Raw genomic sequence first — 144,179 nt, forward strand, 5'->3', positions numbered from 1 at the left:
ACGGAGAGGAAGCGGCTAGCTGGGGTGCAGGTAAGTGCTGTTTTTTTTTCATTTACCCCCACCAAATCTCCTCCACCCGCCACACCTGTTAAGTAGTGGCCGCCACTGGACAAAGCAGGAATATGGTACGTGCTGCCAGATAAGTATCTCTACCCAATGACTATAACAATGCACAGCCCTGTACACATTGGTAGTCTGTATGTCCACGTTCTGGGCTAATAAGATCATTAGAAAATATGCCACAGAAGTCTGCCAGAGGTGTATAGTGTGTGCTCAGCATAATGTGGGAAAAACAGTTACAGTGCCCAAGGGTCACTTGATACAGCTGACGGTGTCCTTTGAAGCTCTACAGCTAGACTATATTGAGATGCCCACAACAAACAAATACAGGTACATTCTTGTGATGGTGTGTATGTTTTCAAAATGGATAGAAGCCTATCCAGTAAAGCTGATTGATGCAATGGCAACAGCAAAGTGCTTAATGAAAGACTTAATACCTAGATTTGGTACACCAATAGTGGTTTGGATGGACAATGGGTCACTTTTTTCTAACAATGTCATGAAACTGGAGTGTAAAGCTCTAGGGGTGAGCCAAAAGTTCCACTGCGCCCATTGCCCAGAAGCAGTGGGTGCGGTGGAAAGAAAAAATGGCATGCTCAAGAATAAGATTTAAAACAATATATGCAGGAACAAAATTAACATGAATGAATGCTTTGTCAATTCCACTTATGAGCATGAGAAACACCCCTGATGTAAGAACAAAATTGAGCCCCCATGAAACAGTAACTGGTCGACCAATTATAGCCTAGGGTGTTCCAGAAAGAGAAATGACAGCTACTATGTCCAGCTAACTAATGAGAGACTATTGTTTTGCCTTGACTAAACATTTTGCTTTTATTAACCAGAAGGTGAAGGTGGCCTTTCCAGAGCCTTTGCAAGGTAGTGGGCATAGCTTTCAGCCAGGTGACTGGGTGCCGATATGCAGTTTCCAAAGGTTCAACTCTCTTAAGCCCCGGTGGAAAGGTCCAGAACAAGTCCTGCTGGCCACACAGACTGCTGTTAAATGCACTAACAATAAGAACTGGATTCACGTGTAACACCTGAAGAGGGCGCCACCACAAGCAGTGCGGTCACCCTCTTCCACGACAGCAACGGAAGGAATTTAGCAACACCCACAACCCCTCAGCAACACAACAGCACCATAAACACTGAGGTCGCTGAAGCGAAACTAAAGGACTTGGAAAAAAGTTTTGGACTGACACCAAGAGAAGAAAAAGTCGCTGGAGAGAGTGCAGCCCCGAACCAGCAAATACCAAAATTAGCCATCTATTATTATAATTGGCAGATACGTGCCTGTTTTACAATTACTGGCGCCGGAACAAAGACAGTAAATATTGAGGAAAACTACGAAAGGACACTGAGCTAGATATTGGACGCTTTAGAGGTAAACACAGACCATGGTACAGGCCTAAATGTTAAATTTAGGGACATTTACAAAATAGCAGACAGAGAGAAAAAACTGCTTAAAGCCCAATTTGGTGGTCCAACCAATGGTGAGGTATCTGTAATCAGTACCCCTTGACCATTAGCTGTCATGTGCTAGTAACCTCTGCCAACTGTTGTGATGGTGAAGAAAATGTATTCCCTTGTCAACCCCTCCAATCCAGTTATTGAAAGGCCAGGAACAGCAGCTGTGCTGGCCGCCAAGAGACATTAGCAGAGGTGGCTCCCGAACTGGACCTCGAGGGCTTGTGCCATAACGGCTGCCAGAGCCCGCAGGGAATGGATCCAGTTAGCGCAGGTTTTCGCCGCCGGGAAAGGCCGCATGGGGAAAAGCACCCGAGGACCTCTCCTCCCCCTTCCCAAGAACAAAGGGAGGAGAGAAAGGGGGAGGAGGATATAAGGCGACGCCCCCCCCCTGGGCAGCTCACATAATAGTAAAGAGGAGCAGAGCACACCATGGTATTGTGGGAAGATTGCTGTCAGAGCTTACCAGACGTCAGCCTCCCAGAGGTATGGCTAGAGGTGGGCATCCAAGCGCTCGAGGGGAGCGATGGCATGGTCAGGTCCACAGAAAGAGCAGCAGAAGGTGCAAAGGGACAACGCAGGGCAGGGGGAGCCGCAGGAAGACGGGAGCCTCCCTGGCGGCGTGGGGGAAACAAAAGGTGTATTGGTTTGGTTACGGAAACACACCGAGAGGGTGGTGTGTAGAAGGAGGGCCACTCACTCTGGGATGCTTCACGGCTGGGTGAGTGCGCCTGACAAAAAATCAGGGTAGCAAACAGAGACGGCACTCACAGCCCAGCCCCCCCCAGACGGCAGGGAGCAGGAGAGACTAGCAAGGTAGCGAGGTGGGACCTGGCTCCGGGGAAAGGCTACCCCCCACACGCAAAGGGGCGTGGAAAACAACAAAGAACATCTATGAGCTGTCAGGGTGATTTAGGACCCTAGGATATGCAAAGGAGCAAAAGACTAACAAGTGATTTACGACCAGCCGATGATTTATGGCAGATGATTTATGATGCTCATGCAGAATGATTTATGACACCGAAATGATGACAGATTTGTGACAGAATTATTTATGATACCCGATGATTTATGACCCCTGATTTATGATGTCCAAATGACACTGAGTGATACCCAATTGTGATAATGTATGATCATAATTTATGACCCCAGCTCCAAGAAGGTGTCCAGGGGAGTTGTACAAATATGATGTATGTAACGAGTAATAAAACTGTGGCCAACAAATACCACAGAAACAATGACTATTGGCTGTGTGTAGTAATACAGATACATAAGTATGGTACGGTTCCTGAAATGGGCGCAGTGCGGCCATTATAGCAGAGGCCACCCCCGAAGGGGGCCTCGAGGGCCGGTGCCATATCGGCCACCAGAGCCCAAAGGGAACAGATGCAGTTAGTGCAGGTTTTCGCTGCCGGTAAAGGCCACGTGGGGAAAAGTGTCCGAGGACCTCTCCTCCACCTTCCCAAGAACAAAGGGAGGAGAGAAAGGGGGAGGAGGATATAAGGCAACACTCCCCCTGGGCAGCTCACCTTTACATCAGGGAGCTGGGGGAGTGGCGGCAGCGGATTTCAAGTCCCACCCCCCCACACCTACAACAGCCGCGTCGCAGTGCTGACAGAGACGAAATGAAATAATGGTGCAATGATTGGCGATGGAGACACACTGGGCGATGTGTGGAAGTAAGGCCACTCACTTTGGGATACTTCACGGCTAAGTGAAGTGGTGCCACTCACTTTGGGATGCCTCATGGCTAAGTGAAGAGGTATAACAAAGGCGGTAGCATACGGAGACGGCACTCGAAGCCCTGCCCCTGCAGGACAGCAGGGCACAACAGAGTCCAACAAGGTAGCGAGCTGGGGCCTAACTCCGGGAAGAAGCTACGCTCATGCGATGAGAGTGCAAAGAGAGCAGAACAAACGGTGTATTGTTTTGGTTACGGAAACACATCGACTTGGCGGTGTGTAGAAGGAGGGCCACTCACTCTGTGATGCCTCACAGCTGGGTGAGTGCGCCTGACACAAAATCGGGGTAGGAAACAGAGACGGCACTCGCAGCCCAGCCCCCGCCAGACGGCAGGGAGCAGGAGAGGCTAGCAAGGTAGTGAGTTGTGGCCTGGCTCCGGGGTAAGGCTACCCCGACACGCAAAGGGGCGTGGAAAACAACAAAGAACAAAGAACAGATGAGCTGTCAAGGTGATTTACGACCCTTGGATATGAAAAAGAGCAAAAGACTAACCAGTCATTTATGGCCAGCCGATGATTTATGGCTGATGATTTATGAGGCCCATGCAGAATGATTTATGCCAACAAAATGATGACAGATTTCTGACAGAATGATTTATGACATCCCGATGATTTATGACCATGATTTATGGCTGCTGATTTATTGTGATCAGGCAGAGTGTTTTATGACAACAAATAATAGCCGATTGGAGGATGATTTATGATGCTCATGCAGAATGATTCATGACAACAAAATGATGACAGATTTGTGACAGAATGATTTATGATACCCGATCATTTATGACCCCCTGATTTATGATGTCCAAATGACACTGAGTGATACCCAATTGTGATAATGTATGATCATGATTTATGACCCCGGCTCCAAGAAGGTGTCCAGGGGAGTTGTACAAATATGACGTATGTAATGAGTAATAAAACTGCGGCCAACAACCACCACAAAAACAATGACTGTTGGCTGTGTGTAGTAATACAGATACATAAGTATGGTACGGTTCCTGGAATGGGCGCAGTGCGGCAGTTATTGTCGAGGACGAAATGTGGTAAATGCTACTGCCTTCATATTCCTGATTTGTTTGTCAGCAATTTGTGCATTACACATAGCAGAGAGAGCACTTGAGAAAGAGAGACTAGTAAATAGTACTGAACTAGAGGCAAAATGTAGTAACGACACAAGTGTTACAACAAGAGATGATCATGCCCAGTCCTTTGAGCATAATGATTTTGTTGAAATAGAGCATGAAACACACAAGGTTTTCAATGTGACAGATTGCTAGATTTGAGAAAGGCTCTCATCAGAAACTAAGCACAAACAAGCTTTCCTTAATGTACCATTACCGTCAAAGGACTCTTCGTACCAGAGTGCCAGCGAGTGCCTTCTACATAGGGAATTTCCATAAATAATTACAATGTCTCCTCCGCTGCCCTGTTCAAAACGTACTACACTTCATCATACAACTCACATTCACTATGCCCACCATACATAACTTATGAAGATATGTTGTTGTTTCATAAGGAGTACATTAGATTTAGATAAATAAGGAAAAACAGGACTACTACAGGTGATCTTCCGAGACCAATATATATACATCCCAGGGAAGGGTCAACATGCCTGATCCGGAATGGTACCTATGACATAGGCCATAGTAAATGTCAGGATTATCATGTGCCGGCAGAGATGTTGTGTATGTATGTGGTGGATCGAACTCCGCCCAGGCCTACCTATTACTGGCTTCCACCTAATTGGGCTGGGACTTGCTATTTAGGCTATTTGGTGCCACAGGTCTCCTTGGGAATACGAAATACATCCAAGACTAGCACAAGAGGTGCCTATACCATGTAAAAGAGAGGTATAAAAGGTTGAACTATCACAAGACACAGCTGAGTAAGTGGCAGGAGATGTAGCAAAGGGCATGATACCATTTTGGAGCCTTATAGTAAACTCAGAGGAACTAGGGAAGCTGGGTAGAATTATTGAAGGTATGGTTAATGACACCACTGCTGTGGCAGCAAGTATATGTCTGTGGAAATGCAGCCTTTAAGACTGGTATCCATCCATAATGGCATGGTTTTAGACACATTACTGGTTGAAAGGGATAGTGTATGCAAGATTGTGGGGTCAGAATACTGCATTTACATACCAGACACCCATCCTACTGTGATGAAGGAATTACAGCACCTATACTCGCTGGGAGGTCTAGCACATTATGATTAAGGTTCCGTTACAGACTGGTCTTTTGGCATAATGGGATGGTTCAAGTTATGGGGTTGAACCATTATTAAATGTAAATTAATAATTGTAGCAGGACTGTTACTGATGTGCTGTTGCAAGCAGTGCTTGCCTACTCAGATGGGATCATGCTGTTCCTCTATCTCCGCCATCTTTCAGCAGAAACCAATTAAATTGGCTGTGACTAATGATATGATAATGCAGAATACTGTGATAGAAGAACTGTGTAAAATAGAAGTTGACTGAGGAATAGTCGAAGGATGTTTGAACGAAGGTTCAAAGGGCGGTTTGTCGATGCATAAAATATGAGTGCACCATCGTTCAACCATTTTGAGGTGACCCTCCATTGTGTATTTGCCTGGTGATTGTTTCTGTAATATGTTCGCCTTGGCAGAAATGTGTACGTTTTCACCCTTTGATCACAGAATGTGAGAATGCAGTGCAGGCAGGGAAACGCAGCCTTATCTCAGAAATTATGTTTTTATCTTAACTGGGGCCTTGGAAACTAAGAAAGTTAATTAACCATAGATTTCCAGCAAAGACACTCAACTGTCGAAACCGGTGCTTTCCATCTTTTCATAAGAGACCCTGCAGCTGCATGCACTATATGCTCAGCCCTCGAAATGTATTCCAATGTATGGTCTCACGTATAAATGGCACAACGCAACCTAAGCCTGTGAGAGTCCTGATAAATTCTCCCAAACCCTATGTAACGACATTTCTCTTTTCTTTGAAAATAAAATAGACGCTATGTATGACAAAATTACTATGGCCAATAACTCTAGGGACAGTGCTGAATGCATCTTGACACCCTCCAGCAATAGTCAAGTTAAGCTGACCGCCTTTCCTGAAGCCAGTCATACGGAAATCCTGTCATTGATAAGTAACATCAAAACAGGCTCTCCGTCAGATCTCATCCCGGCCAAAATAATGACTTCACTTAGCAGTTTACTTTGCCCGATGATACAAACAATTATTAATCTCTCCTTTAAAGAAGGACAAATACCACAAGACTGGTAAAAAGCAATAGTTAACCCTATCCGTAAAAACACGGCCTTGCCATAGTCAGACCTTTCCAATCTTCGCCCCATTTCCCTTTTACCGCTCTTAAGCAAACTGACCGAGAAGCATGTGAACACACATGTGTCAAAATTCATCGAGGCCACAGGGGGTCTGGACCATTCTCAATCAGGGTTCAGACCCAACTACAGCACCGAATCTGCGCTCCTCTCCGTGGCAGATAACATCCAGATGACACTGGATAGAGGAGGCTCCATGATTCTGGTGCTGTTAGACCTGTCTGCAGCCTTCGACACTGTGTCACATGAGATCCTTCTTGGCTGTTTGCAGAGAGCTGGAATTGCAGGCGTAGCTCTGTCCTGGCTGGAGAGTTTTCTCACTGGCCGCTCTCAAAGCGTCAGCCTGGGCTCCTACTGTTCCACCTTTAGGGAGCTCACCAAGGGGGTTCCACAGGGCTCATGTCTAAGCCCCACATTATTTAATGTGTACGTGGCCCCCCTTGCTGACATTGTGAGAGCATACGGGTTCACTCCTGTGTCGTATGCTGACGACACCCAGCTCTTGTTTCCCTTCCAGACTCTCACCCCGGAAATTAAGAACTCCTTTGCCGAGGGCATGAGAGCGGTATCCACCTGGATGGCTTCCAACTGCCTCCAGTGTAATGTCGGCAAGACAGAAGTCATGCTCTTCAGGAAAGCCAATCTCCTATGGTCACCGGATTGGTGGCTCTTAGAGCTAGGACCCGTTCCCTGCCCAAAGCAATCAGTGAAAAATCTGGGAGTAAGACTGGATCAAGACCTGGTTCTAAAAGAACACGTGAACCTAGTGATAAGATCCTGTTTACGGACAATCGGTCTCCTAAGAAGGGTTTTTCCCTTCTTATCAGACGCCTACAGAAAGACCCTTGTCCAGCCCTTGTAATAAGTCGATTGGACTATTGCAATGGTCTTTTCATCTCAGCAAATGAATACGTGCTCAACCGTCTTCAAGTGGCCCAAAACACTGCGGCCAGGCTGGTCCTCAATGTTCCCTCAAGAACACCATCTAGGCCCCTACTGGAACAGCTCCATTGGTTGCCCATACGTCAGCGAATCAACTTTAAGATTTGCTGCATCATACATAAGAGTCTCCACGGATCAGGCCCCCAATACCTGACTCAGAAATTCCAAATCCATAAACCCGAACGTCTCTTGCGATCAAGCAACCAATCCTTACTAAAAATTCCCCCCATTAAGAAGGCCAGGCAGGGCGGCTGAGCACTCTCATACATAGGACCCTCCATCTGGAATAAACTTCCTATTGGTATGAGACAAAATGCCAATCTTCTATCATTCCGGAAAGCACTCAAGACATATCTCTTCTGTGAGACATAGCTCTCCATTTACACCTTCTAAAGACACTAAATATGGCCCCATCAGCGACTCTGGCAACATCAGCGAATCAAGCGCGGAGATACCCCTTCGGGGGTCGAGTCCAGCGCTATATAAGCAAATAAATAAAGGAGGCAGAACACTCTGGCAATTTGGTAGACTGTGTTCTCATTTGAGCTTGGGCAAATAAACGTTGCTCTATATCTCATACCACATCTATGTGTTGACTCTTACTTTCCTTTTAGAAATTGTGCTTTCACAATTGTCCCCCCAACACCTAATACAGATACATGTAATGCTTATGCTGTTCAACATATAGGTGGCATGGTTGTATCACTGCACAAAAAACTGTGCTGTGCCGAAAATCTCAAAAGAAATGCAAATCAAATCAGTTCATCCAAGGAAAGAAGACAGCCACCATTTCCTCCTAATCAGGAAACAAATTCCCTATAAATATATATACAATTGCCTGAGCACCTATACGTCAATAAAAGTTAAATCAAATAGAAAGTACACAGTATCAAGTTTTTTTCCCCTTATACTTCACAATATTAAATCTTGATTTATGAAAATTTCATAGTAGTAGCCAATAGCCAAGCTCTTTTTCTTTTTTTATTCATGCCAATTTTCAATCTTGCCAGATGCAAATTTCATTGAGGCTGCCAGTAGCCAACACATGTTTCGTCGTGGTAAGGATTTCACCATTGACTTTCTCATGGCTACAAAGAACACATATGAAATATCTCAATATTCTACTCATTAACCTAATGACCCCACTTGATAATACCCATGTGATAAGTCTACTTAGCGCCACTACAACGAGTGCAAAACCATAATTCCAGAATCAGATATACAGCCCAAGTTTATAAAAATATGCAAAGACACCATGTAAGCCACTGTGTATAAACATCTTCAAGAGAGATAAGTGTCTCTATAAAAACACTCAGATGGTTATCAGATAGTTATGAAATACACCTGCATCTGTAGTAGGAGAGCTATAATTAGCTCAATAATAAAATATGTCTCATGAGTATTCGCATCAAACCTCCGTATTCTCTGTTCAAGAGGTTAAAAATACTGTCACCAAGTCAACCACAGCAGTAAAATTACTTACTCCAATCCTTATCCTCAATCCAATGAATTAATTTCATCCATGAAGAGAGCTCCACAAGTCATTGAAATCTAAAAATAAAACTCAAATTATATCTCTGAAGCTTCTATATATTCCTAACAATTGTTTTCATAAGCGATAAGTATTTAGTCTTACCCTGGCGTCATATGTCAATCAATCACATCCAAAGTTATGTCGAAATAAAACAAGTACCTATAGAAAATCAAATCAACCGTACGTCAGTACTATCAGCACTATACTATGTGCACCCCACTCCTCAGTCCAGTAACCAACAAGCATTTGCAATGCAATAGGGCTCGCATTTACACACGTTTCACCTATTGACATTGCAAATAACAATGCCTTTTATTTTAGTTTTCGTTTTTAAAACATAAATAAAAGGCATGTCATTTACAATGCTAATAGCTTAAACTCGCGTAAATGTGACACCTATTGCATTGCATTGCAAATGCTTGTACTAGAATAGGACCAAGTTAGACCTGTGCATGGCCAACCTCTGTGTGGAGCAGTAGAGGGTAAAACATGATACATTAGAAATGGTAATTACCAGTGGCTAATTTTCATTCAAGTGTACCAGCAACCGTTTTTTTGTTTTTCTTTGGCATGTTAGCTCATCTTCAGTGATTACCTTTCTTGGAGCTAGCACATTCTGTTTATTTTATTCCGCGCTATATCCCAAAACTGAAAAGCCACTACCCCAAGATCCAGCCGACCAATTTGCACCATGCAAGAGTTTTACTCCAGGAAATATTATCCTCTTATCCGATAAAGACGAACGCAACCCACATCACCAACAATCACACACCTCGGATGCCAGACAGGCGCTAAGTATGTAACAACTTTTTATGAGAAGTGCTGGATGGAGGTTTGGGTTTACTCTCAACACTGGAACCAATAAGGCACCTACACCTCGAATAAACTCACCGGAGGAATCCCACCTCACAGGGCAGCCCTTAGAGAGTAGGGATCTCGGACAATTAATTTGCTCTAACCCATTCGGGGAATACGACTGCCCTGGATTAGAGGGGCTCCCACCAGAGATGCACTGCCACATGTCCACTAGCATAGAACACCAACCAGTCACTGAGGGTGCGACATGGAGCTAAAATCTCGCAGGATCCATCTTGCATCCTACAAGGCGAGGCAGGGTTGGCTTTCCTTTCATGGAACCTCGCTGGAATTGGCAATAAGATAACATCCCCAGAATGGTGTAGTTTTGTTGACCAGTATGACATCATCCTTTTTCAGGAATCCTGGTCGATGGTTCCAGTTTATCGCTTGGGGTTCCCTAATTTTCAGGCTCCTACTATCAAGATATCTAAAGGTCGTCCAGCAGGAGGTTTGATAATTTGGGTTCGCCAATCCTTATGCTGTAAGGTGCAACAAATTAGCTCCCCATCGAATGACATTCTGTCAGTCAAATTTACATGGGCAAATGGTCAAGGGTTGGCTATTTACAACATTTATGCAAGGGGGACGGCAGGGGGACAAACATCTGAGGTAATTTCTGCTCTTGACCACCAGCTTGAGGCCCTCCCAACACAATTGTCTATTATAGTAGGTGGAGATTTCAACACTACTTTTGAACCTCTTAGACAAGAGGATCAATTTCTTGCTGCTGAGGAGGACTGTAAATGGGGTGTCCCTCAGCTTGAATTACCTGCCGTAAGAAGATGGTCAGCTGTAGCCATACAGCTCAAGGCCTTATGTTTAGTGAGAGAGCTTAGACCAGCAAATGGGCGTACCCTGTCTGATCGCCTGGGAGAAAAAACATTTGATAATGGCAGGTATTCCAGTCGCATAGATTACTTTCTGGTGGATATAAGAGGATGGAACTGTCTGATAGATATGACTGTTAAAAATAGGATGGAAAGTGACCACAATCCACTTTGTATGGAATTTCAAGCACAAAAGGGGACTAGAGAACCGAAACCGGGGCGTGGGAAAGTGACCCTAGATATCGTTGCCTCTAATAACATGCGTCACATTAAGTGGGGTAGATTCATTGAGAACCCAGAGAAGTTGGAGATTCTTAAAAACATGGTTGTTGAAGAAGTGGCTAATTTAAACACACACATTAGTAAGCAAGACTTTCCCCAAATAATGCTTGAGGTACATAACCAATTTTTCACAAAACTCCAATTGATCTTCAGGAAGATTATAAAACCAGATAAGGGAAACAAAAAACAACCCAAGTTGGGGTGGTATAACAATGCCTGTAAATTAGCCCGTCAAAACCTGAGCACAGAAATAAGATGTAGGAATCCCCTAGGTGTGAGAAAGGCAAAGGAGACATATAGGCAAGCTCAGAAAGTAGCAAAAAAACAGTGAGATGAGGATCAGTGGTGCGACCTGAAATCAGCCTGCGAAGCAAAGGACCCAAAACAATTTTGGGCCATTGTTAAGTGGGATAGAGGAGGTGTATTTGAACCCCCCCCCCAAAACAATGTTGCCAAACAACAATGGGTAGATTTCTTCAGACTGCAATACGCTCGTAACCCAGCTGAAGAAGAGTGTCCACTACCCTCAACTATTTTTTATCAAAGTCAGCTTTTCACAACTAAAGATGTCAGTTTAGCGTTAGACTGTGTGACTGGGGGAAGAGCTCCAGGCATGGATGGCATCCCAGCTGACGTGTTTTTAAGTGATAGATCGTCTTGGTGCCAGTACTTTGAGTGTTTAGCTAACTCTGTGGCTAGGGGTGCGCCAATCCCATCTTCATGGAAAGGCGCTGAAATAATTCAGTTTTTTAAAAAGGGTGACAAATCTCTACCCAGTAATTATACACCTATCAGTCTTATTGACTCAGCCCAAAAACTTATAGGTCGTTTAGTGCAAAATAAACTGCAAGTATGGATAGAAGAACACAACATTTTGTCCCCATATCAAGCTGGCTTTCGACCATGTACTAGTTCAATTGACCAGGTCTTTTACTTTATAGCACTTTACTGGAGGAATGTGGCCTTAACCAATGGGACACTTTACGCAGTCTTTGTAGACCTGAAATCGGTTTTCGATTTAGTCCCACGTTCCAAACTTTGGAGGGTTCTCGCTGAAGCAGGGATGTCCCAGGAACTATTGACTCTTCTCGTCCGCCTGCATGAGAACAACTACGCCAGAATCAGATGGGGGGCACAGGGTGAGGTAACCGACTCATTCCCTGTCGAGCGTGGTGTTCGGCAGGGGTGTGTTCTGGCGCCCACGCTGTTTTCTCTATACACCTGGATCACCTTAGCCATTCCCCCACTGATGCTCCCGTTTTAGCTGGGGCCCGCGTACCTATTCTCATGTTCGCGGACGATACATTGATTGTTTCCCGGACCCCGAGTGGGCTTCAGAAGGCCGTGAATGCATTTGGAGAATTTTGTCAACTGCGTGGACTTGAGATAAACACCTCAAAAACCAATTTCATGTCCCTGAATCAGCGGAAAACATTCAAAGGTACAATTAATTTTAATGGAACTCCACTAGAGCAGGTAGAGGCATTTACATATTTAGGAATATCTCTCCAGAGTAACATGAGCTGGAAAAGCCACATCGACATGGCTGTTCTAAAATTCCACCAGCTTGCGGGTGCCTTAGCAACCAAGCATAAAGCTTCTTTTACCAAGCTAATTACACCTGCCTTAGATATTTACAGTATGAAGGTTATAAGTGCTTCTTTGTATGGTTCAGAACTATGGGGATTTAACTATTTAAACCAACTAACAAAGGCGGAGAATAAATTTCTACGCTGTTTAGTCGGGGTCCCCCAAAGTACTCCCACCGTTCCGCTTTTATATGATCTTGGCAGGAAAACAATTGAAGATATAGCACGGTTACGGCCTCTATTATATTGGAGACGTATCTGGACAACCCCAGAACTAGCTCACTATGCCCTTGCATTAAAGGATACTATTAGGGCAGATCGTTTTCATTCTATCCCATGGCTTAAAGAGATAAGGGGCTTACTATTAAAGCTAGAACTTGACCACCTATGGGAAGTTTCAGACGTCTCAAGGTTCCCAGCAAAAATAAATCTGAAAAAAAAGTATTGGGAAATGATTTGGATGTCCGCCCATAGTACCTGTGTAAATACTAATTTAACTGGACGTTTCCTTGAATTTAAACCTCGCCCACTCTGTGAGGCTTATTGGGATATTATAGAGGGTCCGTTTGACCGAAAACTGTATTTCCAGTTTAGAACTGGGACCCTTCCTGTAAAAGCTTTTAGCTATAAATGGTCAGCAACCCGGGATGATAAATGTCACAACTGTAAAGATCTGACTGAGAACATACCCCATATGTTGTTTGTATGTCCCCTTTACACAAGCCCTCGTCGCAAGTGGCTAAAACCAACGCGTATCAACTTGGGCACCCGGAGGTATATTGAGGCTCTAAGGATACTAGAGTCAGATTGTTCACCCTGTATAGCGATTGGTGTTGCAAAATTTTTGAGGTGGGCTTGGATTATATGCACTCGCACTTTACAGTCCTTAGAAGCTAGCTAATGATCTCTAAGATATCTAACAATGTAAGAACGATCTTCATTTTATGTACAATTTTAGTTGTTTTGAAATACTCTTTTAAAAAATGTTAATTCTGTAAATGACAGCAACTACGATTTAATAAGCTTTTTAACATTGTATTTTGCTATGTAATATTTATAGTGTTTGTGATGGGATGTATATTCTGCTTTTATGACATGCTGTTGAATAAAGCTTTGAAATTGAATTGAAAATCAAATCAACCGTACGTCAGTACTATCAGCACTATACTATGTGCACCCCACTCCTCAGTCCAGTAACCAACAAGCATTTGCAATGCAATAGGTCTCGCATTTACACAAGTTTCACCCATTGACATTGCAAATAACAATGCCTTTTATTTTAGTTTTCGTTTTTAAAACAGAAATAAAAGGCATGTCATTTACAATGCTAATAGCTTAAACTTGCGTAAATGTGACACCTATTGCATTGCATTGCAAATGCTTGTACTAGAATAGGACCAAGTTAGACCTGTGCATGGCCAACCTCTTTGTGGAGCAGTAGAGGGTAAAACACGATACATTAGAAATGGTAATTAAAAGTGGCAAATTTTCATTCAAGTGTACCAGCAACCGTTTTTTTTGTTTTTCTTTGGCATGTTAGCTCATCTTCAGTGATTACCTTTCTTGGAGCTAGCACATTCTGTTTATTTTATTCCGCGCTATATCCCAAAACTGAAAAGCCACTACCCCAAGATCCAGCCGACCAATTTGCACCATGCAAGAGTTTTACTCCAGGAAATATTATCCTCTTATCCGATAAAGACGAACGCAACCCACATCACCAACAATCACACACCTCGGATGCCAGACAGGCACTAAGTATGTAACAACTTTTTATGAGAAGTGCTGGATGGAGGTTTGGGTTTACTCTCAACACTGGATCCTGGGGGGTTTCAACAGCTCTTTGTTTTAAACACTTTGGAATTAACAGTCATGGATAAGCCACCAGCCAGCCGCTGGAGAAATAAAAAAAGTTCTAGGCGCCACGTGTTACAAAAAATCGAAAAAACATTCATGAAAAAATATAAAATGATAGGTGCATGTAAAAATCCGGGGTACGCATGCTGCTGAACCAACCTGGAAAGTAAACACAGCAACTCCCCGCTGTGAAGTATTGCAGCCAGTGCCCACACATTTGAGTAAGGAGATCAGGCTGCTCACCCCTGAGGTCACCACCGCAGCCTGCTCCCCTGTGCGCTGGGAGAAAGGGGGCCTGGAATCAGTCAGGGAGTCTGGGGGCAGTGCCACTAGCTCTGAATATCTGGCATTCCTCAGACCCTTTCAGGTGCCAGGGTGTGAGAAGAGGCGGCTCATGCGTCCTGGAGGGGTATTCACATACAATCCACTGCATGCCCGGCGGGAGAAGGACATGAAAGTGATTGGGGGAAATCAGATAAGAGGGGAGGGAGAGGTACACAGAGCACTTAAATAACATGGTTGATCAAGCGATGATGGAGGGTCATAGTGCAATGTGGTTGGATGGAACGGGGAGCGATCAACAGGAAGCGGGCAATCCACCCGTGACTAACAAATAAAAACAAATGGATCCAACCTTGTGCGTAACGTAACTGGTGCGAATTTGATGTGCAATGTAGTTTGTGCTCACGTAAAGCGCTCCAAAACCTTCGGGTCCAGTTCACGCTATAGAAAGCTGCAAAGGCAGTCCCGGAAGTGAAAGAGGACAGTGTTGCAAATAACAAAAAAAGAGTGCTCACCAACTTATGGAGACCGTGGGTGTAACGCCGCAAGCAAACGATCCAGTGCGGGTGGGCAGGGCCAAAAGGAGACAGGGAGGTAACAAGGAGGGACTAAGAAGCCTCATTTACAATGGAAAGACAGAGTTTAGCATGAACGATGACGCAAGCCAATGGAAAGAAGGGGCGGGCTTACACTCCACTTCTGAAATCTCCTCGATTACAAGAAGCCTAGCAGAGCGAGCAGCGCATGTGCGTTGTAACGCAGGTCTGCTAGACCTAAACATCACCAGACAACCTATGTATGCCCATATCTAAAACAAGCATTCCAATTCATATAGCGTTATGTTATACTAATTAGTCTATACCGCGTGTCCAATACAACCAACATGAAAATCGTTTACCAGAGATATTTAAATTGCGCGAAACAGTATAAACCAACTCACATAATGCCGCGCTATATTAATGCTACACACAACGTGTCCAGTACATCCCTAACAGACAATCATTCAAACAACATGTCTTGCAAAAACATGCACCATGTTACCTCTTGTCATGCAACTCAGGTAGCAAGAGAGTAGACCGCCGCATCTCTTCGTGGCAACGTTTTTGTGCAGTGCCATCTTAGTTTCTGCCATATTTAGTTGTTAACTACCGGTCATGTGCACACAGTGTTACATGCCCCGCCCCTTACTATAACATTGGCGAGCATCTTTAAGCTTGTCGATATTCATGTCTCTCTTATGTGTGTTGATACTATCTCTCAAAACCAACACCTATATGGGCCCTTCTGTTATCTAGCCCATAGGCCACTACACAAACACAAAACACCCAACTTGTGAATTTGAAATCCTTACATATATTATCAATTAAATTACTCCAAGTTCTAATCATTTAAGCTGGTACCATTGATCCTCAGTAAATATTGCAGCCATCTTAGCATATGCATACAAATTCTCACACTCTCCAGTACACCATGCTCCATATAAATCTGTACAGACACGCTGTCCATATGAATAGGTAATGTTAATTCCATATTATCCAGACAATATATAGCAGTTTATCATATTAGTCCACATATCAATTGTTGTCATGTAAGGTTTTACTAGGTCCACTATCATTGAAATGGAATTTCCTAACACAATCAGTAGCGCACACAGCATAGTTATCTGTATTCCAAACGTATTTATCTGAAAACCAGCGAAAGGGCTTATCCCCATCAAAAACCACACCATTCACTTGCTTCCATGTTGCGTCATGTAGTTCATTGACATCCTGAAACCATGATAAAGGAGTGTAGTGAAAGAGGCACTCTTCTGGTTTGTCACCCTATGATGACCTTCGACTACCATCATTTTAATTGCCTTTAGTGTGTTATTTTACCCTAGCCTGGATAAATGAGACGGTCCTGTATATGCCTGTTTCTCTTCTTTCTTGTAATCTTGCTGTCTTTCAGTGGAAGCTGTCACGGAGTAGAACAGTCTTGCCAAGAATAGAAGGTGTGGGTTTGAAGGCGTGAGAGGTAGAGAGAGGTGTGGAATGTGCTTTTTGGTTTCAAAGTGCAGTGTTGTGAGCGGTGATGCACACATGTGCTCAGTGTTGTACATTGAGAGATAAAGTATGTGATGCTATAGGACTTTGAGAGATAAAGTATGTGATGCTATAAGCAGTTGTGCAGAAATGTGTATTGTGTTGTACAGTTATGAGAATTATGAGTTCTTACTATTGGCTTTGAGATGGCCTCATGTCATCTTGTTTTCTGACTTTGCCTTGCTGCAGTTTTTTTGCGTGTAGAACAGTGTTTGCAAGTTGTTTGGGTTATAAGAATCATGCTTACTATTGGCTTTGACATGGCCTCATGTCAACCTTTTTACTGACTCCATTTTCTGAACTGACGCCATTTTCTGTGCTCGCACGTAGCTGCAAAGTGGGAAGGGCATGTTTCTGCTCCTCACTTTTTTTTCTCTCTTCACTGACCAGAGTGAACTGGATATTATCTGTAGAATGTACAACTCTGCCTCAGAGTCAAAATACGGGAACTTGGCCAGCCTCCGTCTTGGCCTTGACGCAGACTGGTACAGCCAGCTCTGTCTTTTCTAATGAGAAGGGGGCAAGGTTTTCTAGAAGCTTCACCTCACGTTTAGTAATGGTATTTAAGCTGGGTACCTTCGAGGGCCAGATGGAAGTTCACCACAGAATAGACGTATTGCTGTGGAGGTGACGGAACTTGAGTCCTGATTGAACTCCTTCCTGGGCTGTTGACGGGCTTCCCCAGCTTGAGTTGGCAAGGATGATGCAAATTTAATCGGTGAGGTGTTCCTAACCATTTTATATATATATTTTCTACTCTTTGCTACTGGTATATACTGCATTCTATTTCAATTGTTCATTTATTTGCTCACTTGATATTTGGGGGTCTGCAATTACTGATATATTCGGCCTGCCTTTCTAAAATATTGCATTAATAAACTTGTGTGTTATTTTACATGCACAAGGATTTGTTTTCTTACCTCGCCTTAAGGGAGTGCTGGGGCTTTGCCTCGTCTTTTGGGAGTGTAGCTTAAAGTATATCATTTAAAGGTGCAGTGGTACATTTGCCTCCAAAGTGGGAGTGCAGGGTTTGGGTGTGGCTTATTGGTGAGAAGTCACATTCATTGCAAGGAGAGAAAATAGTGTGCCCATTTCCAAATGTGAAAAAAATACCTCATGACACCCAGGTATCGTTGTAAACCAACCTATGTATGAAGTCAATGGCTGTCTTATGTGATCTCTTCATATCTGAATGTAGGGTAGAATTCCAAAAGGAAAAGAGGTAAAGGTCCACAACACCATAGGTTCTAGAGTTCACTGATTAACCAGATAGCTCCAAAGAGGAGACATAACTAACCACACATATTCATAAGCATATTTTACTTATGCCATTCAGACCTAGTTACATAGAAATTCCCCTAAGTGATCAACCCTACACAGTACAGCAAGCAATAGTAACCAGACATTTCCACATATTTTAGCCTGTTCCTAAGAGTAGGGCATCTCATGATCAATAATGAGCCCCTTATTTACTGAGTGTAATCTTATGATCCACCTGGCTTCACAATGACTCAGTCTAAGTTCACATATACCGCCTCTCACATTATTGCTGACCATATCTATGCCATGAAATTTGAAGCTCAAGTGGGTATCCTGGGCCTCACAGTCTTTTTCATACATAGCTAAGGGGTATCTTACATCCTATGTTTTCAAGGCCCCAAAATGCTCGCTGATCCTTTCAGGTAGAAGTCTAATGGTACTTCCCACATAAATTTTCATGCATTTGCAAATGAGCATATACACCACAAATTGTGTGCTACATTCAATATGCGTAAATGCGTACGTATGGCTGTGGTGTCCGAGTTACTGTAGCTAAAAAGGGTCACCCCATCCAGCGCCAACCTGCACATACCGCAGTGGCCCCTCAACGAAGTGGGTAGGATTACCCCTTGTGCACATTATAACAACCTATCCAACCGAGAAAGGGAAACCATATGAGAAATCACAGAGGATCTTTCTATTGTCATAAAACCGGCTGAGAACAGAGGAACGATTGTACTACAGGACCTCACAGTCTATGACAAAGAATGCCTACAGCAGCTAAACAACAACCGATACCACTGCCCAATAGACACCAATCCTACTCCAAAGCTCACTACAAAGATCCTATTGTTAGTAACTACTTCCAAGTCACAGGGGAGTGGCCTGGCAAGATGGCCGAGTAGACGTTTTTCTTGGCTCTACTGTCGGCCCAAACTAATCTGTTAAAATCCTGACTGTCCTGGATATTAATTTCCGTCCTTACCCTAAGGAAACGTCCAACTATGTCCCCAGCACTCACCTGCTGGCAGGATCTGCGACCAGTTACAGTGCTAGAAAAGAGATGGGTGTGTGTCGGCCACCATCTTCCCTGCTGGGCCCCGGATACAGGCTGTGAAGCTGGACTGGGCGAACAGTAGCTTGCACTGGCTGCCACCCCGGGAGATATCGTGAATGATTGCCCGCCAGCTGGGAGGCAAGAACCCCCTGCAAGTAACTGGAACTTAGGAAAAATCACGGGACGAACCCTGGAGACCGAGGGCGATACTGCAAGCCACGGAGTGAGCGGGTGGAGTGGCCCTGGCAATTCAGAAGAAAGGCGTCTGGCACCCAGACACTGCAACAACCAACCTGGGAGCCTGAGTGTCGGCCCAGATTACAGAGTGGTCCGCATGATCCTGGGTGCGACCGTGGGCCGCCTGAGCCTTCATGCTGCCTTCAGGAGACACAGGTCTCGGCCCCGAATACAGGATCGCCCCTAGGGCGAGCACCAACTGTAGGAAAGTAGGATCTGCTTCTTATGGTTACCCCCACTTTTTCCTTAATGTCTCACTGTTTTTGATTAGTCTGGCTGGGATCCTGCTAATCAGGACCCCAGCCTATCTTCTTTCTGCCTTAAATTGCCATATATGTACTTTGGTACACTCCAGATTGGATACTGGGGTGCCCTTATCAGTCCCTAGTATATGGTACACATGTACCCAGGGTGGGGCTCGTTGATGCATACTGGGGCACCCCGAGACATAGTGGGGTGTGGGTTTATAGGGGAATAGGGTGGGAAGTTATTTAATTGCCTCAAATTGTAAAGCGCTCTGATATCCTTCGGGATCAGGTTCGCGCTATATAAAACTTTATAAATAAATAGGTACCCCAGAGGCCTCCCATGGGCTGAATCATGTATTATGCCACCCATGAGAGGCCATACACAATGAAACTCTAGGTCTGCAACTGCAGCCTGTGTAGGTTGGTGCTTGCACCACTTACTTTAGCTATAGGATCACTGTATTTAATGGTCACTACACTTAAAACCTATAAGTGACCCTTATAGCAGGTCTTATCAATCCTGAAGCCACAGTGCTGAGTTTTATGTGAAAGGGTGCCCCTGCATGAGCAAAGCCCCTCTGCAGCCTTTAGAGACCATTCTCCCGGGTTGTCTGTGACTCAGCCGGACATATAGGTAGAGGTGCATTATAACCTCGCTGTAAATGCTATCTCGAAAACGGCTGCATGAATGATTATGAATGATTACAAACTTGGTATAGCGCATTGCTACCCGGAGGCATCCCAGCGCTTTAGACCCAGCGCAGGACATCACAACTCAGCGAAACAGGAGAGTCTTCAATTGTTTCCTAAAAATGAGATGGTTGGGTTCAAGCCGAATGTTCTCGGGAAGTAGGTTCCAGCATTTGGCTGCGTGAAGAGAGAACAGACGACCACCCATTTGTGACCTCTTAACTCTCGGGACGGTCAGAAGATTGAGATGGCTAGACCTAAGGACTCTGGAAGATTGATATTGGCGAAACAGAGGGTGCAGGATAGCCGGGCCATTGTTAGTTGTTGACTTGTGGGCCATACACATAGCCTTGAATCGGATCCTCTCCTGCACCGGCAGCCAATGTAGAGAGCGCACAGCAGCCTTCGCAGAGCAGTGTCTCGGTACCTCGAGTGGCATACGAGCTGCGCAGTTCTGAACCGACTGAAGCATTTTAATAGTGCCCACGGGAGCTCCGAGACAGACCGCATTAGCGTAGTCCAGTCGGGAAAGAATAAGGGACTTGACCAGGAGCCGTCTGGCCTCAAATGGAAGAAGGGTCAGAACCTTCCTTAGCACCCTGAGCAGGCCATAACAAGTCGAGGCAACCTTTTGGGCCTACACTTGAAAGCCCAGAGTGGGATCGAGCCAGAGCCCCAGACTCTTGATTTAGTCCTTGGGAACGGGGGGAGGACCCCGACACCTCAGCCACCAAGGATCAAGATTGATGGGGACCTTGTATCCCAAGAGCATAATCTCGGTTTTTGAACCATTAAGTTTTAAAAAGGAGGAGTCCATCCAATCCAGGACCCTGGTAAGACAGGGGGACAGATTGGTTGTCCCGGAGACCACACCTTCCAACCTAGCAAGGGAGACAACCAACTGCGTGTCATCGGCGTAGGTGACCAACTTGATTCCCCAGGGAAGAACCACATCAGCCAGAGGCCTCATGTAGATGTTGAACATGGTTGGGCTCAGTGATGATCCCTGGGGAACGCCGTAATGCAGTGGGAGTTGTTTAGATGCTGATTCCTCTTCAAAAACTGAAAGGGTTCTTTCTGAAAGAAAGGATTGGAGCCATTTTAGGGCCACCCCTGAGATACCAGCCTCCTGCAAGCGTGGATCAGCAGTGTGTGATTTACCGTATCGAAGGCTGCGCTGAGGTCCAACAGGACCACAGCAGCGCAGCCTCCTGCATCCACAATTTTCCTTGTTTTCTCCACCACCACAACCAAAGCGGTCTCTGTGCCCTGCTTGGTTCTAAACCCCTTTTGGGTGGGGTGAAGGGCTCCCTCGTTCTCAATGAAGGCAGATAGAGCCAGGTTGACATGCTTCTCTGCAATTTTGCTAAGCCCCGGCAGCAAGGAAATGGGGCGATAATTGGACCAGTCTTCTGGGTCAAGGCTGTTTTTTTTTAAAAGGGCCTTAACTCTGGCCTGCTTCCATAAAGGTGGAACCACACCTGCAGCCAGAGAGGAGTTGATAACGTCCCTAATGACTGGGCCAACGATCGCCGAAACCTGTTTGAGTACAGATGGAGGAGCGGTATCTGCAGGGGAACCAGATTTAGGTTTGCTGAGGCATCTTTCTACCGTGGGAAGATCAATCAGTGGGAGAGCTTCAAGAGTTGTGGGCGGTACAGGCACGATAAGAGGGGGGGGCGGTGTCAGTGTTGTAATTAGTACAGAAGGCAGAGTAAATATTGGCCACCTTTGAGGCAAAGAAATTGGCTAGCTCCTCGCAGCGTTTCTGGGGGTCCGAAGCTTCATTCGGGGGACAAGGGGGAGTGACCAAGGATTTAAAATTTTTATAAATTTCCCTAGGGAAATTAGCAGCCTCAGAAATCTTCACTTGGTAGTAGGATGATTGTGCAGATTTTAATTGGTTCTTGTATGCCCTAAGAGCCGATCTGTATTCGTTTTTGTACTCAGGGGAGAAATTCTTTCTCCATTTTCTTTCAGCCCTCTCACAGCTACGCTTAATATTTTTCAATTCGGAGGAGTACCAGGGCGTTTTATTAGGACCGACGGGATGAAGTACTTCTGTTTTAGGGAGGGTAAGGTCTAAGGATGTCTCTAGCCAATTATTAAAGGCCGCATTAGCTCTAACCGGGTTATCACTGGGTGGGGGGGGGAACTTATTTAGTGAAGCTGCCAAATCTTCCACGGGGAGTTTTGACCATGCACGGCCCATTTTCTCAGAGATGTTGACCGGAAGGGTGGGGTCAGCCGGTGAATGCGAGCAAAGCATGATGTGACCATGGAACGAAAAGTGACTCAACCCAGCACATGTCATCGAGATTGGTGAAAAAGTGGTCAATCAAGTGACCCGCTGAATGAGTGAGTCCATCTACAATTTGTTTAAGTTTTAGTATCCCGAATCCTTCCAGAAGGTCTTGTGACGCAGGAGCCTCTGGCTCATCGAGATGTATATTAAAATCACCTAAGATGGAGAAATTAGAGGTACTACTTATGATGTGGGTGATCTTGTCGAGGAGACCACTACAGAAACTGTTGTGTTCTCCCGGTGGTCTATACAGCAAAATCCCTGATAGGATACATGTAGGGGAGAAAGAAATAGCAGTACTCCAGACTCTCACACTCAGAGAGCGGGTTGTCCGTAGTTCGGCACTTGAAAGAATTTCTGTGAATAATTGCAATCCCTCCTCCCTGACCGGTTTGACGGTCATGCCTGCTTATCACATAGCAGGGTGGGCAGGGCGCAGACTATATCAGGGCCCGAGGCCTCTGATAGCCAAGTTTCCGTGAGGAAAAGGACATCCGGGTCACGTTTCTCCAGCAGCAAGCGAATTTCATGAGCATGTTTTAGCAGAGAGCGACAGATCAGAAGCAATAAGGAGAAGGTTTTCGTTTTTTCAGTAATTAGCGAACCTGGTTCCTAGGAAACCAACTTAGGTTTACAGTGAGAACAGGGAGTCATTACCATCCCAGGTGATATAAGGCGTGGCTGCATAGAAACATATTGTGTTTGATATCAAACACCTTGGAATCATACCTCCACACCAGTAACTGGTGTAGGAGTTATGATTCCACCCTTCAGAAGCAAGCTTCGTGGGGTCACCGGTCTACCCGGTGCCAGCCTTCTCGACCCGGACAGCACAAAATGGATGCTGCCAGCCAGAGACACATTTCTGCCATCTTGCTGCTGAGCCAAGCTCGAGCAGAGGAAGGCAGCCCAATAGGCATCCTGTCACGGGGAGGTGTGACCCCCTCCAAGACAGAGTTTAGTGTATTAGGGCTGGGTAGGTGCACTCTGAGAGTGCCTGAAAGTCTATACTGGGGGCACATTTGGTGTCCCTGTGCACAGTCCAGCTCAAACCAGTTCTGGGAACCATTGGCTCCTGCTCTGGTGCAAAACTGGACAAAGGGCATGGGTGTAGCCACCCCTCTTGTCCTGCCCCTCCCCTAGGAGGGTCCCCTGAATCTGTCCAACGCTCTCCCGTGGGTATAAAATGGGTTACCTGGATACAGGACATTAGATTTTACTTGGACAAGATTCTACAAGAAGAAACCACTGATCTTCAACCGTCTGGACACCTTGGACTTCGCTAGACCTCGACTGGGCTTGACTTTGTCCCCCTTTCAGTCCGAAGCTTAGTTTGTGCCATGACTCCATACAGGCTCCATGCAGTATCTGTGGGGCACTTAAGACAACAGAAGAATGTCCCTTGGGGGGGGAAGAAGTCACTCCGCTGCTTCGCAGGCACCTAAAGAGCAACTGACTGGTAGCTGCTCCTGGGCTCCTGCGGACTCCGAGTATTTCAGCAACACTGGAGGTGAGTTCCTGAAGGTCCCCGAGGTCGATCTGCCCTATCACAGAGTTTGAGGCCAGTATCTCTTATGGGGGCTGTGTAACTCGAATCCCTGTGCACAGAGTCTATTTGCAAGTGCATATGCTTGTTGGCCATTCCTGAGCTTGTGCATTGGACTACGTGTAGTCCTGACCCTCAGCAGTATTTGCACTAAAGAACTCTGGATTCCTCGTACCAAGTGCTCCGTGGGCTTGTCCTTTGCAATCTTGTTAGAGGTCCCCTCGTGACTCCTGGTCCTTCGGCCTGTTGGTCCCCCTGAGGGTCATCTTGATCGTTCTTGGGCTTTCCTGGTTGCTCCAGACATGCCCTGACTCCCCATTGCTTGGTGAGTCCCCTGGACCTTACTGGTCCACACCATAACCTGTGTGTCCTTCCTGCATGGGTTGCTTTTGACAAGGCTTGTTGGTGCTCCCGCCGGACACCGACCCCTCAGCACTCGATATTCTTCGTGGGACAGCTCACCTCTGTCTCTTGGTCATCCTCGACGCCTCCAGGACCTCGTAGCTGCAGAGTCAAGCATCCTTTCTTCGCACCTGAAATCAGTGGGCTTTCGTCTACCGACCCCCTGGTCACTCTGAAGTGGCCCAGACTCTGTCCCCTCTGCTTTCAGGTTTCTTCCATCCAGAATTCAGGCTTGAATTCCAACTGACCCTTTTAACCTTTACAGCAGCAGTACTTCTTCACCAGCTTCCCTAGAGAACGACGGAGGTTTACGACACCACTTCAGACCTATGCACCCGGCTTTCCTGGGAAAGGTAACTCTGATACTACGGTATCCACGGGTGGGGTGGTTCTCCAACCTCTTAAGTGCCAAAGGGTTTGCTCAAAGTCCTCCTAGAAGGGTCCTTAAACTTTATCTTTGCAACTGCGACTTTCCCATAGAGTTGTACGGAGCACGTTGTCGTGTTTCCTCACTACACCCGTACTACGTGGGTCTCCTGTGTCATCACCTTGGGTGGTTCCTTGGGGTCCCAGCGATTCTACGTGCACTAGGCACTGTGTCTAGTCAAGTTGTGATTGATATACCACTATTTTAGTATATGGATCGGTCTCCCCCTGGAGCCCGCTGTGTACTGTGCTACTTACAACTGTTCTATTGAGCCAGTATTGTGTGCTTTGTGTTCTATCCTTGTATAGAGGATAGTAGAGAGTGGTATATTAATAAATACATATTTTTATATACCTACGTTGTGGTTCTCCTTCATTTAGTCATTAAGAAGGTGATATTCTGGTAAAACAAGCTGCTTTACATTCCTTCAAGATTAACCCTGATGGCTGCTCTCCATAGCTACCACTAGGATAGCTTTCAATAAGGGTATCTTTCACCTCATACATCAAAAGGGTCATTTGAATTGGTACTGGGTGCCCACTTTAATTAGTGGACAGCATATACCAAGCCACCTTCTCACACCGACCCGAGTACAATGAGAGCCCGCATGCGACGACCTTGGGTGCGGGTACTTTAAGCAATTAAATTACACTGGGTGCGCCCCTGACTTACAGCGGGAAATGGTAGAGTCCATGGAAGGCATACAATGCAATGCGCCAATAGGACCAAATAGAGCTAATGATGTCACGCAGCTGTCTATGGACACTGTACACTGCAATGAATGGGAGTTATGGGACCCAACTCCCAGATTGATTAAGTCTTCATAGTGCTGCCTCAAATACAGGAAGACGCGTACAGGACACCACCGGGGAATAGTAGAAGAGGACCTGAGACACCTGGGGCAGACAGTGCATTCACTATATGGTCTAATAACCACACACAACTAGGGTGATCTGGAGACCTGACATTACTGACAGAATAGACCTGAGTTTGGCATTGACGATCCTGTGTCCATCTCCTGTTGGGGTAGTGGATCATATACTCATTGTAAAGGGAATCTGAAAGGGACGCTGAACTACAAGATATCTCCTAACGGGGAGTATTGTGGAGTGAGTTTGGAATTCCAGTGTACACCTCTGACTACGTTAAAACAGTGCACGCTGGGAAGGGCAGAGACTAGAACACGATTCCCTAGCATCATAAACTAATACGAACCTCGATGTCATTGTCAAATACAAAGGAAACCGTGCACCTCAAACCAACAAAATTTCAAAGTACACACACCCTCTCCCCCTGGACCATGAGCGGAGGCAGCACCCCTAACAGAACAACCAGGAAACATGCAAACTCTGGTGAACCCGGGCCATTCTATTGTGGATGTACTATATATACTACCCGTGACAAAATGGTACATAAAATAGACATGATCGCTATTGAGGTCAACCTGCTCCGTTGTGACTACCGCAAAGTCACAGACAGAGTAACCACTACTGAACAAATGGTGCACACCTTGCAGAAGGAAGTTCACACCTTGGGGAACACTGTTAACTACCTTCAAAAAAGGTGATCCATCTGGATGAATGAGCAGAGGACTCAGAAGGGAGGTCACGTAGAAATCATTTTCGCTCTATAGGATTTCCTGAAAAAGCAGAGGGACTATACGCTAAACTCCACCATAGCTCCAAAAACGCTGTCTTAGTACTTCACTGTCGAGAAGGCACACAGGGCACTCGTACCCTCGCCCAGGCCGGGCGCACCTTACGAGAATCTAACTTCCGGGACAATGATGCTTCCCTGCAAAGGACACATATTCGCGGCCCGCTGCTGTCTGAAGGGCACCAGATCTCAATCTACTCAGACTACACACAGCGAGTCCAGGATCAAAGGAAATCCTTTTTGATGGTAAAAAGATGCCTCAGAGATTTGAATCTCAAATACAGCCGCTTCATTCCAAGTAAGCAGAGGGTAGAAAGCAATGGGAAAGCTTTGTTCTTCCTCTCGGCGGCAGAGGCTAGTGACTGGTTGGACTCCTGGGGACACCCAGAGGTGGGTGTAGTCCCGAGTTCATCAATGTGAGGGAAGAGGAATAGCTGTCCTATCTGTTCCCCAGAACTAGGTAGAGTTAATCAGAAGTGGATAGGACACTTGTAACCACTTACACCAAGAGAAGTATTGGAAAACCCTCATAAACGTTGTGTATAACGAGAAGCAGTATATCTTATTGTCCGCCCCACACAGACGTTATGGCAACAATCATTGGGTTTAACAATTTGTGTCTTGCCAGCCTCACCCGAGGCGATCTCTGGTTTTTTCGTGGCAGTCTCCAGAGAATTTTGAGTCACCGCACTGAAAGTGCACAAAGAATGTAAAATAGTTTCCAGACGACTTAGATGCTCTTTATTAGTATCGCTGGACTACTAAGTTAAAAAGGTCGGTGTGCTCACAGGAAATTTAGGAATCCATAGCATATATTAATGGGACTTAAAAAACGTCGACATGTTTCTGCTCTATTGGCCCGTGGGTCTAAGAGCATTCGTCAGGACAAATACAACACTTAACACAAACTACATATCACTATTTGTGATGTAGACGGGTAGATTTCTAAACTTAATAGTCTTACCCTTTGAGGTTCTATGGAGTCACCTAAAAATTATTAAAGAAAAGGTGGGGTCACTGGTGGCATTTAACCAATATTCAGGAAATGGTTAACAAAGAAAACATTGTGCTGTTATCATAAAAGCTCAATTTGAGAACATATTTATCAATTTAGGAAAACAAAAACAATGGTGACATTAAAGGCGAGTAATTGGTGGCGACATATGACAGACTAGCGTTTGTATAGCAAGTATGCAACTGTGAATTACCCAAAATGAAGTTTAACATACCTCTAAATTGGGTGAACTTTGAGTGAACCTGATAGAGGAAAAGGGGATAGTGAATATTTAACCATGTTAGTGGCGAAGAGATGTCCAATTACCTCAAGTGAGGTCTTACTTTAAGGGTGATTATATAAGGTTCCCTCAGGAGGTAAGGACAATTGTCCCAGGCTATAACGACATCAAGCGAAAGTTAGTAACAATGATGCCGCGTCGTGGCGATTAAACGCGGGCAAAGAGTGGAGAACTTACCCGCAACGGAAGCGTGTTCCGCGTCTTGTGCTGACTCTGCCTCCTGGACGCCAGGAGCACGCTTCCAATGGCGTTTTAACAGCGCTTGTCAAAGAGATAGAAATAGGACGTTTTGCACAAAAAACAAAGACCAAGTTGGGCTGGTTAAATAGCAAATTCAGAATCATTTTGTACGCTTAAATGTAATTATATGTTATCTACGATGTCATTTTATAATTATCATGGCGCTACCGAAAAAAAAAAAAAAAAATTGAAATTATAATTTTTCTGAACTTGAAATGTGAAACATTCACATATTAAAACCTAATCATGGAAAATTTCATACTGCAAAAAATTGAGGTTCTCTAAATTGTCTTTAGCGTGCAAAGTGGTGCCAGCAGATGTCATCATTTAGACCGCACTTATTGGTCTTAAGGCGGTCCACCCAACGTTGTTCTTTTTCGTATAGTACTTTGTCAACATTGGGTATTGTGTCTGATACTCTTTCTATAACTGTCCACATTAGGTCCTCAATGCTGTGTTTTTGTTCAATAAAATGTGCACAGAGCTTGGTTGTGTTCTTTTGTAGGCGAATATTACTTTTATGTTCCCCTATGCGCAATTTCACCTTTCTGCAGGTCATACCGATGTATTTCTTATCACATGGGCATGTGATCATATAGATCACATGGGAAGTGTTACAATTGCTGTGTTGCCGTTGGGTCCATGTGAATGTTGTAGACAGTTGTAAGGTCTTGGAAATAGACGTGGATTTACAGGCCGTGCAGGAGCCACATGGGTAGTGGCCTGTCACTGGTATCATATTGATGTTTCTAGTAGGGTTTGTTGGGTTTATTTGTTTTGGACGAGTATGTACCAGCATATCACGTAAATTTTTTGTTCGTCTGTTCGCAAAGCGAGGTTTTGGCCAGTTGAATTTTCCTTGTATTTATAATGTGCCAATTCTTACTGATTAGTTTGTTAACCTGATATGATGCAGGCCCAAATGTGGTTACACAGGTCATGAGGTCCTTATTTTCAACTTTTTCAAAAGTTGTTAGGAGGTTTTCCCTAGGTTGGTTTGAGGCTCTTTTTTGGCATTTCGATATTGTGGTTTTTTTGTAATGTCTTTGTTGAAGTCTGATGCTGAGAGCTTTCGATTGTATCTGGTAATCCTTTTTCTGACTACAGTTCCTTTTAAGACGCAAAAACTGACTGTAAGGTAAGTTGTCTCTTAACGGTTGTGGGTGATAGCTCTTATAAGACAACAAACTGTTTTTGGCAGTGTGTTTTCTGAATGTTTTTGTCTCAATTCGGTTTTCCTCTGAGAAGATCGTCAGGTCTAAAAAATCAATGCTTTCCTTGTCTGCTGTGTACGTGAATCTGAGCCATGGATCACGTGTATTCAGCCAATCAACAAAAGTTTTAAGGTCTTGGTTGTTGAGCCAAATCAAGAGGACGTCATCAATATAACGTTTCCAGTAGAGGATACTGGAAACGTAAGGATTGGCAGTTGTTAGTACATGTTGGGTTTCAAAGTTGCTTACGTAGAGGCCGGCCACCGATGGGGCAAATGCACTGCCCATAGAGGTCCCATGGCTCTGTAGAAACAGTTGGTTTTCAAATTCAAAATAATTCTCGGTAAGTGCCATCCGGCAACATTCCAGGACAAAGTGTCTCGGTGTTCTGAAATCCCAATTTTCTGTAAAGAGGACATCTTCCAACATTTCTAGTGTCTCTTTTTGTGGCAGACTAGTATATAGGGATTCCACGTCTAGTCCCACTAAGAGCATACTAGTGGGGTCAAAGGGTTGATCTTTAAGTTGGTTCAACAGGTCTCGGGTGTCTTGTAAATAGGCAGGTGTTTTTTTAACAAGTGGTTGAAGGAATTGATCCGCAAATTTTGAGAGAGGTTCCAACACTGATCCTATACCCGAAACAATTGGGCGGCCTGGTGGAGGTATTCTGTTTTTGTGTGTTTTGGGTAAGGAGTAGAAATACGGGGTCTTTGGGTATTCAGTCGTTAGGAAATCTGCTTCTTTTTTGCTTACCCAGCCATTTGTTTCAGCTTCATGGACCATAATTGCAATGGTTGTTTTTAATCTTGATGTTGGGTCCACGGTGATTTTGGTATAGAATTTTTCGTCCGCCAGTAGTTCTAGACATTGGTTTCTATAACCTTCTTTTTCCAGGATAACTATTCCACCACCCTTATCCGCGGGTTTTATGACAATATTTTCATTTGTCTGTAGTTCTTCCAAGGCAATTCTTTCTGATCTGGTTAGATTTTGGAAGGGTCTTTTGACATTGGTTGCCATGTTGTCAATTCCAGTTAGGATGGCTTGTTCGAAGGTTAGTATTTCTACTGGTACCATATTTGTTGGTGGGGTACAGTTAGATTTTTTACGAAGATTGGTGTCTCCGTGATCAGTGGTTGGTGTGGACTCCCAAAAATGTGCTTTTAACTTGAGAGAGCGACAGAATTCCGATAATTCACATTTGGGTGTAGTCCCCTCAACAAAATCGTCCCAGGCTGCAAATTTGGGACGTCCACCACAGCACATGAGAACACAGAACACGCAACAGAACAGTGCCAGAATGAGTAGCCCAGGAAGAATCCAGGTGTGCCAGAATGGCACCTTGCAGATATCGGACACCGTTCCTGACTCGGGGGATTCCTCCCAAGCACAGCTGCTGAATAATGATCTGCATGAAGAGGAAGATAACTAGGGAAGGATCTCCTGTCAAAAAAACAAAGTACATTGGTTGGACGTTTAGACTAGATAAGTATATGGCTGTTTACCAATAAGAATAACTGAGACTCTATCTTCCCACATTCAGGAGGTTAACTGTAATTGCGATTTTAATGGTATATGAAGTTGGGCAATCTTAGACCCAGGATACAGGCAACCGACAGAGGTGGACAACTAGGTGTGGGGCTGGAGGCGTTTCCTCCCACTCGATTAGCGAGTATACCACTATCATGGCAAAAGATTGTTGGAAAGTTTTCTTTGTTCAACAACAGAAAGCATAGGTACCTGGAAATTTAAGATGCAGATTGCATATTACTGCTGCGTTGTTTTTACATGTTTTATGTTTTGTGGGGAGATGGGGGGGCAAAAGCACATCTTTACCTTGCCTCTTTTACGACTGGGAAGGGGGGGGGGGGAGTGCAACACTGCCTAAGGGGAGGGGGTGCTTATTGTTGTTGGGGTATGTTTTTTTTTTAAACAAACATTATTGACATTTATGAATAATAATCTGTAGACATTCATATGAGTATAGATATGAGTGTTCTCAGGATAAACGTTCTTCTGAATTTTTCCATCACTTGGACTACAATATAATAACCCATGTAGTATCTCCTTCTTTTACCCACCCTATGCCAAGTAGCAACTCCTTCCCTCCCCCTCCTGCCAGGCGTGTCTTAAATTAATTGCAGGAATGACCCTCTCAGGTCTGCTCTCTTGAGGCCTCTGCCCAATGGTCTTATTCTCTAATCTCCCTTCAGACTCCCATTATCTGGACAGCACCTCCATATCTCCCCACCCCATTTTGCCCTTTCAATGCATTTATATGAGATTGCTTCATGGTTCAACCTCCTGTAGGGCCCATTGGCACTCTTCTTCGGAGGTATTCTCTAGCAGCTTAAGGTGTGTTCCCAAAGCTTCCTATGCCCTGGCTGCCTCAAAAGCATTCTCACTTCCATTTCACCTGGCTTATCTTAGCCGTACAGTCCCCTCGTAGCCCTCTCCTCCACCTACCTATGCGGTGTTCTCCCCTTGCCTTCCAGTGACTGGTGATGTCTCGTTTTGCTAGTATTAAACCCAGGTCTTGGAATTTACTTGTGATCTTATTCCTAGAGGTATGTGGGAATCTATGTAACAGGCAGTATCCCGGAGTTGTGCTCACCTCCTTTTCCGCTTTCCGTAAGCATTTCCGTCATCTCCCTCCAGAAATTCACTATCTCCTGGCAGCTCCAAAACAAATGAAGAAACGTCGCTCCCTCTTCCCCGCAGCGAGGATAAGCAGTCGTTGATGTGTTAAAGTACTTATTGATATGCCCTGGGGTAAGATACGCCCTGTTAAATACATAGAAATTCACTAATTGGAATCTAGTGTTTCTAGTGTTCTTACTGACACGCTCCATCAATTCTCCCCATATTTTCTTCCCATTTCTGTTGTAATTCTTTAAGGGCAGGGAGTGTCGCCGGCTAAGTCTCCTGTACAAGCAAGTGACCGCCTTAAATGTCCCCGCTGCTAATACCACGTATTGCCAGCCCTCAGCCAGAGGGGGCCCAGATAGTCCACTCCCCCAATGTTTAGGTATTGCTACTGTTAAGGCTGCATATAATAGGAAGTCTCCCTCCAGTATCTCGTACCTCTCAATTAATGTGTCAAAGAGCAGTAGAGTGCCCTCCTCATATAACATCCCCACTGTGGTCACCCTCGCTGTCACCCATATCTCCAGTCTCCCCTAGTCAGCTCTGTGCGGTAATCCCATGCAGAACATTAATGGAATCTCCGGAGCATACAGGAGTCTGTCTTTGTATGGGCAGTCTTAATACTACTCTTTAGAGGAGGTCTGGGTTTGGGCACCCGTCCCCCTGCAACTGACTCGCAACCCATTTCATGAGCCATTGCATCTGAGCTGCTATATAATAGTACTCAAAGTACGATGCTGCCAGGCCCCCCTCCATTTTTGGCCTCATTAAGGTCTTCAGGGCTACTCTGCGGATCCCAGCTCCCCATAGGAATTTTGTCACCATAGTCTGGTGCTGTCTAAACCTCTCAGCGGGATCCACACTGGCAGTGCCCCGAACACTTACAAGAGTCTCTGGAGAGTCACCATTCTTAAGAGCGATATCCTGCCAGTTAGCAACAAGTGGAGGGTCCCCCAAACATCAAAATTGGCCTTCGTCCCTCTAATAACGTTTCCAACGTTGCCCGCCAGGAGATCCACTCGTTCATGGTATATTTGAACCCCCAAGAATGGAATACATCTATCTTCCCACTCTATCTCATCTACCTCCTTCGGTTTATCTCGCCCCGCCTGATGGGGAACAGACGTTGTTAGGGAATGGTTGGGGTTGTTTTTCCCGCCTTCCTATGAAGTCACTGAATATGATATCTTACCACGGCATCAAAGGCAACGAGTGGAGTATGGTAATGCATGGTTGCAAAACAGGGGTGGAAAAGGAACGCAGGCATTATGGCAGCCCTTTGAAAAAACTGAATACATGGAATGTTCATGGGATAGCTGCATTTGAAAAAACACAGACGGTTATTTGAATATTTGAAGCACCATAAAGTAGCCATAGCATGCATGCAGGAGACACTTGTCTGGGGGGACTCCCTACCCTGTCTGAAGAAGCGCTGGAGGGGGCAATTGTATGCTACCTGGTATACTGGGTTTGCCAGGGGGTCCTCGTCTCGGTGGCTCCTTGGGTCCCATTTGAACATCTGCATCACTCTGTGGGCCCAGAGGGGAGGTATGTCATCCTGCATGGCACATTAGATGGCAAAGAAGTATGCATTATTGTGTATGCCCCCAATTGTGACCATCCATCTTTCTTTCCCAACCTGATGAGGATGGCTGCCCCATCTGTGCTGCTGGCGGGAGATGTTAACTGTGTCCTGGAAGGTACCATGGATCGTGAGCCCCCAGGGTCCCGCACTAAGCCCCGGCTGACAGACACCCTCCGGGATGTTATAGAAGGCATGCAGCTGATTGATGTATCGCGCAGGCAGCACCAGATGACCTGACAGTTTTCCTGTTATTTTCCCGCATCTGGAACTTTTAGTTGGTTAGTCTATTGGCTCCTCTTTCCTGAATAAGGACCTGAAGTGAGAGGAATAACTTAATTACCTAAATATCTTTCCGACCACTGCCATACCCCTTTGGAGACTTAGGACTGAAGCCATGTCAGACTCTCATTTGCGGCCACGCTCTTAGAAGCCCTAGAACGATACTTCGAGGTAAACTGGGGTCCGCCACAACACGAGCTCTTGAATGAGAAGTCATGAAGGTGGTTATTAGAGGGGAAAGCATTAAAACATCATATGCCAACAGCTGGAAAAAGACATAGCCCAACAGGAGGCAGTACTGAGTGGACTAGAAAAGGCCCTTCTGGGGGCTCCCAAAGGATGGAGGAATGACAGGTGGCATGTGAGACCCTTCTGGCAGATCTACATAGATTAGAAAAGCATGCACTCTACAAATAGACAAAGATTCAACATGGAGGGAGATAGTGATGGGGCTCTACTGGCTCGTTTGGTTAAACAAGAACCCATTGTACAGCTTAAGGATAGGGGCGGCAACATGGTTTGCTCACAGAATGCAATTGCGGCGGTCCTGGCTGAACACCTTGAAAAAGTAAATGCACAGCAACCCTCCGCACCACAAGAGAGGATCCTAGCTTTCCTGGACTCGGTTGAGCTCCCCCAACTAGATGCGGAGGCAGAGGAGGCCCTAAATGCCACAATACACAAAGAGGAGGTTTTGCTGGCTGTCCAGCGGCTAAAAACCACTAAGAGTACCGGGGCAGATGGGTTGCCTACAGAGTTCTATCAAATGCTCCCCCCTCCTGCTGGCTAACCACTTAGTAGAGGTCTACAATGAGGTGCTCGGGCAGGGTTCACTTCTGCCCTCCATGAGGGAGGCCCTGGTGGCCATGATACCAAAACCGGATAGGGACCCCTTTTAGCCAATTCCTACAGACCGATATTCTTACTAAATATAGATGTAAAAATACTTAGTGGGGCCATGACTGCGCGCCTTCTCCCTAAGGTCCCCCATATTGTTCACTCGGACCATGCAGGATGTATACCTAAGTGCAGTACCACCCATAACCTGATGAGATTAGCACATGTCTGGAACGCCCTTTGCTTAATTGAAGATGATTATGCCTTAGCACTGTTAGATATAGAACAAGCCGTTGACTCGTGGAGTGGCCTTATTTGTGGCAGGTCCTCCGAAGGGTTTGGGCTAGCGGGGAGTTCCTTAAATGGATTAAACTTCTTTACACATCTCCCGTGGTAAGAGTTAGAATAGGGAACTTAGTGTCCAGACAGTTTGAGTTGTGTAGAGGCACTCGCCAGGGGTGCCCATTCTCTCAGTTGCTGTTCGCAATGGCCATAGAGCCGCTAGCAGCGGCCCTTGGGTGCAGACTAGGAGAGTGGGGAGTTAGGCTAGGTATCCTTATATGCTGATGATAACACTAGTCTATCTACGCCGACCAACCAACTCGGTACTACTTTTGTTGACAGTGTTTTTTTTTAACAATTCTTTTTATTGAAACGAAGCATCAGTAAAAATAACACAGTACAGAAGATTAATGTCACATTCAATACATCACCCACGGGGGCAGAGGAAACTAGAGTACATACACCTCAGGAACCTTACGGGGATGGGGGTACATCAAAAACGGCATTCCTAGGTGACACACAGATCTCTCCTCTATATTTATTCCAGGGTCCTCATATTGAAACCCATTTTCGAGGGCAGCCCCTTGCCATAAAAACTGTTTTTTCCCAGAACATGCTCCAATCTAAGTTACTCTTCCAGGTCTCAAGGGTGGGTGGCTGCTCTGATCCCCACAGCTGGGCAATATTCCTTTTCGCTATCATGAAACTCAATGCGACCCACTGTGTCTGTGCCGAGTTAAGGTCGGTAGGTTCCCATATGTTAAGGAGGCATCTCCTCGCCTCTGGTAGCAAGGAGACCCCCAAAACCTCATGAATAGTGTTGTGAATCTTACGCCAGTACTCAGCTATATTTTTTTTAAGGCTTCCCAGAGAGATATGGAAGAGGATACCGACCCTTCATTGTGAGCAAAATATTAATCTAAAGCTTTAATGAGGTCTCTGCGAAGCTTGGGGTTACGAAGATACCAGGGGTTAATGGGGGCTACCCTACCTGCCATTCCCGAAGCGATACGAAGCCGGAACCAAAGCGGGGAATGATCAGAAATACCCCTGGCGAGATTAACAACTTCAATGAGGTAAGATGCCTGAGCCGCCGGAACCAAACAGTAGTCCAGGCGGGAGAAGCTGTCATGGGCACCAGAGTGAAATGTGTATTGCTTCTGACCAGGATGAAGCAATCTCCACCCGTCCTCTAAACCCATTGCATCAATAAAGTTGGGTAGCCATCACATGGCGCGTCCCATAACACGTGGGGGATGTCTATCCATAGCTCCCGACATCACTGCGTTGAAGTGACTCCCTAAGAACAACAGCCCAACCGGCAGTTCAAGCAGAAGCCTCCCCAAATCAGCAAATGAAGTGGACTGCATACACGGGGGGATATAGACAGACAGGAGAGTAAGAACCTGCCCTTCCCATCGACCTGTAATGCCAACATATCTGCCCCTATCATCTTCTCACGTGGAATCTATCACCAACGGGAGCGCCTTCTGCTTCAGGATACCCACCCCCCTGGAACCAGAAGTGAATCCCGCATGGGCCACCAACTTGTACCCCATTCTGAATCTGTGCATAGCCTTACATGAATTACCAACTAAATGTATTTCTTGAAGTAAAACCACATCCAGTGCCTGGCATTTAAGATACTGAAGAACCACACTACGTTTCATTTTGTCCCCCAACCCATTCACATTCCAACTCAAAACCTTCAGTTCCCTACCCCCATCGTCATGAATGAAAAAAGGAAGCGACAATCCTCTGCCTGCTGCATGCTACTCAAGTACAATATGCTGATGCCAACAACGATCCACCCAACTGGTGAAACAAACTTCCCTCTCTAACTCCCCCCCACCCCGCTGCCCTGCCCACTAGGCTTAGAGCTGTCCATTGAAAAACACAGAGTGCCTGTCGCCCATAACATTCAAAAGAAAGAACAGAAAAATAGTTAGGGGGATAAGTCATAAGAGCTGCGGTCAGCAAACATAAAGACATATTGAAAGATCCGTAGGAGTACAGTTATGCAAAACGTTTCACCTCTCAGCCCCCCCACTGAATCAAAAGGGTACAGTACGTCCCATCCCTCCCCACGCCCACACCCCAACACAACCAAGCCACACGGCTGGATGTCCACTTAGGAAGGCTGAGCCCCCAAGTCAGCACCTCCTCCCTGGTCCGCACGATTTGGAGGGCCACGACACTCAAGCCACTCCGAAACTGTCTCCGGCTGATTAAAAAACATGCCCTGCCATCCGCTTCCACTTTAAGTCGGGCACAACATAGAGTATTTCATGCCTCTCTCCTGCAGATCATGCTTCACTGACAAGAAGGATTTACGTTGCTTCTGCACTCTTTGTGTGAAGTCAGGAAAGAAGGCAATAGTAGCATTTTCAAATTTAAGAAGAGCACTGGCTCGTGAGCACTGAAGAATAGCATCTCTGTCTCGGTAGTTCAGGACTCGAGCCAACACGGGCCGCGGGGGAGCGCCCGGTCTGGGACCCTGTGCGCCCGCTTAACCACAAAAAAGCTTGCTGAGGCCCTTCAGCTGCAGGTGCTTGAGTATAAGATCCTCAACAAACAGGTCTGGGGCCTGCCCCTCTAACTTTTCAGGTACACCCAGGATGCGAAGATTGTTACGACTAAGGCGGCCTTCATAGTCATCCAACTTGAGGTCAAAAGTAACACGCGAATCCCGCAGCTCTCCGACTTCCTTTTGCAACTGGGAGACGTCGTCCACCAGACTGGAAGTATTAAGTTCAACCTGCTTTACCTTTTCGTTTAGCTTCCCCATATCCGCACGAATTAGGTTAATATCTATGGCCATTGAATCCATCTACTGTTCCAGTGAGGTTTTTACCCCCGATATAGCGTCCATTATGTCCTTAAGGGAGAGCTCAGATTCTTCTCCAGCCAGCGCACCCTTCGCCGAGTCCTCCGATAGCCGCCCTTTTGACATGTCTTTTGTGACTGTGTACCTATCAAGCTTATTGGATTGAAATGGTTTCGACCCCCTGGTGCCAGTGCCCTTCACCCGCTCCATGCCCAGATAAGTAGAAAGCTATCAGGGGTAATTGCAATTCCAAACAAGGGCCCATCAATGACCACAGAAGCACGGACAAACAGCACAGTCCAATAACAATATGAGTTCCAAGATGCACCTCCAGGTTTCGTAATGCCGCGGCCCCAGCATCCGGCCGAACCGTAAGTCACCATCCGCCGGGTCGGATCCACAACTCCAGGTCCCGGCCTGCGGGCCCACACCAGGAGGAGCGAAGTCAGCCGCCACAACGCCGCTGCAGGGGCCGCTGACCGCTCCGAAATGGCGGCTGAGATCTCGCCACACCTCCGGTCCCGGGGGCAACACTCCGGATCACAGGATGGAGGGACAGGATTAATTAAGGGCTCGCCGAACTCGGAGCTCCGAGACTAAGCGGCCATCTCAGATCCCACTTGGCCACGCCCCCCTTTGTTGGCAGTGTTGAGGAGATTTGGAGAAGTATCCGGACTTCGGATCAACCCAGGAAAATTTCAACTAATTCCCATTGAAAGATTGGTGGGAGTACTGCAGTCTGAGCTCAGAAAAGCAGAGCTACAATGGTTGGGTGAGAGGACGAGATACCTGGGAATAAGGTTGGCAAACACAGCCTCAGCATACTTTGAACTCAACATAAAGCAGAGTGATAGAGGTGTTACATGGCTCCATACAGTTCTGGTAGGACTTGCCATTGTCCCTTATGGGTCGAATTGCAATAATAAAAATTATTATTCTACCCAGATGTTATACATTGCAACACTCACTTTACATCATCCCTCGGTGCTACTTCCGAACACTTGACCAACTTCTGAAAGACCTGTTATGGGGCAATAAACATAAATTGGTATGTTTAACAACGTTGCAGGGGACATGGGGCCGGGAGGGACTGCAAGTCCCATGCACAGAGCTGTATTATATGGCCTCCCAGGTGCAGCATGCAGTGTACTGGTTAGATACTGACAATAACTGGGAGACGAACTTCTGGCGGGCAAGCATGACGGATACACCCTACCCGTTTTCTTAATGCTTGGAAAACCTGTTCCCCTAGATCCCATACATTGCACGATATGTGGCTAGGATTTGGGAAACTGCAGTCCGAAGGGTAGTCCAAAATGCTCCATATGTCCCTGCTATGCCCCTATGGGGGCTATGGACTTTTGCCCATTTCATGGACTCTTGCCCATATCACAAACTCTATGTTTGTAAGAAGGTGGAAGGAAGGAGGATGCCAAACACTGGGAGGCCTGTATATGAATGGTAGATTTATAACATGAAAGGAAGCAAGGGACGTCTTTAACTTAGGAGCATGGACAATACCTACAATATGAAAAGATCTCCAGTGTGACCCGGGAAATCTGGCCAAGGTTCCCAGCAGAGCCCCCTAGCATTAACACATTGAAAGTAATGCTATACATGGCACAAGGTAGACGACTAACATCCCACCTATATGGAGCCTTAAGGGATGACTTGCCAAGTGGATTACTGCTGGTAAAGTAAAGATGGGATGCTATGCTTGAGGAGCCGCTATCTGATACAGATTGGGAAAAAGTCCAGGAGGGAGTTCGTACAGTTAGCTCTAATGCACGATTTAAACTCTTACAGTGCAACCTAGTTGACCAAGTGTACCTCACACCGAGCACGCTGCACACAATTTCCCCCTCCCGCAGTAATGAATGCCCTAGATCTAAGTCACAGGCAGTGGACTTTATCCATATGGTTTGGATGTGCCCCACACTATTCTCCTACTGGGATACTGGGATCACACATCTTCAGAGAGCCATGGGGTGGGTAACTACAAAAGAGATCCGACAAGTCCTGCTGTGCCTAAGACCTAACCCCAAACACAAAAAATTAAGCAGGCGATTTCGTTCATTGGGGCTGGTGTTGGCAAGAAGGCGCATTATTATAACGTGGCTCCGACCTGTGGCCCTGCAAGTGGGAGAGTGGATGAAATATATATGTGAGTGGGCGACCACAGAAGGGGTGCGAATGAAGCTTGTCCATAAAGATGAAAAATTTGAACAAGATCTCTGGGCGTGGTATAAAATGCTGGTAGAACTTAGAGGGGAACAAATACAGGAACCCAGAAGTCTGCAAGTGAGGTGGATGTCACATCAAGAATGGGGAACCCAGGGAGGAAAGTGGCATGGCTCAGCGCAAAGCGCTAAGAAATAGTATATAACAACCATGTATACAGTAATACCGAAACGTGGCTATGTTTGAAGTGGAAGGGGGAGAAGGGAAGGTGGGGGTGAGGGGAAATTTGGAAGTTGGGATTGGCAAGATTCATGTGGACATTCTGAAAAGTTCACAATATACCACTGGAAAGAACAAGTGACTAGGAATATGGAATCTCCCTTATTTGTTTTCCTTATTTTTTAAAGACGGTATATTAAGAATGATGGAAGATTATATGATCAACTCCTGTATTATGACCGGGAGGGAGAAATGGGGGAACATGTTGTTATTTCAATATCTATCTGCAAGTGATGTCTATGTGATGTACAAAGGCCAATACAATTCAATAAATAAAAACTACTACCAAGTCACAAGGGTGGATGACCAAAAATGAGGCAGATTTTTTGGTCAGCATGAAACATTAGGTCCCATATTTTTACACCCTCCCGAAATCCACAAGGCAATCACCCCTATACCAGGTAGACCCATAGTCTCTGGTATTGACTCACTATTGGAACCACTGAGTACATTTTGTAATCACTTCCTCAGACCCATAGCGATGAAAACACCAACTTATTTGAAGGATACTATGGAAATTCAGAATCTCATTCAGAATCTAACAGAACCGGCAGACATTGACCTCCTCGCGTACACAGACGTGTTTTAAAGAAACCTCCTGTTTTGATAAGACGGGGGTATGAATGGTTCCAAATGCATTTGATAAATGGTTTCAAGCTGCATTTGGCATGCTGTTACGCAACGAGCCATTTCACACCATGAAGACATCTCCATATAATACATCCAAAGAGTGTGGTTTGACCAAAATATTATACTATTCGAAGCCATCTGTAGATACACACTAAGATAAAGATCGTGCTTCGGCTAAAATCAGAGATTATAATATACTACTCTGAGTTGCCTGTAGATACATAATTTTTATATTAGAACAGGGACCCCTGGATCTTGCCACTGGTCAAGAGTTTTACGTGACCGTGCTTTATTGACTTGATAGGTAACCAATTTTCAGAGGATTTCTACTCTGATTTTGGCTTTTTTATGTTTACCTGCAATACAGAGCGGTGCCTCATTCCCTGAGCGGATGCCAGGTGAGGTGAGGAGTACTCCCGCACAAAGACGGGTGAGTGAGACAACATTTTGAAATATTTTTATGTGACTTGTACACATAGAGGTACTTGATATATTTGACAATATCGATATCATCTAAACAGCAGTGTAAAGAAGATGTCAATTTGGACAGTAACTTGTTGTTGTTTGGTCTTTAATAATTACATATGCACATTTTGTTTTTTGTAAGAATGGGTCCCAATACTCCTGTGATATTTGACAGTTTTCAAAATACACAGGTGATGGTAGGTTGTATCGAACCAACTATTTTCTTTTGAGACTTTGTATTTAGTTTTCACACATTTTATGCACTATATTGCAGTAGCGTTTCTATGTATTTAGGTCCTGATGAAAACCCGGATTAAAGAATCCAAAGGCTGAAACATGTAGACCTGTCATCCTTGTGGACTTTTTACAGTTATTTTTTCAAACTTTACACGCATTGTTTTTATGTATGTCACTAGGATGGCGCTTATTAAAATTGTCCAGTATTCTGGTAGTCAATTTTAAATTTCACTAGTTTTTCACATTCACTTATATGCACTGCAGTCATCATCAGCACCCCTTCTAAATAAGAGTTCGACCTCATTGTTTCTCGGGATCTCATTTAATTCCAATTTGGCCACTGATCAATACATCTTGAGCTCCCTTCTGATGTTGAGAAGGGTGCACTTGGTTGCACTAGGATTTGCAATCAAGAGGAGATCAAAGATTATGAAAATTGGGATGATGGTATTTTATTCTTTCTTCAAGTAGTCATATTGATGGAGCAAGGATTTGCCCGTAAAACGCCTTGCTCGTATGCAAAACCCTTGTCTAAACTGCATAATAATATTAACCTCGTTATTCGTCATTTATAAAGCGTTTTCCCAACACGCGGGTGTCCCCAGGATGCTTGCTTGTTTGTCTTTTCGTATTAAAACGAAGCTTGCACTGAAAATGGCTGCTTTGCCGAAATTCAGTCTGCGCATGCGTCGGTCATACCCATGTGATGTGACGCACTCGCATTCTGGAGGGATTCTGTGCTCATGCGCATTGATGCTAAACATGGCCGCTTGTCTCTCACCACGCTCTCTGCTCGCTGCAGCTGCTTTAGCCTATCTGTCTTTTCGCACTAATCCTTAATGCTATAGTCATTATAAAGTAAGGGTTGGTTAAGTTTTATCTTGGTATACAGTGCGATCGTTTTTATGTATGATTTTAATTTGTTTTCGCTTACTTTTCATGTACCGCGTCTTTGTGGGCTGGGGCAATCATGAGCGGAGCCATACTTGAAGCTCTGCTGGGCACCGTCACATGACCGGAGAAAGTTCCAACCGCGCAGAAGCTAAATCTAGCCAGCTGGCTCCTGAAGCACAATGCGCCTGGGAACATCGCTGGGAATACGGAGTCTTACCTTGGAAAAAGCAATACTGTTGCTACCTATTGTGAACTGTCCTGTACTACTGTATTCCATGCATGGGAACGTGAACTCGGGGGGCGGGTGTGCAAAATTGAATATTAAACATGAGAAAACTGAATTCTAGGAGGTGGTAATGACCGCACCACCTCTCCTGACCAATCACAATGTGGGAATCTGTCACTTGCAACATTAGTGGGTGGTCTAGGGGTTCCCAAAACCGTATAATTGCCCTAGTTTAGCTTAGGAAAATTGTCCGACTTGTCCGAGTAGCAGACCTGTCACTGACCCTACGATCTCAATAGGTGCTCATTCTGAAAGTGCTGCGGAGCACTTTGTCCATACTTTCCACAATCTCCTAAGGGGTGGAAAATCCTAAGTGCTGGCGAAGCACTTTGCTGGGGAATTCGAAAAATCCAATCGGGGTTTCTGGCGGATTACTTGCAGGAGGGGGTAACGCAGGCGTTGCTGTCCGAAGCTGTGGGTGTTGGTCGTACCCTGGGAGGCCCAATCTTTGACCTGAACCTGAGGGGTATCCTGTCCTTACTGTCCGTGAGCTGTACCTGCTCGCATTCTGACATTCCCTTTCTGAGGGTCCCTGTCCCCGTCTTCCCAACTGACCCGTGGCCAGGGTTGGTCTTCAATCTGAACTAGGTAAATATAGATTGTGGGTTTACGTCTCTCTCTCTCTCTCTCTCTCTTTTATCTGATCGGGTAAAAGCATTCTTACCTGTGTTATTGTTTTATTGCCATTGCGATTATATGTGTCTGAATTTTAGTTGGTTCCTTCTCTCCCCCCCTCCTTTAGAAACTCATTGATTTTATAAAACCATAGCATGTTCCCGTTTTTTTCCCCTTTCCTTTAGTGGTTTGCAGTGAACTTAGCAAGAATAGCTTAAATACTTAGGTTAAGTACATGTTCTAGGTCTCATCCCCAATCCTACGTTCTAGTATAAAATTGCAGTGACTAGTTTTTGTTCTAAAACTTCTACCTTTAGTTTCCCATATATCCTAATGGTCTTATTTTTGATGCAAAGTTACCTATTGGTGTTGATTTTAATGTTTGATATATTACTCTGTGTATCGCTTATTATCTTGGCATCTTCTCTTTGAATTCTTATATAAAGTTTCTTTGACTTCATCAGGTGTCTGTGGTCATTTTACAGAATTGTGGAAAGTATATTACTGATTTTAAAGTGTATTGGATGTTAGGCCTGTCTACTATTTTCCCTAATAGCTCCAGGTCCGTCGTAAGAATTGTGCCTGTGGTAAGTCGGGTACATGGTAAGCAGAGGTAAATCCAAACTTGATTACTCTTAGCAGCGTGCAGGAGGAGAAATCCTCACCCGGATCACCCAATCAAATTAGTGGAGTAATAAAAGGTTTCTTTTCACGCCAAGGGCCCAGTGCGTGTGAAGGAATTGGTAACTCGGGTGACCTGGGGAAAACTGCGCGCTCTAGCAGTAATTTCTGGCAGCCAGAGGATGGTTTGGACTAGTTAGATTAGGTAGACAGGATAGGTCATAAACAAACCGTGAAAATAAAACGTGCTGCTGATTTCTACTGTATTTTTTTCGAAATTTATGAAATGTGTTTTTTTTATATAAATGTACATGATTTTGCATTGCTGCTATAAATATTGCATGTTGAATTAACCCAGAATTGTTTGTAAATGTTCAGTGTAGTCCGAATCCCCGGGGAAGTATTTTAGCTAAACGGTGAGTAGAATCCGGTTAGCTGTTGAAGTCACTAAGTTTGAATCATTAGTGCAGGGTTAAAAGAGTAACTGGAAGCACTAATTAGGACCTTTGTTTCTGGAGTGAATGATAGCTACGAGTCCATTATAAAACTTTCATTGCGATATCACCTAGTAAGGGTCGCATACGGAAGGAGTAGTAGGGTCTCCGAGGCTTGTCTGGTAAGTAAAATAGATCGCTGGTGAAATCCTGGCTCAGTACATATCCCCGACTAAGGTGGATGAGCCAGAAGAATAACGGGTTCTATGTTACTAGTGTGAAGGGACAGGCAAAGAAGTCTATCCAGAGTGAATGAAAAGTAGACAGAAGTGGTTTACTAGTAGCGAAAGAAAAGTCTTTTCTCTCTTTAGAACACTCAAACATAGTGGCGAACGTTGTGTGTTATTGACTAAAACTTGCACTCGCACTTTAGAGAGAGTAAAAAGTTTCCGTTACCTTGTGAAGGAGGGAGTCAGTCGGAGAGCTGCTCTGACGTCACTCCGTGCCGCGCTGGTATTGGTCAAAACAGCGGGTGGGTAGCGGAGCTGAATTTGTAAAGGAGGGGTGAGTGCCGAAGCGTGAGACTCTGTCTTGCGAAAAGGCCGCGCACCCATTGGTTAACCGTAGTTGTATTCTCTGACCTGATTGGGTGGTGCGAAATAAAAGTCGCGCTAACATTGGAAGCACGAAAGTAAACAAAATTAATCAAGCCGAGTTAGAAGCGAGTCTGGAGAGTTGCATGTGGTATCCAGATTTCATACCGAATCCAAAGTACCTAGGATTTCATAAGGATCAGCTTATACGAGGTAGACCGCACATGATGTATGGAATAAAGAGAAAATTGTCATTCTCGGATAAAGTAAAGAATTTTTTCAAAACTGACAAGCCCATTAGAACAAGGGAAGGTGTACTCATTCCCCCGCCAAATACCCCTGCCTCTTTCATGTTGTTTGATAAAGGGTATCACACTTGTGTCTGGCTAGAAAATTGGGCAAAGTATACTGTAGATGACGGAGTCCTAGCATTCCCTGTTGAAGGTACATTTAATGGTCGGATCCTGTTTAACTTAAGGACCCGCATGAATGAATTACACCCTAGACCTAGGTTGACCCAGTACGAAGCTTTGGAGGAATGGGAGATTGAGGCTGCAGAGAGAGATAAACCCCGAATGGATAAGGGAGTGAGTAAGTGGTATCCCAGACTTCCAACGCCAACCAAAGAGCAGAAAATGAAACAGTGGAGGCAGTCTATGTTAACTGAAGGGCTGTTCCCCATGATGGGGGTATTAGAGGAGAAAAGAGGAAAAAGTAAAGAAAAGACCCATCACCTAGCACCTATGGGGGACATAGAAGATGAACACCTGGAAGACTTGTTAATGAAGAATCCACCTCCCTATGTAGCAGAATCAGAACCGGTGCATTCTCAAAATCCCTTTACAAATTACCCCCGAAGTAGGAGGGATAGTGAGACAGACGGGACAGCTACAAGCAGTAAACATAGTGGAAGGGATGGGTTTTGCAGACCTAAATCCACAGTCCCGAATTATCAGCCATTCGGGGAAAGTCCCCCTCGATTGGTTGCCCCGACTGCCCCGAGTATTTATCCGTCCCTAGTACCTCAGGTATTGCATGGCAATTCTGCTGAAAGGGGGTTGCAGGAAAAAGAGAGAGAAGCCCTGACTAAACAGCGAGAGGAATTAGTCAGAACCATTGCCCAGATGCATCCCCATCCTGATTCCTTGACCATTCCGGTAACTATTGGTCCTGCTATCCCAATGTATAAAAATGACCTGACTAGTCCCCTTCCTCCTGTTATCACCCCAATACTGCCTACTCCTAGCTTCCAGACCCCGAGGAAGGAAGTATTCATAGATGAGGATCAGGAAAGTGAGTGTGAATCTGGAAGTTTGATGGATCTGCCCATAAGGGAGTCAAGGGCCAGTGTAGTAGGGACAAGAAGTCAGCCCAGACAAAAGGAAGTGGTGATTGAAAGTGCAACTGGAATTAGGAACGCCTCTTTAGTTTCCCCTGAAGAATTAGACAGATGGACAAAGGAGATAGAGAAGGAGACCGCTCCCCAACCTAAAGCATTGGAAATATATAAATTAAGAATAGAAATAGAAGAAATGATGGCTGGGAACGTGGGAGTTGAGCGCCTGAGCTCGTATAATGAAGAAGAGTTACTATTCATCAGTAAAAATCTTACCCGGAGTGCTAGAGTGCTCCATGAAAAGATAATGGATGCCGCCACAGAAATGGGAGTTGATGTTAGTCGCTCCAAAATTCTTCAGAGACCTTACAGAGTAGACTTCTCAGACAAGGATTTAGAAAGCCTGAATGTGATGGGAAAGCAGATCCAAGTAAGAGAGTTGTTGAAAATCCTGCAGAAATGGGGCGAAGTGGGGAAATGGAGAACAAGGTGGGCAAAGAAAAAGGAAGGCAGCAGGGCTGGGTCCGTAACTTCAGAATTCGTATTAAAGGAAGTAACCCCAACAGAAAAATTGTGCCCCATGAGAGAGGTCCCGGGAGGAAAATATGTCCATGTCCCTTGGTCCAGACAAGACATTGTGTCATTTACAAACGACTTCCCGAAATTACGTGAGAAACCAGTTGACTGGTACAGACAGGTAGAACGTTTCATAAAAGTTCAGAAATGCCTGCTGAAAGACCTGGATGGGTTTTTCGACATTGTGGTCCCTGTAGATCTGTGGACGGAATGTAAGATAGAAATTGATTGGCCTAATGATGAATATCCCAGGGATGAGAAAACGGGGGCCCCTTCACCGGATGTAATGAGGAAATATGACCAGGTCATACAGTACCTTAAGAAAAAGGTGCCAGCAAAGGAGACGGATTGGACCCGTATAGATAGAACCACCCAAGAACGTGATGAAACGGTGCATTCATTTTATGAAAGGTTACTGCAGGTATTCAAAACTTACAGTGGTATCGACAATGTAGACATGAAAGACATGACGCATTTCAGTTACAGGTTTGTGCTAGGATTAAGGCCTGAAATCTCACAATGGATTAGAGATAACAAAATCAGTTGGCAGGGAAAACCCATAGATGATGTCCTGAAATATGCAAAATACTGCGAAGATGAAATCGAGAATAAAAAGAAAGCCCTCAAGGAGAAAGTGATGTGGGCACAGGTAAAATTAGCTGAACAGCAAGAAAAACAGTTAAGTAAAATGACTTCTGATAATAGTGTTCCGAATACCAATTCTGGGGGGGGAGGAAAGCCCAGACCTAAAATGAGTCGTGAAGAGGCCATGAAAAAGTTTCCGTGCCATGGGTGCGGCCAGATGGGGCATTGGAGAGACGAGTGTCCACACCTACAGGCCGGTAATGCCCCTGTAAATGGTTTAAATCCACAGGTGCCGAAAGAGGGGACAAGAAAACCCCAGCAACAGGTAAAATTACCTCCAGTACCCCGCGCTCCTAGACAGAATTTTAAGAGTCAGGGTCAGCAGAATGAGAGGGCGGAAGTATGGGAGGTTGAGAGTGAAAGAAATGCAGTCATTCCACAGTACTTGCTAAATGATACCTTCCTTTGTGAAGATCAAGATTGACGGGGCCTGAGAGGGGAGGATGAGGAGTGCGTACTTGGCGCCTCCTTACCGGTAGACCAGACTGGACCATACATTGAAGGAAAGGTAGAGGGAAAAGACGTCACCTTTCTGTTGGACACTGGTGCTACCAGATCTACTGTAAGAACAGTGGATGTTCCTAACCTACCCCTCTCGGGAGAAGCAATCCAAGTAGTGGGAGTCTCGAATCAGATAATAAGTACCCCTGTAACTGAACCAATGGAGATTTCTATAGGAAATTTCAAGGAAATGCACAGATTTGTGGTCTGTGATTCCAGTCCTGTAAACCTACTAGGACGTGATTTGTTGTGCAAGATGCGTTGTACCATTTTCTGCACACCAAATGGCGTTGAAATTCAGACCCCCGATGAAGATGGCCTGTACAAACTGATGTTAGTCAGACAAGATGCTGATATCAAGCCTTTGACAATTGAGGATTTACCTGAGGAACTCCAGCTAAGAGTGGTACCAGAAGTGTGGGATTTCACAGGAAAAGATGTAGGCCTGATGGCAAATGTGGACCCAGTTAAAATAGCAATAAAAACTAATGCTGTATACCCGAAAACCAGACAGTACAAAATGAGTGCAGAAGTAAAGGCAGGAGTAGCGACTGAAATTACGAGGCTGCTCGAAGCAGAAATAATAGAAGAAGTGTTGAGCAGCCCCTGTAATTCGCCTATCATTGGGATCAAAAAGCCTAGTGGGAAGTACCGGGTGGTGCAAGATTTGCGCAAGGTAAACCAAATTGTTGTGCCTTGCTGTCCTATTGTACCCAACCCTGCAGTAATACTATACCAGATTCCCTGGAATGCAGAATGGTTCACTGTCATCGATCTGTGCCACGCATTCTTTTCCATCCCATTGCATCCCGAAAGCAAATTCCTTTTCAGTTTTGAATTTGACAGCCATATCTATGTCTGGAATCGTGTCCCCCAGGGGTACACCGAAAGTCCATCGATTTTCAACCAGATACTGAAAAAGTGCCTTGAATCCCTAGTGCTGCCAAGAGAGTCTGTTTTGGTGCAGTACATAGATGACCTGTTAGTGGCATCTAAAACCCAGTCTGACTGTGTCACTGACACAATTGCCTTGCTGAATCACCTAGGAAAAGGAGGACATAAAGTGTCGCCTGACAAATTACAATTCTGTAAAAACTCAGTAAAATATCTGGGGCACCAGATAGAAAAAGGAATAAGGAAGGTCACTACCGAAAGGATCAAAATAATTAAAGCAATGGAACTGCCCACCACCCAGAAAGAGGTGAGAATGTTCTTGGGAGTTGTGGGTTACTGCAGACAATGGATTGTAGGATTTGCAGCTCTAGCCCGACCCCTGATAAATATGACAAAGAAAGGAGTGGAAGACCCCGTCCACTGGGACAGTGAAAGCATGAATGCTTGGGTAACTCTGAGAAACTGTCTATGTACCGCACCTGCATTGGGTATGCCTGAGTACACTAAGCCCTTTGAGCTGTTCTGTGACACGAGAGAGAATTGTGCTCTTTCGGTCCTGACCCAGGAGCACGGATTAGTCAGAAGACCGGTAGCCTACTTTTCGGCCACCCTAGATCCAGTGGCTGCTGGACTGCCTGGCTGCTTAAAAGCCGTTGCTGCTACTTGCGTCAGTCTGGAACAGAGTGAGAACATTGTCATGGGACATCCCGTCACTGTCTATGTTCCTCATTCTGTTGTCATCCTACTGACTAGAACTAAGACCCAGTACCTCACACCTAGTCGGCTGACTAAGTATGAGAGAATTTTGATTGGTGCTGAAAATGTAACTATTTCCCGGTGCAATGTCCTAAACCCTGCGACACTGTTACCCGTCCCTCTGGATGTGGACTCTGATGAGGAAGGGGAACATAATTGCATCGATCTAACTGAATATAGCACAAAACCCCGTCCAGACATCCGTGAAATAGCGCTACTTGACGGGGATAAAACAATGTTCGTGGATGGCTCGTGTTTGAGACATGAGAGTGGAAGTCTAAGTGCTGCCTATGCTGTGGTTACACTGACAGGAACCATCGAGGCATCCTACATGCGCGAGGTGAAATCTGCACAAGTGGCGGAGCTCATCGCGTTAACTCGAGCATGCAAGAGGGGAAAGAACAAAAGAATTACTGTTTACACAGACAGTCAGTACTGTTTCGGGGTTGTTCATGACTTCGGCCAATTGTGGTTACAAAGAGAATTCATGACTTCCTCAGGCACACCTATCCGAAATGGGAAGGTGGTGCATGACTTACTGGAAGCTATCCAATTACCCAAAGAATTGGCTGTGGTCAAGTGTGCGGCTCACAGATCTGGAAATGATGATGTGACTGCCGGTAATAGGTACGCTGACCAAATTGCACAGTTTTGTGCCCGACACCATATGTCCCTACAAATTGCCCTGTGGGATGGAACCAGCTGCCAACTTATGTTGTTTGAGAATGTGTCAACGTGGGACGAATTAAAAGAGTTGCAACAAGCCACAGACAGGCAAGAAAAGGGCAGGTGGGCCGCAAATGGATGCGAGTTGAGAGAAGATGGTGTGGTGGTGAATCCGGCTGGGAGGCCTGTGCTGCCTGATAGTTTGATCGACCCCATGGTCAGAATGATACATGAGCCAACACATATGGGAAGAGATGCGATGTGTCGGGTGTTTGAACAGGTGTTCTGTAATTCAAAGTTCAAGAACCAGGCGGAAAGGCTTTGCCAGAGGTGCCTAGTGTGTCAGCAATTCAATGCAGGAAAAAAGACAGTAGTAAAGCAGAGCACTATTGGAAAGGCAGTAGGGCCCTTCGTTAGAATGCAGGCAGACTTCATAACCATGCCCAGATGCAAAGGATATAGATATGTCTTAGTCATAGTATGTCTATTCTCCAGGTGGGTGGAAGCATATCCAGCTAAGAAAAATGACGCTATCACCACAGCCAAATTGTTGCTCAGGGAGTTGATACCTAGGTATGGGATCCCAGAGACAATCGAAACGGACCAAGGTGGGCATTTTGCCAACGATGTCCTAGAGAAACTCTGTAAAGCATTCAAAATGAAGCAAAGATTGCACTGCGCCTACCATCCAGAGGCTTCTGGGGTAGTGGAACAAATAAATGGCACCCTGAAGTCCAGATTGGGAAAAATGTGTGATTCCACAAAAATGAACTGGATAGAGGCTTTACCCCTGGTGCTGATGAGTTTGAGAAGTATCCCGAATCGAAAGACTGGCCTAAGTCCCCATGAAGTGTTGATGGGAAGAGTGATGCGCCAGGCATGGGTACCCGGAAACAAACTGCTAAGCATTTCTGATGATATGGTGATAGAATACTGCAAGCAGCTGGGTGACCAAGTGCGTTCTCTCTCTCAGCAGATTGGAGAGACAGAAGACGAGTGGCCAAGGGATCCAGCACACAATCTGCAACCAGGAGACTGGGTGGTGTTAAAGAAACACACCCGGAGCAGTTGCCTGAAGCCAAGGTGGGGAAAGCCACGACAAGTGATCCTCGTCACTACCACTGCTGTGAAGTGTGCTGGTGTACCGAAGTGGATCCACGCCAGCCACACAAAGCGGGTATCTGGAGAAAACGCGACTGGAGCTGAAGGCAGCGCAGCTGAAGAGGCTTCCGAGGAAGAAAGTCCGGAGCTAGCTGACATCGAGCTGCCGAGCACAAGTCGAGACGTTGAATGGTATCCCGCCGACGAACCGGTTCATGATCCAATACGAACCCGGAAATATTCTTACTTAGACAGTGAGTGGGATAGTCCAGGTGAGTCAGAAATAGAAGAAGAAGGTCAGGTCAACGAAAGCCACAAAACACCTGATCAGGACATAGGCCAAGTAGGGTCAGATCAAGACCTCGAGACTCCTCCTGAAACTCCGGAGCCGAGAAAGGGACAGTTAGAAGTTAGAGCTGACGTTCATGCAGAAGAAAGCGAAGAGATCGAAGAGCATGAACAGGAACAGATAGAACTAGATCAAAGTGCTCAGACAACGGAAACAACAGTAATCAAAAATAAGAAGAAAGTGCGTTTTGAATCTGAGCAGGGTCAGAATAGGGACCAGGCAGAAGAAATAGACGAAAGACCTGGAACTAGTCAGACAGGCAGGGAAACAGGAGTGCCACATCAAAAAGTGAAAAGAGTGCACGAGGAAGGCGAAGTCTCCTCAACCACCGGGAGGCACGGAGGAAGAAGTGCACCCCGATACGTCAAGAGACTAAGGCTCAGACTAAAGACCGTCGAAGAAAACGATAAAGACCGGAAAAGGGCTCAAAGTGAAAGAAATGCAGCCCAAGGCAAATCGCTGAGAAAGAGCGACAGAATAAAGAAACAGAACCGACTGTATCGGAGCCCTGAGTGGACGTACTTTGTGTTGGAGGAAATTGACGAGCCAAACCACAGTGGCAACAGTGACAACGAGTCCATTGCTGATCGGAGTTCGGACGAAGACCCTCCTTGAGAGAGCCCTGAAGTGAGCCTTTGGGCCAAAGAAACGAAGAGGGGTAGCAAAAGCCACCTGTAAGCTAAAAATGTCTGATCCGAGTGTCTCTGGGAGATCCCGGTGTGGGTGTCTCAAAACCTGTTGTAAGATATGCTTGTGTAGTGTAGCTATACTAATAGTAATGTGGATAGGACTAACCGTTTTTCTACCCTTTATGATAAGTAGAAATCCAAACTTGTCCCCTACTGAACCCGAAGCAGTAGATGTAGGGGTTGTACAGACTGCAGAAACACCACGAAGACTAGAAAGACGCGACAAAAGAGTAGGACTGACACACACACGACCTAATTTAGAAGCACCAGATGAGGATGGACTACATTTTCACAAAATGAGAAACAGGACGCATCTAAATGTTTTTGCTAACTTGTTAGTGCATTATGTAGAAGCTATGGAAATAGAGGACTGTTATGTCTGCATGAAGCTACCAACATCAGTGGCTGAAGGCGTGACATACCACCATCTACCTTTGACCTATGGAATCTCCTGTAGTATATTAGCTAGCTTGTTCTATAGAAGCACCTTGCAGTACTATTATTCAAATGATGACGTAGTATTTTCTGAACTTCCTGTTAGAGGACATTTGAACCGTGTACATACTACAAGTGACGTGACCCGCTATATGGGAGAATATTTCCTGACTATAGGTAACATAGACTTAGATCAAGCAAGAGAAGACAATCTGACCTGTTCACTGCAAGAGCAGGAAAAGATGTTTATAAAAATGGCAGACAGAAGGAGAGAAAAATTTCAGAAGAAGGCAAATGACGAGAAGGATAGAATCCCTAGGTGGGCTGAGCACATGGATAACACCTCAGAAGGCGAAGCCAGTCCTGCCTTGTTGCTGGATTTTGAAAGAAAGGGGAAACTTTGTATCCATAGGGAAAAGACAGAGTACTATAACAATGTATTCATCGGTTCCAGCGAGTGTGAACATAATTATAAGGTAATTGGAGGCTGGGGATTCAAAAATGGGTCAGAACCTGTGTTTCCCGGAATATATTATATATGTGGGAACAAGGCTTATTTCAAATTGCCGGATCACTGGTATGGAAGCTGCTATTTTGGCATTGTTTTCCCGAAAATATACCATGTGAATAATGCAGCTGGAAGCGATGATGAAACTAATGGCTTAGTGCGTAGTAGGCGCGAAAGTGTAGGTGAAATTATGGGTGATATTTTTAGTGCACTGATACCTGGAATGGGGGTAGTTCTGAACACCCATAGAATCTGCAAACTGTCTACAGTAGTGGACCGGTTATCAACGGATACTGCTGCTGGTTTCCTGCTGGTCAATACTGAAATGGTTGCGATCAGATCAATGGTTTTACAAAATCGTCTTGCCCTTGACACCCTATTAGCAAAAGAGGGCGGAGTCTGTAGAATGCTGAAAGCGCAACATTGTTGCACCTACATTCCTGATAAAAGTATCGAATTAAAACAATATGTGAAGAACATAACTAATTTGGAAAGGGAACTCAAACCATTGGAGGTTGACAGTGCCTGGACGAGACTGACTGGAGGTCTCTCCTCTATAGGTAGTTGGTTTACTAACTTAGGTAGGAATATTTTGTGGAAAATACTGATGCCAATAGTTATAATAGGTGTGGTTGTATTGATCATTTTTATCTGCTGCAAATGTCAAAAGTGCAAAAAGAAATATACAGTAAATCCGAGGGGGGTGAAAAGAAATATTGATGATTTAGAATTAGAAGAGTTGAAGAGTGCAATTTACAAAAAGGCGAAAAATGACCACTCTCATAGAGAAGCTGCAAGAAAACTCAACGACAAATTTGTTGAAATTCGGATGAGTGATGTGGATGAATGAGAAAAGTTGGCATCTGTTTCCTTCATGTAGTGATGATAGTAAATATCATCAAAGAGGGGATTGATGGAGCAAGGATTTGCCCGTAAAACGCCTTGCTCGTATGCAAAACCCTTGTCTAAACTGCATAATAATATTAACCTCGTTATTCGTCATTTATAAAGCGTTTTCCCAACACGCGGGTGTCCCCAGGATGCTTGCTTGTTTGTCTTTTCGTATTAAAACGAAGCTTGCACTGAAAATGGCTGCTTTGCCGAAATTCAGTCTGCGCATGCGTCGGTCATACCCATGTGATGTGACGCACTCGCATTCTGGAGGGATTCTGTGCTCATGCGCATTGATGCTAAACATGGCCGCTTGTCTCTCACCACGCTCTCTGCTCGCTGCAGCTGCTTTAGCCTATCTGTCTTTTCGCACTAATCCTTAATGCTATAGTCATTATAAAGTAAGGGTTGGTTAAGTTTTATCTTGGTATACAGTGCGATCGTTTTTATGTATGATTTTAATTTGTTTTCGCTTACTTTTCATGTACCGCGTCTTTGTGGGCTGGGGCAATCATGAGCGGAGCCATACTTGAAGCTCTGCTGGGCACCGTCACATGACCGGAGAAAGTTCCAACCGCGCAGAAGCTAAATCTAGCCAGCTGGCTCCTGAAGCACAATGCGCCTGGGAACATCGCTGGGAATACGGAGTCTTACCTTGGAAAAAGCAATACTGTTGCTACCTATTGTGAACTGTCCTGTACTACTGTATTCCATGCATGGGAACGTGAACTCGGGGGGCGGGTGTGCAAAATTGAATATTAAACATGAGAAAACTGAATTCTAGGAGGTGGTAATGACCGCACCACCTCTCCTGACCAATCACAATGTGGGAATCTGTCACTTGCAACATTAGTGGGTGGTCTAGGGGTTCCCAAAACCGTATAATTGCCCTAGTTTAGCTTAGGAAAATTGTCCGACTTGTCCGAGTAGCAGACCTGTCACTGACCCTACGATCTCAATAGGTGCTCATTCTGAAAGTGCTGCGGAGCACTTTGTCCATACTTTCCACAATCTCCTAAGGGGTGGAAAATCCTAAGTGCTGGCGAAGCACTTTGCTGGGGAATTCGAAAAATCCAATCGGGGTTTCTGGCGGATTACTTGCAGGAGGGGGTAACGCAGGCGTTGCTGTCCGAAGCTGTGGGTGTTGGTCGTACCCTGGGAGGCCCAATCTTTGACCTGAACCTGAGGGGTATCCTGTCCTTACTGTCCGTGAGCTGTACCTGCTCGCATTCTGACATTCCCTTTCTGAGGGTCCCTGTCCCCGTCTTCCCAACTGACCCGTGGCCAGGGTTGGTCTTCAATCTGAACTAGGTAAATATAGATTGTGGGTTTACGTCTCTCTCTCTCTCTCTCTCTCTTTTATCTGATCGGGTAAAAGCATTCTTACCTGTGTTATTGTTTTATTGCCATTGCGATTATATGTGTCTGAATTTTAGTTGGTTCCTTCTCTCCCCCCCTCCTTTAGAAACTCATTGATTTTATAAAACCATAGCATGTTCCCGTTTTTTCCCCTTTCCTTTAGTGGTTTGCAGTGAACTTAGCAAGAATAGCTTAAATACTTAGGTTAAGTACATGTTCTAGGTCTCATCCCCAATCCTACGTTCTAGTATAAAATTGCAGTGACTAGTTTTTGTTCTAAAACTTCTACCTTTAGTTTCCCATATATCCTAATGGTCTTATTTTTGATGCAAAGTTACCTATTGGTGTTGATTTTAATGTTTGATATATTACTCTGTGTATCGCTTATTATCTTGGCATCTTCTCTTTGAATTCTTATATAAAGTTTCTTTGACTTCATCAGGTGTCTGTGGTCATTTTACAGAATTGTGGAAAGTATATTACTGATTTTAAAGTGTATTGGATGTTAGGCCTGTCTACTATTTTCCCTAATAGCTCCAGGTCCGTCGTAAGAATTGTGCCTGTGGTAAGTCGGGTACATGGTAAGCAGAGGTAAATCCAAACTTGATTACTCTTAGCAGCGTGCAGGAGGAGAAATCCTCACCCGGATCACCCAATCAAATTAGTGGAGTAATAAAAGGTTTCTTTTCACGCCAAGGGCCCAGTGCGTGTGAAGGAATTGGTAACTCGGGTGACCTGGGGAAAACTGCGCGCTCTAGCAATCTCTCTGACCTAAACACACTAGCTTTTTGCTGTCCTTATTTTTCTGTTCACAGACCAGTAGTTTCTTTGGTTGTTTTATAAGGTTTAGTGCTGGGACAGAATACTGTCTGGTCTTTAAATATTTTCCCTAGGACCCCCTATTTAAATAATTTGTGACACCATGGATATCCCCAACTCCTCCCAGTTTCATCTTGGATTGTGCGTCCATAGCCCTAAAAGAGAATTTCTTTCAATTTAAAGAACAGCTATACCACCAGATACAGGGTACTTCCATGGGTAGCACCTTTGCCCAGAGTCTAGCTTGCCTTTATATGTCAGCTTTTGAAGGAGAGTATATCTCACCAATAACAACCCATACAAGGAAAATATCCTCAAATTGGCGAAGATATATCGATGACATACTGATTTTATGGCAAGGGAATGCAAGCATCTGTACGGACTTCTGAGAATGGATTAACACACTCAATCCTTTCCTAAAAATTACAAGCACTGTGTCTGCACACTCAGTACCATTTTGTGATCTATTGCTCTCAAGAGAAGGTGGCAGAATACTCACCACCAACTACAGAAAACCAACAGACAGGAACAGCCTGTTACCTTACGAAAGTCACCACCCTAAAGCCCTCTGTGACAATCTACCAGTGGAACAGTTCCTTCGCCAATGCTGCAACAGTAACACCATGAAGGAGTACAACGCTCAAGCCTCCACACCGAGATCCAACCTGATTACCCGACACTATCCTCATAGGATTGTCAACCAAGCCTACAAATGAGCAAAAAATATCCATCAGGACTCCCTTTTGGTGACCAAGGTAAAACCACCAACAGACACACTGACCTGCGTTACCACCTTCACCCCCTCATCCAATAAAATTCAGAAAGTCATCAAAAAACATTGGCCTATCCTTAACACAGGAACCCTGGAGGTAGGGGACCCCTTTTTGAATACAAACACACCAACGACTTTAGAGACATGCTTGTCCACACACTACCAACCCCGCACAGGGACCCTCAAACCACACTCTGGGGCCTTCCTCAGGTCAAGGGACACTACCCCTGTGGGTCATGTACAGTATGCCTTTTCAACAAGATCACTAAGGAGCTTGACGTAGGTTTAACCCACCCTTGGCAACAGAGGCACCACACAAATTGCAACACGAAGAACTGCATTTACCTCATCACGTGCCTATGTGGACAAAGGTATGACTACTAGAATGGTCAAAATCAGAATTACCGAACCTCAGAGTACCATCCGCTGTAAGAAGTCCAGCACAAAAATGTCTTCTCACTTCATGAAAATGAACCATCCTGAGGACAGTTTAAGGTGGACTATAATTGAAGCTAACAGTAAATGATACATGAGTTTCCTTTTCTCTAAAGAGCAGCAGTGGGTTTTCCGTCTTAAGACACATGTCCTTGGTTTGAATGACGACTTCCCCTGGTCTGAATGCACTATTTAACTTTACATCCTCATGATATCTAGGACATTTAACAAACATATACACCCACTTCTACTAACATCTGGTGTTACCCCTCTTGGTTAGTAGCATGATCATACGGAAAGTCTGTGCAACACTTTCCCACTAGTGCAATCATAAGGGAAGCCTGTGCAACAACACCTTGGCACTTTCCTCCAACCTGCACTTCTCCCATCTCTGGGCCTGAATGCGTGTGTTTCTTGGAAAGTAACCTATACTCTTCACACCCCTTATTGACCCCTTGTGTTATCTTCCAAACAGGGCTATTACTGTTTATATTTCTGGGCATTTACACTCATGACACAATAAACTGGTCATTTTAACATGCTCCTTGTACTCGTCCATTTCAATACCCCTTAGTGGAGACAAGTTTATTTAGGGGCTGACAATTGGGTAAGTGTTTTGCACCCACTAAAAACACTATTTGCCAAGTAGCCTTGGATCCCTGGCGGCCGTATTTATCGTTTAAATATGACAAGATCAGGCAACGAGCACCAACTACTTGCTCCCCCCTCCTCTCTCTCCATGCACGCGTTTCCCTGTCATGTGGGACGTGGTTCAACCATGCCCCCGCCGGCACCAGGTTTACCATTTAACCAGCACCAGTTAGGGTATCTGGTCCTTCCAGGCGATTAGGCGTATGGGTAGGGGTAGGTGACGATACCAACCGCAGAGAGAACTGAGTACAGTATGTCCAGCGGACAGGCTAGATCTGTACGGCCCATTTTCCTTTTTTAATACTGAGCCTCTCATTACTCATTCCCGCAGATCTCATACCACAAGCTAGATGCGAGACCCTGCACTGACCCAAGGGCCACAATACTTGAAAAAGAAGGGTAAGCAACAAATCACTCAAATATAAGGATATGTGTGGTAATATAAAATAAGTCCATTAGAGCCGAGGTGTAGAAGATGGTATTTATTGAAGATGGTAGCTATAGTCCTTAGATCATAATGTGAAGCCCCACCAGGAGCAGCTCCCTTGCTGCTCAGCCCATACTCTCAACTGACACTCTCAGGTATCCCAACATTCTGTGACCTCACCACTCATACCAACATTCTACAACATCCACACTGGCTGAGCAGCAAGGACCATGAACTAGGAAAGATGCATTGCATAGTATATACGATACAACAATATGTTTCAGTGTGCTTGTATTATCTACGACTCTCTTTGTGTGTTTGTTAGTCTTGTGCACTTGTGGACCTGCTATATATTTTTAAACAGCACATGAACACATGTCCCACGCTCTAGATTTCGGAATGAAAAGCACCTGAATTAAACAGTTACTTGCCTGCCATTCAACCTTGAGCTTAGTGATCCTTGTACAGGGAAAATGCTTTTTTACACCTTTCAGATCAATACCGACAGAGCCTCCACTGTTCCCTGTGCTGGATTTTTGCTCACTGGTTCTTGAGGGGGCATGCCAATGGTTCCTATTCCTTTGGCAAAGAACTGTGCCATGAGTTGTATCTACAGGGGCAGGTTGCGGAGGAGTGTGAAAATATTCTGTACCTAATCACTTAGTTGTCAGTGACTGCCTACGAACAACCGTAGTAGCAGCAGCATTTTTCCTGCGCAATGCTACTAAACGGAGTCTGCTTCTGGCATGTAAAGCCTCACTCCCATGTCTGGCATCAGAAGCAAGAATTCTGTAGAAGTCACCCTTTACTGCATAAATGATACGCTGAAACTCAATTATTTATTTAAACTCTTTATTCCCTCGGAGCGCTGGGGAAACGCTCTCGCTGCCTTCGGGACTCGGCCGCTATCTAAAATGGCCGCCCTTCCGGTTCCGGTCTCCTACCCCTGGGGAACACTAGACCGTCACCACATATCTCCCCCCTTTAGCACCCACAACATTGTGTGAAAAGTTCAACGGAAAAGTCTTACTGTATGCTCATTGTAAAGTCTTCAAACCTCTTGGGAGCTCTTACGACTCTGCCTGCTCTCGTTCTCACCACTTCCTTTTCACTTGCTTCTCCACCTACTCTGAGTGTGTCGTTTTGCCTATTTCTCTCACTGTAGCTTCCTTGCTCCTGTTCGCGTTTGCTCTTGTCCATTTCCTTCCCTTTTTCCTTTTGGGTGGTCTCTTCTTCTGTACTATTTTCTTCTCCTTCCCAGGTGTTACCATTCTCACTTTCCTCACTTTGCTCTTCTCCTCTTTCTTCACTTCCTTTTCCTAGCACTCCCTCTTCCGGGTGCAGTCCTCCTTCCATCGCTATTTCCCATTTGAGGATCTTGTTACATTTAGCCATCATGTCTTGTGAGCATACTTTGCCATCGCTTAACAGTGCTGACCGGGCGTATGGTTCAATGACTTTGAGGGGCGGCGTTAACTTACTTTCTCCCTTCCTTTTCAACGTCGCAGTTTTCACCCTCACCCAGTCTCCTTTCTCCAAGGTCACTCCTTGCACATTTCGCCTTTTGTTATAATGTTCTGTGTATACTTCCTGTGCTCTCTCTAGGTTTCCTTTCACCCCTGCTGGGGACCATTTGCTCGGTATGACCAAGTGTTTCCAAGCCATGTTGTCCTTAGTGAACGGTTCTCTTCCTTTCAACACTTTGAAAGGGCTGTATCCTGTACTTCCCGGAATGATGCGGTATGCCCATAGCATTTTGGGTAGTTCCTTCCCCCAGTCTTGACCTGCACTGATTGCTGCTTGGATGGTTCCCATGATCACTCTGTTGAAACGCTCGACCAACCCGTTTCCTGCCGGGTGGTAGATGGTGGTGTGTTTTACCTCTATCCCATTCCTGGCCATGAACGCTTCCCATTTGGCTGACACAAACTGCGGTCCATTATCGCAGGTTATCACTTTGGGGATCCCTTCCTTCACGAATGTCGCATTCAGGAATGACAACACTGCGTCCGTGTCCACTGTTTCTACAACTTCTACCTCCGGCCACTTCGAGTACCTCCATCACGATGGCATATTTTGGCACTCCTTCGATGTTCAGGATAGGTCCTATGATGTCAAGGGATACCATTTCCCAGGGGCTGCTGGGCAGTGGAAATTTTCCCAAGGGTGGTCTTATCAATGTTTGAGATTTGTCCGCTCTGGAGCATGATTCACACATCCTCACGTACTTTTCCACTTGGGCATCGATCGCAGGCCACCAGTATGCATGCTTTGCCAACGCCTTGGTTTTCGTGATTCCTTGATGTCCTTCATGCAGAATAGCTAATAAGTGTTCCACCAACTTCTGGGGCGGAATGACTTTGTCCCCCCTCAGTAAGAACATGGGATTCTCACCTATCGACAGTTCTTCCCTCACCTCCCAATATTTCCTCATCTGACTGTCTAGGTGTCTCTTGTCCGGCCATCCCTGAGTCTCATAGCCTTTGATCGCTTCCAGGGTTTCATCTTGGCTGTATGCTTCCATCCATTCCTGTTCGCTGATGACTTGTTCCATGTCCTGCGTGGTCGCTACCACGTATCCTTGCCATCCAGGGGGTTCCTGTTCGTCTGCTCCTTCCTTTGCTGCCGCCCTGCTTAAGAAGTCAGCGACCCTGTTCCTGGGGCCTGGTATGTACTCTACCTCATATACATAATCCAACAGCCTTATCGTCATCTTCGCTATACGCAGTGTTGCGTGTGCGTGTCCGGTTGAGGTGAGCACTTTGATCAGAGGTTTGTGGTCCGTGCGCACTAAAAACTTGGCTCCCCTTAGGAATTGTCTGAAACGTTCCATCGCCCACACAACGGCCAACATCTCCTTTTCAATAACACTGAACTTTTCTTCATTGGGCGCCAAGGATCTAGACGCAAAGCAGACCGTAGAGACCTCTCCTGTGTTTGATTTCTGCATCTGCACCACCCCCAGCCCTCTATCGCTGGCTTCTGTGGTTAGTATTGATGCTGCCGATTGATCAAAGCCCTTGAGTGGTATGGCCTCGCTCATTTCCTTTTTTAATGCCTCAAACTCTTCCTGTTCTTCCTTGTTCCATTTGAACCCGTTTCTCTCCTTCAGTAGTTGTCGTAGGTGGTGGGTCTTTGTGGCAAAGTGCGGGATGAACTTGCTGTAGAATTCAGCCATCCCTAGGAATGACCTGACGTCTTCCTTTTTGGAGGGGGCCGGTGCGTTCTTTATCGCCGCCAAGTTGGCCTTCTTGGGCTCAATTCCTTTTTCGCTGATTTCATGTCCTAGGTATATCGTTCTGGAAGTACTGTAACCCTTCCACCTTTTGGAACATCTTATGCATCAGCTTTTGAAAGACAGCTGCCGCTGACGCTAGTCCGAATGGCATCCTCATGAATTTGTAACACCCGAATGGTGTTATGAAGGATGTGAGGTAGCTGCATGTGGGGTGCAATGCTACTTGATGGTATGCCGAGGATAGGTCCACTGTGGAAAACCACTTTATTCCTTTGGTTTTCGTGAGCATCTCGTTTATGCGCGGCAGTGGAAATTTGTCAACCAGTATGTTCTTGTTGAGTTCTCTGAGGTCCACGCACAACCTCACCTTCGCATTGGGTTTCTGTGCAACCACCAAGGGTGATAGCCATTCAGCACTTTCGATGGCCTTTATTATGCCCCCTCTCTCCAACCTTTCTAGTTCTTCTTGAACTGCTTCTCAACATCGGAACTGTATGTTTCTGACCTTGTGGCTCACAGGTTTGGCTCCTTCCTTCAAATGTATCATGTGCGTGAATTTTGTTAATTTTCCTATTTTCCCACTGAACACTTCTGGATATGCTCTCTTCCATGCCTCTCCGTTGTATCCTTGTTCTGTGTCCGTAAGCATCACTTTCTCCACTCCTCCCGGATTGAGTTGAATGCCTAGGGCACCTTGGTCTTTCCAACCTAGCACGGAAGGCCCTTTTTACGACACATACAGCTTGCATTCGGCTTGACATCCTCTGAATTCAAATAACAAAGGACAATATCCCAGCATGGGTATCCTTTGTCCTGTGTAGGTGACTGGTCTCAGGTCCATGGGGTGTAGCTCCTCCTTTATTGTCTCCAGGAATTCTTCTTCCCATACCTTCCTTTGCACAATCGTGATGGGAGATCCTGAGTCTGTCATTATGTCGATGATCACTCCTCCTATGTTCATTTTTAGTACTGGTTTGTTGGACCCCTTGCAGTCCACATCCAGCACTTGGTCTGTTATGTAGAGAACTTCTTCCTGATACTCTTCGCCTCCTTGTGCTTCTTCCTCGTCGGCGCTGACCTGGTCGACGTACCTGACCGCTGCTCCTTTGGGCTTTCGTCTGCAGACTTTTTCGTAGTGGCCAAATATCCTGCAGTACGCACATTTCGCTCTGAAAGCTGGACACACTTTGTCGTTGCCCACATGTGATGTGCTACCACACCTGTAGCAACTTGTTCTCTTCTCCCCACTCGTCGTCTGCTGTGCTCCTGCATTCTGTTGGTTTCTTTTCGGGTATTGGCCTCTGGTCGGACCCCCTTGTTTAGGTTTGTCCCCTTTGTTGTTCACCATCACTCTGCACACTGTTTGTTTGCCCCCCGTGTCCTTCTTTGCTGCTTCCGCGCATCTTTTAGATAACTCCACTTTCTTCACTAAGGCCCATACCTCCTTGAGGGGCGCATCTCCATTTACCCATAATTTTTCTTGCACCGCTGTGTTCGACGTGTGCATTATTATTTGATCTCTTACCAGTTCATCATGTAGGTTTCCGAACTTGCACGTTAAGGCCAATTTTTGTAACGCTGCGACATATTCATCGATGGTTTTGCCGCTCTCCTGCTTCCTCTGGAAGAAATTGCACCTGTCTATGGCTACACACACGACTGGTCTGTAGTGCGCATCTAGATCTTCTATCGCGTGTTGGAAGACCTCTGTGTCCGTGTCTTGCCTTGTTATCTTCACTATGTTGTCGTACACCCTTATTCCTTCCGGCCCTAAATTGTGCAGGAGTATCTTCTTCCTCCTTTGGCTGGAGTATTCCGCCTCGCCTTCTTCCTCTAGTGCCGACAAGTAGTTGAGAAAATACCTCTTCCAGTCCTCCCATGGCATCGTGGGTTCACCTCTTTTGGGCAGGAAAGGCACCATGCTGGTGAGTGATGTGGAGGGTGTAGCCATCCTTTTGTTGCTCCTTGGCTGAGCTCTGGCTTGCCCGTGGTTACTGGGTGGGCTTCCCGGTGCTTGCCCCTCTTCACTTGTTCCCTCCTGGGACCGGCTGCCGTCGTAGCTGTCCGGTGTTCCTCGGGCGTCCAGTTTTGCTTCCCTCCTTTTCTCTCTGGTAGGGTCGTTGGCTCTCCCCTAACCAGTCCGCCCTTTTTGGCGCTCTTTGCTTCTCCCTTTTTGTTCTGGTAGCTGCTGCGCCTTGGCACCCTCGTGACTCCGCGTGTGTGGAGCGTCGCCAGTCAAAGTATGCCCCTCCTAGTATGCTGCCCGAGGTTTCTTGCCTCTGCGCGCAGTTGGGCTTGTTCTTTCTGGCGCTCTCTGCAGCTGTCTTGCCCCCTTGCTTGGCGTTGCGCCTCCGAGCCGTGTCTGCGCCGCTCTGGTGTGTTGTTAGGTGGCACGTGTTTACTTATGAGGCCTGCCGCGCTCAGAGTTCTCTTCGATGTGGGCTGCTCCTCCGGTGATGCAGTGTGTGATCACCCTTTCCTTTTTTTTTTTTCGTGGGTCTTCACTATGTTAATCCCGCCTCGTCGCCATTGTAGAAGTCGCCCTTTACTGCATAAATGATACGCTGAAACTCAATTATTTATTTAAACTCTTTATTCCCTCGGAGCGCTGGGGAAACGCTCTTGCTGCCTTCGGGGCCCGGCCGCTATCTAAAATGGCCGCCCTTCCGGTTCCGGTCTCCTCCCCCTGGGGAACACTAGACCGTCACCACAAATTCTCAAAAAGATTTCTCAGCTCTAAAAGTGTACATTCTTGTATCAATATGAAGGTCGAGTGTGTACTATACCAGGGTTTCAATTGCTGTACTTGTACAGTCTTTTGTTTCGGTTTTGCCACATGATTTCTATTTGATACCAGTGTACAAAAACATATAAATGTGCGTTTGGTACTGTTTAGCTTTATGCTCATGGGATCCCTTTGTCGTTGGACTCTATGATTCACACAATATTTTTTTTAGTTAATAAATATTTTTAGACATCAAAATTTGGGGTTAAGGCAGATTTCTTTCATACATGCAGTACCCTTGCATTCAGGACACCTAGAGGAACAAGGCTGAGGGTCAACCATTGGCAAGAATATGTTCCAGTGTGAGGGGAAACGAGGGAATTGCAGCGTCGGCAGCACCATTAGAGTGGATGCGCGCCTCCCCTCTGCCACCACCAGTAAAGAAATAGATAATAAAACTGGGTTTAAACTCGTTTTACTTTTGTTTTCTTTTAATCCCACGGACCCGCCCCCCAGGACTCTGACGAGTCTAGGGGGCAGGACCAGGGGATGACACTGCTGGTGGGGGAGTAGTAGCCCCCCCCCTTACTGCGCATGAGGTGTTGGCTGGCCGTCTCAGGCCAGCCAAACCCCTCATGCACAGTGAAACTTTCTCCAGCCTCGCCTGCGTTGCTGGGGCTGGAGAGAGCAAGCACAGGCTCCCAGTATGCCATGGAGCGCAAGTTGCCGACGCTCAGGACAATCATGAAGCTGCTCTCATGCGAGAGCAGCTTCAGGATTGGCCGCAGGGCTTGAGAACACACCCAGAAGCAAGAAGAGCAGATGTGCCTGAGACAGCAGCGCCAGCAGCATTAAGGTAAGTTTAAGTTTATTTTTTATTTGTACTCTAACCCTCCACACCTCCCTCCTCCGGTCCAGCCCTCCACCCCCTCCACGTTGGCAGGGGACAGACCGCTACTGGGGAATTAACATGTTTTGAGAAAAAAAATACTACAAATCTGAAAAACATAATGTTAAGTGCATTGTCCCACCGCACCTGTCAGAGATCTGGCACTCAGGGTCTGAAACCTTATGATGCCTGTGTGATGAAAATATATAGTTTTAAATGTCCATGAAGAGAAGTGTTGATACCTGCAACCAAAGAATTAGATAGCCTAAAGCGGCATTTTACTTTAAGTTGCTTTCCAACTGCACTGTACCCGTTTTATTGCCTGTGGGTACCCTAAACCCATAGAAAACCCTTATATATCTGGTACCCCATATTGCTGAGACACAGAACCACTATTAAAAGGGTCAAGCCAAGGCAGGGACATATTCCTGATCGAGGGAACCTGGAGGAAATTAACATTTTTGGGGGGGAAATGTATAAAAGTCCTAAAAACGCTATGTTCAGAACCCCGTGATGCCTCTTTGCATAAAAAGATGCACTCCTGTTTTTAATCGCAGCTCTGAAGAAGTCGTGGTACCAGAGTCTTTCCTCTCTTAATGACGCTCGACTAGCAGACACGGTAGCAAAGGTACGCATACAGTAAAATGACAGTGTTAAGTTTCTTATAATTGGGTGTTGTAAGAGCCCTGACCTGTTGTGGTTGGCTGAGGTTGACGACACAAAGCGCCGTCGGTTTTGTGACTGGTTACTGTGTACTCTGCTTCTCATTGCCATTGGTTGGATCAAGTGCATAGGCCTCGCCCACTTTTTTGTCACATCTGGGCTGTGGGTACAGGGAGGTTGAGCTAGAGTAGATTCGACAGTAGGTGTCTGGCGCTCGCAAGAGTCATTGTTATCAATCTGGTAAGTAATCGCTCATGTATTAATTGGGTATGGAACGCTGCATGCAAAAATATAGCTTGATAGAATACAGCCGTTTAGCTGTGCGCATGCGCAACATGCATCATAGTTTCTTTAAGGTGGCTCTTAAAGGGATATTGCCCTAATACCTACGATTGTCATTCAATGTATAGCTTCAGAGTTTTTATCCTAACGCACGTAGCATTTTTCCATGCAGGTATAGCATAAAAATGATAGCATACAAAATAGAAACCTGTTGGTTAACTGGCTGAAGGTGACAGTTAACTGGCTGAAGGTGACACACTTGGCTGGAGTCTACTTGTTAGCCGAGGCCAGGGTGTGGTAACTGTCAAAAGTTTATCACAGGGTCTACTTCTGATAGAGTGCTCAAAGGAGGCACAGTGAACCCTGAGCGTGTCATGCAAACTCTCATTCCTGCCTCATAATGCATATATGCCACCTCGCGTTTCGGATGAAATCTCCCGATTAAATTGAAATAACTAGTTTTTTTTAATTTGTTGTCCCTCCCAAAATAAAAGTGATCTTAAAATCAAGTAAAGGCTAACTCAGTTCTGCTCATTGCATATTCCAAATATTATCATGTCAGAATTTTCTGATGCTTTTACTATGTGCTTGAGTACCTATCCCACTCATGTTTTTATTTTCTTTGCATTTTGGTACTCGTAGTTTTAGTTTATTAGACGTATGCTTAGAACTACACATACTATAATGACAGGATAACACTTGGACTGTTATGGGGTTGGGAAACGCGAGTGGTCTTGACATATACATAGCCAGCACTCAGTTTGCTCCACAAGGAGAACTTGAAAGTTTAAGAGGGCTCTTCTTTAAAAGAAAATGGTGAAAACATTCTCACAATGGTGATACGAAGGTAACTTTTAGAGGCATTTTGCTTGGTAGAAGGGCAGGGTAATGTGCTTAAAAATAATGTTCCATGATCCAAATGAGTGCCTTGACGTGTATCCCGTAAAGCTGAGTTATTGAGGTGAGTTGACAAGTATGCATCTGGGATATTGTCGACTCTTTCTGAGTGTAAACAGTGACCATAAATTCCAGTCTTATCTTGGTTTACCTCAACTGGGCTAACCGACCTAAGACTATGGTCAGTCCAAAGATAAAAGCCAATGCTAGTGATGCGATTACTGGTGACATGGATGAAGCCAGATATCGAAGTGTGACAAAAGAAATGTAGAATACTATAACAGGTCCGAGGTGGGGCAGACGGCAGTTCTGGGAGGAGAAAGGACTTCTGCAGAACAGATTGATGCTTCTTAGGTTAGCATAAGCACCTATATATCATTAGATTTCAAAGATCATCATGGAATATTCACTCAATGAGACACGGTCCTTTATTTTCAGAAACTCTTCCTTATACTTGGCTAGAAGGTTGCCTTTCATTTCTCACAATTCTTGAGACACCATACAATGCAAAACAGCCCCTTCTTTGCGAGATCACCGTAAAATTATTCTAAAATGTGCAATTCCATTCTAAAAAGTTCACTGGAATATTGTGAAGAGTGGGTTTGCATCCAGTGCCATGACGTCCGAAATGGGATATCAGTGGAAAAGTTAAATTAAAAGTCTTGACACATTCTAGGATTCTTTTGCATTCTGTATTTTTACTTTTTTTATATAGCAATTTCGGTTTCTGAATCCGTTTTTCCTTTATATTAAGATTTCATGTGTGTCAACAATAAAGTAAAAAAAGAAACATTCACAACAGGTGCATATTTTTGCTTACATTGAAAGACTCATTCCGTGGGGACAATACTGCATTGAAAATTAAGTTACCATGTGTCAAAGAAAAAAAGTAAACTTCAGTAGAATGTTCAGGTAGACAATCCCTCGTTAACATTGCCAGGGTGTGTACTTGTTTGTTATCGTTTGTATGTTTTGTTTGAACTTCTACTGTGTACTGTCCTTTTAATTTTTTTTAAATGTTGTCCTTTCTCTAGAATGATGCTAATTATGATTCTGCGCAGTTCTATTGATACCATTTCTTTTAGATTGGCTATGAAAATCAGCTCTTTGAAACGCTGGATTCAGGGGGTGACCTGCCTTGCTCCAAAGTACTAACAAATGCAGCTGTTATATTTGGTTTTCAGTTTGAGCGTACAGGAGACATAGTGATTTTTCCATGTACAGCAGTTATCGAGAAGGGAGGGACATGCTCCAGACAACTCTGCCTTTCCAAAATTATGTCATTAGGAAAAGATGCATGATTTTATGCCACTAGTCCACCGAGGAGAGCGAGAAGCTGTTATGTCAATAGTGAAGGATGGGTCAGCTTGGGACCATGATTAATAAGAATAGCACTTGTTCCTGTGTGAGGGGAGAGAGAGGGAGGGCAATGGCTTCCACAACTATTTGCAAGAGTCCCAGGTTAGCTCTCATTTGGATCCTTGAGTGGGTCTTGAGAACACCGAGACTCAGGACCGGAGCTAGACATACCTTTGAGAGCTTTCGTATCCTGGACTTTTTCTGGTCACTTTTCGAGGCGTGAAAACCATAGCACCTGTAGGAAACTCAATCTCAGTATTCCTACTGAGTGCAAAGCACGCGCTGTTTCTTGAGTTTTCATGCTGTACTCGTGTAGGCATCAGATAGTTGGTAAGTGTGCTATATACAAATAAATAAATTGTCTATCTCCCACGCCCCCTTTGAATTTCTGCTCCCTGTAACCTCACAAACTAAGCCCCATGTCATGCAAGTGTGCTAGAGCATCAACGTAAAAAGCTGTTGCACTCTGATTTCCACACTCCAAACAGTGTTTGGCAGTGCTTTGAGGTGCAGTCAGGACAACAGAAGCAGTATGCTAATGCTGTAGGACAAGCCTTAGCTCAACCTAGATCCAGGTTTTCGAGGCTCCAAATAGTCAAAATCCAGTCTTGTTTTCAGGACATCCATAATGATTATGTGTGAGCAAATATTAAGAATCTTGCTGGAGATTATGTACTTGCCCGTTCGTCATTTTGAAAACCTGACTGATTTCCTCTTCAGTGTCTGAACAAGTGCAGCCCTATTTTAAGCATAATTTAAGGTAAGTTTGATATATGTATATATATATATCAGTAGAACATTCTCAGAATATACATTGAATTCTGTAATACGAAACCTGTTCTATTAGTCACGGGGATCTGTATTTCTTGTGATACCATCTCCATCTTTATGCAGGCAATAATCATAGTAAATCTTTTCGAGATGATGCCCCTCTTCCCTTGGACACTGGTCTATGCCATGGTGTAAGCTCATTTGATAAAAAAACAAATTCAATGCAAGTTCGAGGATAACTGCACAGGCCAGTTTTGATCATAGAATTTGATTAATCGCCTAAAATATATTATTTAAGCCCATACATATTTTCAAACTCATTCACACAAAAGAAAAAATGAAGGATGAATTACATTGGTTGACAGCTTAATGAGAATGTTTTTGTTGGATGCAGTATTTTATCACATGGGAACAAAGACCGCACCATTGCCCAAATTGTAAAGGTAGATAATTGTTTTATCTGCAAAATAAGTCTCATAATAGTGGCACAATATTAAACCAAGTTGTAAAGTATAGCACGCCTAGTGCAAGTATTGAATGAAAAATAAAAAGGAAGGTTGGAAAGCAATACCTAGTGAGTGGTCATGATTTAGAAGAACAAAAGGTTGGTGACGAAATCAAATGTGGAGCGTTCAGGGGGAAGAAAATAGATGAACTAGATCAGACATCTATCTGCCACTGAGTTAATGTTGCTGTGTTCAAAGTAACTCAGAACACATTTTACATCAAGCACGTAAACAAATGGCCGTTTTGGATGCTGCTGTACACCAAGGTGTCCTGTTCAGCACATTTGTACCAAACTTGTCTTATCTGTTTCACTGTCTAAGAAGCTCTGACCCCCTGAGTTTCCTTAGGCAAAATGTTAGAGATTGCGTGTATTCACACTTATGACTGCCAGCTAAAGACAAATGTTGGCTGAAACTGTACAATTATAAATTCTGCAGAGCTTGCTGTGAGAGGACCATGTGAGAAGATGACAATATATTTTCAAAAAGCATATCTGCAACTGAGGGTCTCTTCTCAGGGCTAAAATGCTTTTTAGGATCAGGTAACTGAGTCGTTTTTACATTCTACCATGCATTACCTCTCCTTCAATCTTTGCAGATTACACAGTGGAACCGTTTATTTTACATCATTTGTGATATCTCTTGTTTTCTTCTTTCCAGTTATAAGGCATCCCCTATATTCTAGCAAAATGGCATCTGATAATCGTTGGTCTCCTGAGGAATCAGACAGCCAAACATCTAAATTGCTTCGGAAGTCAAAAGATTCTCCTTTTGTCCCGGCAGGTGAGCATTGTCCTTTCTGAGCAACTTTAATCTATAACACAATTCCCATCGTACCAAACCAGTAGTACTGCCCCAGCTCCTCAAATAGATATTTTCCTATACATTATTATCTTGGCTCCATTAGCCTCCTGCTTTCTTGTTACTTTAAATTGAAACAATCTACCTTAAGGTACCTCCTCCAATGGTCACATTAGTAGCCAAGAAGGTTTGAAGGTTTAGAAATGGGCCTGAGGCGTCATAGTCTGAATGTTACTTACTGTCATTCCAGTCCAGATTACAGGTGTCTGATTATTAAGGTGTTATTGTAACACTCACATTCTTTGTTACATTTGTTTCAGTGCCCTTTTAGATTCTGTAGATGTACAGAATTACTATTCATAAATTGCAATCAGTCGCAGTGAGTTCAATGAGCATTGTGCTTCTAATGTTGGATAAGTTGACGGTCTGCACCCTAGGGCAATGGGCTGTAATCATCCTGTACCAGAATTCTTTAAAATGTGTTATTTCGAAAGAGGCATCTGGGCAAACCTAGGCAAGTGCGCATTTCTTCCCTTAGTTGAGAACCCAATTCCTTCCTTAGTTCAGCACTGAGCTCTAAATTTCTGCAATTGCTCCTTTAATTGCGAATCCATTTTGAAACAGTGTTGCCAGCCCTGATCCTTATAAATGACCTAATTGATAACATTGTGCATTGTGTTGATTTCCTTTCTTAAGGTTGCCGTAGTTCCAGTATCAACATTACCAAAAATGGTACGATTAGGTTCTTTTCATGGTAATCCCCACAACTATACTAAGTATTGAATGAGGGTAGAGGTCCTTCGACCATTATCTTCTAGATCAGCGGTTCTTAACCCGTGATCAGCCGTAGTTCCAGTATCAACATTACCAAAAATGGTACGATTAGGTGCGTTTCATGGTAATCCCCACAGCAGTACTAAGTATTGAATGAGTGTAGAAGTCCTTCGACCATTATCTTCCAGAACAGCGGTTCTTAACCCGTGATCCGGTGAACCTGGGGTCCGCAATGCCAACTCAGGGGGTCTGCAACTGCTTAGAAAATTAAATAATATAAAATTACTTAAATGTAAATAGATAAGCAAAAATAAATGTTAAATTTAAATTGTTCTGTAAATGTGAAGGAATTTGAAATTGGAGGCTAAAAATTAAGTCAGTATTCTCAGGTTGATTTGTGGGAGAAGGGCAAGTGCATTAACCAGAATACAATATGGAGGGTGGGTGGCCTCAATTGAATTTAGAAACACTCCAGCCTTCCTATTAAGATCATTACATTTTAGATTTTTTTCATATTTGTCAGTGAATTACAGAACATATTTCATCATTTGTGTACTAGTTTGATGCATGCTTGATTATGTATTTTTGTGCATTGTTTTGCTGTTCAAATCATCAAAATTGCTTAGGCCAAGGTCCCCAGATTCCAAACATAATTCAGTAGAGGGTCTCTAAGTTTACAATAATGATTCGTAGGGGTCCCCGGACTGCAGTAATGCTTAAGTGGGGGGTCCACTGAGATCAAAAGGTTAAGAACCACGGTTCTAGAAGAATTCCTAGCCAGGTACACAGCCTTATATATCACCTTCAGACTGGATAGTTATCCAAATATGGAGCTCTTCACAAATGCCCGACTCAGGTATTTAAGGCATTCCATGGACAGCCCTCCTCTACAGGTCCCACATTGTCAGCTGAAACCACCTTGCAAGGACACTAAGTTTTCCATCCCTAATCCACCATGTGCCATGTTGTGGTTCCAAGACATATAATTGCTGCACTTGCTTGGCTGGCATACAAGGGGTCTGAAGCTGCTTGTCATCTCCTAATGGAAATGCCAGGTCCTGCAACTCAACGCAACAACAAACCCGACCTTTCGTAAACCCCTGTCATCATGTTTTCAGCTCCTGGAAACTGTGCATGGTGCATTCATGCTTCCACCAATCATCAACCATGGCCATATTTCCTCATAAACCTAATCAACCCAAACGTTTATGTCTGCTTATTCTGTGTAAATTGTATGTAGAACACTACTAGTGATAATGTTCTTCGTAAACCCACACATAAATGAACGAAAAGAGACAAACGTGCCATATCACAAAAAAGAAATGTAATGCTACATTGAAGGTTTGATTGAATAGGGCTTAAACTGACATTCTACTGTTACCATGAATCAGTCGCCCAGCTGTATGCACTGCTAAGGCCTCAAGACAAGATCATAACCTGCTGGCAGTGTCCCAAGATCTCAGGGATTTCGAATGTCTGACAGGAATCCAGGATCAATTCCAGATTTTCATTGCAGTCAATGGCGAAATGATTTCCATTTAGATTTAGAATATACTAATTTTCTTGTGTGACTAGCTTAAAAGTCTGGCACGGATTCTTCACTGCCGGAACTTTGTTGGATACCCTGCTTTATATAGTGGCCACAACAAGGAGGGTCGCTGTAAACCTGCCAGGCTATGTGCTGTCCAGTATTAATGCGAATGCACAGTATTTCGGATCGTGCAGGGCACGTTTAAAATACGAATACAGTATATTTGTAGGGCGGAATTTGTGCAGGGCCATTCCAGGCCTCTAACAAGGTCATAGGGAGAGTGTTCTAGTTTTGCCGGAAGTACCCATTGCACATCACGTGGCACCAGATGCCCTCTTCAAAGAGGGCTGTCCCAGAAAGTTTATTTTTAGACGAAGCTGTGCCCTGAATGCCTGGGTATATAGCACAGTGATGTAGTTTAAATAACTTATCAGTTTTTCCAGTAAGATAAAACGTGGGACTCTGCCAATATGCACTCAAAAGTCTGACGCCGATCTTTGCTGGCAGCAGTTACAGAACAAATACCAATTGACGTGGATTTGACAGCAGCACTACCTCCGCCACTCCAAGCATTTTAATAATAATGAGACCAACAACATGTAGTTCCGTTTTTTAACTTTCCAAAACCACTGGACAACATGATGATGGGGTCACTCGACAAGACACCACGCGACCTTTGCACTGTGCCAAAGCTGTAATATACCTCCTAAACAAGTAAGAAGTATAAAAGCAGGAAGCGGAGTACTAAATGAAACTCTTGTAGCAGTTGATCATTGGTTACCTCAACCACAACCAGAATTGAATCTGGTCAAACTCCAGAGGTGGAAGAGAATGTGCTGTTTGGCTGATCGGCGGATTTCGAGGCTTCAATGCAAGTATGTACTTACCTTGCTAATTGCTACGCTCCGCCCCCTAAAGTTGGAGTGAGTCGATGCATTGAAAACGTGCATTAAATGATGCTGAAGAAGTCCTAGATGTCGGATCTCTCTTGAACTGCAAGACTTTTTTCCAAGTTTTCTGCAACACAATCAGCTGTTTTAAATCTACACCTCGCTGTCTTTGCTTTTCCAAGACGAGGATGGTGACTACCTCCAAGACCGTAATTTTTGAAATTATTAGCATTACTTTCCACAGACCAAAACAGGTCCACATGGAAATTATATAAGGGTTAAGAAGAGTGGTGCAAGTCAATCCGCGTGGCAGGGTTGGATTGTTGTGTTTTAAGTTGTCCTTCCTGCCTTGCACAGGGGCGGTATAATATTTACAGTGGCATGTTCAGGTGTTCCAGTTATATTTTTGTAATGTGTATTGGTCCGGGAAATAGAGGTTTTCTGTTGGAGTTCCCCTTTAAATTGACTCTCACCGAAAGAGACAGGTGGGAGAAATATATCCGTTGCTGTAAATCAGTGTTTATTGAATTTCCACAATAACGTTCAACAGGCCACTAATGATGGTTGTTGTTCATTAGGTTTGACTAATCCGGTTAGCTTGCAGCCGTGCAGGACCTACAGCATCTTTTCATTATGAAAACAGCTGAGCTTCTTGACTGGGGCAGGCGCAGGAACAGGAGGGCTCTGCATCAGGGCCTGTCAACCTGATTAGTATGCGATGCTGTCTGCTTATGGGGTTGCAGCGACCTTAGCTTCCCTCAGCCCCCACTCTTCCGGATCACAGTGGGCTGATTTAATTTGAAAGATGAAGTGATGTGTCCGGTGTATTGATTTTGACCAGAGCACTGTGGCATTGTGTATCGAGTGGCTTTGGGATTGTTAGCAGACCACTCACGTTGGAGGTAAAGTACACATTTCTAATGAATGTACCAAGACATTGAGTGGAACCAGTGGTGTGTTGGAGTGCATCAACTGAGGTTTGAGGAGAGTCCTGTTACCTCTGGCTAAATGATTAGTGAAGGTTCTGCAGGATAATGCGCCCATTTCCGAAGGCCCTGTCTGGTGTAATGTGTCCAGTTCTTAGGTTCACGCATGTCCAGTTCTGGAGGCTACATCTGAGATTTTGCGTCCACTTCTGTAGGTCTCTTCAGTGTGGTGTGTCTAGTTCTACAGGATACTTCTGGAAAGCTCCTCTGGAGATCAATGTTCCTACCTAGAGGGAATGTATTGTCTCCATTTACAGAAGCCACCTTTGGCGTGTCGTTTCCAGTGTGGAAGGCCAGACCGTCAGAAGGATAGGGACAAACATGAGACTGTCCAGTGGGATGCACCACACAAGTAGCAAAAGAACAGCACATTGGGATCCTTGTCCCTCTCTTTATAGGTCTCAGTCCTCATAAACTAAAGGAGAAGAGGGATAGGTGTGGTAGGTCCATTAAGGCACTACAGGCATATTAATGCAGGATTGGAGAAAAGGCCATCCACAAAGAAGGGCTCTAGCACAGAGAGGTTGCATGAGGACCCTCAGAAATATGCTTGTTTTTTCACAGAGCCCTAGCTTTGGAAAATAAATTCTTACGCCAGTGAATTGATTGAAAGAGACACAAACCAACAACAGCGAACGTGAAGGCTAAGCTGAGAAGTAAATTGGGGCTACTGTGTTAAACCGTGTTAAACCAGAAGGTAACTTGAGCAAACTGAATAGAAACGTGATTTGATAATTCCCTGCTGGTTTGTAAACATTGATCTACGTCTATCTTCTCTAGGTTTCTTTTGCAGTTAGAAATGTATTACAGGCTTCCTTTTCCACACATCTACCAAAATGAATTACTAGGTGTAGGTGTAGGTGTATGATGTAAAAACAAAGAAATCTCTCTTTCTCTCTCGCACTCTCTCTCTCTCTCTCTCTCTATTTATATATATATATATATATGTATATATTTATAATGAAAAAACAAAGAAATCTCGCTCTCTCTCGCTATATATACTAGTAGCCCGCCCCAGTATTGCCTGGGGCAGAAAGGGGTTGGGGGCAGCATTTGAGGCTTGCGTTCTGCCCGCCCCGGCCCCCGCCCGCCACGACATTGTCTTTGAGCCTGCGCCCAACCTCCCGTCCCCTCCCCTCCCCTGCCCTCTCCCGCCCGTGTCCCGGAGAGCCTCATCCTTACCTCAGCCGCCGGTCCCGATCCAGGCTCCCCGCCCGCACAGGCCGCCACTTCGCCCAGCAGCAAGCAGGGCAGCGGCAGTCCTCCCAACAGGTCGCGATCTTCGCCGCCATTTCAGGAAGTGTTCAGGAAGTGTTGGGAGCGCAAATGATGTCATCACGCAGACGTCGCGGCCGGCGCTACTTGCAAGGGTCTACTTTATTTTTATTTCTAAATTTTTTAAACATATATTTTTTATTTTTAATAGCCTATGTCCTTCTGCTTGCCCTGAGGTTTTCAAAGATGTCTTGGGTGTTTTGATTGGTGGTGTACTTTTCGAGTTTACCTGGCTCAAAGGCACAGTTCTCTCTTTATAATAGTAGTATAGATGTATATATTTATAATGTAAAAACAAAGAAATCTCTCTCTATATATATATATGATGTAAAAATGAAATCTCTCTCTATATATATATATATATATATATATATATATACATACACATATATAAATAGACATATATATATAGCGAGAAAGATTTCTTTGTACATCATATGTATATCTATAGAGATTATATATGTGTGTATACATATAGATTTGATAAGCGTAATACACTGTTTATTAAAATTGTTGATTGTGGGTAAAGGGTCAACGTTAATAAGAAAAAAAGCCTAGAGCGTCTCCGGTCACCAGTGATAGTAAATAGAATATCGCATCCAGTGCATGTCCATGTATGGTTTATTCAATTTTCTTTTTTTTATTTAAAGTACTCATAGACAATGCACTCTACTTGGGTAATAACAGCTTTGCACTGTGATGTCAATTGTGGGCTTCGTATTTATTGGTACACTTGTTCTAAATAAGACGTGTTATTGAACTGCATAAATTATGCAAAAAGGAAGTAGGGAACCGTGGGCAGCTTCTTTATCTGGAGCACTCTAGAACACACACACACTCCAGAATTGCTCACCTCAAATGTCTATTTTAGGATGTCATAGATAGCGTAGTGCCATCCACACCAAGCTAGTAAAGTGGCAAAGTAATTTGCCATTTTTCCAGCAAAGTCTTTAAGCATAGGATTAGCTAATGACATCCATGCTGAGCTGAAAAATGACAAAGCTTTTTACCATTCCAGCCACAGTATGAGCACCTGGTATAAGTCAAAGTAATACCCTTTCAGATTTCTACTGGGTGCTCCCTTGTGCCTCGACAAAGCTACATCTATCTCACGAGCTCTAATGAGAGAAACACAGGCCAAGGACTGGTTTTATTTATTTCATGTTGGCTGGGATGGTATTGTTACCAATTTAAAGTTTTAATACAGTGCCTTGAGTGGTAAAAGGCTTTTGTAATTTTTCAGCTTAGATTGGACGCCACTATGCTAATCCTATGCATCAAAAAGTCTGCTACAAAAACAGACATTTGAATATTGGTGATTATATATGTAAATAGTTGCCAGTAGGTAGTTACAGTTAGGACCATGTTTCTATAGGAATAGCATTTTTTGACTTGCCTATAACTTTGGCTCCGGTTGACGCATCTTCATGACATTTTCCCCAGAAAAGTGTCAAGTTAGGTCTTGTGTATGGAAAGTTTCAGGGGGCGAGAAAAAGGGATGTATTTTTCCATGTTAATTCCCATAGGACCTTTAAACACGCCTGCAACCCGAACTGCAAGACAGAATTACACCAAATTTTGACAGAGAGGTAAATTTGGTTATGCAGATTGTGCTTTAATAGTGATGTTTGTGGCCGCAGATATTTCACAATATTTTCGCAATTAATTGCGAGTGCGTGCATCACAAAAATGCTGTGATTGGCTAGTCGCAACCTTTAGAGAAAGTTGCGGCTGCCATTTTATGGATCAGGGCACGGGTCTGGGGGCTTAAAATTCGGGATAAAGCTGATAAAAGGAGGGGGGTCCAGGTAGAGATATTCTGACCCCATGTTTGGCAAGTAGTAGTGTTAATGCCACAAGTTGTGTCCAAAAGCATTTGTTTAAAAAAAAATTTTTTTCCCCCTCACGCAATATTTGTGAATACGCCGTGACCTCTAGTGCGGCCCCCGTGTAACGTCGCTGTGCTTTCGCGAACATCAAAAAGTTGTCGCAAATTTTGCAGATAAAAAATATATATTATATACAACAATATACATACATACATACACACGCACACCCACCCTCAATTTTACTTTTACTTAGGCACTCACTCACACACCCACTCACAGACCCAATCATTCACTGACAGACACACTTAGTGACTCATGCACCTCCTGACAGATTCACTTACGTACTCACTCACAAACCCACTCAGACACTGATGTACCTACTAAACAACTCACTCAGAGACTGATGCATCCACTCACAGACCCATGCACCCACTCTCACGCCCACTCAGACACTAATGCACCCAGTCACAGTCCTACTGAGTGACTGAGACATCCAGTGACACACTCACTCAAATACCGATGCACACACAGTGATAGATCCACTCAGAGACTCAGACACCAACTCACACACCCACTCAGACTTGCATGCACTCAGTCAGAGGCCCTCTCAGCTACTGAGACACCCACTGACAGACCCACTCATAAACTCATGCACCCACTCTCACGCCCAGTCAGACACTAATACACCCAGACTCAGACCCACTCAGACTAAGACACTAAATGATAGACCCACTCAGACAAAGATGCACCCACTGACAGACCCACTAACACACTGAGGTTAGGGGGTTGGGCAGTCATAATACTTTTAACCAAAGGCAGCAATTGCTGACACTTTAACCCTCTCTGGCTAATCCATATAGGGCCCGTTTACAACTTTTGGCACAGCAGAAGTAATAGGCGGTACACCAACACAATGTTCCTACCTCTAAAAATGGGCACAGCAATGGGAACGCCATAAGCAGTGCATTGCAGGGGCGTACGTTTTTGTTCAGCTCAGGTAACTATAACTGTTGAATTTCTCTGGTTTTCTATGAGTGAAATGTGCGCCTAACCTTTGTGTTTTTTGCAGTGAATTTCTATGGTTTAATTTTTTTTATTTCCCAACTGTAACGTCCATGTAACCTTTTCTTTCGTTCACTGAAAATATATATATATATATTTATGCAACGCTATGATGAGGTAATCTTACAGCATTAAATAAATCTTATCACATGGATATGTTTGCCCCAGCATTCAAAACGTTAAAGCTAAGACTGAATTCAGATTGCAGTCAATTTGTGACGTATATCACAAATCTACCTGGAATGTGCCAGCTGATTTGTTGGAAATACCGCCTCTCTGGCAACTAAACTGCCATGTTGGGTAATCTACTTTTCGCCCAGCAGTTGATAACGGTCTTTGGCCCTCAAAAAACAGGTAGTATTTAAATGGCTGCCTATAAAGTAGTCTATCCCAAACTGCTGATGCCTGCGTTCTTGATAAATAGCCATTAACATTCATAGATTTTAGTTAAAACAGAAACATGCGCCGGTGTGCCACAACATTGTTTTGGTATTCCAGATGTAGGTCAGTTCAAAAGACTCAAGACCTGGTACAATCTGGAGTAGATTATTTCCATTTTTTGTGAACTTTGTGGAGTCTTGTTGCCCTCCAGGTATTGCTGGTTGCTTTGCTGTGGTGGCGTATGGCCTCTACAGGCTGAAGCACAGAGGAGATCAGAAGATGTCCGTGCATCTCATCCACATGCGGGTTGGGGCCCAAGGATTTGTAGTGGGAGCCATGACCTTTGGTGAGTGTTATTCTTTCTTCATCACACATATTTCCCTGCCATCAAGTTACTTGGCACAACAAGTGACTACCACTCCTTATGTGGGTAATTTATTTGCTGTTGCCCCATCAAGTGACACCTTCCAAGCCTTTTGTTTTATTTGAGCTGCAGATACTGTAGCCATCTGCCACTTGAATGAACCACAGAAGGTGCATATGAATGATGAGTCTCGTTCAGCAGCAAAGGCACACTTTTCCTAACACCACTGGCATAGAATAACTTGATGTATTGCACATTAAGCTCATTCCCGGGAAAAGACAGCAAATAAATGGTTATACATTGTGCCAATAGCAATAGAAGTTGGAAACCTTATATAAAAGGGAGTTCTTGCCTAGCGTATATTCCAGGCACACTGGTTATTCTGGGACTGGGTTGTACGACTGGAATAAACTGAAACCTCCCTTTTATTTAACCTTACTTGCAGCATAACCCTGCAATTTGAGAATTAAAAACTGCCTATACATTTCAGCTCAGTCATACAAAAAATATCTTGTAGCAAACCATGGTGGAAAAAAACACTGTGAAAAACCCTGACAATGTAAGACCTACGGAATAACCTGGAAAACTACATCTTAAACTTGTAGACAATGAGGCTTTGAGGAGAAACACATGACTAGTGCTATTTTTCAACCTTGTGGCTGAAGATATGCTAAGATGAAAGGATTGTACATAGATCTGGAAGTTGATGCATTAATTAAAGTGGAGCTTGTGGTTTTCATGCAGCCAGGATGTGGTTGTGTGTTATAAGAGGATACATTGGAGCACCAATCAGTGTACACACAATTACAACCAAAGTCGAATGCTTTTGAAATGTTAAATGACTCAAAATCAGCAGTTACGTGGGCTTCCATTTGAAGCTATTGTTGTAACATAAATTCTGTTCTCCATGCAGACCTTTAAAAAGTATATACATGATACAAAACATTGGTAGCTGTATCATATCTTGCCAGTCCAGTAGCAGCTCCATTATTTCCAATTATGCTGCAATTCCAATAAGATCCTCTCCGAATCAGCAAACGCCTGATGTATCTCCATAGTAGACCAATCACGTATCCCATGCCCATAATTCTGTTTTCCTCCTAGTTACTGAGAGAGCAACAATCATATGTCCGAGGGACTCTACTCTCTACCTTCAAATACTACATAGTAGACAAAATCCACTTGGGTGGCACCATATTATCAATAGTCTTAAAAAGGCATCTTGTTTGTTCAGCTATCTGTCCATTTATCTTCTTGTTCGGTGCCATGTATTGGAAACAGACTGAGTTACAGTGTTGATCATCTAACATTAATTCCTGAAACACCGCAGCTAGCACTGTTTCAAATGAGTCTACCATTTTTAGGCCACTTCCGAGACAGTGCATGCGCAGTCGCTTGTAAGACATTTTGTTTGCATACTGGGGGCTTAGAGCCCACTGTTGGCTTCATGGTTACTCGTCTTCTTCCATCTCATTGGTCTACGAATGCCGGTTTCAATTTCTCTTTGTGTGTGTTTGTGCCTTCCATGGAACATGGACCAAGAACTGCATGCTGTTGGCTGCCATAGTCCTCCCCATGCTCATGTACTTCTGGAGGTACGTTTTTTTGCTCTTTTAAGATGTAGCACTCCATAAGAGTGCGTCCGATCTTCCTCTCCGTCTTACTCAGAGGTATTGCGTACCCGCCCCTCTGGAGTTGTTGCCCTGTTGCTTGCTCCATCTACTCCCCCACCCACCCGGGATGTTTTTTGACCCATTCCTGTCCGCTTACCCACTTGTTACTTGTCCCATCGCTCTCCTGCTTTGTTGCTTTAGCTATTTCCCGCCTCACCCTGTTGTTACTTGCCTGCCCCCCTACCTACTTCCCCATCATCACTTATCCAGTATCCCCACCCCAACCCAGTCATTGCTTGTCCCATACTCCAACACCGTAATCCCATTATTGCTTGCCTCTTCCCTCGCCAGAAAAAAATTTGAAGCGGCTAGCACTGGCTGCATCATAGCGATTTTTTTATTTTTTCTTAAGCATTGGCAAAACCAATAGGTCTTGCCTATACAAGATATATTGACTTTGTCAATGTGTTTTTGTGCAATGTTGTACAATAGCCAACTGCTGTGCAATATGGTTGAAAGTTAAAAAAAAAAAAAAAATGATGCGGCTAGTGTTGACTGTATGATAGCGCTTTTTTTTGTTTACTTTAGCTGTCCTGCTTTACAACATGGCAAAAAATGTTGGCAACGTCAATATATCTCGCATACGTGAGACCTTTTGACTTGGCCAAAGCTTGTTGCATGTGCAACTTACTTTATTTTGCCTGAATTTAAGATTGTTCCAGGAGGCTATAAGACAAAAGGCATCATCACATTGTCCTAGATTCTCTAATCATTCATAAAGGGTAAATGCATAACAATCTAATTTTTGTGTACAGACCACTTGCTACTTGTCTCCCAAAGGATTTCTAAGGGTCAACCCTTTCGGCCTGCTCCCTGAACAAACAGTCCACTGCACAGCTCCTAATGTATACAGCCTAAAACATCATTCTTGGATGGGTCCAGTTTGACTGCCTAACATTAAAGCTGATAAAAAATACCACCAACATTAGTAAGGCCACTCTTTAAAAAAAAAAAAAAAAATTATTATTATTTTCAGCAAAGAAAAAGTACAGAACAAGCATGTCACTGTCAAGCCATGGCCCGCGTCCCCCCCCCCCCATTCCATCAAAATTCAACTCCCCCATATTATTAGTCAGATACTCATACATTAATAGCAGTTCACCGGTTCTGTGAGGTACGATCCCTTGATCTCGAGCAGCCCTCTCCTGTCTATCCATCATAGGTACGTACATACAGCATCCCTCATAGTCCTCCATCCAAACCATGGTAGTGTCTCCATTTGCCCCACACTTTACGGAATTTCTTCGGACACCCTCTCGCCTTATACGTGACCCTTTCGGCCGCCATATATAAGTCCATGCCCCTCCTCCATTCTCCTAACTGGGGTGTATCCGGCGCCCTACATTTCCTGGCTATGTCCCTTTTGGCTACCACCAGTGCTAAAACTAAAAAGGTCAGTAGTGGACGAGCCAGGTCCACATCGTTGGACATCCCCAGGAGAATGAGCTTCGGGTCCAGTGGGATATCCACCTCTAGCACCTCACCCTGTTCAGCGGTGACCTCACCCCAGTAGGCTTGTATATGGGCACGACCACACTGTATGTAAGAAATCTCCACTTTCTATTCCACAGCGCAAGCAGCTAGGGTCAGATACTCTCCCCATCTTAAAGAGCCGTACTCTGTCAAAGTACACCCTGTGTAGGATCTTAAATTGTATCAAGCGGAGTCGCGACTTAATCGCTACCTCCCTAGGGTGCATCAATACTACCCCCCAATCTACATCATCCATCTCCCCTACTTCTCTCTCCCAAACGGCCCGAAGGCCCGTCAGCCTATCCGGTTTATTATTCATAATCGACTTATATGTCAGGGATAGTAAGGCCACTCTTACCTTCGAATATGAAACTTCCTTCTTGTTCAGTAAGTACAACTTCCAACAAGCCTTCACTTCATACTGCTTAGTGGTGAAGGGTGACTTCAAAAAGTTGCAAACATGGGGTGAGTTACTGTTCTGACAAATTAGCGCGCTGACACACAAAACTCTTTTGGCACTGGTCTGTGAGTAAAGTGTTTTGTGCAGAACGAAAATTAGAGCCTTCAGGGCAAAATAAGTGTGAAGGAACATTCTAAACCGACATCCCACAATTGTTGCAAGATTGAGAGCATGAAAAAAGAGTGGGTTCTTAAAGGGGTTAACATGGATTTTAGTTGACCTGTAGGAGCATTTATGTAAACCTCACAAACGTGCATTGAATTCTTGCCTGAACAGATAAACACCGAAGGGACCACCTGGCAGAAGTCATGTGAACTCTTTTCCTGAAACTCTGTTTAACTGTTAGAAGCCCGTGAATATCTCCACCGTTGGAAGTTCTACTAATGAACAACAGCAGTTTTCTTAGGGGGAGTTCACAAGAGTACCAATAAGGATAGGACAATGCACAACAGGAACAAATCCATTGCTCTTGTGGAGGCAGGATACAAGAAACGGGAGTGTACTTAGAGTGATTAGGTGGAGCTTTATTGAAGAGGGTGTTGTCCTTGAAGAAGCCAAGCTTTCTCACTCTGCTCCTGATGTTAAGGGTGTTGCTAAAAATGGTTTGAGTGTGGTTGAAAATACTAGTGTTTACTTTTGTTAAGGCAGCTGACCAAGTTATTTAGGTTCTCTGGCAATCCCCAAGCTTGATGAGTAATTAAAGTTTCATCTGCTTATAAGAGTTTTTGCTGGGGAAAAGCAACAGCGAGTTTGAGTATCGGTATGAAGGATGCAGGGTGAAGGAGTACATGGGTCTACTTAATGAACAACAAGGCCCTAGTTTGAGCTTTTGGCTTAGTAAACAAGTCTGTACAACAGGCTGTGAATGTTCATCTTCTTTATTGTTGAAGGGATTTAATAGGACCAAGAGACCCTGCTTACCTAAATAAACTGTTGATCAAATATAATCCAGTACTTCAATAAAGGCAGGGTCTGTGACATAACTGGAGCCCTATAGCGATGGACCTAGAAGATGAAATTGATTTACATGTGGCTGAAACTTTCTGGTAACCACTTTAGCAAGGATTACATGCTTCAGTGGGAGCTGGCTCATTCCTTCAGTAAGAATCTAGTGAATAGAGTATAAACTAAGTCTGAGTAGATAAGTGTATATCTCAGGATCAATGACCCAGAGACTTGGTGGTTTTGAAAGAATGAACTTGTAGGTGTGAGTAGCCTGAAGTGAACCCTTCTCAAAGTTGTTTATGTTGTGGCAAGGTTTGATGGGGGCTGGCTCAGTTACTCAAAAAGAAAATTCCTCCTTCTAGATGACTTCCCGTCCTGCTTGCTCTGTATAACCATTTGATAAAATGAGGTGGAAGCAGTTATTCAGCTACCCGAAGCACTTACCCAAAGTCAGTATTAAGGGTAAATATGACACAAGCTCACAATACTGTTAGCAAAACACTGAACAGCTAAAGATTGACTTCACCTTATTGGTCCTACTGGATAAGCATGGGAGAGGATCTGTGAGAATGGGATATGGCTAAGAAGTCCCCTATTAGGCCATTAGGTGGGATGATGTGTGCAGTGGCAGACTTAGCCCCGAGGGCAGGAATTGATGGTTGCACTGGCAGATAAAATACCATACCATACATGGCAGTATACTTTCTAATATAAATGAGGAAGATTGTAATTTGGTACCTTGCCTGAGATGAATATTAACACACAATATATTGATTGGTGCTCGCATACAAGAATCTTGATGAAACTTATGTTTTCATTTATTACTATAAAAATGTTAAAGAAGTTGTTTTTAAAAACACCAAAAACTTATCATAAGACTGATCTTCTAACATTACATTGAACGGCACGAGATGTATTTTGCTGAATCACAAATGTATTTTGCTGAATCATAAATGTAACTACACTCGCATCCAGTCACAACAATCAAAATATTTTGATGCCATTGGAATTTTGAAGAAACACATAGATGATAATATATTCATTAAAAAATCATACATTAAAAAGTATTGTTACATAGCACAGTCAATGTACCGAATTAACAACAATAACATCCAAGACAAATATGCAAAACAACATCTGTGAAGGGGGATAATCGAAAAGACACTCCAATCGGTTTCTCATAAGAAGATACACTTCCACTTTGTGTGTCACTGGGTGTAGAGGAGTATGTTCAGCGACATATTGAAATTGCCCATGCCCTGTGGGTCGTGTTTATGTATTCCATCAATGTGTTTCAGTGGTCTTAAACCATATATACAACCTTCCTCAGGACAAACCTGTTTAATGACTCCTCCCAAACAAATATCTATGGGAAACATAATTCTCTGCCTTCATTGATGTTGTTTTGCATATTTTTCTTTTATGTTATTCTTGTTAATTCGGTACATTGATTGTGCTATCTAATGTATTAATTTTTTTATTAATATATAAATAAATGATCTATGTGTTTTTTTTCAAAATCCTGTAGTATCAAATTAGTTTGATTGTTGTGACTGGATGTGGGTGTATTTACTTTTGAATACCTCAGCAAGGGGAATCTCTTGTGCTGTTTGGTTGCTTAAACCCTGTCACCCTTGGTCTGAGAGGTTTCTCTCTATTTTCCACAATAAAATTACATTGAGACTGAACTAACTTTAGCCTATAAACGTAGTATTGATCAATATAGTAGTATTTATGATACACTGATGTAGTGATAAATCAATAATGTGGTATCTATTCGTTGGTATGTTGATGCCGGGTGCACATTTTTTATTTTGTATGACAAGATTTTTTTTATATATATTTTTTCTAAAATCCATAAATGGGGGTACAAATAAAAACAAATATTAACATTTGCCTATTGCTCAACATGTTAACAATAATTTAAAAGTTTTGAAACTCTTAACCCTGTGTGTGTTATTATTGTAGCAGTCTACAGTAGTGATAAAACCAAGCCCCCCTTATATGTATGTGCATTTGTAAGCTGGTTTTTCAACATGAAACTTAATAACATTGTTTTCAAGGATTCATATTTGTTGATGTCATGTTTTTAAAGTGTAAAGTCATTATTGCAATGTCACAATTATCCAGGAAAACTGTTAACTGCAGTAAGTTCATGCAAGCAGTCGTCGCTATTCCACTACATCTTCAAACTGTACGGGATCCAATCAAGATTTTTTCCCCCCCTGAAACGTGACTTTCAGATTAGATTAATGTTGCAGGTGTAGCCGCTCGCCATTGCATTAAAATAGTGTGACCTTACAAATGAGCCATATTCCAATGCAGGGCTGCCCTTTCAGGCCCTCTGTCAATGCCAGTTGGGCTAGTTCGAGAGGGCCATCGTGTGGGCTAGTGTTGTTGATCCCGTCACGGGCCAAGGGAACACAAAACCAGTCTCCCACACACTGGCCCTTCAAGCTGGCCAGAGGCGCAACTGGAGCCAAATTGGGGGTGGGGGGGTGGGGGGGTAATTCCTCCAGCAATAGGCAGAATGAAGGGGTGAAAAAACAACAAAGCTGCGTTAACACATAAATAGTATTTTAAAAACCTGTGAAGTACTGTGGTGCGGCTGCGATAAGCTCAAAAACTGTCTGCGTGTCTCAGCCCGGGCTGACCCACACGGAAAGGGGGGGGGGGGGTGGCTGAATCCATTTGAGCCCAATGAGCGTTGCGCGCCTGAGCAGGCCCATCTGACAGTTCTAGAGTGCCAGACTGAGCAGTCCAACACTACTGTATTCTTCTCCAGAGAGCTATTGACAAGCTGCTGTGCAAGACCTACTGTGAGAAATAAAACCCATTTAGGTGACAACTGCATTAAAAAAACCTGTTACACGCTTTAGTAGACATTGTCATGCTAATGTTGTATATCTTGTTTATCCCTTTGTTATAGGTGTCCTATATTCCATGTACAAGGAGTACATCAAACCACAGTTTGAAGACCACTCCAAAAAGTGAACTATTCCCCAAGCATTACGATGTGTGTAGTAAACGTTTGTGTTGATTCCTCTTGTCTGTTCACAAGTCCCTGCTAGTCCCTGGCTTGACCTCTATTTGCCAATATGGAAATAAGTCAGAGCTGTGTACTATTAAAGGGGCCTGGCAGCATCATCGACCGACGTGAAAATTAGCCTTTCTTAGCTGTGATGTCTTTCTGGCTGTGTCACTGTGAGGTGTGCTGATTGAACTGTTTAAGAACTCACTTTAAAAAAAGAAATGCGTTATATTGTACTGTCTGTGGCCCCAAGGTGAACATAAACGGTGTTCTAAATAAATGATGTGGACAGCTGATTTCTTCCAGGGGAAAGTAAGGATTTCCAAGTTCGTTTCCACTGCTGCCATGCCATATACCACCTGAGAACTTCACATTGCTAAATCCGGGTGAGAAGGTGTGATCCCGGATGTGTTGTCATACCGCACGGGTGCCTCAAAGTTTGGACATCGGGTTGGCAGGCCTGATGCACCAACGCTGACATTTTGTCCAGAGCGTGGGGGGTATAAGGAACATTGGTAAGCTGCAGGGTTGGGTTGATAAGGCTGGCACTCGGGCAATGGCTGAGAAATCGGTATCGAAGTTCCCGCTGTGGGCTACTTTTTTGGCAGCCTGAGTGGCTGATTTGGGCTGTGTCTGGTGTTCAGATGTCACCAGTGGCCCAGTGGTGCCCTCAGTGGCCTTTCAGGAGGCAGATGGGCATCAATTATCTCCTTTTTATCAACAGGCAGAGGTATCACTCCCTTTCGCTTCCTGGGACGACCAATTAATGTTTGCATAGTGAGCGGGGGCAGGGGGCCTGAGCAGAAGTGTCCTCATTTGTTTTCAGGTGTTTATAAAACTTCGCCTAAGCAGTGTTTTGAGGAAAGGCAATATGCAAATATGGGCCACTTTTTTTTTTTGCGTGTCCTGGCCGATTTCGAATCCCAATCCAACCCTGATAAACTGGGTATTTATCAAACACGAGAGTTGAAAAGTCGGAACCCTTTGCCAAACTGTAGGCAGTTTTCCGCTGCTTGGTCCGTCATGTCCAGTGCTTTAAATGGTAAATTAGAAGTGTTGGTACTCACCAATTAGAACTGGGTGGGCAGTTAGGGGTGTGGCTTTAACAATAGCCATATTTTGTTTGCCGTGGATCAGAGGTTGGTGAACTTTGAACCATTCAAACAAACTTCATATAGCACAACAAAAAGTTAAAGATGTAGCACTGCTGAGAGGGTGTAGTCTCCCCGTGAGAGCCACATTCTAATCCTTATGGAATTTGGCGTGACTGATCAAGTAGCAGCTTGTCTCTTCCAACTCTGCAACAACATGTGGGCATGTGACAGCGGGCACAGCCACATATGCATACATTCAAGAAAATTCAAGTCTGCATTTGAGGTGACCGTAAATTATTATTTTTTTTGTAAATATGGCCATTTACGTGTTACGTGCCTCAGCTCACTACCTCCTTACTCAGCCAGGTCACCCAACACTCAGCTCCCAACACGTACATTAGGAGACATTGCACTCATCAGTTTCTAAGTCATACATGCAGGGCCTAATTATTGGCAATTTGATATAGCGCTAATTTGGCACATGGGCATCGGCAATCAGAACATTTGCATTAAATCTTACTCTTCTTAAGCACTGTTGGTTAAGTGAGTTGGCCTAAATCGCAGGATGATGAGCCAACGTCGGGATTCGAACCTGGTTCACCAGTTCCACTTTCGTCAGCTCTGGCCACTTCCTCATTCTTGTTGCGAGGCCAATTAGAACCTAACACTGCAAGAGCAAACCAGCACAGGAATACACTTTCCGTTGCCTGCCAGAGCGGCACATAAACACCCTCTATTTGAAAGGGTCATAGTGCCAATATCAGCAACACACCCAACTCTAAAACACAGCAATACCATAATAAAGAACACACAAGACACATTGGTTGTTGGAGAAAACAATGCTGCAGGTTTATTTGCATAAGAAATATGCCAACATGTTGGGTCAACTTATGGGCGATCCACGAACCAATCGGTGCTAACCACTATGGGGGATTACCCCTAACATCCTGTGGACCACCAGTGCAGCCATTTACTCATGCCCCTTGAGGGGGCAGAGCGTATCCAGACAAGCCCCCGGTTACTCAGGTTTACAACCGCCTGAATGACTAACGGTGCGCCGTCGTTCCTCCAGGGTCCTGCCTCTGAATCGCCCTGTAACTCCGCCTGCAACACAAAATAACAAGTTAGCAGCCTTCCTACCCTAGCCACCCTTCCAGCCGACACGCCGGGTAACCAGTAGGGAGGTAGACTTCGTGATGCCTTGGTGCGAAAAGGATCGCTAGCTCGTCGGGGGAGGTAGATATACCTGCCCCCCCCCCACACCCCCCCCTCCCCGCCCACTGGTGTGCCAGAAATGACACAGTAGGGTCGTAGGATGGGGGGGGGGGGGGGAGTCCAAACACTACCCGCCGGGTTTGTGCCCTTATGTGGCACTAAGGTGGTCGCACTCCTATGGGGGCCCCCTGTGTGGGCCGCGGGCAGCCTCATAGTGCCAATATCTGCAACACACCCAGCCCGCGAATACAGCAATACTATAATAAAGAGCTCACAAGCCACATTGGTTGTTGGAGAAAACATTGCTGCAGGTTTATTTTGCTTAAGAAATATGCCAACATGGTGGGTCAACTTATGGGTGATCAAATGGCAGGCAGCCCCTATGCTGTCCTGCCCACCTGAAGAGCCAAATTGCACCGTGGCATAACCAATAAGTGCTAACCATTTTGGGGGATTACCCCTTACATCCAGTTGACCACCAGTCCACCCATTTAGTCACGCCCCTTGAGGGGACGGAGCGTATCCAGGCAAGCCCCCGGTGCTCAGGTTTACAACAGCCCGAAGGACTAACGGGGCGCCGTCGTTCCTTCAGGGTCCTGCCATAAGGACTTCCTGGAGTTGTTTGGCATTTGCACCCTTCTGTTGCTGAAGAGGGTACCCCTATGTACCATTCAGCCTCTGGATCGCCCCACCAGGGCCCCCCACCAAGGCAGGCATTCTTACTTGCACCCTCCTGATTCAATGGGCATCACCCAGGTCTAACATAAAGGCGTGATGCCTCGGCACGAAAAGGATCACTAGCTGGGCGGGGGAGGTAGATAAACTTGCCCACTGGCACGCCGGAAATGACGAAGCAGCACTGGACCCATGGGGGTCCAAACACTAGCCCACTAACTGTGTACCATTAGTGCCCTCATGTGGCACTAAGGTGGCCGCCCTCCTATGGGGCCCCACTGCATGGGCCGCGGGCAGCTTCATTTGACCCGTACCCGTACTTCAGGGCCTGAGCCCTGCTGCTTCTGTGAGTACCAGTACTCTCCTTGCCCTAAAAGAAGTTCCAGTACTCAGGTGGAGAAATCTGAGAAGTGCCGGTACTCGGTACTGGCGAGTACCAGCCTATTTAACGCAGTGCTATGGACACTCCAGAAATCCTTTTGTGTTCATTCTGAGACTGCCTGCTGCCTTCCTACTGGTACATACAGCACGCCAAGACTTGGAGAATGGAGTTGGAACACAGGGACGGATTTACTAAGGTTTGGCCACAAAAAGTTAATCATCACTATCTTTTGTGGCCTTAGGCATGACGCAAGTGCCCCAACTATATTGGTGCTCAGTGTTTTTTTTTTTAAAGGGCACAATTAAATGTAAAGTCGCACACTGATGCTGTGGTCACTACTAGAATACATCGTCAGCACGTGCCGTGGTTCCTCACTGCCTAAGCTGTATAGACCATGTCCTTTTTCTCTGCCGTCTTAAGAGAAGCATGGACATGTGCTCATGTTTGAATTGTACTAATAAACGTTTGCTCTAAAGATGCTTTTGTATGTGTATTTTTCTTTGCTGGAGGTAACTTGTTCACCACTGTTCAAATGAATTTCTAGCAACTTCTCGTTGTGTAGCCATAGCCAGGCCTAATTCTAGGAATTTTTGTCTGGATGAGCAAAGGACACGTTCCGGTGGGCCAAATGTTTGTCAATTCTGGAGGTAGCCCACAAGCCCAAGATTACATCATATCTTCTTCTAAACAAACAGGCATACAGTGGATCTAGAGACTTATTTCAGAGTAAGAGCTGATCCGCATCCCCAACCCTTATAATTTCCAACAGTCCAAGCGTCAAACACCGTCAGTAGTGTGAGGTCCAAGGCTGAAATGACTCAAAGCTCATGTTTAACACGCATTTACAATGCAATGGTCTCAGCTATGTTAAAGTTAGAGCTATTGGCATTGCAAATGGCATTTTTTTCATTTTTTGTTTTTTTTAAACATAAATAAATGGTATTGTCATTTATATTGGCAATAGGTGAGCATTAGAGAGTAGTAGAGAGTATTAGCGGACACAGAGCCACACACACAGAGAGCTACACACAGAGACACACACACAGAGCCACACAGAGACAGAGCCACAGACACACATGGAGACAGAGCGCCACACACACATGGAGACAGCGCCACACACATAGACAGAGCCCAACACACAGAGCGCCACAGACACAGAGAGCCACACAGAGCCCAACACACACACACAGAGGCAAAAAAAAAAACGATGATAAGCAGGGAACAGAGGCAAAAAAAACATGACAAGCAGCGAACAGAGGCAAAAAAAAACGATGACAAGCAGGGAACAGAGGCAAAAAAAACGATGACAAGCAGGGAACAGAGGCAAAAAACAAAACGTTGACAAGCAGGGAACAGAGGCACAAAAAAACGTTGACAAGCAGGGAACAAAGGCAAAAAAAACAACTATGACAAGCAGGGAACAGAGGCAAAAAAAAAATAACGATGACAAGCAGGGAACAGAGGCAAAAATATCCCGAGCACAACCAGGGAACAAAGGCAAAAAAAAACCCGAGCACAACCAGTGAACAGAGGCAAAAAAAAAACACGAGCATAACCAGGGAACAGAGGCAAGAAAAAACCCGAGCACAACCAGGGAACAGAGGCAAGAAAAAACGATGACAAGCAGGGAACAGAGGCAAGAAAAAACACGAGCACAACCAGGGAACAGAGGCAAGAAAAAACACGAGCACAACCAGGGAACAGAGGCAAGAAAATAGAGCACAAGCAGGGAACAGAGGCAAGAAAAACAATGACAAGCAAGGAACAGAGGCAAGGAAAAATGATGACAAGCAAGGAACAGAGGCAAGAAAAAACTATGACAGGCAGGGAACAGAGGCAAGAACCAGTCACTGACCCCCCTCAACTTCCCAAAAATATGCACTGCTCACCACACCACAATAAGCTCCCTGGAGTACAAACTCCGTAGTCTTCACATTTGCACTACCACAACATACAAGGGTTTGTGACCCTCAAAGTAACTCACAGGATCTGTAATGCCCATCACACCCTTCAGTACACGTAATGTACTCCTCATAAGTTAACATAGAAACTTACCGCCCCGGTAGGTAGCTTGCACAATCTGTTCTGCTCGCCGTGGCAGGCACCAACCACTGAAAGTCCCCCAAAACAAGGGCTCTATGCTTTAATCATTGACTCTCCTAAGCTCTCTATTTCTCACACTTCTTCCACCGCCCGGAACCCACAAGCCTATAAATCCCAACTCCCCCCGCCAATTTGTACCCTCTCAATACGATATCACCACTGTTGTATTTCCACATTCGCCCTAACTTCCTCACCCAAAAAAATGTCCCCGAAAGAGCCGCTGCCGATCTTCCGACCCAGTCGGTATCTGTTTCCGACCTGAAGCTCCATGACTATCGTTCTGTTCGGCTCCCGGGGATCCTATGGTACCTCCCCGGCCTGTTGGATCTCCCCCGGCCCAGAGACTCCTTGTCACCGCGAATACAGCTTTAATTCTTCTGGCACCTTCCTGAATACGCGATTTTTAGTCCCCGGTTCCGCCTTTTGGACCCAGCAACAGCTGATTGTCTTCTCCCGGATAACCTGCCTCCTGTTCCCGAGTTTCAACTCTCGCCTCCTCCAGCTCCCCCTGGTCAGACCCAGGGCATCACTGTCCCCATAGCTCACTCGGCCCCCGGTAGCGGTGGACTCTCATTGGCCCGATGTGTGGCTTGTCCGGGCTCCGGGGCTCTTGCTCAGCCACCGCTTGCACTGAGGAGCCCTCAGACAGCCCCGGATTCCGTCGGATGCCGGCTGCCCCTGCGCCAGATCAGTTCTTTCTACCAGGACTACGGTCAGCCATACTCTGTGATGTCACTTCCCTTGACAACGGCGGCCAGGCGGGGCCAAACCAATAAGAGGTGGGTGGGAACAGTTAAGGCCGGGACCCGAGACGACTCTACTGGGCAGGCCATTTACGCAAGGCCCCGGCTTTAGGCCTAAGATCCGGACCTTATTCGGAATATTGGTTACAAATCTGGAGTTTCGGTTAGAGCAAAGCAATATCATATTGCCCAATATGATATTTTATTGATATGGTGCAAGATATAGGTATGATAGTTTGTGACCTTATTACTCTTCTTTAAACCCAGTGTTTGTTCCCGACAAGGTAACTGTCCAGCAGAAACGATAGGGAATAAAGCACAGTAACAAGCGAGCTCCGCCATGACACCACCATGTTTCTCCGAGGCCATGCAGAAATGCTTCGGAGAAACGCAGCGTCATTTTCGGATTCTGGGGCGTGTTTTCTTTCTCTCCTCTTACCATTGGCTGGAATGTAAAATTCCAGCCAATGGGAAGAGGAGAGAAAGAAAAGAGAAAAACAAAAAAACACACCTCCGAATCCCAAAAAGACGGGGCTTAAACAGACAGACGCCCCTCTCCTCCAATGGCTGGCCTCCGTTTAGGAAGCCAGCCAATGGAGAAGAGGGGCGGGTTCAAGCCCCACACTCTAAAACATAAGATCTCGCCGGCGAGACTGTGCAAGCCGAGACCTAAAAACAATCACTTTTTTAGAAGTATTTCTCGGTGCAGCGCTATATTGTGACATAATAATGTCAAACCTTCCATGTGTTAAAGAAAGACGTTTTATTAAAATTTTGTAGAGACGATCTTATTTTACGTGAGCTTTGTTGCATGTTTTACATAGCAGACATTTTAAGAGCTCGGCTCGTGCATGGGCTCTAAGAGTCAAGCCAGAGCTTTAACTCGGCTCTGAGGCTCTACCTGTTAACCCCAAAACACACCACCCAATTTCAGTTTGATAATCAGTGAAAAAAATATTTCGATGTTGAGATGGAGGAAGCACAGGGCTTTAAGTGGACCGGGTCTGAGCACCGGCAGTGTTTTTTAAGGAGGCCTCGAAACGGGTCTCTATCGGGCTCATTTTTGTGCCCTGGCCGTTTTTTTTTTTCCCTTCGGACAGCAGGCACATCGATGTGCGCGTGGAGAGCGTTGTAGAGGAAGGGAAATCCTTTAAAGAGGGTACATTTTCTCTCCAGATTTCCCTTCTCTTTTTGAAACTCAGGAGCAGCAACATCGTTCTGGTGTCACCAGGGCTTTAATTGGAAGTTGTTTTCAATATTATATACAAGCCATAGTTGCTGCTTATTTATCATATGCAACTAACAACCATTGACAAAGGCAATAGTCCTCACTTGTTGGTATGATGGGACTTGTTGTATCATATCTGGACGCAATTACAGGAACAGCAAAATACAGGTCGGGCGGCACACTGTGCTAAACACAGTTTTTAGGTTTCGCCTATTATCATTCGCTTTCGAATGTAATAGGCGAAAATTCAAGTGCTCGATCGACTAGTCAAACCACTGCAGTTTCTTCACAGTGCATGTGAGTCACCACGAGAATCACGAACCCAGCTTCCCTCCCACAGCTTCTCCCAGCCATATGGTCGTTCGAGTTGCCCACCCCCTCCCTCTCCAGCGCCTGCCTTCCGTGACTCGCATTAGATGATCAGAGGCAGCCCAGCAGGCATCCCACCCCCTCCCTCTCCATATGGGCAGCCCACCCCCTCCCTCTCCGTTTACCTACGCTTTAATTCATTATCTTCGTTTGCGAGAACTTCTTCTTTTTCTACTTCCAGTCACTGCTTGTTTCCATTTGTGTTTGTGCAGCCCACAACAGCGCCTACCTCGGCGCACTGCAGGTTATGCCCGGGTGCCGCACCACATGTTTTAGCACAGCGCTCTCTTTCTTTATGTCCCGTTCTTTCCCCCATGTCGATCTCTTCCTCTCCCTGACCCTGTTATTCCCATGTTTTTTTAATCAGTAATTGTCTTTGCCTAAATCAGGGCTGCAGTAATCTGGGCTGATTCTTCGGTAAGTGCTGGCGTGTTTTCTGCGCTCGCACCCCTGTATGCCTTCAGGGGTACTTAATCACCCCAAGGTAATTACCGTGAGGGAGGTCAACAGTCCCTGCCGAGTGGTGTAAAAATTCGGCTGTGTCTCTCTCCTTCAGGCAAGTACGAGAGCCATTCATTGTTTTGCGTAAGCCGCTATGGAGACAGTGCAGCACACGAAGATATACTCATATGAGTAAACAAAACACACCCATCTCCTTTCTACACATACAGCTTTCCAGCAGCACCCCAAGCTACCTGAGTCTTCTCACCCTAAGATTGTGATTCTCCGTTTCATTGTGAGGCTTACAAGGCATAATACAGAGCCAGACCGCTACCCTCTAAGCACTTCACAGCAGCATATATTATTAATACACTTAATCCAATTCCTGCAGCCGCGTCCATAGTGTATATGGGCATTCACTCTGCTTCTTACTGAGGTCCGTTGCGGTCGATAGCCGTGCAGGGATCTGGAGACTGGCATTCCCAGAATCTTGTTTTAAATAAGTAGTTCACTTCTTTACAACTTCATAAAATAACAAATACATTTAAAACAAATATTTTGTGCCATTTCCGGTATTATATCATTATAGCACGCGCTACTTGTTATGACGTTTGTTGCTAAAGCCTGTTCCAAATTTGCATAAAGTGATAGGAATTGGTGTTCTTTGTTTATGTCTACTTTCCGTTGCCACTTTCCAAGCACTCACATGAGGAATTTGTAATTAAGTACAGCTGACTTCGAATTGGGTTTTCAGTCTTCAGCAAGAGGCGGGGTTTAGCTCTTGTTAATGTGGCATGGTTTCGTTCCAGTGTGAACAGAGGATTGGCAGCCCTTTTCTCTGTTGTTCCTTGCTGTCTGTCTGGTTATCCTCTGCATCATGTCTCCCACAATCCATGAAGTGCATCACGGCTGCGACCCAACTGGTAATGCCCCAAACACTTCATTCTTACCTTGAACGTGTGACTCCACTTGGTTGTACATTTCTTCTAATCACACACAGTACCTAACCCCACGCGTGGGCCGCAGCTGCTCTTTGCAATCACTTGGTCTTTATTTTCCAATGCAGCACTGCATAAGAATGTAAAGTTTTGCAAGGCGTTGTCTTTTAATCTATCCACTATCTCACTCAGCTCACAATGTACTGAATATAGCGGTGTTAAATCTCCCCAAGGGCATTGGTACCAACTTACATTACACCCCATCTGTTTCATTGATTAATAACTTTAAAAATTCAGCTTTGGTGTAACTCAGCTGCAATGTGACAGCCACAGCTAATTATTAAAGTCACCCTATTGTAATGTTTCTCCGATTTCATATGCCAAACTTTCTTTTCCTGTAAGCCATCTGCGCAACACACCCATCCCCCCTAACCTTTATATCCCTTTCACTTTTTTTTAATACAGTGCAAAATCAGCTCCACGCCTTTGGAGTAATTTGCATAAGTACCGGATTACATTACACATGATCACTTACATTTATCTATGTATTTTAGAGCACTGCCGAAGACCATTTTGGTCAACTATCTGTATATAAAGTGGGTTTGAGTGCCCTCAGAAATAAACCCATATAGGTTGCAGGACAAGGGGAAGCTGGAACAAAATGCAGCTTTGTACTTAGCTGAAACGTGACGGACACAAATAATAATTAAACCGACCTTTTTTGTTTAATTTTTGCAATTTCATTGGCAAACGCTCCTTTCATGAAAAGCAAGGCCAGCTATAAAATATTTTTAGGAAACTTCAGGCAATTACATTACAAGATTTAAAAAAATAGTCACTAGACAAGTGTGAAAATGTACACCAAGCCAAACAAGACATGCATCAAACTCTCATTTTATGGCCAGCTGTGCTGGCAAGAGTTTTTGCTGGAACAAATTTAGGTGGAGAACCATTTTTTGGGGAAATATATTAACCGATTTAAGCAATTGAAAATCGTAATACTGCTCAACCATCCGGGACATTTTACATTGGCACATCATTGCACCTAAACTTTTGAGGGCAGGGACTAAAACTTTGCACACCATATTTGACACAGCTATATGGTATATGTTTGCAAAGAGCACCAGTCCACAGACACCTCTCATATAAACTGTACACATGTATCAACTGATAGGTATGGATGCAATTAACCATCTTCCTTAGAGTACTCTGCTTCCACCACTGTGCCTCTCTTCTGGTGTTGTGCCTCTCTTCTGCCGCTGTGCCTCTCTCTTCTGTTGCTATACCTCTCTTCTGCCGCTGTACCTCTCTCTTCTGCTGCTGTGCCTCTCTCTTCTGCTGCTGTGCCTCTCTCTTCTGCTGCTGTGCCTCTCTCTTCTGCTGCTGTGCCTCTCTCTTCTGCTGCTGTGCCTCTCTCTTCTGCCGCTGTGCCTCTCTCTTCTGCCGCTGTGCCTCTCTCTTCTGCCGCTGTGCCTCTCTTCTGCCGCTGTGCCACCCCCTTCTGCTGCTGTACCACCCCTTCTGCTGCTGTGCCACCCTCTTCTGCTGCCGTGCCACCCTCTTCTGCTGCAGTGCCACCCCCTTCTGCTGCTGTGCCACCCCCTTCTGTTGCTGTGCCACCCCCTTCTGCTTCTGTGCCAACCCTCTTCTGCTGCTGTGCCACCCTCTTCTGCTGCTGTGCCACCCTCTTCTGCTGCTGTGCCACCCTCTTCAACTGCTGTGCCACCCTCTTCTGCTGCTGTGCCGCCCTCTTCTGCTGCTGTGCCACCCTCTTCTGCTGCTGTGCCGCCCTCTTCTGCCGCTGTGCCTCCTTCTTGCGCCACTGGGCTGCCCTCTTGCGCCACTTTGTCTCACTCTTGCGCCGCCATTGGTTACAGACCCCACAGCTGTGGGTGCCTGTGTGAAGGGGAAAGGGGACAGAGTACATGCACTTCTATATGTCCAGTTTAAGGACTGGGAACAAAAATAGGTTTCGTCTTTAGAATTAAATGCATTTTATTATGTTATGTTACTGGTCCTTTTTGTTTTTTTGGTTTTTGAGCTCTGTGCGGTATGGCTCTGAACTATCTGCAATGTGTTGTGCAGCACTACTCTGTGATGCCTGTACTGAGGGTTGCTGCATAGTTCTGGTATATACACATCAAGTAGGTGAGGATTAGTGTGCAAGGGTTTTGGTTGTACAGTTGTATTGGTTTTATGTGAGTGTGGTCTTCAACACTTGTTCGTCTTCACACCTCTTGGATCCTTTATTCTCTTCTGTCATAGCTCCTCTCTCTTTTACCCTCCTTTTAATTTCTCTACACCCCTTTCTAATTTTTTTGCACCCTCACACACACTGCACCCTTGCACACACTGCACCCACACACACTGTACCCTCAAACACACTGCACCCTCACATACACTGCACCCTCACACACACTGCCCACATTGCACCCTCACACACTGCACCCTCACACACTGCACACACCGCACCCTCACACACACTGCACCCTCACACACTGCAGCATCACATGCACTCCACCCTCACACACTGCACTGCACCATCACACACACTGCACCCTCACACACTGCACCCTCACACACACTGCGCACCCTCACACACACTGCGCATCCTCACACACACTGCGCAACCTCGCACACACTGCGCACCCTCACACCCTGCGCACCCTCACACCCTGCGCACCCTCACACCCTGCGCACCCTCACACCCTGCGCACCCTCACACTCTACGCACCCTCGCACACACTGCGCACCCTCACACACACTGCGCACCCTCACACACACTGCGCACCCTCACACTCTGCGCACCCTCACACTCTGCGCACCCTCACACTCTGCACCCTCACACACTCTGCAATGGAACATACACTCCAAATACCACTCAGTGCCACATAACACTCTATATATATTGCCCTCCCTCTATCTATCGCCCTCACTCTATCTATTGCATCACCATAGCATCACTCAGCTCCACCACAGCATCACTCAGCTCCACCACAGCATCACTCAGGGGCACCACAACATCACTATGCGCTACCACCGCATCACTGAACGCCACCGCATCACTCGTCGCCACCACAATATCAGTCAGCGCCACCACAGCATCAATCTGTGCAACCATTCAACAACAACTGGTTCATATATGTTCTCTCAATGTTTCAAGCTTTATTACAAATGTCACAAAAATATGTAAATATTTCACTTCTGTTCCTGGATTTTCGTCACAATAAAATACAATGAACATAATCTTCACAAAAGTTATTTACAAAAGCATTTGCCATTATAAATTAAAATAACTTTTATTTAAGTATTAATTATTAAAAAAATAAACCATTTTTATTTGTAATATCAATACATCTAAGTCAAGTAAATACAACACATATTGCATTACAAATGCTATAGGTGTCTCATTTGCCAAAGTTAAAACTGTTAGCATTGTATATGACGAAGCTATTCATTTTGCTATCTTCAAAAGCAACACATAAATAAAAAAAAATGTAATTTACAATACCAATAGCTCAAACTTTCCTAATGCGAGACCTATTGCATTGCAAACAAATTTTATATTTATATATTGTTATTGACAATGACAATAACGATATATAAATATAAAATGTCAGTGCAGTAAGAAACAAGCCTTGACAAAGCCAAAAGATATGACCAGTGAGGATCTATTGGCTTTGTTAATGTTTCAAGCCATGTTGAACAGCATCACGACAGCTGTGCACCGGGAAAAAAGACCTGATTACTCCACTGTTGCATCATTTTGTAGGCACGAGCATGCGTTGAACACACCTGCATGCACCTACAAAGGGCATGGTTTTGTCTTTGTATATACCGATCCGAGACTGATCAGTACATTTGAAAAAGTAGCTCAAAAACTGTTTAATAAAGGAGCTCGATTCGCTTTAAATAAAATAAATAATAGATTAGCTGTTTGCAGGAGGAATGAAGCAACAAGTGGGAGAGAACATGGGCAAAGAAAGCAATGGGGCGTAAGCACACGGTGAAAAATAGCAACATGGGCAGGAGCAAAACAGGGAGAGGGCAACACAAGTGTAGGTGGTGGGAGAGAAGCACAAGGACAGAGAGAACGAGGGGGATACAAACAAGGAAAACAGCAGGAAATCACATGCACTCTATGGAGTGCTTAAACAAAAAGCAAAAAGTAGAAGACCTGACTCGGAGTGGCTCTGCTGCATGTCAGGGACAAACGCAAGACTGACAGGAAATAAAATCGAATAAGAAGCAGTCAAATGAGAATGACAGGAAAGAAACTAATGGTAAGAAATGGTGGCCTCTAAGCCCCTGTATTTTCTTGGTAAGTCCATAGTATGTCTTTTGCTATATATTTTTTATCAGTTATTGGTAAGGTAACATTTTCGGGGTAGGTAGTGGTAAATATGATTTTAGGGCTGGGTGGTGGAAACCGCTGGTAAGATAATTTTAAGGTTAAGTGTTAAAGGGGGGTAAGGGTCATTTTAGCGGTGTGGAGGTGTAAAAGAAGCTATCGGAAATTTTAGGCTTTAAGGGTGGGTAGTGTTGAAGGGTGGTAAGGGAAATTTTAGGGTTTGGTGTGGTAGTGGAAAAGGGTGGTAAGGGTAACCTTAGGATTTAGGGATGGTTAGTGCTAAGGGTGGGTTTAGGGGTGGTTAGTGGCAAAGGGTAGTATGGTTAATTTCAGGGTTGTGGGGTGGGAGGTGGTAAATAAAATGTTAGGGTTGGGTAGTTGTTAAAGCAGGTTTGGAGTACAATGTAAACAAAAATGGAGGCTCCCCAATAAAAAAAATAAACTCAAGATTAAAATAAAAAATATGTGTGCATATATTTATCTTAAATATAATTACCTTGCGTGTTAAAGGCATCTGCGTGGTAAAATCATACAACCTAATAAGGATGCATAGAGACATGAGGCAGATGTGACCCTTCATCTGCTGTTTACTGCAGGCTCCATCACCAGCGGTCTACATATAATATTTCATAGAGGGTTCCGAATAATCCTGTTCATGTAGAGTTTATTAAGAAGAACATGGGTGTTCAAAAAAACAGTACATGGTCTTTCTTACATGATGGGTCCACAGCCAACTAGGAAAGATACTTTTTATTATGTTATTCTTACAACAAAACACATGTGCAACAATGTGTTCTTTGGGAAAGAAGCTAGCATTATGAAAACAAAAAAATATGCATTTATACAATTATTGTATTAAATGCAGAAGGGCAACACTCAGCACATTCAATCGCAAAACAATAACTAAAAGTAATTAATACATCAAACGTATTCTAAAGTGTTGTACATAGAGCAAAGCAAGTCAAGAGATCTAAGGAATGCTTGCTCAAAGTAGATAAGCATCCAACAGAAAGGCATCATAATGGAAAACTAAATTGTGCTGTTAATCACTGCAAAGTATTGATAGATTTCCCATATAAGTAAAAATGCCCGCTCAAGTGCTTTCTTTTGTGTTAGACTCGATGAACAGATTTAATTACCAGCAAACATTTGGCAATTTATATATTTCACTGTCTGTTCAGGCCACTGATCAAGCAGCAAAAAAAACAAGAATTAAAAATGCAATAGGTCTCGCCTTTCATTATGTTAAAGCCATTTGCTTTGGTATACAATACCATTAGCAAAGCAAATGGCTTTAACTTAATCAAAGGCGAGACCTATTGCATTTTCAATGCTTGTGTTTGTCTTGCAGGAGTTCCCACCCATGCCTGCCTCCAGGGGGCAGAGGTCCCGGCTACTGCCTGTCTTCCTTGACTTTCAGGAAGGCACCTGTCTGCCTCTTCCTTCCCACAGGACTGGTACAATTCCCCAATAAGGATCAGTTTGCCTCAGAGGAAGGAGTGTCACATCAAGGGCAGTCAGTCCAGGGTGATTCCTACTGATTTAAGGCCAATTTGCAGCATTGAGTGGAGGATACCCTGGGGACATGGGGACAGACAGACCCACAGACAGCCCCACTTCAAATGTATATCTGATTGTACAAACATGAAAAGAATCTCATGACGTCTTAGCAGAAGCCCCAGAGGGTCGAGGCGCTCATGTGACTGGCAGTCTTGATGTTCAGTCATTGAGCACTGAGTGATTATCTGTACGAAGTACTTTCCCCGCGCAGTCTGCTGCTAAGCGAGCTTATTACATTTCTTATAAGAACCGAGAGCGCTGGACATCCAAATGACCAAGTTTGCCATGCACTGTGAAGCTCCGGAAGTTAAGGGGCCTCTGGAGAAGGTGTCACACGAAGCTGGAAGGTTCACTGACTGTCACCTGCATAAGGCAGTGGAGTCAGATCTGCACTGCACAAAGTCAAAGAGCGGGCACAGACTGCCAGCTCGAAGTCGCCGTTCTGCATGCATGGCCTGACAGGGAGATGTTAAGATGCACAGACCGGCAGCTGCATAAGAAGATTGGGTTACAACACTATTAGTGAGAAGTCTGAGCATGTGCATGAAGTAACAGCTCAACGTCACACGCAGGCGTAAACAGCATCACTCAAAGATTATAGGATGCAGAGACCGGCAGCTGCATAAGGAATCTGGGTTATGGAAGTGCGGCAGGAGGGCTGAGAGAGTGTTCAACAGGCACCTCAGCATCGCCCTTGAGCATGAGTGGTATAACAGGAAGTTGGAAAGGATCGGATGCACAGACCGGCCGCTGCTTGAGGCAGCTGGGTTATGGAAGTGCTACAGGAGGTCTGAGAGAGTCACCCAACAGATACCTCAGCACCGTCCTTGTGCACGGATTGTATAACAGGACGCTGGAATGGATGCGCACACGAGCCCTGGAGAAAAAAATGAAGCACAGTGTCCGGAGGAGTGTTTTACTAGAGGACAGCTGGGGCAGCTTCAGTAAGCCCGAAAGTGAAAGCATTTTGCTTGCGCTTGGAGCTCAATGCCAAATAAAAACAAGCCGCGCCAGAGAAATGAAAGGCGCGTCAGCCATTGTTAAAGATAAACGCGGCAATAGCAAAAAAAAGTGCTTAGCCGCTAATTAAGAGACACTGTCTACCGCCGCATGTAAAAGATCCAATCCCTGTGGGCGGGGACAAAAACGAACAGGGTGGCAACCAGGCGGGATTAAAATGCCTCCGGTGCAATCATTACACTGTGTTTTGCATTATCCATGACGCCAAACGACGCGCACGAATGAAAATTGCAGGCGGAGCAGAGACACGACTTCTGGAACCGTATTGATTCCAGGAAGGCCTCGCATGGATAGAGCAGCGCATGGGCGCTGCTAACGCTAGGCAAGACCTAAAAAGGGCCAGGGATGTTTGTTGACAGCTGTAAAAACAAAATGGCACCTCCTGTCATCCCAGTGGAAAGCATGGCGTGGGAGCTAGCAAAGCACTCCTGTGACAAGCAAACTCTAAACAAAACATACACTTCCATGCAAAATCTGCCTAAAAAACCGAGGTAAAAACCAAAACTGCGTCTTCTAAAAGTGCATGCAGAATCTTCAAAACGCCTCACAGAAGCCATAGAGAGAGTTTTGTGGGGGAGAAGCATGCAAAGAGATACAGCTTTAAAACATTCATTCTCAGGAAGTGCTTCACAGAAAAGAAAACAAGAGTTCACAAAAAGCAAGCAGTTGAAGAATAGCAAAAGCCAATAAGGGAGTTAGTAAAAAGTTTGTGCTCCATGGGGGGAGTAACTCAAGCGGGATGGTCTAAAACAAATAAAGCTAGCAAATACGAAAGGGTGCAAATATGAAAGACAATGTAAAGCCAACTGTAAGCAATGCTGGGAATGCATTTCCAGGTTAGATTCCAGCATATCCCTAATGACTTTGCAACTAGACAGCTGAGCTGTCTGATAGGCAGCGACCTAAAAATGAAAGTGAGTGTCATATCTGCCTGCAGACCCTTCTTTGGCTCACAGCAAATGACTCCATTGATCTTTGTGCCTAACTCAATCTTGCATTGTGTTTGCATGGTGTTAAATATCTGATTTTCCTGAGAGAAACCTGTAGTCCAAGAACGTACACCCCATCAAGACTAGTTTCTAAAGGCCAGAGACAATTGCTGTTGAATGTTCATCTTCTGCAAGGCGCCATGCTGTTCTCTTCCATCGTCTCCCAGACAACTGGAAATGTTCTTTTTATGATTTCTCTTATGCCATATTTGACCATCACCTGGAGAAAGCTTGGTCAGTTATGTTTGTTTAATGTTCTCATGCTCTACCTCATGGGATTACTGGCATTCGAGCAGCTCTCCATTTGTAAAGCTCTAAAAAAGCCAAAGCTTTTCTAAAGACTCCTGTTAAGGGAGCTGCTAGAACGGAAATCCTCTTTGTCCTTTATTCGGCGTCCCTCTTTTTTAGATCAAGCCTAGTGGCAGCACGCATACACTGCTTGCTCTGCGAAGCATGCTGTATTAGGGTATTAGGGTATGCAGTGGTATCCCACCCACTCTCCCCCCAGATTTGTCATTGGCTTGTGTCAGTGTCCTTCTTAAATGCTTGCTTCTTATTCTAAAATAGGCTTGTTAGTCCCGCCTTGGTACCACCTTGTCTCCATTTATTACCGCCCATAAGGCCTGGACCTTTTACTTGGCTTGTTACACGGTTTGCATTGTAAGGGGGTGAGCAATATTTTGTTTATTAAAAGTGATGGGGACAATGGCGGCCGATTTTCTAATACAGCGCTATGTGCTCTAAATTGTAATTTGTAAAACTTTAATACTGAGCGTGGCGCCTGCTTCAGGGACACCGCGCTCAGTTTAATTTTTTTTTTGCCTCATTGAAACAAGCATTTGGAATAAAATAGGTCAGCATTTACGTGGGTTTAAGTTATTAGCATTGTAAATGACAATGCCATTTTAGGTTTTAAAAACCAAAACATAAATAAAAGGCATTGTCATTTACAATGCCCATAGCTCAAACTCTCGTAAATGCTAGACCTATTGCATTGCAAATGCTTGTTTTCCATTGTAGTCACTATTGTTGTATTCCCAATTTGTGTATGTGTACAGTGGTTTTTTACTACGGGATTTAGCTATGCTTAATGATATTGGAATAAATCGATGTAATTACTTCATAAGTCATTTTATTGTGGTCTGTGATGTGCCCAAAGCTGGTTGAGGCGAGATAAAAAATTGCCTACTGATTTTGTTTCTCCTGCAAATGTATCTCTCATGTCGTGACATATCTTTTTCCTGACACACTTTTCAAGGGAAAGCTACTGGGCATTGAGGGGCGTGGTGGTAATCAGTTACCTGAAATATTTGGGGCCACACCATGTAAATTTATTTCCCCAACAATTACTTTTTTTTTTTTAGTCCTCATTCGCAATTAGATAAATCCAGAGGTAATTTGGTGTCCATTGTGGCCCCCCAACTAGTTGGCACCACTATGAGAGCTCTGGTTTAAATGGATGCACTTTACACAGACCTACTCGATTTCGGTCTGTCGCACTCTACTAACTGGTTGACCTTCGGAACTGACCCAAGCAGTAAAGTATTTCTATGTAGAGGCTTAATCATTGGACATATTTGTCTTAATTTTGATAAATTATCCAGCCAAGTCTTACATGGTAACCAGAACTCTTTTTTTTTTTTTTTTGCTCTTATTTGTCATTACAGCTGTGTCCAATTTCATTAAATATTGAATAGAATTTCTCCATTCTAAAAAAGTAGGTGGTAAAGATTTAATCCAGCATTTACATATTTCTCTCTGAGCTAATATAAGATATAGACGCAACTTGTTTTCATCTAATGTTAATAACTCATAATTTGAAAATAAACCAAAAAAATACCAAAGAAATGCTCACCTGTATAAAGAAACCAAATATTTCTGTCATACCTCTAGTGACTGAACCCCAGAAATGATTTAACACTGGGCAACTTATAAACATGTGCTCATCATCTGTTTTATCCTGCTGGCACTTTGGACAACAGGGGGCTGCTCCCTTCGCAAACTTGGAGAGCTTGTACGGAGACCAATACACTCTGTGAAGAGATAAGAGATTGTTTCTTCTGAAATTGGCAGCTTGTACTGTGGAGTATAGTAAATCATAAGATACTTGTCATAACGTTTCTGTTCTGGATCCCGGCAAGCATTCTCCCCACAATTGTGTTGGAAGGATAAAATCTTCATCTGCCAATTCAATCAGAAGCCAATAGAGATTTGCCACTTCTTTCTTGTTCCGTTGATTCTTTCTTAGAGCTGTCTCTAAATCATTTGTATAGCCAACAGTGATGCCGATTGACAGGGACCAACTTTTTATTTGTATATATTTACATTTTGAAAGTTGATTGTTCGTTATTTCCTTGAGATCTTCCCAAAATAGTATACTACCTTCTGGAACAAGTAGGGCCCACAAGTTGACCCCCACTGCTTTTAGTGGCGCCACTATTAGATCTTTAGTTAATTCAGGAGATTCTGGTGTAGCCCATATAGGAGCCATTGCGCTGTAATAGCTAATCTTCAGACGTTTCCTAGTTTTATACCATGTGTTGGCTAAGTCTTTTAAAACCTTTAGACGCCCCTTCTTGAAAAAACGTGGATCTCCAAATTTTTATAAAGAAGCTTGATCTCCTCCTTTTGTGTCGTGCAGCATTACCTTGAATATTTTTCCTATATCGGAGTTATTTGGTTCCCACATAAGCATTTTTCCTGCTTTTAATAAGAATACCCATGCATAATATGTTAAATCCGGTGTACATAAGCCTCCCTTGATCTTTTTCCGCTGGAGCTTTTTGTACGAAATTCTAATTCCTTTAGAAGCCCGTATAAAAGAATTTATTTTTGCCAGAATTTTTCTTTCAGTCCAACTTCTTTAAATGCTAATGGAATGTTTTGAAAAAGAAAAATAAGTTTTGGCAAAAGCATCATTTTTACCAGGTTAACTATCGATTAATGTCAAAGGTAAGTATGCCCAGTTTTTTAAAGATTCAGAAAGTTCTTTGTCAACTCTTTGCAAATTTGTGTCAACTAAATCGTTAATATTCTGAGTGATTAAGATACCCAAATACCTTATTTCTTTTATTTAGAGAGTAATTAATAGAACGCTCGTCAATATTCCAAGCCATGCATTCAGTTTTAGATTGATTTATCTCGTATCCCAAGAAACTTCCAAACTGCTCAGCTAGATTGTATATACAGGGGATGGCCTTTGCTAAATCAGATGTAAATATCATCATATCATCTGCGTGTAAGGATACTTTTTCCCCCAGTTTTTATATTTAAAAGGGAGTATATGCTCATTCCTTCTGATACTCTCGGCAAGCAGTTCTATGTACAGGTTAAAAAGCAAAGGCGGAAGAGGGCATCCTTGCCTAGTCCCCTTTGGGATTAATATTGGAGGAGAGAGGTTGTCATTTATCAGTATTCTTGCTGTTGGAGTATGATAAATTGAAGAAATCGCCCTGCAATTTTTTTGCCCAGATTGTGTTTATTTAGGATAAAATTTAGATAGGCCCAATTGACCCTGTCAAACGCCTTCATGGCGTCGAGCGTGATAATGGCCATTGGGGTTTTATATAGTGTTGCCAAATCTATGGCCCCAATTAATTGTATGTTAGATCTTGAATACATCTTGAATACATCTCCCTCCCACAAATCCTTTTTAGTCTTCATGTATTAGATCAGTTATGATACCATTCATTCTCTCTAATAAAATCTTGGCAAAAATCTTATAGTCTAGATTTAGCAGAGAAATCGGCCTATACGAATCACATTGTCGGGGTGACTTAGATGGTTTCAGTATCAGAGCTACCAATGCTTCATCCCATGAGGGAGGCATTCTCCCTCCTTTTTCAAAAATATGGGAAAATAATTTACCATTACAGGAATAAGAACCTCTCCTAATACTCTATACAATTCAGCGGAAGACCATCCGGTCCTGCCGCCTTCCCTTTTTTCCCTGACTCGATTGCAGTTTTAATTTCGTTTTGGCTTATTGGTCTCTCATCAGTGATTTTATTAAAAGGGATGTGTTTGAACCATGCTTCTATCGCTTTAACCTGTGGTGTTAAATCTTCTCGATAGACATTATTAAAGTGGTGTTGAAAAGCTTCTTCAATTTCTTGGGGGATTTTACATAGATTTCCGGTAGTATCACAAACTACTTCTTTTATATTAGCTTTTGCTATATCATTTTTAGTTTTCCAAGCTAAAAGCCTACCACAGCCTTGTCCATATTCAAAATTGGCCAGCTTACTTGCCTCCCATCTTTTTTAAGTCTGGCATCTAACAGCTCAACCAGCTCTGATCTAAGCGATTGTAGGACCTCTACCTGGGGAATAGGTTTGTTCTCTAATTTCTGAATTTTGTGTCCAATATTTCCTATTTCTGCCTTATATTTCTTTTGTCTGGTGATCTGAACAGCTGTTATCCTACCTCTTAAAAATGCAATGGGCATCCCAAACTATTTCAATGGGTGCACTTTTCAAATTAGTCTGAAAATTATGTTTTGTGTCGGTCATTAGACTAACATTTACATCCTGGTCTAACAAAATCACCCGATTTAATGTCCATCTTTTATTGATCAGGTTGCTAGGAAGTTTCAAAGTTAGTGTGACTGGTACATGATCTGATAGGTGACACCCTAGATGTTTTATATCTTTTACCCATTCTCTCAGTTCTATACCTAGTAAGAAAAAAATCCAGTCTAGATTTAGGATTGTACTTTTTATTATGAAAGGTATACCCTCTCCTGGTACCCATTCTTTCCCTCCATATATCAATCCAACCGAGAGGTTTCATTGTATTTTTCAGTAACAATCTCATTCTACAATTCTGAGCTGATCTACTATTTGAAAATCTATCCAGATTAGGATCGAAAACTAAGTTGAAATCGCCCCCTAAGATCAAAGGATCATGAAAGGGCAATAGCTCCGCTAATAGTTCTTTTAAGGGAAGTAAGTCATCTAAATTAGGACCGTAATAACCTTCAACAGTAAATTTATATGTATGGAGCTTTATTTTAACTATAACCCATCTGCCTATTTTGTCAACTTTAAAACATTCCACTGATAATGCTGGGATTTTTTTTATTGATTATGGCCACCCCCTTAGTTGTTGTGAGGTGCATATTACTTCATGGATTCATCTCATTTTCTTTCATAAATTCTTCATTTCATGTTCGGTAAGGTGAGTTCCTTGGAAAATAAAAATTTGCTCTGCTGCGTCCTTAATATATTGGAATATTCTTTCCATTCTATGTTTTACCCTAAGTCCATTTAGATTCCAGGACATCACTCTCAAAGATTTTGCTGGGTCAGTTATGGCCGTCATCGTTGTTCCTTGTGCAACAGTGAGACATCATGTAAAAATGATTATGGCGAATTGGACTATTTGTTGGGGGATTTTTTTACCCTATGTTCCCCACCCAGTACCCTATCCCTGTCCTCCCCTTCACCCTTCCAAGTGCTCCCCTGGAGAACCCCCACCCCTCCTCTTATGGCCCTACTCTGGCCTATGAGACCTCCCTCTTATGATCGGGACAATAAAGTAATGAGATATAATGTTCTCTGCGATTAATTTATTATTCAGTCTGTGCTTCATATAAGTAGATTTTTTTTTAGACTAGACGGATTACAAAGTGAATGTTCCACTTCCTTGTTTTGAAATAGACTGCAAAAAGGCCTCAGCCGCCTCAACTCCCCTGAACACATTCATTTTATTATTAAACATCACTTTTAGTGTTGCGGGGAATTTAAGCTGAGCTGTCGCACCTAATTGTTTAAAAGGATCTATTAATTTCCACAACTCCCTTTTGAAAAGAAAATCCTTCCGCACTTAATGTATTTGCTTTTAATGCCTTATTCAGTATCTCATCTTTTAAATTGTAAGTCAGAAAGTGGATCAAGATTTTCATAGGCCTGGTTTTGTTGGGGCTAAGTCTAAACGGGTCCCTGTGCACCCTCCGAATATCTGCAGCTAAAGCTTGTTCCGAGCAGTCAACTTTAGTTGCTTATTTGATAGGTTTGACCACAAAGACTTTTATATTGCCTCCTTCTGCTCCCTCTGGGATTTTGTCACCTCAAGTTGTTTCTTCGCTGAGAGTTTTCGATGGATTCAAGCTTATCCTGTATGCCTATTTCGTGTTCTTTTAATATGGTGAGGTCTTTAGCATTCTTGTTTACTTTTACAGTAAGCTCCTCCACCTTAGTTTCCATAGCAGCTGTTTTCAATGTCAGAGAATCTAGCTTGTCCTCCATTTTCTCACAAAACGCTATAATTTCAGTTTGATTTTTCTCGGACACCTTAAACCTGCTGCTCATTTCTTCTGTTAAAGTATGTAAAAGGTCTAAGACTGAACGAGATTTGGAAGAGCTTAGTATGCCTTCTGATTGAATGTCAGTATGATCCACTTCCTTCTTCAGGTGCTGACTGGCCTCTGATTGAGTGCCATCCTCAAAGGAGTTTGATCTATCATCGCCCTGGTCTGAGATCAAAGCTTCTTTTGAGACCTCTTCTGCAGCCATGCTTGCTAATAATTGAAATTTGTTAGGGCTTAATATGTCATCCGGGAATTTGGGATGCCATACACGAGGTGCCGTTGCCGTTGTCCTTTCTAATGAGTTTAGTCTCTACAGGTTTTTAAATTAATGTATTAGGAACCGTTTTGAAATAATCCTTTAATGAAGGTGTAAGATTTACATTTGATTGCTTTTGTATTTCTGTCTTTGCCTTCCTTTTGTTTTTATTTTTAGATTTTACAGATTTTGTTTGATTTTTAGTACTCAAAACCTCGCTATCAGTAGTGCCCTGATGAGTTGATAGGCCCAGCTCTGTTGCTTTGAGGGAGCCCAATGGGGTCCTGCCAGTTCTTCTTAAAGTGTATAGATATCTCGTTTTAGGGTCTAAAGATTCTTTTTTTTTTTTTCATCTTTAGAAATCCTTTCAAAAAGAACTGAATGAGTCGATTCCATAAAGTCTGACCTTATAATATAAGGTTGACTCGTAGCAGTATGCCCAAGTCTCTCCTGCCATCTTTTCTTTCCTATTGCAGAGTCAGTGGATTGTGGGAAATTGAGTTTCTCGCTGTTACCAGCTCTGCCTTTCCAGTTGTGTATGGGGAACCTTGCCATAGCTTTCCTTCCACTTCGAATCCCCAGAGCCGCCTGAGTCCACAAAATTGTCTGCACCACCTAATTCTTAACTCGGCTTTCACCACGGCTCTCACCAATGGTAGCCAACACTGGGAAAACCTTTCATCCCTCCACCTCTATCACCTCTAGCATGTACACTAAAAAAGACTGACTTTTAACTACCCAGAAAAAAATGGGCAGCCCGGGGGTAGCTTTAAAACAAAATGAAGCTGTACACATGTTTCCCCCCCTCCAGTGCAGCCAATAAAGTCACTCCTCACCGGCAATACACGCCCAGCTTCTCCTCGTACACATCGTCCGCTTGTTTGAATGAGGTGCTTCCGGCCGTTTTCCTCTGTCCTCAACCTCCACTCGAATTCCCGTGTTTTTCAAACTGTACTAAACTTAAAAAGACTTGATTTCTGTCGCCTTCACAAATGTCGCACCCGCTGAAAACATCTGTTTCGTGTAGAAAATCGCAGACATGAGTCCCATGCTCTCCACACCACTGGATTCAAGCAAGCCGGGCTGAAGATGGCTGGAATGCCAGAAACCGGTCCTCGGAAGCTTGTTTCCGGTCCAGGGAAGGCATGGCTTGGCAGTTCGGACTGGACTGTTCCCATGAGGCACAGGGTCAGACTGATTTGCATATGGCCATGTCTGAACTGGGGTGGTGTGGAGTGCAAAAAAACGATGAATTTAGGCCCAGATCTCTGTACTGGGGTGAATGTATGACATTGTTCTGCATTCTGTCCATCAACTGTGGTCTTTGCATTTGTCAACCCGAGTGGGATGGGTATGCTCAGACGTGAGTCCCATGCTCTCCACACCACTGGATTCAAGCAAGCCGGGCTGAAGGCGGCTGGAATGCCAGAAACCGGTCCTCGGAAGCTTGTTTCCGGTCCAGGGAAGGCATGGCTTGGCAGTTCGGGCTGGACTGTTCCCATGAGGCAGAGGGTCAGACTGATTTGCATATGGCCATGTCTGAACTGGGGTGGTGTGGAGTGCAAAAAACGATGGATTTAGGTCCAAATCTCTGTACTGGGGTGAATGTATGACATTGTTCTGCATTCTGTCCATCAACTGTGGTTTTTGAAGATCGCAGAGAGACAGAGTTTTAACGTCCCAACCACTGGAGGAGCACGCGACCTGCTAAACGCCGGCCGCCATGTTCTCCCAAGCCAGGACATTTTTATCTTGTCAGAGAAAATTAAAATTGTCAAGTGTTGCTCACCCTTTGCAATGAGTTTTGCTCATTTTAATAGGCGTGTTAGGAGTCCGGCAGCACTGCAGAGATCTCTCATAAGCAAGTATATTTGTGGAGCCCACAACCTGATTTTTTAATAAATTGAGACAGACACAGGTAATGGTATTTTTAATTTTAAAAAACTGATCATTATGAACTATCTTTCTACAAATCGGGTAAGAACTGTCATAAAAATTATGAATAAAAGGAAATAAAACTGTTTTAGATTGAACGTCAGATATGCACCAATCATATTTCATCACACAGTCCTACATAATTATTCAAAACCCTACCCATGTTACTAAAAGCTGCCCACAGCCATGATTGCTTATATGGCTATATGTCAAGTAATGTTCAGCCTCTCGCATGCTTTGCACCATTAGGCCTAAAGTCCAAGAACCGGCTGTCAGCATCCCTCTAGCAAGGTGTCCCACTGCCTTGCTGCATCCCAAACACAGTACCTTCCATACCTTTTCATTATAAATTGAGTGGTTCATGCAGCTAAGAGAGGTGCTCTGCTTGGCTCTTATACTTATAACAAAGGATAGTTAAAACAATACATCCTTTCAATTTTAGGACGCATACAGAAGCTACGACTTGTTGCATCTTGGATTCCATATCCAAACAAGGTCATTTTTACCGAAACGTACCTCTAGCTATCTGGGACTTCTAAACCCTGAGAAATATGGAAAATTCCTTCTGGGCCTTTTATTATGAGCAACAGAAACATGTGAAAATCAAGCACATTTACTTTTCTAAGTCTGCATTCCTAAAAAATGCATTTTTCTTCAGGTCCATGTGGACATACAGATGTGCCAGTGTTGCATGTACCATTATTTAAACATAAAACCAGGCCACAAGTCAGGTGGAAATATGTAGGTATTTACTGAATTTCTATTAAAAAGAACGTGTAGACCTCTATCAGCCGTCTACATGCCCGGCAAGGATGTGCCCTTTCCCAAAAGCTAGAAAAAATGGTTAGGGGTTCTGCCCACCTCACCCTCCCGTACCTGAGCAGGAGACATCCAAAGATGAAAAAGTAGAAACAAATGGTACTGAAGGGATCAATCCACTTTTAATTATCAAACAAGAAACAATTAATTGTCTTGTGATTTGCGAATTATACGCAGCGTAAGTATATATTAATTCATATACACATATATGAGCGAACAGCCAGAGAGGCACAATGTGAACAAATAACAGTCTATATACAACATATCACATGAACATTATATACAAATACACAAAACACTTACAATACCAAAAACACTTTTCTGTACCCCTGAGACAAAAAATATATATATACACCAATTTACATATGTACCTCCTCTTAATTTGGGGTGGAGTACACAACAAAATGGTAGTCCCAAAAACAAAGCACCAGGGGGTTAATTTATCAACCAAGCCTACATTTGTGTTGGTGCACCTAGGAAAAAATCCAATCTTCCTTAAATTTTTACAGGGGACTCCGTTCAAAGCATAAGGTGTCGACGCGGTCGCATTTCAGCCAGATGATATAGCTTCATCAGGACATGGGTACTCTAGTAACAACAAATACATATATTATCCTCTTTCTACCTAAACAAGCAAACACATTACAGCTGCTAGAATTAAAACCTCTCCTCCACATGTGGAAATGTAGTGTCAATGGGTGATTCCATCATAGAGAAAAAGGGAAAAGTCACCCAAGCCCTTGTCACCAGCAGACTGGACTACAGCAACACACTCTACGTGGGAATCACCTCACAAGACTATAAATCACACATACCTCAACAGCCAGACTCATCCTGGACCTTCCCAAGCAGACCCACATCACCCCCACCTCAAGAAATTCCACTGGCTCCCCATTCAGAAGAGATGTCAGTTCAAGATGTTGACCCACACCTTCAAAGCCTTTCACAACTAGGGACCAGCATACATCAACCACCGCCTGAACTTCCACCTTCCCTTCAGACACCTGCACTCTACGTCGCCGACACACCCCGCATCCACCCCAGCAACAGTGGAGGACACTCTTTCTCTTAACTCACCGCAAAAGCCTGGAATGAACCTCCTACTTCACTGCTGGACCTCATCCTCTCTACTGGAATTCAGAAAAGGCCTCAAGACCTAGCTGTTCAACTGAGCCTCCCTGCAGCAGCATTTTCAGTGCTGGGATACTCGCATGGGTGATTAGCCACGTATTACAAATCCGTATTGATTGATTGATGGGTACTTACTCTCTCTTGGGGCCCACCTGCACAGCTCCATCCCACACCATGAGCCATCACTGGGATCCACTTGAGCGCCACTTATTCGATGAGGGGATTGGCTACAAGGATCCATAGGCCCACCACAATCTCAACAGTTTCAATTGTTTTCAGTCAATCTCAAATGGAATTGCTATTCATCTGACCGCCAGCCACATTACTACATAATCTTTCCTGTTTATAATGAGGATTATAAAATAGCAGAGAACCCCTCTGCACCAGTCCACTCCCACCTTCCTCTCATGCTAAGAATTTCCACTCTCTGCTTGCACTCACCCTGGAAAGCCTGAGCTAGACAGATGATTTGGAACTCAATGTGCTCAGTTCTGCCATCCACAGTGAAGTGGATGAGTTTACCGGTTATGGTTGACAGCGGAAGGGCAGAGGAAGCGCAGGACTATACCTGAGCTGGTGCCTCAGTGGCAGGCAGAGGAGGTACCCAGAAGCCTGCCTACTCTAGCAATGACGGGAGCGTGCTGCTACTCTGAGTGCAGCTCCTGAGACTATCACTGCTTGAAATGTAAATATATTATCTCACATGGCTTTTTTTGTGCTAATCATGGAGCACTTAATTACAGGCTATCAATGAGTGGTTATTAAAAATAGCCAAAAGACCTGTGTCTAACACAGAAAAGTATTTGCAAATAAAATAAAATTGTGAATTTAAACAAATTGCTATAAATAGAGTTGCACCACATGCATTGCGAGTAATATGGTGCTAAACGACAAATCAGAGTCAATACACCCATGAGGAAATCTTAATATAGTGTATCACTAAAAAACAAAGCAGTCTTGTTGACTTGGGGGAAATCAGGAAGGATGTTCTTATTATTCTGCTGATCCCGTGTACATATAACCATTCTTGTCTTGCGAGTTCTTTTTTGATATGTGATTTTGTCTGGACTCCCATTTTGACACATGTACTACAACTGTTACCTTCCTTTCCCCACAAACGTAAGGCGCTCTGATATCCCTCAGGATCATGTTCGCGCTATATAAAACTTTATAAATAAATAAATAAATAGAAGTGTAGGTACTCAATATCATAGAGTAGATTTTGCCACTAAGAAGTGGAGGCACTTTCCTATGAAAAGTATTGGACCCCTGCTAAGGAGTGCAATTAAAATCATGTTTAATTTTAAAGAAGTGCAGGTACTGAGCATCTCAGAGTACCTGCCCATTCAACGCAAAGGTGCTGTTGGGGATCGGAGGATCACTCCTTGTTGATGTCCTCCACCCAAATATTGAACTCCCTTGGCACAATCACCAACCTGCTTAGGTCAGAATCTCTGGTAGAAGGGGTGAGAATCAGGAATGAAGGCAAAAAAGTCTCAAGATTATAAGCCCTTGACTTCATGAATGGGGCTTGCACCCTTTTACCAACCTTCACCACCCTTCTGCCAAGGTGTAATGAGCTGACCTGTGGGTCATGATGGGACAGAGGAGGAGGGGTGAAGCCCTTAGAGACACAATTCCAGTTAGCATATAGGCTGCCATAGACTGGGTGTACTATCATTACCTTTCTTTCCCTTTTTGAAAAAGGTTTGTAAAAGAAGTTTCTAGACACCTTTTGCTAATGTAGTGATTTATTAGTTTAATTGGCTTTTTTTTAAAACTTTAAATACAAAAATTAATTCTATCCTATTTTTAGCCTCCTCACATGCTGCAAATGAGGTTGATTCTCTATTAAACAACACTTATCCACTGAAAAGTTCTGTGCATACGTAGATATGTATAATTGTATATATATTTTTGTAAAAAGCTCTTGGGTCTCACGTGTCGGCAGGACAGTTCAGAACTTATGACTTTGATGAGGATTACCCTCAGAAAGAACTTGGATTACAGGTAAATAACTTTTCCACCTGTGCCATTTAGGTTTGACTCTCTGCTCATAATTATGCAATGCATTTGTCCCTGCCAATGGTTGTGTATGTTATTTTTGTATCCACCATACTCACCATTGTTCCATCCACAGTCCTTGTATGACAGGTTTTCCGTGCACGGCCTTAAGTATACGGATTCCTAGCCCCAGGGTCCCTGTAGTTGCTTTCTAGGACCACAGCCATAGCACAGCTTGTATAGTTCTTCCACCTCACAGTGGTGGCTCCATATATGACCTTTTTGCCTGGGACCTTCGAAGCACATTTGCCCTGTAATTTGCATATTTTAGTGACCTACTCAACCATGTTTCAATCCTCCTCCATGAACCTGTTTCTTGTGCTCTCAGTGCCCTTGAGAGTGCCATGGCTTCCCTGTGAAATTATCAGAAGCATTATATTATACTGTAACATGTATATCATGCTTTATACCCTTGAACTAGTGCAATGCCCTGGTTTGTATGGGTTTTCGGAGTAATGTACTGAAAGTGAACTGCAGTATGTAGCATTTATTTAATTACAAAGTTTTATATAGCGCGAACATGATCCTGAGGGATATCAGAGCGCTTTACAGTTGTGGGGAAATGAAGGTAACAGTTGCAGTACATGTGTCAAAATGGTAGTCCAGACAAAATGACACATCAAAAAAGAACTCACAGGACAAGAACGGTTATATGTACATGGGATCAGCAGAATAATGAGAACATCCTTCCTGATTTCCCCAAAGTCAACAAGATTGCTTTGTTTTTTAGTGATTCACTATATTAAGATTTCCTCATGGGTTTAGTGACTGATTTGTATTTATAGCAATTTGTTAAAATACACCATTTTATTTTATTTGCCAATACTTTTCTGTGCTATTTTTAATAACCACTCATTGATAGCCTGTAATTATAGTGCTCCATGATTAGCACACAAAAAAGCCATGTGAGGTAAAAAGAAACAAGATTCCTCACCTTTATAATATTCCCCAGGAGCCAGACTCAATCCCTATGTTTTCACAGTGATCCTCCTGCGTACTGCTAGGTCGTGCTGTGTGGCTCAGCGCTGGCTTCTTTATGCCCAGGAAGTAACCGAACAGAGCTGCATGTAAAAACCAGCCCTGTTCCTGCTTCATTATTTCCCTGCCCTTGAACACTGAGCACAGACAAATGAGATACCAGTGTGCACATCTCTATTTTGGAACCATTTTCGAATGGTAAAAATAGGCCATTCCGGATGGAATTTCTGACATGGGGCTCCCCCCAGTCTTTTACTCTCTTGACCTGGTCTTGCCTATTTGCCTGTTGGTATCGCCTTTGAAATGTCTAAAACTAACTGTGTGACTTAAATAGTTACTCTGAAATTAATTTCAGATTCATGCGCTTATTTTCAGTGCGTGGCCTCCTTCCAACCTGAGCTGTTGCCAGGTGAGGTGAGGTTTGTTCTCCCTACAATTAGGGTGAGTAAGAACTACACTTTTCATGTATTCTAACTGCACAGAGGTGTGAGGTTTATACCGCATAAATGTATATTTTTAATACTGTGTTACTTTTGTTTCCCACATTTGTATATACAGGAGAAGATACACCATTTTCCTCTGAATCTATTGGAGAATGGTTAAAAATCACGTTCCATATCACGATAAGTAAGTGTTGCAGTAGCATATCATAGGTCCTGAAGAAAGCCGTTATAGGCTGAAACATGTCGACCAACTAACACACATGATAGATAGCAATTCCTTGCATGCTATCAGCATACTACTTTTAATGATACCACTTTGATGGTCAGACCCAATAAAGTTTTTTTATGTCATCAAAGTAGGTATTTTTAATCACGAGGATCATTTTCCTTTTCTCTTCTTTTTTCTGAGCACTGCAACTTTTGCCCCTTCCGCTCACACACTGTCTTCTGTGGGTTGTATGCTTGGTCCCAGGGTCCATTATCAGGCAACCTCAGACTCTCCCTGAGGAGGAGCCTAAAGGACACCTTTTTTCCAACAACCCAGATGACGAGACTCCACTTTTGAGTGGGCTGATGGGTACTTTTTCTAGCCTTCTAGACTCTGTGTCTTCTCTGTCTCACTTCTCTGACATAATAGTGTCATTTGTTTAGATCAACGGCGTGGTCTGAACACCAATATGGGACACAATTAGGTTCCAGTAGATTTCTCATTTCCAGACTCTGAGTACCTCTCGTGTTTTTTGCTGTTCAGTTGGGGGACAAGGTACCTTCTCGGTCTATAAACTAACTCCCCTAGGACCCTCCACCACTCTTTTGTTTTCTTGCTTTGTAGACAGAGTATCCACCAGAAAAAGCCTTTCCAAAGCTAAGTAATGTATTCTTCTAACTGCAGATTCCTCTTCTTCTGAAGAGATACCAAAGAAATACCACAAGGTACCAGGGGTGATTGTGGAATGGGTTCCAACCAAAACATCCTGCAGGACCAAATGAGCAAAATGCCACACCCGCCAGACCTGGCTGTGAAGGCAGTAGGGCTTTGTGACAGTATGCATGGACAACCATGTCACAGCCAGACAGATATCAAGAACATGCTCCACATGTGCCAATGCAGTGTAGTGTAGTTTCTATTTTCCCAATAGGCTCTGCGCATTGGAATAACAAACGATAGTTTAGACGTATGACTGAGGTCGACTAGGTCTCTATTGAATATGTTAGACTTAATTAGGTTTGCCAGCTAGCTCAGAGGTTGCTAGAAACTTTCTCGAATGAACAGGGAGGAGTGAACTTCCCTGATTAGACAAGAAGGGATTCAGCTTCTGACAACGGCATAAACATGACAACTTTGCTCCCCCAGAATAAGGAGTATATCTCCAGAGTCGTGTGAAAACAATAGATAGATTTTTCACTCAGTCAATCGTGCATACTTCGTTTCACCAGAGTGCAGAGAAATAGAGAGAAGGGTGTTTTCAATAAAAGGTGTTATTTATTGAGCAGTCTTCTTTCTCATGCAAGAAAAATGAATTGCCACAATTGCAATACTTGTTATAAAGTAAAGTGCGTACAGTAAAAGGAGTATTATGAAATAATACTGCAAAAGCATTGATATGGTTTCTGAGCCATATGATACTTAAAAGGTATAAAATATACAGTTACATACAATGATAAAAGTTTGACTAAACGTACTCAACTGGTGCTTCTAAATACGCCTACCCCGAGGTACCTAACCTAAGCCTAGTACGTGGGAGGGAGTAAAGGAGTTTTTAAGTTAAGTTAGTTTTGCCAAGGATCTGACTCAAGAATTCTCTAAGGAACTAATCAGCTCCGTACCTTGGTTTTAGAATGAAGGAGGTCTTGTATCTCGCTCTCAGGCTCGATCTCCCAGTAACCCGCAAGGGTGACTGGAAACACTGGAGCTGGATTTTCTCGCAGGAGAAAAAGACAGCGTCTTTCTCAGTGCGTCAAATGGGAGGGACGGCTTCCTTCGGCACTCGCATTAGCTGGTCTTCGGATAAGTAGATAGCCGCTCAGCTCCACACCACTGTGTGTTGCTTAAGGCAAACGCTGGTATATTTATACCTGGAAGGTGCCGGGTTTGACGTAAGGTTGGACATATGACGTCAAAAAAAGATGTCACTAAGAACTGGCCGTTCTTTCAGTGCTCGCGGGAGTTCTAGGACAAATCAAAACAAAGCATGGGTAATTCCCAGGTTGCTGGAGGTTTGGTTTGTTGAAAGAACTTGTTGTACTTTCTAGGAGTCTAAGGAAGTAGCCTTGCCGTATTTGGTTTGCGTTGGCTATCACTAAATATGGATTTGATTCTTATGCTTTTATAAGGGTATGATTTGTTATAACCACCTAAGGGCATAAATCAGGATTATTTAATTAGGGTCCTAAATATGATCACAACACCCACTCCACGTATAATGTCCATCATTACTAAATACTAAGCAATATATAAACATATAGGTATGCATGTGTTTTCCAGCCCACCCCAAAATACATCAAATGCATTTGAAATGGTATATATAAACGAAAATGAGTATTATACTGTACGCATTCAAGCAGTGGTATCATTCAGATAATGCAAATATAAATTTCAGCTGAATGAATTGCGAAAATTACATTTATGAAATGGCTCTTAATACAGAAGAGAAGGTCGAGACCATTTCATCACATATTTATACAAGATTGTACATGTGCTAGAGGCCGATTCTAAATATTGTCTCTAGAGTCTCTAGGAATAGAAGCTCTGTTCTCTAAGAATAGTTCTACTTTAAGCAGAGTATCTTGTGCCAAAAAAAAAGGTAAATACTTTGGAATTTGGGGAAAAAAAATTTCTTTCAAGGGAAAAAAAATAGTTCCAAATGTTTTCAGCAGTGTTGTTTATAAAAACTGAAGGCAGAATTCAGAGTTCAGGGAACGCTGTGTGCTCGCTATTTTAATTGTTATTCTCGTTGTTAGGAGAGAACATTACCTCAGATAGACCAGCAAAAAACGCGTCTACCACAGTAGGTGAAAGTTGAGCCAACTCCGAAAAAGTTGAAATAGTGCATATATGCGATGCATTGCCATCATCGGTGTCTAGATCAGCAATGTTCACAGAAGGTTGTACCTGTGTGCTGCCGCTTTCATCTCGTACTTCACCGCCACCTGATCGTAATGGTGAAGTCTTAACGAATGCCGTCATCAGAATCGGTAGCCGCTGGGGACAACACGTTGCGTGAGTTGTTACCGGACAAAGCACAGCGTCGAGATCCATTGGTACTGTTGATGGTAGTGTAAGACAGACGTCCAACACGCATTCTTCTCCGCATAGCAGACATCGAAGCACAGGTAAGATGCAATTTTGCCAGATCGGTCTGAATGAAAGAAACCAGGTAGTATTCAGATCTCTTAGCCGGGCCAATCCGAGGACCCTAGTGATACGGTCTCGGTATCGTATTGCTAGGATCGTTTCTTCCATCGTAGCCTGAGTTTTGTCTGTGACTTGGTTTGCCATATCGGAGCAGAAAGAACAAAAATAAAATTCCTGCTTCGAGTCCCAAAATAAGAAGCAGGCCACCGAAAAGAGAGTGCACAAAATTCGGGAAGATGCCCAGAACCGTTTCAAAAGGTGTTAACAGTCCTGAAAAAATTGTCTTAAATACATGTGCGATACCACTGGTATCTGACATGTTTAAAATTTGGCTTAACATTTCTACGAAATGCACGGGGCAGTTTGTTGATAATAGGGTATGTATCTCTGCTGCTGTCCTTACAGCCTGCAGGTCATACGTCTCTTTGGACGAGGTTAAAGGCACAGTTGTCTGTAAAAGAATAGACTTAATTCTGCTTAAAGTATCAATTCAAATAGAAGAGATATTCACAGAAGGCCACAATGCCGCCTCCATGTCTGGATTGCTGTTTGGATACAATACTTGCATACAACAAATGACCCTGGAAGTAACGCTCACGAGATAGGGTTTTCCTGGCATCATGCCACAACAGATGTGGTCACTTGATTAAACGTAGCTACCGTTGGAAAGATGTCTGAAAAATTGCTCTATCTGTGTAGCCGGGGTACCGTGCAGATGACATGAAAGGTTGTTTGATGAACTTTTTTAAGATCTATGCAAGTTTATACCTTCGCATAGGAGTGTACCGCTCAGTGATGTTTTACATTTATTACCACTAAGAAATACCTCTTTCTTGCCCCCACTCCAACATCTATGTGTAAAAGGTAAATTCCAGGTTGATTTGATGTATCCTTTACCCAACCTTTCATACAGGCCTGCTGGTATATACTTTTGGCAGTATTGAAACTGAAAAGTCGTTATCGGGATTGTAATTGTGCCATATATTATCCATTCAATGACAGGTCTTTCTGACATGGCCAATGGTAATCTCTCAAAGTTTTTCAATGCTCAGCTCCGTATAGTCTGCTCCTTTCTGTGCCAACGAGATTGGTCTATCAGTAAGGTTAAAGATCTAAAATAATGACGTTATGTTGATTAGACGCCATGGTACGTGACCTGAACGGAGGTTTTGTAACGTCCAGCCTAGCTGTACAATAGAACGCAATTGGGACTGACCATGTTGTAACATTATCATATCCTGTTCTATTATATCAATAGCAGATGATACAATGCTGTCCAGTGAATTGATTCTGGAGGACAGAGTCGTTAACCCATTGTCCACTACAGAAAGTGTTTTTTCCAAATGAATACGATCAATTTCTCGTATTTTTTCAGCAGTTTCAATTTGATTTAATTTCCAAGCTTCATTGTATGCTGCGTATATACCGGCGTATATGAAACGTTTTTGACGCTGTTTGCGAGGTCCAAACCCAGATCTTTTGAGTGGGTGTGAGTGTTTGATTGATTCAGATGCTCCGTCCATAACACCCCCTTTTGTACCACTTTTGGCCGCCATAAGTGTGGTAGGGTATGCTCAGACGTAAGTCCCTTGCTCACTTTGCCACTGGATTCAAGCAAGCCGGGCTGAAGACGGCTGGAATGCCAGAAACCGGTCCTCAGAAGCTTGTTTCCGGTCCAGGGAAGACATGGCTTGGCAGTTCGGGCTGGACTGTTCCCATGAGGCACAGGGTCAGACTGATTTGCATATGGCCATGTCTGAACTGGGGGGGCAGAGTGGGCTAAAGAACGGTGATGGATTAAACCCAGAACTTTTGACTGGGTGTGAGTGTTTGATTGATTCAGATGCTCCGTCCATCACCACCCCCTTTTGTACCGCTTTTGGCCGCCATAAGTGTGGCAGGGTATGCTCAGACGTGAGCCCCTTGCTCACTTTGCCACTGGATTCAAGCAAGCCGGGCTGAAGACGGCTGGAATGCCAGAAACCGGTCCTCGGAAGCTTGTTTCCGGTCCAGGAAAGACATGGCTTGGCAGTTCGGGCTGGACTGTTCCCATGAGGCACAGGGTCAGACTGATTTGCATATAGCCATGTCTGAACTGGGGTGGCAGAGTGGGCTAAAGAACGGTGATGGATTAAACCCAGATCTTTTGACTGGGTGTGAGTGTTTGATTGATTCAGATGCTCCGTCCATCACTACCCCCTTTTGTACCGTTTGCGAGGTCCCAGTATGAAATCCCGCAAGTCAGTCCCTTCTTTAAGTAAAGTTAAGTGTTGCTTAATTTCGGGAAGTGTGGATCTCTGTAGCCAGTCGAGGCATAGTTTTCCTACGCTGTATGTTGTAATTTTCCCTGGATGTTGTCTCTGGGAATATCTTGGGTTTGGCCTGTTCTGTTTGAACCCCTGTATTTTGTTCAGGAATCTATCATGACAGTTATTAGTGTCTGTGGGCCAGATCAAACATTTGTTGCAGTCAGGAAGTGTTCTGTTTTGCATTAAAATATAGGCCACGTCCAACCCCTCCTCTGTAGTGGTGTTTCTATCAGGCATTGGCTTTGGTATAGACGGGTTGTTTAAATCTTTTATCTTGGCTAAACCAAGACAAGTTGTTTGCTGAATTGTGTCATTCAGGAACATTATTTGTTTTGGGATAATGCAGGCTCTGAACAATGCTTCTAAACCTTGTACCTGCCAATCTTTTGTACCCCAGATGGGTTTTGTCTCAATGTTGTTTTTCCAAAATTCAAAACCAAATGTAGACATTTTTTCATAAAATGTTTCAGAATAAATCAGTTTAGTGTTTGTCAACATGTTTTTCACTCCTGTCCTATTTAATATTTTAAAATAGAATGTTTCAGGATCAGTGACATTAAACCCCGAGAAGTATGGTAATTTCTCATAAAATGTTTTTGAGCTGCCTTTTGGCGGGGTTGGACAATGTTCCCATTGATTAGAACTGAAAATATTTCTAGGATTTGCAGATTTATGCAGATAATGATGCCCAAAGTGGTTGAAAAAGTACAGAAATCTTAAATTGGTGTGGATATTTCAAGAGCTCAACCGGGCCATAAATTTCATAGTCAGTTTGACCCATGCTATACCACCAGGTATAGGGGTGGCTGTGATGTTCACTGACGACAGTTCTCTTTTTTCGATGTGTGATGATCTGTGTGGTTTCAGGACCAAGTTGATGTTCTGACTTGCTGTGTCCATTGTACTATATTTTCCATCAATAAATCACCCAAACCTAAAACCAAGATGAGCCATAGAAGGAGGAAAAGTACGCCTAACACAATCCATAATTTAATCCATTGTGAGTTTAGATACGTTTCTCTGAGTTGATGAAAGAGTTCTGTGAGTTTTTCTTTGAATTATTTTGTTGCTGGCTTATCTCCATGTTCACTTGGATCATCGGAAAAGTCATCAAAGTTGATAAAGTAGCCAGATGCAGTTCTGTTAATTGGTGGGATTGCCTCTGGATTACCATTGATCTTTGCATTTTCTTTTGTTACATTTGTATAGTCCGAGGCTACATCGTTGTAGATCGGAGTTTCTTGTTGAACTGTTGCAATTTGGGTTTCAAGAAGCACAAGTTCCATGGCTTTGTTGCATAGTCCTTTTTTAATCACTGCAGGTTTATCAAATGTGATTAGTCTCTCAGTTTGAACCTCTTGGATTGTAGCAAGATTTGGTCTTCTGCTATTTCTTGGGAGTCCACTGATCTTACTACTTATTATTGGCCACATGATTGTGGTTTCACCAGGTCGATTGATACAACTCGGTTCTCCTTTTTTCCAGCAAGGGGCGGTAGTACAACTGATCTTGTTCCGCTGACAGCTAAGACAGGTACTGCTTTTCTGTAAGAAGGCCCAAATTTCTTCTTCACCACAGTCTTTTCTCTGACCAGATCCCCAATCTTTGGAATCCAGACAGGTCTTGCTGGGACAGGTGGTTTTTATTCAGTAGTAGTTGGCTTTAGCTTTTCGTTACTCAGACTTTTTCTTTTTTCATTTAAGTCCTGTAAAACAGCCAAACGATCTTTGATATCAAAGGTTTTTGTTGCACCACTGAAGTCTGACAATCCAAGCCCTGAATGATCATTCTGGTACCAAATAAAAGTTCATACGGACTGATACCTCCTAGAGAATTTCTTGGCATGTTATTAAGACTCTGTTAGACACTTATTAGATGTTTGACCCACCCATCACCTGAACCTAATACCCTCGCTGTTATAGATTGCTTTATGTCCCGGTTTTTTCTCTACACTACCGCATTTCCCTCGGGATGGAATGGACTAGAATACCGCAACGCAATGCCCATGCTGGCCATGGCCTCCTTGTAAGCCCGAGAGCTAAACGCAGGACCCTGGTCAGAATGTAGCATGCCAACTGCGTATGTGCCGATAAAGACTCGCAAATCTTTTCTAACAGTTCTGGCGTCAGCCGAGCGCTGGGGCCACATCCAAATGAATCTCGTCTTAATTTTTATGGGACCGCATTTGTCCGGTCGGACATCTGCACATAGATAGCCTGATGCTGTCTAATAGTGGTGTCTGGGCTGGTGTCTGGTCCAGTTCACAACTGCGATCTCTGTTGCAGTCCTCACAATTCATTGCAAAGTTATACATTTCTACGCTCATCCCCGGCCACCAGTATTGCGATTGTAATTCTATTAGAGATTTCAGGATTTCTTGGTGCCTCAGACCCAATCCCATGTGTGCTTCTTGTATCAAGAAGACTCTCCGGTTCGTGTTTGGAAATACTCTATCCCCCACTCCAGGGATTTGAGCAAACGGAACGGAGTTCGCATCAATTATATATGTATTGCCTAGTGGGTAGTTTTGAGGTAACGCCTCATAATTGCCTTCCATTGAGGCTTTTACAGCAAGCAGCGTTTCGCCATCTATTCGTTTTTTCGTATGCTTTTTTGTAGCTACGGAAGCCGAGTGATCAGCTGCCGCTGTGGCTCTGTCAGCCAATGAATTCCCTGCAACGTGAACGCCATCACGTTGAAGACTCTGCGTATGTATCACGTGAGTCTTTTGTAGTTCTTTCTGCAAAAGAACAACTTGTTCCCATAGTTTTTTATGCTTTATTGTGGCACCTGTCTCATCTTTGTAGCCGTTTTTTATCCAGGTCTGCATGGAATTATTGTAAGATCGGATGCAGTAATGCGAATCGCACACTATTAGTGTTGGGAATTCACGATCAGCATTTTCAAGCGCCATCTTTAGAGATCTTATTTCAGCTCGCTGAGCTGTACAGTTTCTGAGAGATTCAGTTTTAGTGACCATCGGTCTGAATTTACCTAAGCACCAACGACCTTTAACAATTTCTATCGGCAGAGGACATTCATTTTCATATTCCAGATATTCTAGTTTTTTCATTTTCGGATCAAATGCGTGTGTCACGTCTTCTGTTGCAAGAGAAGTTTCCCATTTTATCCATTTTGGATCTAGAGCTTTAGCGATAGGATTGCCTGGTATTGTTACCGCCTCAAGGGCTGATACAGCTGTTAAAACAGATATCCCTTTTCCTTGGGCTAGGGCTCTTTCTTTTGCTACAGAAGTTTGAACCGCAGTTAGAATTTTTTCAGTTGAACTGAATTTCATTTCAGCTTGTGTGTACAAATGTGATTTGTAAGCTATTGGTACCGTTTCTCCCTCATTAGAGATCAGGTATGTGAATCTGCATCTTCCTGGGATGACTCGGATTACAAGGTTGCGTTAGTTTGCGCATGTTTACAGTTTTGTTTTAGTTAACATGTCTGTCTGTAATGATCTTAAAATTTGTGTGTTTTTGAGTCCAATTAATTGGTTTAAAATCAGGTTTTATTAGTTCGTAGAGCGGTTTAACCCTCTCTGCATAATTTAGAATGTATGTTCTTCCGAAATTCAGGAAACCTAGTATTGATTGTAAGTTCTTCAGCGGTTTTGGAGCTTGGAGTACTGCACACGTCTCTTAGAAGTTGTCTGCTAGGCTTTTGCCTTCACTTGATAATTCATATCCTAAAAATAGGACAGTTAGATGGGCAATTCTTGATTTTTTAAAGTTAAATTTGTACCTTCAGAAGCGAATCCAAGTATTATGGTGTTCACTCTTTTCAAGTGAGTCTCCAGGTCATCGTCTGTAAGATAGATGTCATCGACATAGGATAATGCCTCATCATCATACATTTGCAGTAACTCTGTTACCCTGGCTGAAAATAATCCTGGGCTGTTCTTGAATCCCTGTGGGAGACGACAAAATTGTTTTTGGGTCCCCATGCTGGAGAAAGCGGTCAAATATCTGCTTTCAGGTGCTATGTTTTGACAGAAGAAACCATTTGAAATATCTAATGTCGTTTTATATTTTTTTGCGCACGATGTTATTCATCAGTGCTGCACTGTGTGAGTTTTGCACTGCAAAAGTTTTACAGCAGGAGTTTAGATTCTGTAGTCTAAAACTAGACAATATGAATCGTTTGGCATGGAGACAGGAAACAAAGGATTGTTCATTTGTGAGGTGCATGTTTCAATCACCCCCTGATATTCAAGTTGATCTAAAATTTCTTTTACTTGTTTTTTAGCTTCTTGCTTAACAGGATACTGCCTCTGTGCATTAGGTTGATTTTTTAACTGGATTTTATGGTGAGGAGAATCCTCATCCCATCCTACTTGATTTTTATATATTGCAGGGGCTTGGGCCACTGCACATTTTCTAGCAAGTGTGTATTTTTTATGAATTGGAATGTGATTTGAGAAGGCAGGCATAAGCATTTCTTCGCCATGTGGGCACTCCCTGACAAACTCTGGTGGCCAGTCCTTTTCTGCTAGAAGGATATCATAGCCTTTAGATAGATTCTTCCAAAAGAGACTTTATTTTCCTAGTTTTATCTCATTCTATACGTAATGTTATTTCATATAGTTTATGGGGCACGCTCACTCGGGTATCTGCAGTTTCCACTTGAATGTATGCTCACTTCTGCTGCGCTGTCTAGCATTGTCTGGGCCCACTCTCCGTTTTTCAGTTGTGTCCTCAAGATTCTCTGCATGTTTTATTTTAATAATGACTACCTTCTTTCTTGGAAATTGTAATTTTTCACTTTGATGAGCAGGTTCCTTGTCTTTGGACTTGACGTGCTCTTCTTTATGTTCTGACCGTCCTCTTCTTTCCGATTTCTTTGAGCAAGTCTGAAAAGATCGAGAGGAACGTGTATCAATATCTTGATATCGGTCAGGTTTTCTCAAATTGTCCCTATTTCTAAGGTTGTATCTTTTTTCAGAGGGCTCCCTTTGGGGAGACTTGCCCCCCCCCGATCTGGACATTTATCTCTTCGTTGGGGAGACCTTCCTCTGGTCTGAAACTGTTTTTCTCTGGGAGTGGTTTGTTTGTTACCCTCCCACTTTTGAGAATTGAGATTATTTTTAATAAAAGTTTTTTCAGGATTTTCAATTAGTTGGGGTTTTACTGGTTTACCACCCAAACTATCTCTGCCTAATTCTTCATAGGATTTTTCAATTATTTTAGCAAGCTCAAAAGGTTGGTCTACTGTATCGGTCTCTTTCAATTTTTGGCGGATCGCGACGCATGCTGCTTCTCCTTTTATGTTGGCTAATAATATAGCCGAGACCTGCTTAAAGTCTTTCAGTAATTTCATACCCAGAGTTAAAGCAGGTTCTGGACCGTATTCATTTTGAATCTGTCTTAGTACATCTGGTATAACCGCCATAGACGGAACACCATGTGTTTTTGTGTAGATAGAAGCAAAGACTGTGCCCCAAGTGTCACAGTCCTCCACATGTGGTGCGATCCCCATTGGGAGACAGATAGTCAGAATTCAGTTTTTTTCGTGCGGGGTAGTATCAGGAAATACTGCCTCTATCTGAGTGATTTTTTGAGCTAACCAAAATGGAATTTGTCCCATTTTGCGGGTGTTTTACCAAGACATGATTATATATTCTGTGGTGTAATCTTGTTTGTGTTCCCCTGTTGAGGGGTGTTTTGTGGAATTTTAATTGCAGGTTGGACTGTTGAAGTCCGCATGACATATTGGACCAATTGTCTATGTATTTTAATTAGTTGTTTTAGCTGAACTAAAATTTCTCTGCCAGACATTGTTTCAATGTCTGGATGTGGTGTGTAGCTGGCTAGAACCGGCCATGTGGCTCCTGGTCTACCTAGTGGACCGAGCCTGGTAATGTGATTTTGATGTTTTAGGGCGCCATTAAATAAGAGCAGGTGCTCTTGGTATGTTAGTGGAATTTCAACTTCCTTGAAAGGAGAGTATTCCTCTGGAGATTCCGCTATTTTGTAGTAGTGGAACTCATGTGTTATAGCATTTGCTGCTGGAAAATTTATTCAGGAATAGAATACCTCTGTCTGCCGAAATTCATGTGCCTCTACCACAAATATGACTGTACCACCTCTTGATGATACTCCATTTTCTATAAGTTTTATAGTTATGGTTTTTCTTATATTGACCGGGATGAGTATTGCATCATGGTCGTCTTCATTAAACCCTGTAAGGTCTGCACCCGGTTGATTTGCATTTACTACGGCTTCACCGGTTTCGTTGTTGTCGCCGTGATTTGACATTGTTTAATGAAAGTTTCTTGCAGAGCAAGTATTTGAGGAAACAAAGATTAGGTGCACAATATTTTGGAACACTGTATCCTTCAACGTTGACTATACTGTAAACTAATACATAGATTATCGCCTTACCAAACGTTGGGCGCCATGTAGTGTAGTTCCTATTTTCCCAATAGGCTCTGCGCATTGGAATAACAAACGATAGTTTAGACGTAGGACTGAAGTCGACTAGGTCTCTATTGAATATGTTAGACTTGATTATGTTTGCCAGCTAGCTCAGAGGTCGCTAGAAACTTTCTCGAATGAACAGGGAGGAGTGAACTTCCCTGATTAGACAAGAAGGGATTCAGCTTCTGACAACCGCATAAACATGACAACTTTGCTCCCCCAGAATAAGGAGTATATCTCCAGAGTCGTGTGAAAACAATAGATAGATATTTCACTCAGTCAATCGTGCATACTTAGTTTCACCAGAGTGCAGAGAAATAGAGAGAAGGCCGTTTTCAATAAAAGGTGTTATTTATTGAGCAGTCTTCTTTCTCATGCAAGAGAAATGAATTGCCACAATTACAATACTTGTTATAAAGTAAAGTGCGTACAGTAAAAGGAGTATTATGAAATAATACTGTTAAAGCATTGATATGGTTTCTGAGCCATATGATACTTAAAAGGTATAAAATATATACAGTTACATACAATGATAAAGGTTTGACTAAACGTACTCAACTAGTGCTTCTAAATACGCCTACCCCGATGTACCTAACCTGAGCCTAGTACGTGGGAAGGAGTAAAGGAGTTTTTAAGTTAAGTTAGTTTTGCCAAGGATCTGAAACAAGAATTTTCTAAGGAACTAATCCGCTCCGTACCTTGGTTTTAGAATGAAGGAGGTCTTGTATCTCGCTCTCAGGACCCAATCTCCCAGTAACCCGAAAGGGTGACTGGAAACACTGGAGCTGGATTTTCTCGGCAGGAGAAAAAGACAGCGTCTTTCTCAGTGCGTCAAATGGGAGGGACGGCTTCCTTCGGCACTCACATCAGCTGGGCTTCGGATAAGTAGATAGCTGCTCTGCTCCACATCACCGTGTGTTGCTTAAGGCAAATACTGGAATATTTATACCTGGAAGGTGGAAGGTGCCGTGTTTGACGTAAGGTTGGACATAAGACGTCAAAAAAAGATGTCACTAAGAACTGGCCGTTCTTTCAGTGCTCGCAGGAGTTCTAGGACAAATCAAAACAAAAGCATGGGGAATTCCCAGGTTGCTGGAGGTTTGGTTTGTTGAAAGAACTCGTTGTACTTTCTAGGAGTCTAAGGAAGTAGCCTTGCCGTATTTGGTTTGCGTTGGCTATTACTAAATATGGATTTGATTCTTATGCCTTTACAAGGGTATGATTTGTTATAACCACATAAGGGCATAAATCGGGATTATTTAATTAGGGTCCTAGATATGATCACAACAGCAGTAGTAGCAGCCTTGGCCCTGGTGGAATGAACCCTCAGTCCTTCTTGAGGCTACTTTTGGCCAGTGCTCAGCAGAGGGTTATGCACTGTGACAGCGCTCTGCCTTACTTTGGATCAGAGAATTCCACGAAGAGCTAAACATCCACCACATGGCCTTTGGTGCAGTTAACATAAAAGTTTAAAGCTCTCTTGGGATCTAGTTGATGGAGTCTCTCTTTCGAGGAGTAAGATGGAACGAGGCACCTTGGGATTGTGATGGATAGCCTATTGTGAAATGTCACTTTCAGCAGAAAGGCCGCTGTGGTCCTCAACATCCGGGGGAAAAGTGGTGTAAGCTGCCTTAACTGAAGACTTTACTGAGAGTTAGATGATGCAGTAATCACCGATGCATGGGTTTTAAGGAGGTCCACAATAGGAAAGTGAGGTCCAAATTAAGATACCACTGATGCATCACAAACGGTTTAGAAGGGAACATGTGTGTGAAATGTTTAATTAAACAACACACCAAGTGATTTAAACAAGGACGGCTAGTTTGGCAAATGCAAAAAAACGTCAAATAACTGTTAAGTGTTCCCATTGCAAGATCTTTTCCGGACAAGGACAAAACAAACAGTAATATTTGCAACAATTTGGCTTGTCAAGGGTCAATGTTGTGAACTCTACACCAGCCCACAAATTTGTTTCATTGTAGATTTATTTATTTTATTTATTTATTGAGTTATATATAGCGCTGGCTAGACCTGGAGGTATCCGAGCGCTTTACATGAGGAAGAAACATCGTTTCAGAACATGGTTACAAGGTTACATCATTTACATGTTTTTCGCTCAGTGGTTTCGTTGTTGCAATATATTGAGCCACTCCAGGATTCCACATAACCTAGTCCCTATTCACTTGGTATTAGAATCCCATATAAATCTGTTCTGTACCAAATGTAGCGAATATTGTTGGGTAGAATTTAGTTTTGCACCAAGTGCTGTCATATGCGTGCTTGTTTTGTCAGTTAATTCCATTGAAATTCTTTTGCTCATCCAATATTACATCACTGGAGTTAGCTAGAGAGATTCACACGACAGGATCACAACAGTTGCCACCAAAACAACTGACAAAGGCTTCCTCAAAACACACATGTAGGCCTAGCATTTTGGACTTTGCAGAAGGATGCCTGGACGTGAGTGACATCCACAGCCCCAGGTAGCAGATGAATCACAGTCAACTGTTCAACACCCATGTATTGAGGTGTATAGTGCACAGTTTCAGGAGCAGAACCCTGCAATTCTGCTGTGACAAAATTCTGTTGCAGCGGTAGTCTGATTGGAGGACAAACGCTCATAACCAGATAACCAGAAGTTCTGGGTACCACACTTTTCTGGCACTATCTGATGCCACTAGGATGACTTGGGCCTGGCCCTTCCTGATCTTTGTCAGAACTCTGGGAGGAAAGGAAGTGGCAGAAAGGTGTACAGGAGTCCTGTGCTCCACTTTAGCCTGATTGCGTCTCTTACAGAGAGCAGTGTTGAAAACTTCAATGCGCAGAAGTCTTGATACTGCATTCTTGGCAGTGGCAAAAAGATCCAGCCGCCAGGGTTTCCCACTACGGAAGAAATCCTAATTCACCTCTGGATATAAAAATGCAATCTGTAATCTGCCAGATGTCAGCAGCTGAGCACGATCATCCTGGTGTTTAAAGATCCCGCCAGGTGGTTCACAATCAGGAAAATGCCCTGACACTCAAGCCAAGTCCAGAGTCGCATTGCCTTTTGACACATAACTTAAGACCCCACACCACCCTATTTGTTGCAGTACAACTTGCTGGTGGTGTTGTCTGTGAAAACCTGCATGGCCTTCCCTTGAGGGACAGCAGGAAGGTCTTCAACGAAAGGTTGAGGGCACATAGCTCTGACAGATAAAAGTGGAACTGGGTTTCTGCCAGAGACCATCCCTCTGATCTTCACCTCTCCCAGATGACTTCCCCAACTCAGCAGGGATACATCCATCACCACTGTCAGCTCTGGGTGAGAAAAGAAGAGGGGTCTACAGCCAGTCAGGTTGCAGTCTAGCAGCCAGCACTGCAGATCTCGTGCAATCTCCTCTGAAAACCCGGATGACATCCGGAGTGAGGCTGAAACATAGGGATCGCAGCCCGAATTCCCTGGACTAGTTATGAAGGAGGAGAGGCACTGAACTGCAGTGTTCAGTGCGACTTCGGCTTTTTGGTTGAGAACACCACATATGCCACATGTTTTCTCTTGTCAGGCTGTGGCGAGCCTACCTTCAACAACCAGTCAGTGAAGTAGGGTAAAACTGGTATCTCTAACCTCTGAAGATATGCAGTGACTACCACCAGCACTTTCGTGAACACCTGAAGGGCCCTGGTGAGGCTGAAAGGGAGCAAACTGAAAATGCTCCTGCCCAACCTTGAACCACATGTAACGTCTGTAGAACTGGACATGAAAGTATGGATCCTGCAGGTCCAGGTCAACCATTCAGTCACCCAGAACAAGGGCAGACAGATAGTGGGCCAGAGTAAGCATTTTGAATTTCTCCTCCATAGGGAGGCATTCAGAGGGCAAAGGTCTAAAATAGCACAAAGGCCTACATCCTTCTCTGGCATGAGAAAATAACAAGAGTTGCAACTAGTTCCTACTTCCAAGGCCAACAACCTTTTGATATCCCTTTTGCCAATACAGCCTGCACCGCTTGTAGTAAGATAGACAGGTGCCTCTCTGATGTGGGAGGAAGATGCAGTGGTTTGGAATGGACTGGTAAGGTGAAGCTCTGCAGGATGATCTGAAGGATCCATTGGTCGAATGAGCTGGCCTGCCACTGTGGGTGTAAATATCTGACCCTGCCTCCCTCAGGGTAGCTGTGCACAGCTAAAGGCAAACTAAAGTGGATTGGAGGCAGAATCACTTTCTCCTCAGTTATGTGCCAAAATCCTTTTTACCATACCAGGGTTGAGCCTGCTCAGAACAAAAAAGAAAGAACGAAAAAAATAAACACAGCAATACTAATCAGACCAAGTTTGCAGAACTCTTAAATTTTCTATTAAATTATCACCCACACTAAAGAAAGTAAATAAGCTCCTAGAGGGATGGTCTGCTAAGTACTTATCGTGGTGGGGAAGAGCGGAGACATTGAAAATGATGGTCACTCCCCTAATTAACTACATGGCAAGCAAGGGGCATGTTGGTTTAATGAGGGTTCCTGTTATACACCACTTTGGATCACTATAGAGAGCTCCATCATAGGCAAAGCTCCTCTCCCAGCGATACTTACCATGGATCTGTCACATCTTACACACTCTAAATACATTATGCTCAACACCAGAAGAGCACTTCTTAGACTAGACCAAACCCATAACTCTGGAATACAGGTAAAAAAAACGGCTTTCTCATCCCTTTGGCATAACCCACACATCAAGATTAATGGAACGTCACCCTTTTGGGAACACTGGTCAGTTAAAGGCATCAACATGGTCTCAGATCTATACGATGGTCATCTGCCACTGCCGTTCTCTACGATTCAGACTAAACATTCCCTCCAGCCAATTGACTTCTATGCATTCCTGAAGTTGAAATCAGCCTTATCCACACGCTCGTTCACACTCAGATCCTTGGTTAAAATCACTACTCCCACGCCTCCAGACTACAGGTCACTTCGTCTCGAAGGTGTACAAAATACTCTCACCGGCACTAGGCAAACCACAAAGACGCAATGAAGTTAAGTGGGAAGAAGAACCTAACACTACAGGCATAGACCTTAACTGGGATAAGATTCATGCTTCAGCCCTTACACACAAGGTGTCCCCGATCCTTTCCCAAACCAAATATATGCTTCTTAACAGAGTTTTCTGGACCCCCCAAAAATTATTTAAGCTTAACCTAAGAGACACCCCCCACATGCTGGAATTGCTCCCTTATTGAAGGAGATCTACCTCACATGCTTTTCCATTGTCCCTTACTTCACAAATATTGGTCTAACGTCTTTGACTATATTGAACACATATTTAGGATTAAGCCAAAGAGAGAATTTATCTACATAATTCTGGGTGCCATTGACCCGATGTTACCAAGAGATCATGATTGTCAACTACTTGATCTACTACTTACACTAGTGTGCAAAGTTGTTTTGTGCAAATGGAAGAGTGCCTCAGAGGTTTCATTCGCTATGTGGAAGGAATGGCTGTCATGCATTAGAGGGACAGATAACTCTGCTCTGCACTCTTCCCAATGCCACGTGACTAACAAAAAACTCTGGTCTGCTCTTGATGCTTCCTCCCTCTCTTTTGATCCGCCGTAGGTTGTTCAATACTCATTCAGTCACTCTAGAGTTGCCGCCACAACTGATCCCAGAGGTAGGCCACTAGTGAGAATGTTACTAATAGACCAAGCTAAATTTTAAGGTGTTAGGTAATAGGTGTTGAGCTACTTTGTGGAGTCACAAACTATGTACATAAGAGCACAATAAATGGGAACACAACATATGTTTAAACATTGTATATTTTATTGCTTTGGACCGCATAAGCTCGTATTACTGTCTTCTATGCTGACATCGTCAATGAGAATACTGTTAATGAATTAAAACCTACTTCTACTAGTATACATTGGTGTTCAATACCAAATCACATGTAGGTACTACTCTCATAATCGACCGCCTACCCTCCACGAGCTGTGTGGATCTGTATTTGTATCTGTATTCAACTTATTTTGTCTGTTTTTTTACTTTAATATGATTCAACACGGAAAGACCCATGCTTGTTCAATAAAAATGATTTGAACACAAAAAAAAGAAAAGTGCAGAAAACCTTTTAAGTACCCCACCTAAGCACTGCTCTGGGCAGGCCGTCGCAGCAGAGTAGCATTGTATGTCTTGACACAGAGATATGAGGACGGGGACTTGAAGCCCCCAGGCTGGACCTCAACTACTATGCTGTGCAGCTGAAGCATGCTGCACAGTGGCTAGATGAGGAAGACAACTGGGAAAAAAAGCTACTGAGGGGACGGGCCCAGCCGATGGCCTCCAAACCGCTCTGATGGAGGGTGCTAGAGTAGTAGATGACATGCCGTACATGGTCAGAAACTGCCAAAGTGTGGCAATCGTTTGTGGAATGCGTACTAAGACATGTGCCGTTTCACAGGGAACTTCCCATATGGATACACTCTCCAGTGCGGAAAATGATGGTGGGATGTCGTTTCAGACATGGAGGAAGGGGGGGGGGGTGCTAGAGGGTCTGTACCCAAACTAAACGTTTATCTCATATGAGCGGGCTCGAGACTGTTTCGGGCTGGCCGGGGGTTAGTTTCTTCAATATGCCAGCCTTTTGGACCTTGCTAAGGCGACGATTCTCATAACCAAACATACAGCCGATGACACAAACGTTGGACAAAATGCTTATTTGCGGTTCGGGCCATCGGCTTATCTCCCTCATCTATAGTGCAATGAGATCGGATGTGGGGGACCCTAACCCTAGGGCCCGCTCGGCAGGGGACTTATCAAACCCTTTGACTGAGTCAAAGTGGAAGGCGATAAATTCTCTCAACCGAAAAGTGTCCTGTAATGTGCGCTTCAAGCTGATACACTTACATTATTTACATTGCACATACATGACCCCAGTGTGCCTGAGCCGCATTGATCCCGTGTGCTCAGTTGTGTGCCCACTCTGTGGTAGCACAGGGGCAGATTTCCTTCACATGGCCTGGGTGGGTCCCGAGGTACACTGCTTCTGGATCAGGGTAGTGGAGGCAATAAGGGGAGGCATGGGCTTCGGGATGCAGGTAAGCCCATTGAACTGTTTACTTGGCCATGTAACAAAACATAAGAAACACAAACTGGAGTTTAAATTGCTACTATTCCTCTTGGTTCTGGCTAAGCACAGGGTGGAAATAACTTGGATGGGTCCGTGCTCCCCCTCCCTGAACGAGGGATGTGCATGAGTGGTCCTTAGCTGAGGAGTTGCATATGAAGACTAGCAGAAGGGATGAGAGGCTGGAGGAGGACCTTAGGTCATGGATGAAGTTGTGTCATGGGTTTCACTTTCTGAACCCTGTGGGATGCCCGATTGATCAGCCTGGTTCGGTCTCCAATGGCTGCTCATATGAGGAGGATGCCGGTTGAGTCATCAATAGTCTTATGTACTGTCTAATGTCGAGAAAAGTGGATAAGTCGTGCACTGTGTTTTGACCCTGCTAGCTGTCGATCTCTCCCTGCTGTGCTATTGTTACGGACAAAATCTGCCTTCGTTTGTTGTGTGGTTATGTAAAAAACTAAAATAAAGGTTTTTAAATAAAAAGTATCCCACCTAAGACCAATGCCAAGAGACGTTAAGGTGATATGCAACAAATATATTTGATTCATTCATACCTTTAGGCCTAACTTTCCTTGTCCTACTTGTAAAAAGTCTTAATGAGGCTTTTGGTTAACAATTCAGGAACCTTTCTGGTTGATGATTGTATCATATAGGACAGAGTCTGTTTCAATTAGCAGTCTTATGCAGTCTCTATAACCCCACATTTTGTCATAACAGATGCTTTTTACAGTCAATTATCTGACAGTTTAGCTAACGCAGGATCTTTGGCTTGAAAGGTACTGCCCTAAATTAATTTCATTTTGTCATAACTAACAGGGTCAGACAGTATTGCACCCTTTTCTGTATAAAAATTCAGCCTAAGCAGTTAACCTTTGGAGTTTCACAGGGTTCCGCATTACTCCTACCACCAACTCCTTTAATATCTTTGTTGAGCCTCTTAGTTTGTCTAATCTCTTCTTTCGTGCCACCCAGGCATGTGTGCTGAGGACACCTTTTCATCTATAAAAAGAATGGGAACCTAGCATTGTCTGGTCACCATTCAAAGTCTACATGTTTGGAGCCTGGAATTAGAAGAAGCATACATCAGACAAGATGGATTGCTGATGTAGTGGGTGATTCAGACCCATGGGATGACTGATTGAGGCTTGGAGAATTGGGATATTATCCTTGCCCGGACTCTTCCTTCAAAAGCTTGTTTTTCCTTATAATAATCAGCTTTCTTTCTACCTACTTCAGACAGTTCTCCCCACCTGTTTTTTATCATAATTTCTGAGAAAAATGCTGTCTCGTCAGCCAGCCAAAACTGTCACTGCCCGATTAGATCAAAAACGGTCTTTGGAAACGCTCTACATAGTGGTCTTCCAAATAAATCTCTTGCCTGCCTTAGAGCTATCTAGGATGTGGCTGCACGCCTCTTTTGGTATGCCTGTACGTTTGGTTCAGCAACCTAGCTTCTGTAGTCTTATCGTGGCTTTCATAACATGCCCAGGTGATCTTCTAGAGCATTTACATTGCACAACATTTCGCCTTTGGGAATGCACCATCTCTTTTTAGCAGAAAATGTCCCTAGTTGAACAATTTGTGGTCGCTCCAGTCTACTGCCCAATATTTTTCACTGATTCCCTAATCTAATACATATACAAAAGGATGGTAGAAACCTCTCAGTGTTGGAAAAGCTTTATTTTGGGTCTTTGAAAAATGTGCTAAGCCTCCTGCCACAAATCTCAGACAGCATTACTTTTTTTGTCCTGTGACACTCACGAATTTGATATATTTATTTCAATTCAGATTTTTTGGGGCATTCTAGTATTTACCTTATTTATTTATAAAGTTTTATATAGCGCGAACATGACCCTAAGGAATATCAGAGCGCTTTACAGTTGTGGGGAAAGGAAGGAAATTGTTGCAGTACATGTGTCAAAATGGGAGTCCAGACAAAATTACATATCAAAAAAGAACTCACAGGACAAGAACGGTTATTTGTACACGGGATCAGCAGAATAATAAGAACATAACTGGTACAAGTCGAGATGGAATAGCAACCAGCACAAGGGCTTAAAGGTCTTAGCCCAATGCGTTCTTACCTTAATAGGCTGTTGGATCACTGCTCTTATGCATTGGACTAAGACCTTTAAGCCCTTGCGCTGGTTGTTATTCCATCTCGATTTGTACCAGTTATGCTATTATTCTGCTGATCCCATGTACATATAACCGTTCTTGTCCTTTGAGTTTTTTTTATATGTGATTTTGTCTGGACTCCCATTTTCACACATGTACTACAACTGTTAAACTCCAGAAGCGACTCCTGAAATGACTACAACACATACAGAACGCCTCTGCACGCTTAATCCTCGACATACCTCGCCACAGCACACCCCACCTTGTTGTGTGGCGATTTAGATTTCGTATGCATTTTCCCGATTCATGCCCTTGTAAAGGTACAAGTCACATTGCCCTTATATAGGCATAGAAATCTAGTCCTTATTAGGCATAGAAATCCAGTCCTTATTTAGGCATAGCCCATGCAGCCCAAATACAGGCATGGCTACTTCCATCCGTTCATCTACGTCACAACGATTTCTTGGAAAACCAGACTCTTAAGCAGAAGGGACTTCCCCTAGCCTGGATATTGATTTCTCCAAGAAACTCATTATTTTGCATGAACAACTATTCCTTAGGGGTTCATCCATGACGTTCATATGCCCAATTTTACGTCAAAGCTGGCATTCCTATACACCTTCAAGGTATAAATATACCTTCACTTGCTATAGCAAAGCACGGTGTGGTTCGGTGCAGTTAGACTACCTACTTGCACGACACAGCTCGCTACAGCAAGTGCAGAAGGAAGCCAACTGTCCAGCTGACGCACTGATCAGAAGCTGTCCTCTGCCGAGAAATCCAGCTCCAGAGTTTCTGAATCACCTTGCAGGGTATTGGGAAATCGAGTCTGTGAAAGAGATACCAACCTCTCTCATTCTAAGGTATGGTGCTGATTAGGACCTAGAGAAACCTTTGGCAATTCTTGGCAAAACTAGATCTATGCTAAATATCACACTTACTTCTTCCCTCGTACTAGAGCTAGGTTAGGTACATTAGAGTAGGCGTATTTTAGAAGCACCAGTTGAGTATTTTAGCCTGTTATTTATGTATGTATTTTTATATGTCACAGCACCAGACAGTGCTATTACAGTATTATTTTATACTACTGTTTACGCTGTATGCATTATACTTTGCATTCTGTCTACGATTGTAGCAGTTCACCTCTTTTGCACGAGAAAGAAGACTGTTCAATAAACCCCTTTTATTGAAAGGCCCGTCTCTCTATTTTCCCAGCAACTCTGTAGAAACGAAGTATGAACAATGGACTCAGTAAAATAGTTATTTATGGTTTCCAGGACTCTGACGATACGTTTTTATTCTTGGGAAACAAAGTTGTCATGCTTATGCGGTTGTCAGAAACTAATCCCTCCTTGTGTCTTCGAGAAAGTTTCTAGTGACCACTGAGCTAACTGGCATTCACAATTAAGTTTAGTATATTCGATAGAGACATACTGACCTCAGTCCTATGCCATATCTATAGGGTATATTATTCCAGTGCGCAGAGCCTATTGGGAATATAGGAACTACAATACCTGGTGCCCAATGTTTGGTAAGGCACTAATTTAACGCTAGATACTAAAGTAACTCAGTCGTGCTTTTCTCAGAGACCCCTTTTTCCGTAATACTCCAATAGACGTCTGGAGTGGGTAAAGGGATAATATCCGCCATAGCTGAGTAGGACAAAAATCCTATGTATTAGCTTTTTGGTTTGTTCAACGTTGAAAGATAGTGTTTCAACATATTGTGCACCTTATCTTTGTTCCCTTGAACCTTGCTCTGCAAATTTTCATTAAACAATGTCGAATAAAGGCAACAACACAGAGAACGGTGGAGCTACAGGCGACAACGCCGACAGAGCGTTGTCGTCTGTAGAAAGTAATACAGGACAAAATTAATACGGGGCAGAGCCTGCTTTAAATTTGGGTTTGCAACTACTGAAAGATTTCAAACAGGTCTCAGCAATAATATTAGCTAATATTAAAGGTGAAGCAGCATCATTGGCGGTCCGCAAAAATTCAGGGAATTTGATGTGACTGAGAAACCACAAGAACTAGTCAGAATAATTGAAAAATCCTATGAAGAATTAGGCAGGGACAGTCTGGGTGGGAAACCAGTGAAACCCCAAATGTCTGAAAATCCTAAAAAAGTTTTTACTAAAAACACTCCTACTCCTTCTAAAAAGAAGTGGGATAATAGCAAACAAACTTCTAAAGAGAACCGTTGTCATTCCAGAGGTAGGTCTCTGAAAGGAGGTATAACCACAAGATTAGGGAGAATTTGAGAAAACCTGATAAATATCAAGATACTGATACACATTCCTCTCGTACCTTTCAGATTTCGACACAGAAATCCTAAAGAAGAGGATGGTTAGAAAACAAGGAAGAACTTCTGAAGTCCAAAGACGATCAACGCGTTCAGAAAAACAAGAAACCTCAATTCACCAAAAAGAAGGTAGCAGGTCTAAAAATCAGACATGCCGAGGATCTTTAGGACAAAACTCAAGAACGGAGAATAGGCACAGACAATGTTGGACAGTGCAGCAGAAGTCACCATAGTTTGCAAGAACTTGAAGGATCATCTGGAGACAGTGGACTTGAATGAATCCATACAAGTTGATACTGCAGATACCAGGGTTAGTTCTCCACATAAGTTGTATGAAATAACACTCCGGATGGAGGGAGATACCAAGAAAGATAAGAGCACTCTTTTGGGAGCGACTTTCTAAGAGTTATGACATTCTTATAGCTGAACAAGACTGGCCACCAGAATTTGTCAAGGAGTGCCCACAGGGCGAAGACATCATTATGCCAGCCTTCTCTATTCATATTACAATTCATTTAAAGCATGGGTACTCACAAACTTTCTCTCAAGGGCCAAATTTACAATGTGGTGTGTGTCCGAGGGCCGCACCAGTGGGGGAGGGGGCGGGGCTAGAGCAACAACAAAAAACTGACCATGAGGTTGATCACTGGTCCCTGCAGCGGACACCTTCGTCCACTGAGCCACCAGACCCGGCATACACACATCTCTCTCTCTCGCTCTCTTTCTCTCTCTGTCTCCCTCCCTCTATCTCCCTTTCCCTCTCTCACTCCCTCACTCTGTCTCCCTTTCCCTCTCTCACTCCCTCACTCCCTCACTCCCTTTCCCTCCTTCCTTTCCCTCCCTCCCTCCCCCTCTCTCACTCCCTCACTCTGTCACTCCCTTCCTTTCTCTCCCTCCCTTTCCCTCTCTCACTCCCTCACTCTGTCTCCCTTTCCCTCTCTCACTCTGTCTCTCTTTCCCTCTCTCACTCCCTCACTCTGTCTCCCTTTCCCTCCCTCGCTTTGTCTCCCTTTCTCCCTCACTCTGTCACTCCCTTTCCCTCCCTCACTCCCTCACTCGGTCTCCGTTTCCCTCCCTCACTCCCTCCCTCGGTCTCCCTTTCCCTCTCTCACTCCCTCACCCGGTCTCCCTTTCCCTCCCTCCCTCCCTCCCCCTCCCTTTCCCTCCCTCCCCCCTCCCTTTCCCTGCCTCCCTCCCTTTCCCTCCTACCCTTTCCCTCTCTCACTTCCTCACCCAGTCTCCCTTTCCCTCCCTCACTGTCACTCCCTTTCCCTCCCTCACCCTCACGTTCCCTTCCTCCCTCCCTTTCCCTCCTTCCCTCTCTTACTCCCTCACCCGGTCTCCCTTTCCCTTCCCTTTGTCTCCTTTTCTTTCCCTCTCCCTCCCACTCCCTCTGCCATCTCACCCTGCCTCTGTGTCAGCCCAGGCTGAGACAGCTTCGGAGCACACACACACACATAGCCGCACCGAGCACATTAACAGGTCTTTAAAAGACCATTAGCATGTTAATGAGGCTGTGTTGTTCACCTCTTAGCGCCCCTGCAGCTCCACTCTAACTATGGCAGGAATCTCCCGGCCGGCCCCCACAGAGCAGCAGAGTCTCCGAGTCGCGCTGCTGTAACTTAGTTTGCAGACACTCTTTAAAAAAAAAAAAACTAAAACACTAGTATGATATGTGCAAGGTCAGCGGGCCGCCAGGGAAGGCTTGCCGGGCCGCCAGCGGCCCGCGGGCCGTACTAGGAGTACCCCTGATTTAAAGTATACTGATGCCAGGAAATGGGCTGTTGCCCAGGCCCCTGCATTATGCAAA

General features: G+C 44.0%; 1 protein-coding gene across 2 annotated transcripts; it reads left to right on the forward strand.

Moving 5' to 3' along the window:
• Positions 1–58,838: 58,838 nt before the first annotated feature.
• On the forward strand, positions 58,839–91,562 carry HIGD1C (HIG1 hypoxia inducible domain family member 1C). Of its 2 annotated transcripts, none has more exons than XM_086965724.1 (4): positions 58,839–58,883; positions 70,902–71,024; positions 79,982–80,116; positions 87,615–91,562. In XM_086965724.1, exons 2-4 carry the CDS (start codon positions 70,931–70,933, stop codon positions 87,677–87,679), a joined length of 294 nt encoding a protein of 97 aa, XP_086821850.1. In that variant the 5' UTR covers positions 58,839–58,883; positions 70,902–70,930; the 3' UTR covers positions 87,680–91,562. The 2 variants fall into 2 exon arrangements, with proteins under 2 accessions (XP_086821850.1, XP_086821857.1); XM_086965731.1 differs by lacking the exon at positions 58,839–58,883 and adding an exon at positions 66,529–66,666.
• Positions 91,563–144,179: the final 52,617 nt, after the last annotated feature.

The sequence above is a fragment of the Lissotriton vulgaris genome, chromosome 1_1, assembly GCF_964263255.1.
Source record: "Lissotriton vulgaris chromosome 1_1, aLisVul1.2, whole genome shotgun sequence".
NCBI classification, from domain to species: Eukaryota; Metazoa; Chordata; class Amphibia; order Caudata; family Salamandridae; genus Lissotriton; species Lissotriton vulgaris.

Excerpts from the sequence above, each read along its gene's own strand:
- HIGD1C (XM_086965724.1), top strand. The coding sequence starts at position 70,931 with ATGGCATCTGATAATCGTTGGTCTCCTGAGGAATCAGACAGCCAAACA. Across the intron at positions 71,025-79,981 it reads TTCTCCTTTTGTCCCGGCAG|GTATTGCTGGTTGCTTTGCT; the intron begins GTGAGCATTGTC and ends GTTGCCCTCCAG. Across the intron at positions 80,117-87,614 it reads AGTGGGAGCCATGACCTTTG|GTGTCCTATATTCCATGTAC; the intron begins GTGAGTGTTATT and ends CCTTTGTTATAG.